Raw genomic sequence first — 144,179 nt, 5'->3', positions numbered from 1 at the left:
GCTGGCGGTTGCGGGTTCGATCCCCGTACATGACATGCATTTGTATTGGCCATACAGGTGTTTGCCATGGTCTGGGTGTTTGTACAGTCCTTGTGGGTCGCCCCACCGTGCCTCGGAGAGCACTTTAACCCGTCGGTCCCGGTTGTTATCATGTACACCTGATAGCGATCGTTACTCATAGTAGGGAATATATCCGCCAACCCGCATTGGAGCAGCGTGGTGGATTAAGTTCTGATCATTCTTCTGCATGGGGAAAGAGGCCTATGCCCAACAGTGGGATATTACAGGCTGAAGCGATGAAGCGACACAAAAAAAATCACAAAACTCAAATTAAAATGAGTCCTCCTTCATCTGAACTAGCAAATGAAGTTTTTTTTTTTTGGTTTGTTTGCCTGGTGTTTGTATACATTTTGACTAACATATCCTTTCCAAATGTTCCGCTTCTCATTTTTAATGAAAAATACAAAATTTGAACTGTGACAGTTTTTTATCTATTATTTGTATATATGTACTTTTAAGTACAATAAAGTATGTAATAATAATGAGAATAATTTATAACTTGATATTTTACAGTCCATAATCTTCCATAGAAATATATCATTATCAATAGAAAAAAATTTTCATATCAGAAGTCTCTCAGGTTTGTAATAAACCTTAAAGTTACATGAATCTATTCATTACAACTTGCTTAATAAAATCGTAACCCAACTAAATATTGAAGGCTTGCAAATGTGGTTGATTAGAATGTGTGACACCTCACACACACACCTTGGTATTAAGCTGGTGTCCTGCCATTTAACTGCGATAGCAGAATCGATTTTATATACAACCTAATAAACTAACTTACCCTAATGCTTTAATAAAAATTAAAAAATTAATTATTAAATAATTAATTATTAAATAATTATTATTTACAAAATTACCATCGTGTGTCCATTAGTGTTGTGTCAATAACCAAGTCACCGGAGTTTTAAAGTTAAGTCGGTTATTTATAGCCAATTTTTCCATGTCTTTTAAACGTTTTATATTTACGTCACATAGCAATGAGCTTAATTTTTGTACTTACAGCTTAATTTTTTTTCACGTTTAATTTCGGCTGTAGTATGCCTCCATGTATATCTATATGTCCCTAAACAAAAGGACGCCATTTTAATAACTCATTGTATATCATTTGAATACTGCTTGAGTAAGAGATGACTCGTCAACAGTGTTAAAAATATTTAATAGATTTTTTTTATATAAATAGGTCGACAAACAAGCGTACGGCTCACATGATGGTAAGAGATTATCGTAGCTTATAGACGTCTGCAACATCAGAAACATCGCAAGCGCGCTGCCTATGCCATCCCCAATTCCCCCCAGGAGCTCTGGTTACCTTACTCACCAACAGGAGCACAATACTGCTTGGAAACAGTGTTATTTGGCAGTGATCTTTTGTAAGGTCGAGGGACAATCCCAGTCGGGCTTCTCCATATTTCGGAAAACAAAACAAGAAAAGAAAATTCAAATTAGTAGCAGAAAAATTCCGTCAACGTGGGAACACGACCTAACTTCACTAGGTAGTCACCGAACTGTCTGTGACTGTCGAACTGTAGTCTTAAGGGATAAATCGCCTGAAGGATAAGAAAAATTATAATCCATGATGTTTTACGTTAAAAGGCGGTTTTAAATTCGGATCAATCAATTTCAAAACTTATAAATGCAATCAATCATCGTATTTGAGAACCATAATACTCACAAATTAAAGTTTTTATAGATTTACAGCAGGTTGACGAGTAAGATAATATGCTAATACTATCAACTATCTGACTTATTACAATTAAAAAATGTAATCCATTTCAAATAGTTTACATAATTCACTTTTGTATCCATACAATCAATTTTATTCAATTTTTTACTCAACGTTTTAGTTTTTTATTCTTTGTAAAATCGATATTTCTGTGTGATTTTACGCGCAGTCAACTTATATAAATTTTACGCGTCAGACGTTGTCTTGTTTTGCCAGCTGTCAAACGCTTCAAGTTAAAATAATTGTTGAATTTTCTGAAATGCTCACAATTTTTTACAAATTACTATTAGGAAAATTAAAAAAAAACGGTTGAATTGGTAGTAATATATTATTAATTACAAAATTAAATAAATTTACATGAATATATATTTAGATGGCAATACGAGTATAAGTACACAAAGAAACGCAATAAACTTAACGACCCCAAGACGATAGACTCCTTTCAAAAGAAACAATAAACACACGACACAAACACAAACGCCCAGATCACGATAGGCATAAAGGTCTAAAATACAGGATTTGTTTTTATTTCTATATTAAAAAATGTTTCTACTCTAAATATTTATCAAGTGCAGGTATAGTGTCTAATTACATTGAAAGGCTAATACGGAGAACTCGGCCAATATGGGAATTCGTGGGGTGATCGCCTGGGAACATTCCATCTGTTTGGTACGTCAGCATATTCGTGGGATCGTGGTTCCGTAACTGTCTGCAGTTGTGCTCAGAATGCCAATCAATTTATTTATTTATTTATTTATTTACACTTTTTGCACACCAACACAAAAGTAATATAAGTTTAATTAAGTAAAAAAATTTTTTTTGACTAGCCCGTTGGCGCAGTTCGTAGTGACCCTGCTTTCTGCTCCGAGGGTTGTGGGTTCGATTCCCACCCCGAGTCTGGGTGTAATATAAATATTTATTTATATATTTATATATGTATTATTTATAAGTATGTTTATCAAAAAAAAATGTAGCTGTATACCAGTCAGCTGTTACCTATAACACAAGCATTAAGTTGCTTACTTTAGGAACAGACGACCGCGTGTGTATTGTGTAAATATTTATTTATTTATTATTTGTTTATTTATTTATAATTTATTTAAAATAATAATAATAAATTTTCATTAGTTGCAACTATCGCTAAAGCAGCGATTTCTTCCAGGCAACATTTGGGCAGAGGACTAGACTTGATTGTTAGTGGGGATAGGAGCGCAAAATAAGTGCTATCAGTCATAAATATAAGTATATATTATATATATTCATAAATACACATATACATACAAATACACCTACACAAATACCTACATAAACACATAATAATTTAATAACAAAAGAAAAATACATCAACTCAAAACGTTTAATCGTTAAAGAATTATTTGTTCATTTGTTTGCAAACCGGAAGGATCGAATCGCGCGGCCGACCCTCCTTAGGAGCTTTGGCCACATTACTCACCGCGGGAACACAACAGTCCTCGAGAGAAAGACATAATATGTTAGGTTTTATGCGATCACGATCACAATTGAGGCTTTAACATCTCGCTATTTAGGATAGGACTCTTTGTCCATGTAGGTAGGCATGTTTCTCATGAAGGATCGGAGCTTAATGCTCAGCTGTGGGTTTTTTTTTATGTCACTAGGTCGGCAAACAAGCGTACGGCTCACCTGATGGTAAGCGATTACCGTAGCTTATAGACACCTGCAACACCAGAAGCATCGCAAGCGCGTTGCCGACCCAATCCCCAATCCCCCCAGGAGCTCTGGTCACCTTACTCACCAACAGGAACACAATACTGCTTGAAAACAGTATTATTTAGTTGTGATCTTCTGTAAGGTCGAGGTACTACCCCAGTCGGGTTGCTCCATATTTTGAGCAGGAAATTCCTGCTGTGCCCTACCTCAGTTAAAAGGTAGGTAGGTTAGGTTGCCAGCAATTATCCATGAAATGATGATGATTGCTCTAAATCAAAACAAGTTTAAACCAGTTCAACGTCGCATTAACTTTCAAAGCACAAACAAATTATCAAAGATTTGTTACTCAGTGAAATATATCAAAAGCGTTAAAATCCGATGCGCTGGCTCCGCGCCAGCTATCTTCGCTCGTTTGATGCGTTTTCATACAAACGGTACCTGATTCAGATTCTAAATTGAAGTCAGGATTTTCTGTATATCCATAGCCGATAGTTTGGTTGCCTATTACATTATTTTAAACCTAAATAATGTCTAATGTATAAAACCTAACAAGCGCTCTGGTGGTCTGGGTGTTAGTGCAGTCTTATCAGCAGTTATGATAAGTACCTGATAGCAATTGTTACTCATAGTAGGGAATATATACAACCCACATTGGAGAGGCGTAGTGGATTAAGCTCCAATCCTTCTCGTACATGGGGAAGAGGTCTATGACCGACATTGTGACATTACATACTGAAGCGGATATTATCACATACAAACTTTGACCAATTAACACAATAAAACGATTCTTTATCGCGACGCGACAAACGCGAACAACTGTCCGGCGCCGACATATTTCGCGAGCTGTCAACGTTTCCCGTTTTAATAGAAACTGTTGTATATCAATCTAATTTAACAACCGAGCGATAAATTACCGCGTCACATCAAAACGGTGACAAACCGGTCATATATTTTCAACTCAACTGTTAACAGTACATATTACATACCAGCTAATCCTGCAGACGTCCTGTCTTACGAGGACGTCAAGCGCCTAAAGTTGAAATAATCGTTGTTTTCGGTTTTTTTTTTTTTTGAAGTGAAACTTCTTTAGTCGCTAAATATAAACGAGACTTAAAAATTAGTTTACCAAAGAAGTTTCACTTCTGACACGTGTACTTTGTACGCATGCACTTTTTTTTATTTTCTTCGCGTTTTTTTTTTAAGTTTTATTCCCTAATAATCTTGTAGAAAGTATTAAAAAACTTATAACGCTAAAAAATTGCCATACTTCTTTTTACGTGGGGAAATCCTTCATGGATACCCTATGTCACGGGGGCGCGAGAGGGTTATGTCAGATTCCTCCTGACTATAAAACCACCACGTGTGAGCAGTCATCCGTCTGGGTGGGGCTAGATGGGGTCGCGCTAGTATTCGCCACCTCGCCCCGGCGGTAGGCCCAGACAAAGCCTCTGGGCCCCGGCACAATGGTGGAGCGGCCTCGCTCACAACAAGGCCACCCCTCAGATGTGTGGGGTCGTGTCGTCCGGCCGGCCGAAGTCCCCCGACTATCGGCCGGCGACCTCAATGCCGTACTGGTCCAGCCGCTTTCTAGTTTTAAAATTTTTCTTTTTTTTTGTTTTATTTTTATTTATATTGTTTATTGTATAAATAAATAGAAATATAAATAAATAAACGTATCACACTCATTGACCTTCAGTAGGATTTTCTCCTGTTTCGGGAATATACTTTTTTAATTATTAAAGTTTTTTAGAACCCTTCAAATGGGATTTACGTTCTACGATCGTAATACTATCAGAAGATGAAATAAATACTTTCGCTAATCTCTTTATTCATTCCGGCTAGTACTAAAATGAGTTCAAAATCATTCCATCAATCATCAGTTATTTAAAAGTGCACTTTTATTAACAAAAATATCTTTTTTTTTCAGGTACGTTCCCGACCTTTAATAAAAGAAAATTCACCTTAACCCGAGGTAAGAGGATAAAATTTAAAAGGCTGCGTCAATATCGCCTCTACGCAAATATGGAGACTTAAAAAAATGTTTATTTATTACATTTTCCGCCGGATCGGCCGCTATTATATCACTGTTACCATAAATCCGCAATTCAGCCGCTGCGGCGTTTATTAAACAGTTGGCTGATAAACGCGAAATATTATTTTCTTTTGCTTTTATTCCTTGCATAAATCATTTCCAATATTTACCGTTCTCTGCTGGAAAAATGTCTAATTAGTAAGTCCGCCCATTGTGTTTCATAATGTGCACAACTATCTTTAAGCCTTGTTTGTAATGTCAGAATAAAACAATCAACTTTATCAGATGCTAGAACTCGTAACTTCAATTGCAAGTTCTAGCATCTTATATTTTTTCTTTTAACTACATAAGTTAAATATAAATAAAAAATATTGTAAGATAATTGCGGCAACTCGATCGTTACTCATAGTAGGGAATAAATCCGCCAACCCGCATTGGAGCAGCGTGGTGGATTAAGCTCTGATCCTTCTCCTACATGGGGAAAGAGGCCTATGCCCAGTAGTGGGATATTACAGGCTGAAGCGTAGAATTGCGGCAACTCCCGTTTAAAAACTATCCGCGGACCGTGAAAGTTAAGAACGTATAATTTTTTACTTCAGTATAATTACAATTAGCAACGATTGTTTTTCATAAAACTGTGTGGTTGCGGTAGTAAAGAATAGCCACCTTCTCTCTTACCGTGGGTATCGTAAGAGACGATTAAGGGACAACACAGTACTACTACCACCTTGGAACTTAAAAAGCCGACCGAGTGCGGGATAGCCATCCAATTACTGGCTTTGAAATACACAGGCCGAAGACGGGCAGCAGCGTCATCGATACGATAAAGCCAGCCCTGCGGTCACCAACCCGTCTGCCCAGCGTGGTGACTATGGGCAAAATACATGAGTTCGCGCCATTTTTGACGCGAACTTGCGGAGGTCATGTCCAGCAGTGTACTGCGATAGGCTGAAGTGTGTGTGTGTGTAATAAATATTCAACGTTCGAAATCAACTTTGCTACGGTTTTATTAATATCAATAGAAACGTATCTCTTTAGTGAGATCCGAAAGAAATTTATATCTTCGTCAGCCGTAAATTTTATATGAACTTTGTTTCATCAGACTGCGTCTATCAGCGCGCAGCTCGAACCATTGCGTCTGGAATCCTTAAATTTGCGCCGGTTTATCCGGGCGAGTAGCTCGAAAGGGATTTTTCGCAATTTTATATTTATATAAAATTTGAATAAAGGGAAATATTTTTATAAGACCTCGAATATATATGCGCAACAATATTATTATATTATTTTATACGAAACGAGATATTCGACCCATATTGAATAGGAATGTTTTAAAAACTCGAGTTAATAAAATAAAACCCAAAAGTAAAATCGTTCTAAAACTTTTGTTACAGGATTTTTTGTGTATATTAAATTATATATTTAAATTGCACCCAGACTCGGGGTGGGAATCGAACCCACAACCCTCGGAGCAGAAAGCAGGGTCACTACAAACTGCGCCAACGGGCTAGTCGTATCAAACCATTGCAGATATATTTCAAATATGAATGGTAAAATTATGATTTTTATGAAACCTGCCATAACGTCACCTATTTTTAACCCTATTTATTCTACGAGTCTGGGTGTAATATAAATATTTATTTATATATTTATATATTTATATATGTATTATTTATAAGTATGTTTATCGAAAAAAAACACAAGCATTAAGTTGCTTACTTTAGGAACAGACGAACGTGTGTGTATTGTGTAGATATTTATTTATTCAAAAAAAAAAAAAAAAAAAAAAATCTCAGCAAATATTAATTGTTGATCAGTACACTTGTATTAATAACGTTAAAAAAGCGTGTCCAAAACTAACCTATATATAGTATTTGTGGTAAAACAAATGCACAGGGCCCGATACATATGTGGACCAAGTATTTCTCTTTAGCGATAAATAATCAAACGACAATTACTGACTACAACAGTCCTAAGAACCGCATTATCTTAAACTCGATACAACTATTATTCTTAGCTGCCCAGAGGTAGTTACAGCCCTTAAACAAATCTATTTAGAACAAAAAATATATATCCCCACATAAATGAGTATATAATTATATACAAAATGTTCTTTCACGCTTTCGCTGTGGGCGTCCACGTCACAATCCGCTGATATCCAACAAGGCAGGCCTTCATTACTCTCGGCCATGCCGCCTTAATTACCGGTCTTTGTTTACTTCGTCCGCCTTTTTTGAGCACACAACTTGTTAAATGTTAATATAACGAAGTTACTTTGAAGAACCAGGTCCCGTTCATTCGTTTCAACGTTGCATGGCTTTGGGTTTGATGAGTTTTTTTTTGTGTGTGTTTGTTTTTCGAGCTCTGAAATAAAGGAAATTAATCGGGACTATAAGCTTTGAACGTCAGTCTGACCTTTTTAAAATGTAAAATTCTGTATTATTTTTGGAACATTATTATTTTGTAATGCTATTTTTATGTGTTTTTGGTCACCCAAACCATGTCAGACATCTCGCCTCTACAAATATTTGTCATGTGCTGGACCAAACTCGTGACCGCTAATTTGACAACCAGCTGTTATTACTCCGACAATCCAGCGTCAACTTTTTGCTATATATCTACATCTTACCTATATATTATACATTCTTCGCAGTAAATTTCGCAGTAAAGTTCGTTGCCGACCCTACCCCCAATTTTCACCAGCAGTTCTGGTCACCTTACTCCCAACAGAAACACAAAATTGCTTGAAAGCAGTATTATTTAGCTGTGATCTTCTGTAAGATCGAGGTACTACCCCAGTCGGGCTGCTCCATATTTTGAGCAAAAAATTTCCTGCTGTTCCATACCTCAGTTAAAACTATATAATGGCTTTTAGTGAGTTATAGCGAAAGATATATTTATTAAAAGACTGAAACTTTTCATCTCCACATTATTCTTTATTCTAATTTCGAAAACTCGTTTGTCATCTTGAGATAAGTAAACCGCATGCACTTTTGAAAAGTTGGACAACTTACCTGACATTCACACTTACCTGGAATATATTTAAAGTTTCGTCATTTTTTAAACATTACTCATGATTTCATACTTCTGGTACAAGAGTATTTTTGTCTCTATATACATTGATTTGCGAGCGGAACCAAATAATTATACTGCGCATATATTTTCTTTTCATATTAAAAACGTGGCTAACAAGGGTACGGTCCAAAGTAAGCTGACACCATAGCCTATGGACGCCTGAAACACTATGAACATAGCAACCACGTTGTCGACCCCACCCTCTTACCCTCCCCAGGAGCTCTGACCACCTTACTTACCACAGAAACATAACATTACTTGAGATCAGTGCTTTTTAGCTGTGATCTTCTGTGAGGTAGGCTGTATGGTTATGGCAGTAAAGAATATAGCCACCCCCTCTCTTCCCGTGGGTGTCATAAAAGGCGAATAAGGGACAACACAGTTCCACTACCACCATGGAACTTAAAAAGCCGACCGATGGCGGGATAAACATCCAACTGCTGGCTTTGAAATACACAGGCCGAAGGCGGGCAGCAGCGTCTTCGGTGCGACAAAGCCAGCCCTGCGGTCACCAACCCGCCTGCCCAGCGTGGTGACTATGGGCAAAACACATGAGTTCACGCCATTTTTGGCGCGAACTTGTGGATGCCTATGTCCAGTGGACTGCAATAGGCTGATGTGTGTCTCCTTTAAGGTTGAGAGATACTTCCCCAGTCGGGCTGCTCCAAATATCGATCAAGATCTCTGCCCTACCTCAGTGAAATGTATGAATATTTTTGCTTAACTTAACACACAATAATAGTTGAGAATTAACCAATTCAACAATCAACTCGTCCGACTCAACTTTCATCCTTTATACCAATATATTCGCCTCGACTCCGCTCTAGGCGCTAGCTGCTTCGATTTAATTGTTTTTTTACCAAAGTCTGTTATATTAACATAGAATTTGAAATTAAATCTAAATAGTTAACAAATTATTCGTAAAATTCAATATTTAATTTAATTAGTGTTTTATTGTAAGACTATATTACAACTTTTCAAATGAATCTCTTTAATACGTGGATAAAATGTAGCAAATATTTTAACTTTATTCTCGGCACACTTTAACTTTATTAATATTTAATTGAGAGTAAATTCCAGTTGAAGTTTTGAGCTAACCCCAGATTTTTATCAGAATTATCATCTCAAAATTACTATCAAGAACTAACAATAAAACCAAAAAAAACCTCGGGCTAAGTCTGGGTATTTTTTGAGCATTTCGATGTGCTGAATCTGCATCTCAAGTTCCCATCCAATCCCTCCAAATTCAGAGTAAATTGTGAAAGGCCGCTTTAAATAGCTGAAAATCGGCCACACGACTGAAGTAAAACTTTTTTAGCAGTAGGCCTGCACAATAGATCTGCAGTGTGTTAGATCTATGAAACATAACTGACTATGAGGGAAAGAAAGAAAATGCGTGCTCGCGCCTCTCTCTCTTGCTCTGTTCGCCTCGCTCGATCACACTTTTCGTAACACTCTCGTCACGCATTCACTAGCATACTCCCCAAGTCGTGACGTGTCGTGACTCCCTTCTCAAACGTGAGTTAAAAAGCTTTACTTCAAAACTCTCTTGCTTACGAGTCAGCGAAATTTATTCACAAAGCTTTAAGAGATTACACTTACCAATGTATGTATATATATATATATATATATATATATATATATATATATATATATTTATAATTTAGTACATAGTTGCTACTTTAATGTTATCAACTAGTGCCAGCGACTTTGTGCGCGTAGAATTAAAAAATATATATTATTCAATTCGCAGTTACAAAGAGAATAAATTTCTATAAAAGAAGCCTAAGTAACTCCTTATTACATCAGCTATCTGATAGTAAAATTCCTATCAAAATCTGTCAAACTGTTTCAGAGATTAACTGGAATAAACAGATAGACAGACAAAAATTGTAAAAAATGTTATTTTGGTATATGTATTATGTATATAATTATACATCCATATGCATTGAGTAAAAAGCGGTTATTTTAATATTACAAACAGACACTTCAATTTTATTTATTTGTATAGATTGAACACATTAGAACTACTTAGCATAATAACTAAATAGTTATAATTCACAATGAGAAGAATCTTCTGAAACCAATAACAATAAAATAATGGATGTGGCATTACGTTTTTGTATATTTATAAATGATGGATATGGCATTACTTTTTTGTATATTTATAAAACGCTTTGTTTCACTAGTCTATGTATATTTACTGAACTGAACTGTGAAACACGAAAGTATCATAAAAAAACTTCGTGACTATGTTTTCGTATTTTCGTTCGTATCCCCTTTTATTAATATCGTGTACCCAAATAATGTTTTAGCGTTCTGTAGTAAGCGAAATAAAGACAATGTGAAAAAAAATGTATGTAATTATTCCTGAATTATGTCTGAATAACATTTGAAATTAATTTTTCACAAACAAATTAAAGAAAATTTTGTAAAACTTTTTCTTTTTGATAATTAAAAACTAATCTCGTGGAGGAAGTCGGTCAAATCGCTGGCCCCGGGCAATAAAGCGGTATACGCCGGTTACACCCTTTTTAATGTTATTTAATTTTTGGCTTCTCTGAGTATCAATCTATCACTCTTATTTTTTTCAGTTTTTTTTATTAATATTTCGTTAGAATAAATGACAATAACCGTTTTATTGCATGGATAATTCTCTTACGACTAAGCTATGTATTATTGCATTACTCTAAGAAAAATAACACAAAAAACCGGTGAACATCTTTACAGTAATTGTTAATGATCTTGCAATTAAAATAGTATCATCTATGAATTGTATTATACATTTTTTTAATTATTTCATTAAAAAATTATACGATTTGTTTTTAAAAAATTATTTTTAAAAACTTAAATTGGTAAAAAAAATAGCTTTCATTTGACATATTGAACGTCTGTTTTGGATCACTGTACACTGCACTATAAACAAATTAGCTTCTTTTATTTCTCCTGTAAAATTTGATTTTTGATATTACCGCTTTATTGCCCGGGGACAGCGAAATATAAAATGTTAATTATTTTGGCAACTCGTTGCTATGAGAAATGTCTTTGTACATATTTAACTTTTTTTTTGACTTTTCTAACTTTGTTCAATATCCTTATCTAAACGGTTGCACTATTAATTTATTTTGTATTAGTTAATTTATACAAATACAAATAAACATTGCCACATTATTCATCCACAGATCTTTTCATCTACATTGAAATATTACTCGTGTATATATTTGAAATAATCCCTTAAATTCTCAATTCACGTACTGTTGAACATAATGTTCTTTATTTGAATTTCGCGCCTATTTGTGCAGTCTGTGCGCTTTAATAAATACTTGTCTCTCTCTTATAATCTGTTACATCTAGCGACCGGCGTATTACAATTATTTTTCTATTTTTAAATATATAGTGATTAAAACCTGAGCTACGTCTTTTAATCCAACACGTACTCTACAGACTTAAAAAATATTTCAATTATTCTGACAGCACGACTTCTACAAGTCTGTTACGTACGAGTAATAATAACACGCACACATAAACACATGTAGATCACAAAGTTACCTTTATAAGTCTCTGGATCCGCCGCAGTCGGGTAAAAACTATTCAGCGAGTTAATCAAATGAGGAAATTCGTCACAGCGACGTATCAGCAGCAGCGGTGATGGAACACTCCATTTCTCATTTCGTTCCTGACAGCCTCCGTTTTTTCATTTCAGCAGGATTAAATACTTTGTGCGGAGGCCATTATAACGTGCACCGCCTTTGTTCCTAAATCAGAGTCAGGCGTCGCTACATGTATCTATAGCTTAGCCTTGTTAAAACACATCGCGCCCTCTCAGGATTTGATTGTACTTTTCTGGTATTTATTGTGAGTCTTTTTATTATATTGAGGATTTTTTTTTTGTTTTGTCACATAACAACTTTTGCAAAAGATTAAGTATTGCAATGACGTTTGTTTAGGGGAATTTTGATTTCATTAACATCATTTTGGTCACGATATTGCAATGTATTTGAGTCAAGGCGCCTCTTGATATTCTTGAGCCCCAAAGTCAGGACCGCGGTCTTAACAATCGAAGGGTACTGACAATAGAGATATTAAAAAAAACGTAAACTTTGACAGATCAACAATTTTTCGCTCGTATATTTTAAGTCATCTTTCAAATTTTTACCTTTTTTTCTATATATCACTAGGTCGGCAAACAAGCGTTCGGCTCACCTGATGGTAAGCGATTACCGTAGTTTATAGACGCCTGCAATACCAGGAGCATCGCAAGCGCGTTGCCGACCCAATCCCAAATCCCTCGCCCCCCACCCAGGAGCTCTGCTCACCAACAGGAACACAATACAGCTTGAAAACAGTATTATTTAGTTAGCTATGATCTGTAAGATCGAAGTACTACCCCAGTCGGGCTGCTCCATAGTTTGCGCAGAAAATTCCTGCTGTGCCCTACCTCAGTTAAACTTTAATACTCGTACTTCTACAAATAATGTTTGTATTTTCTTTCTTTTTAATAAAGTTTTGAAACACTTGAGGGAAATGTCGTTTTTTTTTTTTATTAAAATAATTAGGGGCCTCTGCTTTTGGGCTGTCCCACTAGCCCTTAAATCCGACTCTCCCTTACGATAATAATTTTTTAACTAGCTTAAACATGATGACGTGCCAAGTTATATCAACGCCGTTTCATCTACATCTAAATTTTCATTTCCATTACCTACTGAGTAATCTAGAGCTTTCTCATACGGCTGATTGTTTCGGGAACACAACCCTCACCCGTTTCTAAAGCGTTTTCCCCAAGTCACCCAACCTCACACATCGAAAAAAAACGAGCGTAAAGCACTTTAAAAAGCTTTAAGCGATAGACACTCAAAGCCTCATCGCTACATCCTATAAAAATGTAATGAACATTTCAATTTGCGCGTTAGAATTAGAGATATGATTTGAACCGCGGCTTTACTGCTGAGCGTGATGAAAAGACGTAATTTTCGGGACGATGCCGAGATAGCCTATCTCTTTGTGCGAGTGGGGGTGGGGGCGAGGGGGGAGCGGTAGAGGGTGTGGGAAGGGGATTAGGTCGGACGCACGTGAAACTTTACATACTCGCGACGTTTTATCGGCGTAACTGAAAATTCGCTTTATTCAGAGATTTTTAGAAAGTAAAAGTTTGACGCGTGTCGCAACTCGTGTTCACGGAGCTGATAATTCCGTCGCAAAGTTTCGGGAAATGTTTAATATTATTGTGTAAGTGAGCCTCGCTTCGTAATTGAGATTTGTTTGTTTTGTCACTAACGCACATGCGGGCCACGTTTAGATGTCATTCGACTGGAATGTTGACTGTATTGTTTACGTTCTAAAATTAGTACTTGACTAGTTTTTAAATGTAGAACAATACGTGCGCTTACTGATCATAATAATTTTCACTCGTAAGTTTTTGTTCTCAGACAAGAAAAGTCTAGTAAATTAAGTCATTGACCTTCATGATACTCTATGGACTTGAAGTAAACGTTCTTTACACACGCTCGTTTTGGGAGGTAAGCTGGTGAATGCGGGACGAGAACGAAAAAGTGTGATCGGGTTAGGCGAAGGGAAGTTGAGAAGGAGGTTTAATTTGAATCAAACTAAAAAGTTTTACTTCAGTCGTGTGGTCTAAAGCACACTCGTTTTTTTGTAACTAAAGCTTTCAATTGTCCATATCAGAACAATTTCTCTTGATATTTAATTCCATATATTTCACTTAAGCCAGAGTATCCATCGCTAATCCGTCAAGCCGTTCCCAGAAATAACCACTCGTGGTGTCTTTATAAAAAGCCGTAGCTCGTAGCCTGGTTTTAGGGCAAGGATACTTTTAATCCCGGGATGTATGTGCTGAGAGTATCTTTATACCGAGAACACGGAAACATAATCCATTTACTCTTAGTTTAAAACAACAAACCGCTGCTACGTGTGATGAAAGGCAACACAAATATATTGACCTTGAAACGTTTGTCTGTTTGTTGTTGTGGAATATTTATATATTAAAAAGTTCATATAATTCAAGTATAATTCTCATGCTTACTGTAAGAGAAACTTTTTGGAATTTACTCCTTCAATCGATTTTCATATAAAGCCCCCGGTATGAAAAAAACATGAGAAGTAAAATCTACTGAACAAATGACTTCGCTACGTATCTCGTAGCGCCATCTATCGGAACTCAATAGGGTTCCGGTAGACGACATCTATCATCGATAGATGGCGTTATTTGATTCTTTTTTTTTACCATTTGGTATGGTATTAATCTTTTTCTTAGACTATTCAGCCTTTTTTGTGCCTATTTAAACGGTCGATCTGAAAGAGTAAACTCCAATATTATTTATTAACTTAATATTGTTTACTATAATTGTGTTTGCTCGCAAACGAAAAAAACCGACTTCAATTACATCGACGAGTAATCGAAATCGGTCTACCCGGTGAAAAGTTCAGATGTAACATACATTTTAAAAAAATACAGTCGAATTGAGAACCTCCTCCTTTTTTGGAAGTCGGTTAATTAAAGAAATCAGACTAACATTGGAATTCCCTAAGACGCATTACTCAACAAATAAATGTAAATGTATATTAAAATATTCAAATAACACGATATCCCAAAAAAAAATTAGTCTAAAAGTAGTAGTAGTATTAGTATTAAAATAAAAACTCATTTTGCATTAATATTGTACAAAGTTTTTCATAACTCACTACTAACGCTCTAGTTCACAAAACAACACTGCTAATAAACGCACATATTTGAAATAAACGTTAAATCCGGGCGGCAACATGTTGCAACAGTCAATACGATTTCATTAAGCTGCCGACGGTGAATGTAATACATGAAATTGAATCAGAGTGGATCAGTGCGCTGCAACATATAATGATGTTGTGTTGCAGTACGTTGCGTTGCGTCTCGGAGCGTTACGCTACGCTGCGTAGCGCTGCGTCGAGCAATTTATTTTATTTATTTAAGATATAACAATCACATATCACTTTTATGTTTAATGCCATTATACCTTATTGGGTTTGACTTTTCAGAGGTGAGCCGGACAGTCCCCATGGCGGAGAAGTCTGGTCTTTTCGCCGAGGCCAGCCTGTCGCTGGAGGGATCTTGTTGCCTACAGATCCGGGACCCTCCAATTAAAGCGGCTGAAGGCTCCCGCAGGGGTTTTGATCGGTATTGCAACCCCAAGTGCTGAAGCCGACATACGGTCTAGGAATGCCTACCCAGGCATCCTGAATATCACCCGTAAATGGGTTGCCCTGCGATAACAAAAAAAAAAATGGGTTGGATTTGGCGTCTTTTATTAGTGATTTATTCAAAAACATACAATAAAAGATATTACAGAATTTGTGTTTCATTCAAAGTATAAGACACAATTATTCACAATAGTTACAATCAAACACGTAGAATTTATTAAAGGAATACAAATTAAAATAAACACAAATAACAACAAATTCGATGGAAAACAACATTACCATAGTCACCGTTCAATTAGATCTATACTTGTAAACAGCTTTTGTTAGTTGATTTTGACTTAAGCATTTCAAGTTATAACTGAGTGACTTTGAAATAATTTTCTGTAATATAATGCTAGATAGGTGTATGGTTGAGTCAATGATAAACAAAGTTATGCTTTGTTGATATACATGTATTTTATGAAATATTGATTTCAAGTTTTAGTTTCACTAATAATATATTCATAATTAAAAATTCTACCAATAGACCAATAGGTATATCACGTTTATTCGAATCCTTCAGCTTCGATTCAGCCTGTAACGTCCCTGCTGGGCACTGCTGGGCATAAGCCTCTTTCTCCATATAGAAGAATTATCGGAACCTAATCCACCATACTGCTCCACTGCGTGGTGAGAGATATAAGGTAATAGGAAGCTTGCCAAGTAAAAATATTACGATATCACTACATAGTATAAAACAAAGTCGCTTTCTCTGTCCCTGCACATGTATGTACGCTTAGATCTTTAAAACTACGCAACGGATTTTGATGCGGTTTTTTTTAATAGATAGATTGATTCAAGAGGAAGGTTTATATGTATAATAACATCCATTAAATAGTGGAGAAATACTGTTATTTTTAACCGACTTCAAAAAAAGAAGGAGGTTACTCAATTCGACCGTATATATATATATATTTTTTTTTTTATGTATGTTCGGAGATAACTTCTTCGTTTATGAACCGATTTTGATAATTCTTTTTTTGTTGGAAAGGAGATATTCATAGTTTGGTACCATGATAAGGAAACCAGGATCTGATGATGGGATCCCAGAGAAATCGAGGGAAACTTTCAAAAATCGTAAGGATGACTAGTAAATTTAATCATGTTTTCATTAGGTACTATAAAGCACTACTATTTAATAAAGGTCTGGAGTCGATCTGATGATGGAGAAGAGAGATAGTCGAGGGAACTCTTCAACAATTTATAGCAATTACCTGCTTTTTGAACTTAATTCGTTTCTATTGATGAGAACTTTGCACCTGTATGAGTTATAAGTGCCATTACAGTCTGATGATGGAGACAAAAGTTAGTCGAGGGAACTCTTTAACGATTTATAGCAATTACCTGCTGTTTGAACTTAATTCGTTTCTATTGATGTGAACTTTGCATGTGTATGAGTTATAAGTGCCATTTCAGTCTGATGATGGAGACGAAAAATAGTCGAGGGTACTCTTCAACGACTTATAGCAATTACCTGCTGTTTGAACTTAATTCGTTTCTATTGATGAGAACTTTGCATATATATATGAGTTATAAGTGCCATTTCAGTCTGATGATGGAGACGAAAGATAGTCAAGGGTACTCTTCAACGACTTATAGCAATTACCTGCTTTTTGAACTTAATTCGTTTCTATTGATGAGAACTTTGCATATATATGAGTTATAAGTGCCATTTCAGTCTAATGATGGAGACGAAAGATATTCGGGGGTACTCTTCAACGACTTATAGCAATTACCTGCTGTTTGAACTTAATTCGTTTCTATTGATGAGAATTTTGCACCTATATGAGTTACAAGTGCCATTAAAGTCTGATGATGGAGACGAAAGATAGTCGAGGGAACTCTTTAAGAATTTATAGCAATTACCTGCTTTTTGAACTTAATTCGTTTCTATAGATGAGAACTTTGCACCTGTATGAGTTATAAGTGCCATTACAGTCTGATGATGGAGACAAAAGTTAGTCGAGGGAACTCTTTAACGATTTATAGCAATTACCTGCTGTTTGAACTTAATCCGTTTCTATTGATGAGAACTTTGCATATATATGTGTTATAAGTGCCATTTCAGTCTGATGAGGGTTACGAAAGATAGTCGAGGGAACTTTTCAACGATTTATAGCAATTACCTGCTGTGTGATCATCTGTGTCGCAGGACCAGGTTTGATGATGGAGCCCATAAACACTCGAGGGAATTTCTCAACAATTTACAGCAGTTACCTTTTGCTGTTTGACGACCGCTTTGGTATAATGGTGCATGTGCCGTGTCGGCGGCGCCTAAACACCGACGGTCGCGGGTTCTATTCTAGCTCGGATTGGATATTTATGTTTATATAAATATTTATTTTTGGTCTAGTTGTTAATCCTTGTGGTTCTACCAACCTAGCCTCGGAGAACACGCTAGGCTGTCAGTCCCGGTTGTTATTACGTACACCTGATAGCGAACTTTACTCATAGTATGTCAACGCATTAGCGCAGCGGTCACAGCACCGGCTGTTGCGCTGGCGTTAGTGGGTTCAATCCTCGCGCACGACAGACATTTGTATTGGTCATATAGATGTTTGTCATGATCTGGGTGTTTGTGCTTGTGTATCGTGTATGTTTCCGAACCCCCGACATAAGAAAAAAAGCATCCTTGTTAGGTCTACCCAACACTAAAAATTGTAAAATAAAATAATTTTTAACAAAAAAAAAACCGACTTCAAAAAGGAAACTAAAAAGTGAAAAATAAATTTACTTAGTACAAAGTAATTCGTATTTTGATTTAGTTAATCAGAAATGATTAAATAAATATTTTATAATTTTGAAGTTGGTGCCAAGTAAATACTACAACAACCTGGCTACAATAACAAATACAAACAACACACACACACACAACAAACAAGTACAAAAAATATTATTAGATATGTCAAAACAATAACAGAATAATAACAGTATTCAACCTAATAGTCAATGAAACAAATTATGAAAGAAAACTGAATACAACTTATGAGTAGATACTAGAGTAGTTAGGGTTTTACTTGGCACCGACTTCAAAATTATAAAATATTTATTTAATCATTTCTGATTAACTAAATCAAAATACGAATTACTTTGTACTAAGTAAATTTATTTTTCACTTTTTAGTTTCCTTTTTGAAGTCGGTTTTTTTTTTGTTAAAAATTATTTTTGAGTTTTCTAATGTTATGTCGTAAATAATTATTTTTTTTTCGCTTAAATTGCAAACGCAGGCTGAACCCTACGAGATTTATCAAAATAATGTACTAAGTATTGTTCACATTGAAAAGGTCTACAGAAAACTCCGCGATGGTATATACCTATCTCTTATGGATATTCCACAATAACATTTTTTTATCATTTACTTTTTACGAAAAATAATGGCTAATTTTCGAAGCGATTTTAACCAATACAGCATTAATCCTTATCCAATTGAATACCTTAAATATGTTTTTTATTTAATATAGATCTATATGGCCCTTTACAGCATATGATTTAAATTAATATTTTCGAAGATATTACAGATTTAAAAATCGCGGTACGTAGCGTTTGCGGCGGTTCCGGCTTTTACTCTAAGTTAACGCGTGCGGGCCACGGGCAGTAATGTATAAATCAAAACTACTGGATCGATTTTAATCATTTTTTCAGTGAATGACATAGGCTATAATTATATTTTATACCCGTGCGAAGCCGGAGCGGGTCGCTAGTAATATAATATTTCTAATTAAATATTCATCAATGACCTACATACGATAGCTTGTTACTACAAAAAATTGAAATATATGCGTACTATGGAGATGAACTCCAAAACAATTCCATTACAAGAAAGTACTTAGTCTTTTACATGGCTTCTTGACTTTAAAATAAAAGAAATAAAAAGGGCAATAAGCGGTACGACGTTTTCTGCAACAAAAAAGTCAAAAAGCAAAGACGATGTACAAATAAGAATTAACATAAACAGCCTTAAACAAAATCTTTTAAAATTAAACACGGCAAGTCTTCGGGGCAGAAATAAAGAAGTGGGTTGTTATTAACATGCGACTTTAGAACGTGCCGATGCGTCGATCTAACCGGCGATAACCGGATGAACCGGATAAGTCACGGTCGTATGCCGTGCCGGTAGGACGCGGGACATGTTGATAAACTTTACGACACGCTCTAAAATTATACCATTTTAATGCGGGACATCAAAAAAAATTAAAAAGATTATTCTCTGCGTTTCTTATATTAATCTTCTAATATATTAAATTCTCTTGTCGCGGTGTTTGTAGTTAAACTCCTCGGAAACGGCTTGACCGATTCTCATGTAATTTTGTGTGCATATTGGGTAGGTCTCTCGAACAACATCTATTTTTCATCCCCCTAAATGTTAAGAGTAGTCCACCCCAATTTTTTTTTTAATTTTTAGATAAGTTTTTAATTTTTTATTTTATTATGATATGGCGTTGAAAAATACGTACAACCCTAAATTTTCACCCTTCTACCACCAACCCATATTTTTAAATAGTGTTTAGCGGCAAGACAACGTTTGCCGAGTTAGCTAGTTTTCTTATAGTAAATCAAAGATCGCACTTGCCCTGCGAAGCGAAAGCGAATACGTCACGAAGTTATATTTAATGCTACGGTCACAACTACTCATACTCAAGTCAAATAAAAAATAGTCGCAATACGAATTTAGGTAAGAGAAATAGATATGAAACTCAATAGTTACTGTTTTAATAATCTATACAAATAAATAAAATTGGAGTGTCTGTTTGTAATATTAAAATCACCGCTTTTTACTAAATGTATATGAATGTATACACGGTACCTATACCAAAATAACATTTTTTACAATTTTTGTCTATCTGTCTGTTTGTTCCGGCTAATCTCTGAAACGGCTCTATCGATTTTAATGGGACTTTCACTAGCATATAGCTGATGTAATAAAGAGTAACATAGACTACTTTTATTTTAGAAATTTATTTATTTTATAACTCTGCGAACTGAACAATAACTTTTTGTTAAATTCCACGCGGACGAAGTCGCGAGCACAGCTAGTTAATAATAAATGTTTAAACGTTTCTAATTATTTTCATAGTAATTATTGAAGTTATACTTCTTTTGACGCGCTAAAAATGATGAGAGTAACTTTTTACGATACGCGCGCATTCCGTTACAAAAAACCGACACCTGTAGTTAGCTAGTCAACGAAGAAGAAGTTAGCACCGTGAAGTTAGATAGCCAATGAAGTATAATTTCTTAGGTACATAAGTACACACACACTTTTTTCCAAATGACAATACTATCTAAAAACTCATAAATATGCAACCTCTATAGTTCTGAATAATTTTGAAAATAATACCATATTAAAACAAACGCAATAATGTAACTCGTAAACTCAGTCTCTTTTCCCCCAGACATCCTTCCCATTCGAACTTCCGGTCGATTTACAATTAAAGTATACCCTAATAGTCTTGATACTGGTAAAATAATGATAGAAAATTGTATGAAGATGAACGAGCTCTGCAAGAGCTCTCGACGGCGAAGTATGGACCGTCTTTAATTTGTTCCATCCGAAGAGTTTCGTAACTAGGCTCCACTACGAGATGTTTGAGGGGCTCGGTATTGAATTAGAAAAATATTGTCGTATCTCAAACTAATCTAGCGATCGGGAGACTGAATTTCATAGATCGTCTGCTATGAGAGACTGCTCGAACTCTCGTTGACTTTTATGAGCTGTCGAATATTTCAATGAGCTGCGTTAGAAAAAAAATTAGTAGAAAATGTTTCACAGTTTGAAACATTTTAAGGTGAATTCGTATCTACATGTTTATTTAGATCATAATTTACTTTTTATTAAAGACTAATTAGGGTCAAGTGAACAACAAAGTAATTTACTCTGACTCAGATTGGACTTAAATACCACAAACTCACATAAAACACCACACACGCATTAATTACAAGCCACAATCGCAACACTAGGCCTGTGACATCATAATTTCACTTTTTGCGCTGACAAATGACGCGGGCGCGGGTAAATAATTACAATGTTAATCGCCCCCCGCGTGCCGCCGGTCCCGCCGTCCCGCGCCCACCCGTCCCGCTATACTCTATGACGCCAGTTGTTTTTGTCCCGACATAATGAGGTGGAGACAGAGAGTTATTAGCCGGAAGCGGTGCTCCTGTCTGATAAATAGTGCTCGGCGAACTTGTTTACCTCTCAAATAGCAAAAATACAACTAAACGCTGCGGGTTGCGACTGTTCGTGCGGACGAGCGATGTTCGCCGCCACGTTCGAATTATTCACAGGTAACTTTTGTATAGAGGGTGAGAAATTATCTTGCATTCGCATTTAGCCTGTAACATTCTACTGTTGAGCATCTCTTTCTCCATTTAGGGGAAGTATTGGAGCTTAACCCATCACGCTATTCCGCTGCGGGTTGACGGATATGTTCCCTTCTCTCAGTAATGATCGCTATCAGTATTTATGATAACAACTGGAACTGACGGTTGAACGTACTCTCCGAGGCACGGTGGGGAGACCCACAAGGTCATCCAAACTGGAAATAAATATTTGTACAAGTACAAATATCCATTCCGAGCGGAAATCAAACCCGCAAACTGTCCGTGCTTTAGGCGACTACCCGCTACACCAGAGCGGTTGTTATTTGTTTGTGGTAATTATGTTGAAATAGAGAAAAGTTTGTTTGTGGTTGAATGAAAACTGCTGGTTTTTTTTTTTTGAAACATCAGAGAATATAAAGGCATAAAGACTTTGAACAATACATATTAATTGGAAGGATTACTAAATTGAAACAATCCTAGTTATCTTTTAAATATTGAAAAGTGACAAATGCCGATTATTAAAGAGCAAGCCGCATGCCAAACTCTTTTGTAAAACGAATAAAAATAAATTTCAAAAATGGAACACAGATACAAAATCATTCAAAGTCCATAGGGAAAACGTCACCACTGAACTGATTTCTTCCTCATTCTAACGACGCTGCGTTTTGTGGGGGTCATTAATCCCGGCCGTTATTCTGATTTCGATCTTGGCAGTTTTTGCGACAGAGCAATTACAGGTGCGACCCAGTTGAGAGAGACCTTGGCTTACATGCGTGAATTTTTTATGTAGTCATGATGCGTGGCATTGACTATCGATATTGATGATAAAGTATCGATAATATCGAAAGATTTTGAAGAACTGTCAAATTGTAAATACCTTTTACAACATAAGATATAACCTTAAAATAAATTTTCCCCGATGTCTAAAAGGTTTTCTCAAGTAAAATTTCTTCACGCACGCTCGACTTTGTGAGTAAGCTGGTGAATGTATGACGAGAGCGTTAAGAAAAGTGTAATCGGACAAAGCGAACGGAAGTTTAGGGAAATATAAGTTAGATGGAGCTAAGGAAGCTTTACGTCAGTTGTGTGGTCTTAAGCAGACTAGTTTTTTTAGTTGTTCGAGATTTGTATATACACGTAAGCTTATTTATTTAACAATTTATTACACGTACAGAATTTTCTAAGCATTTGTCATTGAGACACACGTTTAATGGGTATGCTCATCGCAAGAAGAGATTTCTACCAGCACACTTGAAAAGGAACGGTTACAGACAGAAGTTGAAGGAGGTAGACGATCAGGAAACGTTAAACCATTGAAATGTATATTAAAAAATCCTGCTTACATCCAAATAGTAATGAATATATATATATATATATATATATATATATATATATATATATATATATAATGATGATAAGGAACGACAAAGCTCTTTTAATTTTTTTTTTCTTTTTTTTTAATATACGTATTTGTACAAGTGCGAATGGATGACAGCATAAATTCCACAGCCAAACTGCGTGGATGGTATATTATCTGTAGGTAATATATTCATGTCCATTTTAATTTTGAAGTAACATTTAAGGTTTCAATTTAAATAAATAGGAAACCCATGGTAGTAGTATTTGACTTCATAATCCATAGTTTTTTACCAATACTTCATATTTATATAAACACAATATGTACCATAAAGTACAAATTATTAAAAAGTACTAAACCTAAAAACACGAACGTTAGAGAAACTTCGAGAAAATATATAATAAATATTACGTATATTAATGTCGTCTACCGTAAATTAAAGCACGTTAAAGTACTTAAAAACACGTAAAGAGAGCAAAAACAAGATGGACCCCATTAGTGCGAAGACTGCGGTAAAAAATTTTTTTTTAATTATAATTTAAAATTCCGGCGCGTATCGCATTTGTCCGTCAGACGTGTGGTAACCTTTTTTTTCTAACTCACAAAACCGCCCTCGGGATGAAATTTCTCTTTCGACCCATTCTTCCCTTATTGTAATTGCAATTTTTCGGCTTGTGCGTTTTTGTGGCTAAAAGATGGCTTCATCACCTCTGCGAAATGAGTTTAGCGTTATATTCAAAAACATGTTTTAATACTTCTACAATAAAGCTAAAGGTTTTTTTCGCGCTCGCTTATTCCACAGAGAATACTTCTGAAAAATCCCTTTAAATATAGTAGTAAAACTTATTTGATTGGTGTAACCTATTTAAAATCATAGCCCATTTATGTATATTTGTTTTTCATTAAAAAGTAATGTCATATAATACTTGAGTATAATTTGATCATAACGTAGCCCAAAATTACACAAAACTGTTAACACAATAATAACTTCTATAATTACTTTATTTTTAAATCCTGTGGCGTTACATTTATTACAAAATATTATATATAGGTCTTATCGACAAACACCTTTTACCTCGTGACAATATAACAATCAAAATTGGTTCACAATTGACAACGATATTACGTATTTGTGTTTCTGTGAAGTCGGTTGACTTTTTGACAATTAAAAACATAACTATAGAAACGTAGAAGGCGCTTGTCAAATACAACAATAGATACACAAACTTTTTTCAAATCTGTACCTCTATTTTTTTTAAAACGATGATTTCCCAAATAATTTATTCGTTCAGACCAATGCATAAAAACAATAAAACCAAGAATAATAAATACATATTTAATTATTTGTGCTACTCCGAAAATTAATAAGTGGTACAATTTATACAAATAAATAAAATTGGAGTCTCTGTTTGTAATATTGAAATAGCAGCTTTTTACTAAATGCATATGAATGTATACACATTACATATACCAAAATAACATTTTTTACAATTTTTGTCTGTCTGTCTGTTTGTTCCGGCTAATCTCTGAAACGGCGGGACCGATTTAAACGGGTTTTGGTAGGCAATGTAATAAGGAGTAACTTAGGCTACTTTTATTTTAGAAATTTATTTATTTTATAACTCTGTGAACTGAACAATAGCTTTTTTGTTAAATTGAACGCGGACGAAGCCGCGGGCACAGCTAGTGTTTTTTAATAACAAAAAGTATTTATTAACACGTAATAAAATTACAGTTAATAATAAAAGCACGATAAATCAAAAATTCACCAATGAAAGTACATTAAAAAAAAAGACGTAAAAAGAAATATAAACTTAAGCTATTCCACATCATTACAGCCTAAACAGTCCACTGCTGGACATAGGCCTCCACAAGTTTACGCCCAAAATAACGTGAACTCATGTGTTTTGCCCATAGTCACCACGCTGGGCAGGCGGGTTGGTGACCGCAGTACTGGCTTTGTCGCACCGAAGACGCTGCTGCCCGTCTTCGGCCTGTGTATTTCAAAGCCAGCAGTTGGATGGTTATCCCGCCACCGGTCGGCTTCTTAAGTTCCAAGGTGGTTGTGGAACCTTGTTATCCCTTAGTCGCCTCTTACGACACCCACGGGAAGAGAGGGGGTGGCTAAATTCTTTAGTGCCGTAGCCACACAGCACATTCACAGCTATTCCACAAGGAGCTCATAAAAGCGGAGTTCATTTGAAGCTAGATCCCAACATTCCCTCTATGCACGATTTAGCTTGTAAATGGAATATTCCAGATAAGGCTTTATTACTGTCCGGACCGTAACGTCGGCGCACGGGACGAATTACTGATTTCATATTTATACGCCAGCTCAATAACCAGCGCTCACAGAAAAATTCTACACACCTCCGCTCGTTAATGCGTAGCTATTAATATTTTGCCGTACAAATTGTCTGTCGCGCAATGGAAATAAAATAATTGCGTTTGCTCGCTTCAGCCTGTAATATCCCACTGCTGGGCATGTCCCCATGTTGGCGAAGGAGCTCGCTCGAAGCATGCTCGCAAACGAGAAAACCGCTTCGATTCACATCGAAAAGTAATACAACGTGGGTCGTCAAGTAAATAATCAAATATTAGGGATGACTCAAAAAGTTACATCTCAATCCAACTTCAATGGGATGGCATAACAAGTACCATTTTTTGAAATGAAACAATTTTTATGGATTTCTTTGCGGTTTATTAGATTTTTTAGATTCCCGACGTTTAGGATACATTACAGCAACCATGGTTACGGGAGGACTGAGGTTACAAAGTCATTCGAAACTACCCAACATACATCAATATTTTATTTAGATCTATCTACGCAGAACGTGTTAAGTGAGTCTTTAATCTGTGGTATATTATGTTTGGCTTTTGATTTAATTATATTAATAATGGGATTCCAAGCAGGTGGTAATAGCCAACCATCTTCTCTATTGAGAGAGAGTAAAAAATTGTTTCATTTCAATGAGTGAAAATCGCGTAAACATTAAAAAACAATAAGCACCAGTCTTCTGATAAAGAAAAGAATCAGCAAAGTCGGTCTACCCATTAAAAAGCTATTTTTATGTGTATTATTACACACATATAAAATACAACCTAATTGATATCTTCCTCCTTTTTTTAAAGTCAGTCATCAAAGCATTAACTTATTTTATGACGAAACATGCCAATGTATTTATTAGAGGTTGTTAATTAATTTCACGTAAATTGTTCTGAAGTAATGAATGAAAATTTGAATGAGTAACTGTACTCTCTGTCACAATTTCTTTTTATGTTGGGTTGCGTAGTATACATTGGTTGTGCTTCATAAAAACCGCAAACTAATAATGTCTCTGTTAAAGGAAGCGAAGCGTGTTCCGCGTCAGGCGACTGGATCATTATTGTGATCGTCTAAAAACAAACAAAATTCTTACTTTTTTTTTGTTATGAAATTTTAAATATAATATCTAACATGGTCTTTTACGAATGTTAACTAAGTTAAAAAAAGTTAAGTAATTATGAAAGAAAAAAATTTATATTTTTAAAATAATGATGATATTCCATCGTGTCCAAACATAGTAATTAAGCGATTGTAAGAGAACACTGTCCTTTCATAAGCCCGCGTTCATATTAAGCACATAATTTAGTAATAAGCGGGAATTGACTGACGTGGACTGGCCAGGGTTGGTATGATGCTCTGTAGAGGTTTACGTTCAGCTGTAGACATGAGCGTGCAACATTAAACACAAACCAAGATGAGACTAGCCTTTACACTGTAGTTGTAAAAATAATCCTAACATTTTTCATTCTTACGATTTATTTTTGTGTTACCTACACATTAGGAAATTCTAAACATTTTTTAATATCATATCAAAAATCGACCGTTCCAGCGGGTATCGAACCTACTCGTATATCTCCGACTGACCGTGTCGGTGCTCTAGCCAATTAAGCTATGGAACGATGTACTCGCTAGATCAAATTTTTGATATGATGATTTTATATTCAGTCTAAGCGACCGTGGCGCCGTCTAGAGTGAACGGTCGATTTTTGATATGATATTTAAAAAAATTGTTTAGAATTTCCTAACATTTTCAAGTCACTCATGCTTTGTAAACGGATATAATATTAAATACTAAATACACTTTATGTTCGTTATGACCTGAACAGTACCACGAGTTGAAAAAAAAAATATTTAAGGCTTTCTACAGACTGCGCGTTACAATACGCACTATGTCCAAAGGCACGCATATGCATATTTCCTTACAATTTTAACTGCAAGAGTATGCATATGCATAATCAAATGCATTGCTACCGAACGGTTCAAGTTCCGCTTATGACACGTGTTTGAATAGACCATACAAAAAGTTTGTCGATCTCAGGAATTTGATGTTTATATTCTAAATTTCTGGATTATTAAAACGAGATTCTCATTATTTTTATTGTAGCGACGCTGGAAACGCTCAGGTAGTAGAAGTATTAAGATTTAATTAAAGATGTTGTTTGGTTTTAATCTCCGCTGCAAACAATTAAAACGACACTAATGACAAAAAGACGACAATATAATTTTTAACTAACGATTTGAGATACTGGATGGACCCGTAGTCGATAGCATACGTGAATGGATTCCCCTCATCGTGAATTTAAATCAAGTTTGACGTCACTTAGTTTTTATTTAATCTAAGTTACTCTTTGATATCAATTGTTTGACAGAATTATGACTAAACTTACATGTTTTAAAAGAAATTACAAGAAGTTACAGAACGGCCAGCTGGATATTCTTAACAGAGTAATCTATACTAATATTATAAAGAGGTAAAGTTTCTAACTTTGTTTGTATGTAGGGGGTAATCTTCGCAAATACTGATCCGATCACGAAAATTATTTCACTAACAGAAAGCTACAGTATTCAGGAGTGATATAGGCTATATTTTATTGTCATTGAACAAAAATTCAGTGAAAAATCGTATATATAAAATTCTCGCTTCGCAGTGTTAATTACAATACTCCTCCAAAACGGTTGGACTGATTTTTATTACATTTTGTGTGCGTAGGTCTGAGAATCAGCCAACAACTATTTTTAATACAGCAAAACTATTACGGGGGGGGGGGGTTATGGGGAGTTAATAACATATATGGCAAAACAACATTTGCGGGGTCAGCTAGTGAAGTATAAAATTGTCCACAGATAAACGACTAATTGTAAGCCTTCATTCAATAATGTGTCAATTCACATATACATGCGCTACAAGTAACAACAAACAGACAAAGTCAAGACAAGTAGTAAAATCTTTACGCTTTCCATTCTATTGTACGAAACCTCATGAATAACGCAGAACCTTTACAAAATTTTCAGTGTCATAACTCGCTCTCAGATAAGCCGAATCACAATAAACCGGTAAACATCCACATTCGACGCGGCCTCATAAACCGCTTAGATTTAGCGACAACCACGGGAAACGTACAGTCAGACGCGGGATACACGACCTCACAGCTTTCATCTTTACAGCAAAAGAGTATCTACGACTAAAGTTATAAAACATTAAATCCCGTGCTGCAATTGAATCAGTTTTACGGTGTACATGTCCACGCGTCAAGGGCTGAGATATATCAAGGTGAGAACCGCACATAAAGACGTAAGTCATCTCAGCGGTCACCGACCCCGCTCGTTGCCGTAAAAATACACGTAACGCCTTAGTTTCCTTAATCTTATGATATTTTTTTTCCTTTCCCGCGTCGTCTTGTTATCACAAATATTGCTTAGGAAATTGCTCAAGGCATTCCTTGGCGACGGGGAATGGGAAGGGTGTTTACTTTAATCAGCCGTTTCTTACTTGACGTTAAATAACTACATGCTATAAACACTTGTACATTATAATTTAAAATAAAAATATTATGACAGTGTGTTATTTTATATAAATAATAATAATATTTCATAACGCTTCAGCCTGTAATATTCTACTGCTGGACTGGCTTGCTTTCCCCATGGAGGAGAAGGAATATAAATAAAAATGAATAAATAAAGATTACGATAAAATTAAGGCCGGGAATGTTGGATTATGTTAGTCTGACTTACCAATACGTAACTTGCTACCATACCTAATTTACGTTAAGTTTAAGAATGTGGTCCGTCGTTGTCACCTGTAGCTCGTGCTGATTAATTACTCACATCGAAATTATCGTAATATTTTTATTTTCCTGTTTACATATCATTTCAGCCTATTGCAGTCCACTGCTGGACACAGGCCTGCACAAGCTCGCGCCAAAAATGGCGTGAAGTCATGTGTGTTTCCCATAGTCACCACGCTGACCGCAGGGCTGGCTTTGTCGCAGCAGCTGGATGGTTATCCCGCCACCGATCGGCTTTATTAGTTCCAAGGTGGTAGTGGAACTGTGTTATCCCTTAGTTGCCTTTTATGACAACCACGGGAAGAGAGGGGGTGGCTATATTCTTTAATGCCGTAGCCACACAGCATGTTGCACTGTTTACATATAGCTATAATATATAAGCCTAGATTTTAAGCTATTGGGGCCAGGTTGACGATACTAGCGGCCGGCTTTGGCCTCAGGCCGTAGTTTGGAGACCACTGCTCTAACACTATAAAGACCTATCTAGGCTCTAAGAGTGAGAAAATAGATTGTCCAACTATTGGAAGCAATTGTTTTTTTATAATCTATATAAATAAAAATGATTCGATAAATGTGTTACAAAGCGTAAAACTCGAGAACGGCTGAATAGATTCTACACTACTTTTTATGATTTTCTAAAAAAATTAGGAGGTTCTTATTAAATTTCAATTAAATGAAAAACTGTTATAACATTTCCCTGTTAATACTTGCTTAGTATCCAATTTTTTTTATTTAATTTGAGCCATTTGACAGTTTGCGAGGCATAACAAAGTTAAAAACCCGTCTTACGTACAGTCTCCTGGTTCTGAACACACATGTTCTATGTGAGGTGATGTCACGGAATATCCCGCTTCGGTTAAAAATGTAACAGCATAATTTATTGCTTTTTAAATCATTTCGCCCGATATGTATCGAAAATTAATCTGTGTTTCTGTTTCAAGGTCTTATTTCTTTACACATTTTTATTTTTAAAATGTAACAGATGTTTTCTGTACAGTAACAGTCGGTACAGTCCATTCTAGTTTTAATATGTGGCTTCACAAACTGAGCGAACAACTTGTATTTCAGATTTTAAGTCGCTTTTTGTATTGTTATGTTCTTATTTAATTTCTCAATATATTTGCACTTAATTAAGGATTTTTCTTTGTTTCTTGATAATTTTTAGTAATCATATTTATTGATTTTAAGACTCAACCCTAAATATGTAACAAGACTATAATAAATTAGTAAAAAAACTCGCCTTTAATTGAAGAACAGCACCCAGCATTCGGAGTTATTAAATACATAACATTAATAAAACATTAGTTAAATTAGCGTAAATTAAGTATGATTCAGAATTTTTATTGTATTCGCCCAATTTGTGTACAAAGTTGAAAGCGTTCACTTGTACATATTTCCCTCTTCAGAGTAATAAAACAGCGATGTAACGACGTGTTCGGAAGAGCGTTTCACTAATTAAATTCTTCCGATGTTCGGCGCGATGTTATTTTTAACCGACTTTCAAAAAAGGAGGAGGTTCTCAATTCGGCTGTACTTTTTTTGGAGCAATATCGATGATTCTTTTTTAACCGACTTCCAAAAAAGGAGGAGGTTCTCAATTCTACTGTATTTTTTTTTTTTTTTTTTTATGTATGTTACATCAGAACTTTTGACCGGGTAGACTGATTTCGACAAATTTTGTTTTAATCGAAAGGTGGTGTGTGCCAATTGGTCCCATTTAAATTTATTTGAGATCTAACAACTACTTTTCGAGTTATATCTAATAATGCGTTTTTACTTGACGCTTTTTTCGTCGACCTACGTTGTATTATACTGCATAACTTTCTACTGAATGTACCGATTTTGATAATTCTTTTTTTGTTGGAAAGGAGATATCCCTTGTTTAGTACCATGATAAGGAAACCAGGATCTGATGATGGGATCCCAGAGGAATCGAGGGAAACTCTTGAAAATCCACAATAACTTTTTACTGGGTGTACCGATTTTGATAAATTCTTTTTTTGTTGGAAAGAAGATATCCCTAGTTTAGTACCATGATAAGAAAACCAGGATCTGATGATGGGATCCCAAAGAAATCGAGGGAATCTCTCGAAAATCCGTAATAACTTTTTACTGGGTGTACCGATTTTGATCATTTTTAATTTAATCGAAAGATGATGTTTATCATGTGGTCACATATAAATTTTGTCGAGATCTGATAACTACTTTTTGAGTAATCTTTGATAACGCGTAGTTGCTTGACTATTTTTTCGTCGATCTACGTTGTATTACTTGTCGATGTAATTGAAGTCGGTTTTTTTTTCGTTTGCAAGCAAACACAATTATTTATCGAAAGGTTTTGCTTCTCACGTGTCCCTAACTTTAATCGAGATCTGACAAGTACTTTCAATGCTATGTCTAATAATGCGTATTTAATTTAGTATTTTTTCGTCTGCCTTCATTGTATTAAATACCTCGTAACCTCGTACCTCGTTTTCACTGGGTGTACCTATTTTGATGATTCTTGTTTTAATCGAAAGCTAATGCGTTATGTCTTGTGATCTTATTTAAATATATAATTTCTTATTTCACTGAGATCTGATTACTGTTTTTTGAGTATTATTTGATAACGCGTATTCACTTTATACTTTATGCGCGTATTTTAGTATATTTATGGCAATAAATAAATGATTTGTATGTATTTTTTTCTTTTGCGAGCAAACACAAATATTTAATTAATTAATGCGTTTTGATTTATTTTATTTGAAACGTCACGATGTTTATTGGTTAAACTTTTCATTAGCTGTATTGGAGTGAATAAATTTACGTAAATATTCAAATAATAATGTCATATATCTTAAAAACATCGTGTAACTCTTATATTACACGTGTGCGTACTAAAAGGTTATGCCTATAATGTAGTAAACATTTAACCGTTCAAGCCTATATCAATATATATTTTTTTAAGCTCATGGCAATGGATATTAGATTATACACCATTAGCCTTTTCTATAGGCTCAAGATCGCTCAACGAGCGATGGAAAGAAACGACAGAATCCTTAATGATCAAATCCATAGACGAATATCACCGACATAGCTCTCAAAATGTGCAAGTTAAAGTGGCAATGAGCAAGCCATATTGCAAAAAAGCCATATTGCAAGAAAAACCGATAACCGATGTGGATGAAAGGTCTCGAGCCAGTACTCCTTTTGGCCACTGGCTGACCTCCAACCAAGTGGACAGACGACCTGACGACCAGAGGGGACAAAGTGACAGACATTTGGGAGGACCTATGCCTAGCAATGAACTGTTCGTGTGGTGGACACTTTATAACTAAACAATAACAATATTTTAAATTTGAAAGTAAAACGCAAACCCTTTACTGCTACTATAAATTTAAAATATATATAAATAACAGCATCAAAAGTGATATACAACGTAGATATTTTGAAGAGAGCATTACACAGCAAACCTAACCGAGTCTTACCGAGTACCTCAATTACATTAACACGACAGCAATATATGATATAACAATCACATATAAATTATTGTCAGTCTCAAACCTCCAGAGAGGATTGAATCCGACTCCGTATTTTTATACCTCGTCCCAGATAAAACCTAAAGAACACTTTTTACCTGAAAAACTGTTCTAGAATATATTCTATAGACAAAAGGCTGTTTCTCCGTGTTCAAGGCGTGTATATTGTGTTTATTGTTCCGGACGCAGTTCTCTATATAATGTAAGACCCAACCTTTTGCTACACTACAGAAAAATAATATTATTAGTACGATGTAATACAAAATAATGTAGTCCGCTTAGCCGACAAAAACTGAGGTATTATGATCACTCGCTGTTGTTACTTTTTCTTTATATTCTTTTTATATTATTTACACTCCTTTCTGATTACTATAAAACATTAACACATTTTGTAAAAAAAAAACTATTGTGATATATGTTATTTCAAAGGAACAAAATTAATAAAGACATTCTTTGTGTTCATATACTTACAATTATAATAAGTACAGTAATCAAATTGAAAAATGTACCTCTTAACCGACTTTTTACAAAAGACGATTAATGCTTTTTGTATGCCTGTCTACTATATCTTTGTATAAAATGTAGAGTGAGATATTGCTTTTATAGCAACAATAAATTTTCATATATTTTTTTACTGCTTTGCTTTTCTGTCTAATTTGTTTTTGCCGTGCAATAACGCATTCTTGTATAATTAGTATATTATTCTAATATATTATAAGAAAAATATAAACTTTAGTAATATCATTATAATATAACAACTTTTTCGGATTTTATCGCGGTTTATTAAGTTTTTTTAGATGCCCGACGTTTCGGATACTAGCAACCAAGGTCACGGGTTAGTAATACCAATTTAGTATTGACATATAATTATAAGATATTAAACATCATCTTAGATATTACAATATTTAACACAATATCCTAATCCATAATCATCATTCACGTATCTGCAACCTACTTAAGATCCTTTACATAAGGAATGACACCATAAATTAACCAGTTAATATATCGAACAGGTAAACAACAATGTATTTTGAATCACACCTGTGACATCTGAAGATATGTAATTAAACTGTTGCTAAACTGACTCAACTCAAACTGTGTTATTCTATTGAGTTATCTAATAAACAATACAGTTCAACATAACGTTATGAATGTAGTTTCGATTCACTCACGTTTCACAAGACCGTGTAAGACGCGTTTCCACAGACGTAAATTCGAACGCTTCTGCATTGTAAATGCATGTCTCTACTGTAAATTAAATCTCTACTTTGCCGTTGAATAATTTAAACTAATCACCGTCGAAGCTAGAATTTGATATATTCAATCTATTATTTTATTTATTTATGGACATTTAATATCACTGGCACATGAGAAACATTTTTATTGGCCATACAGGTGTTTGCCGTGGTCTGGGTGTTTGTGTATTCCTTGTGGGACTCCCCACCGTGCCTCGGACAGCACGTTAAGCCGTCGGTCCCGGTTGTTATCATGTACACCTGATAGCGATCGCTACTCATAGTAGGGAATATATCCGCCAACCCGCATTGGAGCAGCGTGGTGGATTAAGCTCTGGTCCTTCTCCTACATGGGGAACCAGGATGTCTTGCATGAACTTGGGGAGGTCTATGTCCCTCGGTGGACTGCGATAACCAATATTATAGGCATTTGCAATAAAAACAATTTATTTGATTTTTCTGAATTATATTTATATTATATGAATATATGTTATATGTTGTTATGTCGAGACTTTTACCTTTTTATATCATAAATATAAAAATTATAAAATATAAATACCATTTCACATAATGCAAATTACGTATGTATTACTGAATATATTATAATTAAGCTCAACTTCAACTAATAAAACAATAAAGTTCGTTGACCCTCTATTGTGGTTAACCGAATCCTCTCTATAAACATAACCGTCGCCCCGTAGCAACCGCTACGACTCGTAGAACTCGCGTAGCAATAGCTTACAATGACCTAGTAAAGCTCAGCTTTTGCAATTGTCGAAACGGCTTGTTAACCATGAATTAATTTTAACGGTAAAATTATATCTTTATGGTGATTAAAGTCTTTCTGAGCCCAGAAACTATAAGTAATGTTTAGAATAAATAAATTGTGGTGTACTCGTACCTTATCGTACCGTGTTCCACGGCTGGGTAATGACCTTTTCTTCTACAAATTTGGATTGCTAATTATCTAATGCCTACTATATAGCCACCCCCTCTCTTTCTATGGGTGTCGTAAGAGGCGACTAAGGACTAACTACCACACAGTTTAACTACCACCTTGGAACTTAAAAAGCCGACCGATGACCATCCAACTGCTGGCTTTGAAATATACGGGCCGAAGACGGGCAGCAGCGTGTGGCAACACACATGAGTTCACACCATTTTTGGCGCAAACTTGTGGAGGGCTATGTCCAGCAGTGGTCTGCGATAAGCTGAACTGAACCAATGCCCATAAAAAATTTGTAATAAAATTTACAGGTAATTCAACATTTGTGTCTTTCTAGACTTAACACAATATTAAATGTTTTTATTTCGTCTTTTAAATCGCCCCGATTGTTATCGGTTTACATCATTTACAAGTTGGAATTCGCTTACGCTACGGATCTGTTACGGTTTCGATATCATGAAATTAAATTCTGAATCCCTACTAATATTATAAATGTGAATGTAAGTTTGTTTGTTACGCTTTCACACGACAACTACTTAACCGATCATCGTGAAACTTTGTACACATATTCTTGGAAGTATTAGAAGTAACAAAGGATAATTTTATGAAAAAAAAATATTTATTTTTTACGAAATATAAAAAAAATGTTTCTCAAAAAATCTCAAAATCTAGCTTCTTTAACGCCATCTAGCAGTCCAGTAATGAAGTTCCAACCCTGAGTACTGTAATACCGTTGCACTCTATTATCGACGGTCACGTCAACATCCAACCTAATTGACTATAGTTTCAGCTGTTTACTGTAATGTCAATATAAGTTTGTTTGCTACGCTTTCACGCGAAAACTACTTAACCGATCATCATGAAACTTTGTACACATATTCTTGGAGGTATTACAAGTAACATAGGATACTTTTTAGTAAAAAAAATTCAATGCGAGCGAAGCCGCGGGTAAAAGCTAGTGTTATATATTTTTAATGTTAAGTGAAATATTTGCGCTCTACTTCAACAACACAACTACTAAACGTAGACCATTATTTAAATATATCGAGTCAAACAAAGTAAACATGAAAACGAAACATTAAACATTTCAACCTTTTAACAGTATCGAGTTAAACAGTTCCTTTGAAAGAATAATCGAGTTTTTCCCCGTGAAGTAACAAACGAGCAAGTTGGTAATGCAAGACAAATGTCCGCTGACCGCGAGTGCTTTGTCGCGGCGCCGTTTAACTAACGATAGGAACAGAGTTTAATAAACTGTACGGTTCGCTTTGTTAAATTAACAACGATGGACTAATTGTGTACGGAAAGACCACTAAATGTTATATTGTTTTGAATTTACGTTTTATTTCATGATTGTTCGAATGTACGCTGAAACTGTCAAGTGGTGCATGCTGTTTAGTTATATTATTTTATACCCTTGCTAATTATTTTAAATAGATAGATATCGTAAAGGAATTTAATACACATAGCTCATTTTCTTCTATATAAACATGTGGGTCCCCACTATGCATCGGAGAGCACGTTAAGGTGTTTTACTCACCAACAGGAACACAATACTGCTTGAAAACAGTATTATTTAGCTGTGATCTTCTGTAAGGTCGAGGTACTACCCCAGTCGGGCTGCTCCATATTTTGAGCAGGAAATTCCTGCTGTGCCCTACCTCTGTCAAAACATATAACATATAACAGCAACAAGAGCAGTAATCACTTAACCCGCTACTAAACCGGTTATCAAATGCTACAAACCGTACTTGTACATTTGATTAAGGTTCTATAAGATCCACCCACCGATTCTACCCCTATCTACTCATCGACCTCTACCATATAAAATATTACGAATTTATATACCATTTAACCTTTCAATCGACATTTGAGATTAGAATAAAATACTGCATAATATGGATGAGGTGATACCAATTCACGGAACAGACACGGCGGGAACAATGATAATATATTCGTTATTGAGCGCCAGTTCGGTAAGAGCCGCCTCTAAGCCTCAGCCGGCGGACGTGCACGCGAATATAAATACAACGCTTACCCTCCTTTACATAACACCTTCTCCGCGATACACTGAAATAAACCATAAACATTTTTCCACTTGTTTACATTTAGACTTTGTAAAATACAAAGGAATGGAGTTTAGCGAAATACGATGATATCGCTTCGTGAGCGGCGCGAGGTGAGCGTGTTTCGCTTACGAGTTTCGGTTGTTATGTTAAAAGAGCTCGAGGTATTTGCTGGTATATCCAGGTTTCTTATTTATTAAATATTAATATTGAATATCAATGGAATTTGAACGGTATCAGCTATATTGACGATACAGGAGCCTTGAATGTTACAGACGTGTAATTGTGTAAAACTACAAATATACAATAGAAGTTCTCAGTACGTTTCTAGCTTAAACTGCAACTGAGGGAAAACAAAACATCAGGAAATTTCCTGCTTAAAATATGTAACAGCCTGACTGGTGTAGTACCTCGACCTTCAGAAGACCACAGCTAAATAGTACTGTTTCCAAGCGGTATTGTATTCCTGTTGGTGAGTAAGGTGACCAGAGCTCCTGGGGGGATTGGGCTTAGGGTCGGCAACGCGCTTGCGATGCTTCTGGTGTTGCAAGCGTCTATAAGCTAAAGTAATCGCTTACCATCAGGTGAGCCGTACGCTTGTTTGCCGACCTAGTTGTATAAACAAACACGGCTTTTCTAACAAAGCGTTTATAGCAAGGGTCAACGACTTTATGAGTGGGGATCTACACATGACCAGATCAGAAAAAAGTTCGAGACAAATCTCCAATTAAATAAATTGATAATAGACCTTACGTCACAACTACACTAGAACGAGAAACAGAAACTACGGGAATAGGATTATGACGTGACTGCATTTCGTACTGATAACAACTATTTATATTGGAAATCATGTTGTCCGCATAAGTTATTGTATATCTACTTATATGTTTTGTATTCAAATGTTTTGCCGCAATATAAAGTCAAGTAAAGAATATAAGCCAACCCCTCTCTTCCTGGAGGTGTCGTAAGAGGCGAGTAAGGACTAACTACTACACAGTTCCACTATAACCTTGGAACTTAAAAAGCCGATCGATGGCGGGATAACCATCCAACTGCTGATTTTGAAATACACAGGCTGAAGACGGGCAGCAGCGTCTTCGGTGCAACAAAGCCAGCCCTGCGGTCACCGACCCGCCCTAGCGTGGTGACTATGGGCAAAAACGAGTTCACGCCATTTTTGGCGTGAACTTGTGGAGGCCTATGTCCAGCAGTGGATTGTGATAGGCTGAAATGATGATGATGATGATGATGATGATGAAAGTCAACGATTCCAAAGAAAATTTCTTAACGCCCCTTGTGTACTACGCTAATGAATCTGAAGTAATAAAAAACTGTGTGCGTATTTATGTACGCACGTAAGAAGTTATACTTCATTGACTGGCTAACTTCACGTTGCTGACTTCTTCTTCGTTAACTAACTAACTACAGGTGTCGGTTTTTTGTAACGGTGTGCACGCGTATCGCAAAATTTTAAACTCATCATTTTTTCCTTATGCGCCAAAAGAGGTATAACTTCAAAAAGTATTATATAATTCATACCAATAACGCTCTCTGTCAACTCTTTGCATCTTTACACGCCTTTACCTTTGCAACTACTCGTAAGGTAGACATTTTAGTAATTTTCTTATCTTACTTTCAAGACGTCAAGTGAGCATAACACGAGCGCCCTCATAACGTTAGCGTACCTCTAGTCACTGACGCAGGCGTGCGCAAGCATAAGAAGACGTTTACTAGAAACTCCTTAACGACAGAAGTGTCTGTTCCAGACGTATATATTTTATCGACGTAGAGCACAACTGGGAATATCTTCCTCGAAATTTGGAGCCCAATTACGAAATGAACTCGACCTTATAGGAGATAAAAGTAAATAAAACTGCTTTCTAGCAGTGATTTGTTCATATGGTCAGTAAGGTACCCAGAGCTCCTGAGGCTGAGCTCCTCGCTGATTGGGGGGTAGGGTCACAACGCGCTTGCGATGCTTCTAATATAGCAGGCGTTTATAGACTATGGTAATCGCTTACCATCTTGTAAGCCATACGCTTATTTGCTGATATATTTGTAAAGTAAATGCTGCGTGTACTCACATTTACATAGGTCATCAACAGATACTATAGAAGATAGAACACGACACAGAACACCTTACATACTGCGTTGACGCGCAGACGTTCGTTAAACGAAATACGCTCACGCTATACAAACGCTAATGTAATACCGGCCAGATATTATTAAAAAAGTGTATTTTATGATTGTTAAAATCACAGACATTTTAAATGTTTTATTATAACTGAATTCATTAAATACACCAAGCAAATTAAAATTAATAACGAAAGCCCTCTATTCTATTATATATTAATGAATAATTTTGCATCATTCGAGGGATTTTAATTAATATTTTATTATTTTAGCAAACTTTACCCTTCAATTGGATATTCACAACTAAATTATTATTAATCGACAACACGTTTAAACTTTGTTGTTTATATATTACTAGCTGACCCCGCAAACTTTGTATGGCCATATATGTTATTAACCCCCTTAATCCCCTCTTCCCTTATATCTTAGAGGTATGAAAAAATAATTTTGACTGATTATCAAACTTAACCGATGTGTACACAAAATTTCATAAAAATCGATGCAGCGGTTTCGGAGGAGTAAGGTAACTAAATGTAGTGATACAAGAATTTTATATATAAGATTTTTGGTTTTGTTACGTCGGTAATGCTTCTAAACATAGTATACAAATAAAAATTATTCTTTAAATTTTGCCAGGTATATTTTATGGCAGCCTCTCGTACCCCGGTGATTTTTAGCACCCTCTACCCCACCGTTACCTCGGCCGCTGCCATAGCCGGGAATAGTGGGGCTGCCGGGAACTAAGGGCCTAAGCTTTTGGTGCGAACTCATGGGTTTTTTGCCCGTAGTCACCACGCTGGGCAGGCGGGTTGGTGACCGCAGGGCTGACTTTATCGCACCGAAGACGCTGCTGCCCGTCCTCGGTCTGTGCATTTAAAAAGCCAGCAGCTGGATGGCTATCCCGCCATCGGTCGGCCTTTTAAGTTCCAAGGTGGTAGTGGAACTGTGTTATCCCTTAGTCGCCTCTTACGACACCCACGGGAAGAGATGGGGTGGCTAAATTCTTTAGTGCCGTAACCACACAGCACCCGTAGCCACACAGCACAATACGTCCACAATGCGTCCTGCCTGTGTTAACATACGGAGCCGAAACGTGGACACTGACGAAGGGACTGGTCCACAAGTTTAAAGTCGCTCAACGTGCAATGGAACGGGCTATGCTTGGGGTCTCTCTCAAAGACAGGATTAGAAATGAGACTATCCGCGAGAGAACGAAAGTAACCGACATAGCCCACAGAATTAGCAAGTTGAAGTGGCAGTGGGCTAGTCATCTGTGTCGCAGGACCGATGGCCGTTGGAGTAGACGGGTCCTAGAGTGGAGACCGCGTCTTGGCAAACGCAGTGTGGGACGTCCTCCGGCCCGTTGGACCGACGATCTACGTAAGATTGCCGGTGTAGGCTGGATGAGGATTGCGGAAGACCGGGATGTGTGGCGCGAACTTGGGGAGGCCTATGTCCAGCAGTGGACTGCAATAGGCTGAAGTGATGATGATGATGAAATTTTGCCAAGCGAAAAACACGAGAATGGAAAGAAAAAAAGAAAACAAACACGTTTATTAGTTACATCACAAAAATCACAGATACTTTTTACACAAAAAGATAAATAAAATTAAATATAAATAATAATAAATAATAAATATATACAAATAATCAGACAAAAAAAAATGTAATGTCATCAAAAACACACCGTTAATGGCTGTAAATCAGTTTATAATATCATTTTTTTAGTATTAAAAAAATTGAAGTTTCCTACGGAATGAATAGTTAAAGAAACTGGGCAGAAAATCGCAAACTTTAAAAAACACGAATGTTAAAAGTTTCACGTCATTGACAGTTTACACATAAATGCAACGTCTGTCGAGACAGTTACTATAAATAAAGTTTTTGTATTATTTTCTAAAACAAAAACTATTCTGTAATGTCGTGGTCGATGACTCCTGTGAATTCAATTAAAAACTCAATTAGCATTTGAAGCTGGTCGCAGTCGGTCCGCTGCATCGCTTGTCTGTGATCGCGACGCGATCGATTCCGAATCGACACTTTCTTGAATCAATTGTTTAACTTTTGATTAGATTACATTCAGTTTCAACTTTAATATTTAATGAAAAAGGTTTTTTTTTAAATATGAAGTTAATTAAAACTCATTTCAAGCAATGAAGTAGCAATATAAACTGCTATAATAAATAAAGTTACATTTAATAATATACCATATGAACATAAAAATGGTGTTAAACATTTGAAGTTGTATAGGTTCAGTTCATTTTTATTTATATAGATTGACAACTTATCATCAATTCAATAGAATAATATTTGGACATTTGTATCAAAGTAAAAGACTGAATCCCCTAAAAATCACTGACTCTATTTTGAGTTTCGAAATGTATATTAGCGCATTTAAACAAAAGTTTCACCTCTTCTATTTCTAACCACAATGTTGTAGAGAAAAGCCATAGTTAAAAGAAGTACGCTGTTTCGACTTTAAATTTTAAGTTATTCTTGCTGTGCATTAACGAAATTCCATTTCGTTCCTATTTTAGAAAGTAGCTCAGTTTTAATATTTTTATAGCGACCACTTTACCTAAATACCATGTTACGGAGCGAACTATGAATTTTAAACAAACTCGCATAGTTTTCGTTAAATTGATGTCACTTTACGGCGTGCAAGTGGGTGAGGGAGGCGCCGAGGGGGTAGTGGGCAAGGGCGAAAGAGGGGATGTAATCACTGGCAGAGAATGTCAAGTAAATAGTTCGGAAGGGCGTCGGTTATGAAGGCAGGAATTAGAGGCATGTAAATCTAATGAAAATTTACTACACCGGAATAGTTGAGGCGTCGCTTGTTCGTAGTTTCGATTGTTACAACCTGTTCTGGTTCACAAATATTCTTAGAAATATTGGCGTGTTATCATGTGTAAGGTTATGTCATCGGATATATGAAACGACTGGATCTATTCTAATCTGATTTATTACTGATCTCAATCTCAAAATTTACACATTTACGCTACTACTACATATAACATCTATATAACATCTACTTACACACTACACATGTGTATTTATCGATTTCATGTTTTTATTACTATTCATTTGGTTTTTAACCGACTTCAAAAAGCAGGAGGTTACTCAATTCGACCGTACCGTATATATATATATATATGTATGTTCGGGGATAATTTCGTCGTTTAAGAACCGATTTTGATAATTCTTTTTTTGTTAGAAAGAAAAATATCCTAAGTGTGGTACCATGATAAGGAAACCAGGATCTGATGATGGAATCCTAAAGAAATCGAGGGAAACCCTCCAAAATCAACATAAATTTTTACTGGGTTTACCGATTTTGATGATTTTTAATTTAATCGAAAGCCGATGTTTATCATGTGGTCACATATAAATTTCATCGAGATCTAACTACAACTTTTCGAGTAATCTTTGATAATGCGTATTTACTTGACTATTTTTCGTCGACCTACGTTGTATTACTTGTCGATGTAATTAAATTCGGTTTTTTTTTCGTTTGCCAGCAAACACAATTATTGTTTTGTTATATGAATTTAACCATAATAATAATTTGAAAAGAGCTTAAATACTGAATCAAATGCTAGTAAAAAAAAACAAAAAATATATACCCCTTTTTTCTACTATGTAAACGATGTGATCATCTAAATATGTATATGTTAGTCGTATACCCAACAAACAATACTTTAAACAAAAAAAAACGAGTGTGCCCCTACTGTAATATACGAAACGTATATCCCTCTCTTTCTATCTTCACTAACTTATATCTCCCTCTTAACTTCTGTTTGCCTCGCCTAATCACACTTTTCGTACGCGCTCGTCACGCATTTACCAGCTTTCTTTCCAAGTCAAGCATGCGTAAAAAAGCTTAACTTCAAAAAAATTCTAACATAACAAACCCTATGTAAAAAGATGCTATATAAAAGTATCAATGCTTGTCAGCACAGCAGTTAAACGACGTGTCAAAAGGTCATCAACTAAGAAACGTAGCCGTAGTCTCGTAGCAACGCGCTCGTAGCACCGTAGCAAGCGGAACGTGCTACGCCGATAGCTATTTACTCCTGTCTCGCTTTACATATAAAGTGATTTCAAAGTGTTTACGTTTCTTCGACGTTCAATTCCACCGATACTTATTTTATGTGACATCTATACTTATTGAACAAAACTCTTTGTCTGTCTGTCTGATTCATCGTTACTGAATATGCCTTGAGTAGTCGTAGCAATTTCAGTAAATAGATTTCTTTTACAATTTATATACCCATCAAAGAAGAAATATTGGAAATTGTGTCCCTAAATGAATAAACTCACAGATAAAAAATAGTACCTATTAGTAGTAGTTCTTTGTTTGCTGAGCTAGCTTCAGCCTGTAATATCCCACTGCTGGGCACAAGCCTCTTTCCCCGTGTAAGAGAAGGATTAGAGCTTAATCCAATGCAGGTTGGCGTACATATTCCCTACTGGAATTTTGTATTGACATTGTGTGAGTCTGGCGTCATTTTTAAAAATTGTACAAATAAATAATACCAGGAAAACGTTCTATTAACTCTTAACCTTGTCGAAAAAATCTCAATTTTATCAATAAAGCAAATCAAAACCTATTATTCAATTATGAGTATATAAAACAACAGACTGATTGAGTGGGATTTACATTTCAGATGAGTATTTAATTTAATGTTGTATACTTTACTAACCTTTATCTGCTCGAGACTTCATAGACTTAAGATTTACATTATTTTATAACAAAATGCGTAAAATGACAAAAATCTTGAGGGTAAAACACTCCCACAGACACTGATCGTATAAACAATATCGATTGCCGCAAAGCAAGAATGCAGTCGAAAATTTTCGAAAAATTGTTGGTTCGTGCGCTCTACCTGTGCTGTTCGCGAATATTTGTCGGATATGAAGAGGTATACAAATATAAAGAGACGGTCACTCGACGCGGAGGTGCTCTGCAAATACCACCGCCCGGTATAAAGGATATTTTACTCATTTATTTATTTATTGTCAAGTAAAAAAGGACTCATTTTCGTTAGTGACAATTTAACTTCTTAACTGTTTTCAAATTTAAGAAATTTGACTTGAATCATGACTTCTCCATTTCATTCAAAATGGCGCAACAATGACTGACATAACCACATTTAAAAAGTTGATTTAAATATATAAAATCGAAAGGCAAGTAAAGAACTGTAGTCTGCAATAAAGTTCCTTGGAAATTTGAATGAATAGAAAGTTTAAATTAATTCAGTCAGTTCAAATGTAGTGTGAAGAACTATCTGAGATTCTAATTGAGATCAAGCTCTATAAGAATATTACGATGATGTGTAGATTTGAGGATCCAAAAGAATATTGTATTACTCTTTGACGGTTAGCAGGAAAGTGGACATAAGGTGCCAATCAAACCACTAATTGCAAATTAAACAAACCAACGAGAACCAAACCATCACTGATGGTTTGGTTCTCTTTGGTTTGTTGTTGTATGGATTAATTCGTTGTTCAACTTTCTTCAATGTTTGTATTTTGTAGATGCCTGATGATGGTCCAATAAAGGATCGAAACGTCGCATTAATTTGCAAGAATACTTATAACAAATGGACACAACGATAAATAATAATATTGCATTACTTTTATGAAACTTAACATTGTTATAAACCTGGTCATATCTTAGGCTTAAAACGTTAAAAACGTAGAACAGTAACAGTTAAAACGTAAAATAGTTGTAGTCAATAGACTTCATTCATAATATAAACAAACAGTTCCCAACGCGAAAAAATAGGTTTTCTTTTTGTAAAAAATCTAGTAATGTTTTGAGATAAACGCCCGCAACTCATAGACTATTTGACTAGGTTATATGAAATAGTAAAATATTACTAAATGTAACTCAATATTGAACCATAACTATATCCATAATCGAATTTAAGAGATTGCGTCATAGGAACGGTCACGCAGCGGCGCGTACCAACGAGTGGGTTTCGAAATATATCAAGATTTATAAGCCATTTACCCCGTTATTTCGATTCGATAGTTGAGACGTGATCCTGGCCCCCTCCGACCCTCTCTGACGTCCTCGACGTTTGTCACTTACGCCGTATTACCGTCCCACATATCGAAGAGACCCTCCGACTGGACGCATAAAACTGCCACCTACAGGCAATTGATTGCTTTCATTAATAAATCTGGCATCTCGATGCGTAATGGAAGTTGTTCTTAAATGTATACTGTTACAAATCGGTACTCAGCTGAATATAATACATATTCTTGGAACATGTATTATATTCAGTTGTATGTATTATGTTCAGTGGCGACCTAGTTATATATATATATATATATAACTAGGTCGCCAACAAGCGTACGTTTACCTGATGGTAAGCAGAAAGTACAAGTAATAAGAAGGTACTGTACCCTCTAGACGCCTTCAACATCAGAAGCATCGCAACCATGTTACCGACCTAATACACGCAATACCTCCCCCCCTCCCGCCAGGACAGTATATGTTATATGTATATTATATGTTATATATAAATATTAAAATTTATTTTGTAAAGTTGCGGAAATTAATCGGTTCTCTATTTAAAGATCTATCCATTTTAGTTAATTAATTAAAGTAAAACAGTTGCCAGTGGCCTATTCTACTTCCTGCTTTTAAAGTGTAATCGTAACTTATCAGGATAAATTTTACCTGCAGCTACACAAACAAGCCATAAGTCATTTGAGATTTAAAAAAATTATCAACTTATAGTATTCTGAGTAGGTTAAACAAATTGTTAATTTATAATCAGCGTCGAAAAATGTTTATAAGCCTCTACTTTTCTACCAATGGTTTGATTATTTGATCTAATTATAAGTCCATTTATTCAATAAGATCAGAGCACTCGTTAGGTTGACAGGCGGAAAATGTGTCCAGTTGATATAATATAAATATATAATGTTTTTGGAATGCCTTAAGGAAGCGACCGCCAGTCGCGAACAGAACTACAATAAATAAAAAAATTCCATCCTGCCCCTTATTTGGCAAGTTCTACACATTCAGTAGCTATTAACCAGATTATGGTTATAAAATGTGTTCTGCCAAATTTAAATTAAGTATGCGTAGAGCAAGTTTTATATTGTTTGAATATTTTGCAAGGAGTTCGCTTGGTTTTTTTAACGTAATTGTTTTTCGGATTTTCACTTCTGACGCAGATTGAATGGTTCGCGAGTGTGCAAGCTTTTTTAACCGACTTCCAAAAAAGGAGGAGGTTCTCAATTCGACTGTATTTTTTTTTTTTTTTTTTTATGTATGTTACATCAGAACTTTTGACCGGGTTGACCGATTTCAACAAATTTTGTTTTAATCGAAAGGTGGTGTGTGCCAATTGGTCCCATTTAAATTTATTTGAGATCTAACAACTACTTTTCGAGTTATATCTAATAATGCGTTTTTACTTGACGCTTTTTTCGTCGACCTACGTTGTATTATACCGCATAACTTTCTACTGGATGTACCGATTTTGATAATTCTTTTTTTTATTGGAAAGGGGATATCCCTAGTTTGGTACCGTGATAAGGAAACCAGGATCTGATGATGGGATCCCAGAGAAATCGAGGGAAACTCTCAAAAATCCGTAATAACTTTTTACTGGGTGTACCGATTATAATGATTTTTAATTTAATCGAAAGCTGATGTTTATCATATGGTCACATATAAATTTTATCGAGATCTGATAACTACTTTTTGAGTAATCTTTGATAACGCGTAGTTGCTTGACTATTTTTTCGTCGATCTACGTTGTATTACTTGTCGATGTAATTGAAGTCGGTTTTTTTTCGTTTGCGAGCAAACACAATTATTCTATTCAATTTGGCTTTACAAGCACTTTCGAATCGTATATCTACGAATTTCGTGTTTTTTTTACACAAAAATTTAACTTAGCATTCGAAAACAAGAAGCCTAGTTGTTTATATTTTTAATGAAAATGAGATTCGGGTCGAACGAATCGTGTCCCGAGATCCCGATATTTTTTGTGAACACAACTGTCTCGAGATCGAGCCTTTCGGGTCAAGTCGTTATTAATGCACGTATTCAATTTATATTCTGTTTCATAATAAGAAGGTGTTATGAAACAAATGTTTGTAAGAAACATTAGATATTGAAACATTAATGAATGTTGTTATTCGATTTAATTTCCGATAATTGCTTTTATTGACACATCTCGTCAGAAATGATTCCGTTACTAATTTTGCTTTACGAAGCCTCGAAGGCTTTGATCGTGGGTCGTTTACCCGAAACTCCGACTGCCGGCTCTTTTCAAACCCTTATTAAACAATTCATTTGTGTAAAAATATCAAAGGAAATTAATACTTTAAATCGTTTTAGTATTTTTGATAGGATCAAATCTAATTGTTGTGATTCGTTTGAACGTATTTGTAGAAATTTTGTTTTTACGTTATTTTATGCGTTTATCATTAGACATATAACAGAATTGTATTCAAATTAAATCAAACAATGAACAATTGTGTGTCATATTTTATCGGATTATGAATAAATAATGGAACAAATATTTTATAATGAGTGGTTTTGAAGTCGTGTGTGCGCTAGCTGCGGGACACTGACAAATGTAGATTGTGAAATGTGGTACGAAAAAACATACAAAGCGCGTTCGTCCTTACACGTTTGTTCTTTCACTCTCACTTACGTAATTCTCTCAAAAACTCTAAAAAGTTCTCTATGCATATCAGAACATTTTGCGCTACAGGTTTTGCAAACAAGGGTACGGTTTGCCCGAGCAAGCCGCTACCGTCGTCTATGAATGTCTGCAACTCCACGCGCTGTCAAATTTACTTTCGCTGCCCAAATACACAGCGCTTGACACACTTTTAAACAAAATCTTTCATCAATGCATCTTGTTTTATCGAAAACAGCAGGTTATGTCTGTGAGTTAAATATATTTATTTATTTACTATCAACATCACACTATAAACTAAAACTGCGCAAGAATAATTAATTAAAATGAATAACCTTTCGATCAAACTCTTCGAATGAAATCAAATCGTTTATTTTTCCTCTCGCACTTACAAATGAAGCGTTGCGATCTTCATACACGTTCTTCTTATTATCAAATTTGTTAGCAAAATTAACCGCATTTCTCGTCGTGACGGCTACTTATTTTTCATTTGTACGAGTTCTTTTCGCGGGAGAGGCAGCCCACATAATTTACTGCGGAATGAACTTATCTCATATATTTTAAAGGATGCGCTCCCACGTGCCAACTCCTAACTTATTTCATTTTTGTACCCCATAAGATCGTACCATCATTAAGTATAAGGAATCAAAGATAAATTTAAAGTAAATAACAATTTCGTAACAGCTGTAAGTCAAAGCAGTTTAGGCTTACTGATTTGTAAATAAAAAGCCTTTTAACTTTTTTGTGTGTGCGTTTAAAATTTTAATTTTATGTAATAACTCTTTTTAATTGTTTTCATTTTTAGTTATCCTTACGTGTTATAGATTAGGTTCTAGAAGACTATTAATACTGGAACATCTGGGCTCGTAACATGTTGTAAAATAAATTATTAATATTGGCAAATCAAATAAAAATACAAAAAAAAACGTACAATTTGGTCGCATATTCTATATTTGAATGTTTGATATCCTGTTACTAAGCAAAGTGTACGTTAAAAACTCATTTCAACTAGTTTTATCAATTAAAACACTTAACAAGTGTGTTAGCTCCAAGCCTATATAAAGTCCCGTCAGGTACGCGACTGAAGAGAAACGAGAAAAAAAAACTAGGATTCCTAGAGACGACGTACTCATCTAATTGAAACTTAACGTGTAAGACATAAAATAATTCAATTTATTTTTAATTTCACCGTTTCCCGCGTTCTTTTTGAATTACGTGCACACTTGAAGATCTGAGCGGTACTAAAGTCAGACGAAGTATTTATTAGCGGCGCTCGCCGCTCGCCGCTCGCCCGCAGCCCTGTTCGGAATTTGTTCCGAGACTAAATAATGCCAGCAATAACTTTCAACTTACTTCATTACATTTTTGCTATTTCCGCGCTCACTGTTTTGATAGTCTATTCAATTTCAACGTAACGTAACAGCCAATGCTTACGATTGGCGTCCTCTATCTAATAACCCGTTTAAGCTTTAGTTTGAATGTATTAAAAAGCTTTCGACGGCACCCAGTAGGAGTGCGAGTGACTGTTGGAGGTATGGAAGCATTAAACACAAATGCCAAGACTACCAAATACATTTACATGTCTCACACGCGCCACTTTACTGAATGTGTGTCCTACACAATAGTTTACTTAATGAAATAGATATGTTTTCGTGCTCCCGGAATCTTTTTAAAACTAAAGTTAGGAAGTTATTTACTTAGATCGATTAGTTACCTTGGTGTTTTCATTGGCTCTAGACTATTAATAGTAATAACTAATCATCATTACTGTCCTTGCTGTAAATCTTATCCCTATGTTCTTAGTGAGACATAAAGGGAACAATTTGTATCTATTTTTTCTGTTTTATTCTACGCTGTTATTCTTGTAATTGTTTCTGTACCATTCTCCAAATAAATAAATAAATAATTAATAAATAAATAGACCCTTAGTTACGAGTAGGAATTTAAATTCCTCCAAATTCAAAATTTTCCACATCTGACTGCGTTGTTACTTCTACGCTAAATAACTGACTGACCAAGTGACCAAATTGGAAAATTATTATTTTTTAAACTAGAAGCAAAATTTGTTTTGTTGATTCTGCGAAAGAGGATCGCATGATATTATTGATATGTATGACAGGCAATATATAAGAGGTCATAGTAAGAGGTCAAATATATAAAAGGTCATAGTTTTATTTTCTCTCCGGGATTCAGCAAATGTTTGATGGATGAGTCCACTGAGAGAGGGCTATTCTTATTTCTCTACTTATTTTATTCATTCTTTTGTTTGCCATTTAATATTTATAAATGAGTACAAAGAGACAGCGCCCTTTTAAATAAACATAAAGGTATGACCGTTGTCTCAGTGACGCGTGTTGGGGTTGGTGCACATTGGAGGATTGGATTTCAAAATTGTCGGATGTAAACACTAAGCAGTTTTTTCCTAACTAAATCTTATTAATAAAATGGCATAATATTTAGAATTGTGAATGTGAAATTATACAATAGGATATTTATATTGGTATCGGATTTTTTTTCACTATTTTTCACTTTATGTAACTATTTGAAGGGGCTTGGATTGGTCGCTCGGGGCAACAGGACACTGTTAGCGCAATTTAACAGTTTCTGAGCTACTTTTACACGATACACGTGAGGACTTGATACACGTATCATAGATCATTTTAAATTATAGTTGTATTTGTATATCAAGCTTGTATAAATAGATGTGTGCTTTTTTTTAACAACTACTGCGCCAAACAAGTGTACAGCTCACCTGATACTTGATAGTAAGCGATTGTCGCCTGCGACACCAGAAGCATCGCAAATGCATTGCTGACCCTACAACCCATACTCACACAACACTGCTTGAAAGCATTATTTTTGAGCTGTGATCTTCTGTAAGATCGAGGTATTCCCCAGTTGAGCTGCCCCAGATTTTGAGGAGAATATTTCCTACTGTGTCTCACCTCAGTTACGCAAATTAACGCTTGGCGACAACCATAAAACGTGAAAGTAAAGTTGAAGGTCAGTACTCAATATCCGTGCCGATACATTAGACATACAGAAACGCGTAGTGTGACCGTGACTTTACAATCCATGTAAAGTTTTTGAGAGGCAGTTGAATTTGTTAGCGCCGGACCGACATCCCGTACCTCCGAGCTGCGGGGTAACAATGAGCGCTTTGTGGATGTTTGTCATTTAAATACATATTAATATTCCCGTTTCGTTTCAGTAACATTTGTATTGAGGTAATGTTAACTTTGTCTTATGGATGTACAATTATGTATTATAAATTGTACATTTCTACAGTTTTGTGAAGGGTGATTTCGTTTAACCGGTTGTATAAATAAAAGTATTTGGTTACTCAGTCAGAGAGTTTTAATTTGTTTGCCAATAATATCCACAAAGTTACACCTATTTTGCAGTGATAAGTACCGCTCGATAGTTGAGTAATAAACATAAAATAAAATATAAATAGCGTTCTCCTAAAACAAAAAGATGATTCAATGCAGGATCAGGAAAGACTCTGAAATGCATACAGTTAGATGTTTTTAACATCCGCTGTAGAGTTACGTAACTTATGACGCCGCGTTGACGCAGCGGTCACAGCACAGGCGGTCTCGATCCCCGCTCACGGCAAATATTTGTATCGGCCATATAGATGTTTGCCGTGATCTGGGCGTTTGTGCTTGTGCATTGTGTGTTTTCGTACCTCGTCGTTTATATATTATTTCTTGTAAATTGTTACAGTACCGATGGATGGACGTGTTTACGATATTTAGTTTGAATCAAGATAAATCATCACTTTTTCTGCGCAATTGTCAACGTTTAGTTCTAGCAGTTGCAGTAGCGCTTTACGCTGTAAAATCTGTAGTTTCATTTTAAAGAACCTTGTTCAAAACGATTGAATTCCAACGATTACTCCGAGTCGACGTGTTTACGATTTACGTCCAGAGTTATTGTTTTATTATTTAACGAGAAATTCCGAGAAGTCGATAAATAACTCGAATCCTGTGAGAGCTAGGAAAATAAAATAATTCGGATTCATAAAATTTCTTAAATCTTTGATCATAAATACCTACTGAAATTTTTAAATAAATCCAATAATTTTGTGTCGTTTTCTCGATAAAACAATTTTTCGGCAACAATTCAGAGCATCTTCTGAATAAATATTATTGAAACGAAGTTCCTTGTGGGGCGTTGCTTTATTTTTAAAGCGTTGTTTTTAAAAAATAAGCCTAAGATATTTATGTCTATGAATGATGGCTATAAAGTGTCTAATGTATAGTCTACATGATGACTGTTATTATTATTATTATTATTATATCATTCGATAATTATTATAGATTTTTATAAATTATTTTAAACAAAATAAAGATCTAAAGATAATTTTGTAAAGTAGTTTTTTTGTTTTTCATCGATAAAAAAATCATATTAAAAAATGTATACCCGAATTATTATTTTATTTATACCTCGAATAGAACTTGAATTTAATATTTTGTAATAAGGAACTTCTTTCCTATCTGGTTTCCCACGACACCGCGTGGTTTTTTTTTCATTTTTTATGCACGTGCCTGTGCATTTGACACACTAGAACTATCACGTGGTTTTACTCACTATAAATTATGACATCTTTGTTAACATTATTTTGGTTTTGTAAAGTCCTTATAAAACTTGCCTACGACTAATTAAAAAAACACTTCGTTTTTCGGTAATTTAAGTCAAATAAATAAAATTCTATGTTATAATATTACTAGCTCGTTGGCGCAGTTTGTAGGCCCTGCTTTCTGCTCCACGAGTTGCGGGTTCGATTCCCGCCTGAGTCTGGGTGTAATATTTGTATTCATATATTTATATATGTAATATTTCTATGCATATTTATCAAAAAACAAGTATTTGGCTATATCAGCCGGCTGTTACCTATAACACAAGCATTAAGTTGCTTACCATAGGAACAAACGACCGTGTGTGTATGTTATATTTATTATTATTATAGTGTGTAGTGGCTGCAGTATATGAACCCTCTGAGACTCTGGAGTTGGAAAGTTGTCTCCGAGACTCGGTCACGCGCTGTTTACTAACATTTTACACTTATTCAATATTGTAGGAAACTTAACGTAGGTAAGGCACAGCAGGAATTTCCTGCTCAAAATATGGAGCAGCCCGACTGGGGTAGTACCTCGACCTTACAGAAGATCACAGCTAAATAATACTGTTTTCAAGCAGTATTGTGTTCCTGTTGGTGAGTAAGGTGACCAGAGCTCCTGGGGGGATTGGGGATTGGGTCGGCAACGCGCTTGCGACGCTTCTGGTGTTGCAGGCGTCTAAAAGCTACGGTAATCGCTTACCATCAGGTGAGTCGTATGCTTGTTTGCCAACCTAGTGACATAAAAAAAAAATTGTAACTGAGATTATTTTGCATTCGTGGCTAAAACTTTGAAACTCTTGAAAACTTCAAAATTATTTTTTGTAAACTTTTTTCAGTCTCTTGAATATTTATTATAAGTTTTCTTCTGTATATATAATACTAAAAGTCGTTTGCGGTTTGCTATAACATCACAAAAATTATTAAGACTTTTCTTTTTTAAGCCACTTCAAAAAAGGAAGAGGTTACTGAATTCGACCGTATATATATACTAGTATATAGACCGTATACCGTATGTTCGGGGATAACTCCGTCGTTTATGAACCAATTTTGATAATTCTTTTTTTTTTTTTTTGTTGGAAAGAAGATATCCCTAGTTTGGTACCATGATAAGGAAACCAGGATCTGATGATGGGATCCCAAAGGAGTCGAGGGAAATTCTCGAAAATCCGCATAACTTTTTACTAGGTGTACCGATTTTAATGATTTTTAATTTAATCGAAAGCCGATGTTTATCATGTGGTCACATTTAAATTTCATCAAGATCTGATTACAAACTTTTGGAGTAATCTTTGATAATGCGTATTTACTTGACTATTTTTTCGTCTACCTACGTTGTATTACTTGTCGATATAATTGAAGTCGGTTTTTCTTCGTTTGCCTGCAAAACAATTATACAAAAGGTTGTAATGTGGCAATCAATATTACATCATTAGAATAGTGTCAGATTTAATGAATCGAACCATCCCTGTCTTCGTTGCGTGTGAAAACATTTTTTTACAAAAATAAGTTAGTTCAATTCTTATCTAACAGCTGCATTATTCCACTATGTATGATTGATCGAATTAGCGAAATATTTCTTTGAAATGGTAAAGTCTAAAGGGTTACACCTCATCAACAACTTTTACGATACTTATTAAGCTTATGCAACACGTAACAGCGATTAGATAATCAATAAATAAGAAGATGTGCTTCGTGTCCGGGGTCGATTTGTATTCGCGTTCGCTTGATTGAAATCGAGGCGAGCAAGTTTTAATGGTGTTTCGTCCAGAGCGGGCAGATTTTCGCTATCAGCAGCCCGCATCTAGCGCCGCGCGCCGGCCGGTATCTGTCTGTGTTCAGATTTCAATCAGCTCGTTACAATTATTGTGAAGATCGTTGGTTGTAAATGTTATGAATATAGTCTCAATTTTACCAATTTCGATTATTATTGTCACCAATAACACTAAGGTGTTGCCTGTTGTTTGTTACATAACTTATACGTATTGTAAATGTCAAGCTGGCTATTGAAGCCAAATGTAATATAAAACTAAATAAATTCAGGCGTTTGGTAAAAACCAAAGAAATGTGTGTTGGCTCTGAGATTTGTTAGATAATTAATTAAATACTGAAACGTCTTTCATTATGTCGCTTCGATTGATTTTTAACCGACTTCAAAAAAGGAGGAGATTACTCAATTCGACCGTATTATTTATTTATGTATGTTCGGGGATAACTTCGTCGTTTATGAACTGATTTTGATAATTCTTTTTTGTTGACGAAAAATCCTAAATGTGGTACCATGATAAGGAAACCAGGATCTGATGATGGAATCCCAGAGAAATCGAAGGGAACCCTCAAAAATCGTAGTGACGACTAGTGCGTTTGTTCATTTTTTTCGTCTACTTACGTTGTATTACTTGTCGGTGTAATTGAAGTCAGTTTTTTTTTTCGTTTGCGAGCAAACACAATTATAAAACCATCAACTTACAAGTTTACAAACGAGATGAGATAAGAAACACCTTAAAAACCTAGCAAACAAATCAAACATGGATAATAATTTAACAAAAAGTATTTGATTTTTAAAATAAATATAAATATTTGCATAGTACAATTCAGTCTCTAAGTCTCGGTTAGCGAACACGCTCCGAGCTCGGTGACCAAAGCCCTTAAATACATTCTAAGCGTTTACGAATATTCATCGTTAGATTGAACCTTTGTAACTTTGGACCGCAAATTGCTATACGATCGCTTCTTTAACAGAAGAGATATGATGATATTTGCAAATTGCGAGACGTAAAAATTGGACATAAGGTTTTGCTCACATATTTGGGAGTATATTCATGCTCTCAATAGTTTCTAAAAAGGTTTTATATTAACTAAATTGTACTCAAAACACAAAACATTCATTTGAAATGTGATTAGCATGTTCTAATATGTTTCAACATACCTCTGGAGAACCGTATTGGTATCATTAATATAAAAGTATGATATATAGATTGTCAGATAGATACTTATCAGGAGATTCAGGGCAAAGCTGGTGAACTTCACATGGAGAGTAATAAAATCTTAATTAATACATAGTTTATACTTTTCATTTCAAAAGTTCGGTCTTTAATTATCTATGTAAAGCCGCAGAGCTGTGAACTGTATCAAAACATGTTTTAACAGGTATTTGAGTTATATAGTTACACTGAATCGTTTGGTATTCTTCCCAGGTATCATGGATCCGTCACCGCGACCTGCACATCCTGACGGTGGGCGGTTACACGTACACGTCGGACCAGCGCTTCCAGGCGACGCACTCGCCGCAGACCGACGACTGGACGCTGCAGATCAAGTGGGCGCAGCAGCGCGACGCTGGCGTCTACGAGTGCCAGGTCTCCACGCAGCCCGTGCGCTCCTTCTTCGTGACGCTCCACGTCGTCGGTGAGTCCTGTTCCATACTCACCAGCAACCTCAACAGTTATACGTGCCCCAGTATCTACATGAGCCCCGCTAAGCTGAGCAGGAACCTCCTTAGATCGTTTATTTAAGACGAGATTCTCCCGCTGTGTTAACGCAGAGACTTTATATTATCCTGTACGAGTAACAATAGTTTGTAAATAATTATAACTTCATTAATCCTAAAGTTACAAAGAGACGCGCTTTCAGACGAGTAACGTTTTATTTTTATTTGTATAAGAATACTCCTATTGATGTATCTCAAACGATACATTCATCTTTTCATTCCTCTGCTGCGCGAACAGTATAGAGCTGTCGGAATGATGAATGAGAATGTTCGATGAAAGCTAATTTTCTATTAGAAGCCATTCGATTATTTCTATCGGAGAAATGTTTTCATTACGTTTAGGAATAGAAAAACAATTTCGACCAGAATGTATCGTAACACTCCTAATACAAGTTTTTCTAACAATAAACGGATAGATATAAGTCTTACAAGAATATTCGGGAACGAACGACATTCGAATGGCAACTGTTCAGTACAGAAATTGTCGGGAGCCGTATTGGTGAGAGCGAGGCACGTAGACTATTGGGTCAGCGCGGCGGCGGCGATGAGACGCGTGACTTGGCCCTCCCTCCTTCCGCACCCCCCTCACGCCTGGGACCTTCGCCTTTCAACATATCGCTTCAAATACACTGATGGAGACATAAAAATAATATTGAGTACAAGCACCAACGTGATAAGTCTAAAATACTTTAAGACGTAAAAGATAATTTGAACACACGCGTATAGCTGCCGGTGGCCGTGACTGCCGCGCCATCTATTTCATTTGAGTAATTCCATTCATTTGGGGAGCGAGGCAAGCCCGCGCCGCGAATTCGGCAGCCATTGTCACAAAACATTTTAACATATTTATTGAAGCGAATGGGCGTGCTTTGAATTAATCGGGTGGATCGCGCGCCCAAACAGCAATTTGTTGCAAATCCCCCGATAAAAGCGGCGGCATCACGACAACTATCGAATTCATCATTGTGTACGTCTAAATAAACGGATATATACGAGCGCAGCGGCGAGAGGCGCCCGCCTTTATTGTTACTCGATATCGAAATATCCGGGCGGAAATACATTTTGAAACAAAAGTTATTTTCCCCTCGCTCGGTGATTGCGAGCTCTCGTCGCGTTCGCTCGAGGAAAGCGATTTTTCATAGATTCTGCGTAGCGCCCACCGCCCTCCGCGCCACCGGGCCCCGTGCCAAGGACTCCTGCCCGCGACCGGTCGATGCATTTTTATTACTAATCGCTTTTGTAGCGCTAAACTTGTTAGACCATATCAACGCTATCTTCACTCGTAAATCCAAACATTGAAGTCGCGGCTCCACGACGAATCCCTTTAAATCCTCTTCGAAGGGCAAACGCGTCGAAGCAAATGTTTTATTTTACATTCCGATTCGTTACTTTCTAAGCGGATGTTCTGTTCCCACAGATTGCGACGAGATCTACCAGCGGATGTTTTCTGACGGAGGTCTGTGCGTGTGTGCGTGTGTGAGCGTTGCGTGCTATTCATTTCTTTGTTTCCCTGTGTGCAGCTAACAGAGTTGACTATACGTTGAAATAACAAAAATTTAATTTTCTTTGGTACTAAAATCTAACATCAATCAGTTTGTTGAGGAAGGATTATGTTAAAGTCCTTCGGCAAACACGATTACGAGGTAAGTAAGTCTAACAGCGCGGCACTCGGGGTGGTGATTCGCTCTGATAACAGTTTTGTGTGTAACAAATACTAAATCAAACTTCCGTAAACTTGTAATTACTTCCTAACGAGTTTTCAGCTCTATTTGTTTTACTTAACAAAATACGATTTAAACTAATAACATGGAACTTATAATTTTAATTAATTGACAGTATGAAATGAGGCTAAAATTTATTGATAATAATAATAATAATAATAATCATTGATTTCAGAAATAAATCCATATTCAAAATTAAATCAAATTATGTGTTAGTAACAAATACACTTAAAATAAATAAAACAAAAAGAGGGTTAATTTTATTTATACGGCAACTTGAGGCTCTACGCTTAAATCGTAACAAATCCAACGATGTGGCGCCATATGTTAAGTATTAAAATTATTACAACGTTACTCATAAGCTACAGTTTAAATTTACCTATATTATTATTTCAAAACTAGCTTTGCCGCGACTTCGTCCGCGTGGAATTTAACGAAAAAGTTGTTTTTCAGTTCGCAGAATTGTAAAATAAATAAATGTATAAAATAAAAGTAGAATAAGTTACTCTTTATTACATCAGCTATCTGCCAATGAAAGTCCCGTCAAAATCGGTCCAGTCGTTTCAGAGATTATTCGGAACAAACAGACAGAAAGACAAACAAAAATTGTTTTTTGATATATGTACTGTGTATACATCCATGTGAATTTAGTAAATAGCGGTTATTCTAATGTTACAAACAGACACTCCGATTTTATTTATTTGTACAGATAGGTAATTAGCTAGCTCATCAACTTCGAAATACAAATATCCTATGACTTTAGACTTGTCAAAATTGTTAAAACCGTTTACATCATCGTCATGAAACTGACAATTAAACACAAAATATTGAAAAAATATGGAATTTAATCACATTTTTAACGATTTAAATCCGCTTAAAATATTTTCAATGGAGTAAACCGTTTATATTTAGTCGAACACTTTTAATTGGTCGCTACCGGGACACGGAGGCGTTCCCGGGAATAATCCCTTAATTCTCTTCCAATTAAGACCTTCAGCATGAGTCGTCACAAATAACCAATTAATCCTTGTCCAATAGAGATAAATTCTGTACCTTCCAGAACTATTGAAGCCACATTAATGAAGTACTTAAGGCTTCTTTACATAACACTCACGAATGAAAGAGAATCTTTTATTTCAGTTTGATTCTTGTAAACATTTCGTGATAGATAACAGAGCTTATGATTGAACTGAGGATAAAGTGTTGTATTTGGATTGATAGAATTTGATACGAAGTTTTAAAGTATCTTGTATATTTGCGTGGCGTTTTTATAAATTCATTACAATCTTAATCAATCATGACGATAAGAATACAATTCACTTACATGAAAAAAAAACTATAATTAAACAAAAATATGTATCCGCTTATAGAGGTTCGCTTAAACCGAATATAAAATCATCATATCAAAAATTTCGATCTAGCGAGTACATCGTTCCTTAGCTTAATTGGCTAGAGCACCGACAGGGTCAGTCGGAGATGCAGGTTCGATCCCCGCTGGAACGGTCGATTTTTGATATGATATTCAAAAATGTTTAAAAATATATATGTTGGGTACATCGCAATACAATATAACAATTTATAGTCAAGGCTAGAAATTAACAATATGTAGGGTAGTATTAAAATATATATAGGTACACAAGTTAACAGAAATATGCGCAACTGGAAGTGTCATTGTTAATGAGTTATTTTATGTTACTTTATTAAACTTTATTTTTACTGTATTTGATCAACAGAATCACCATCTACAGACAATTTCTGAGATTATACAAGACAATTAGTTAAAATAAATGAAAATATAATTAATTTCTTTATATGATTAACTATCTCGAGATCAAACTTGGTACCGCCATTTTTGTAATCGATATATTTTTTTTTTTTTTTTTTTTTTGTTTTACGTGACAGTGATGAACACAGAAAAGTCCAAATATTATCAGATTTGATGCGGTCGTTCGAAAGTTGAGCGCACACTTTCGGTGATTTATTATTACTTATACAGTTTGTTAATTCTTAAAATACACAACAATATTATTTGCATTTGTCACAAATAATATTAAACGCCAGTAATTAATATCATAAAAGTTCCGCAGATAAGTTAAAGAAAGGCCGGCAAGGATGAATCTCTCGCCGCTTGATTACTCCGGGGGATTCTGGTGAATATTTTTATTTTCCCAATTAGCTAATGTGGATGAATGAGTGGAATGTATTGAGGATCGAGAAGATTAATTTATTATTATATTATTGTATTTGTGCGGGTGTGCTCAGTAATTTTTTTTATACAACTAGCTCAGCAAACAGGCGTACGGCTCACCTGATGGTAAGCAATACGTAGCTTATAGACGTCTGCAACACCAGAATACAATCGAATTTTAAGCTTTTTCTTTTTCCAAAGTCAAAACAAACGAATCTCTTCTAATTCTCTTCTTCTGATAATAGATTTAGTAACGGTCTGCGGTTTCGCTTGCAATATGTTATATACGGATTTATAATTTAAAACTTATCCGTTTTGAATAAAATACATTTTGACGACCGCTCTGGTTTAATTGTACGTTTGCCGTGTCGGCGGCGTGACCACGCAACGGTCGCGGGTTTGGTTCCCGCTCAGAGCGTATATTTGTGTTTACACAAATATTTATTTCCGGTCTGGCTGTTAGTCCTTATGGGTCTCCCTGCCTCCGAGAGCACGTAAAGCTGTCGGTCCCGGTTGTTATCATGTACACCTGATATGCGATCGTTACTCATAGTAGGGAATATATCCGAAAACCCCGCATTGGAGCAGCGTTGTAGATTAAGCTCTGATCCTTCTCCTACATGGCGAAAGAGGCCTATGCTTAGCAGTGGGATATTGCAGGCTGAAACGTAACATTTGAACTATTAAAAGAACCTTTTTAGTAGGTAGTTCCCAAGATTACTATATACGATTAAAGCTAGTATTAAATGATGAAAAATCAATATGAACACACGTTTAAGTCTGGTGATGAATGATGAATTTTACTATCATTGAGAATATGGAGAAATACCGTGCATACAGAAAATATTCACTTTTCACACCGAAATCAAATCTTATTACGATTGTAATAAAGCTGAAATTTAAAATAAATTTACTTCATTTTAAATTCTTAAATTATATTTAAAGTGGATAATTGCATCATCGCCGATGTAATGTAAACGATTTTGAGAAACACTTGCGGAAAACTCTGATACCTTGTATTTGTCTTCGAGGATCAGATGAACTGTCGGCTCTGAGTTTCTTCCTCGATGATTTGTTGAATTACATTTCGCTTCCGTTGCCCGAATGTAGTTATTAACTGTCATTTAAGTATATATGCGTCTACTTTAATTAGAAAACTAGCTATGCCCTATGACTTCGTTCGCGTGGAATTTAACAAAAAAGTAGTAAAGTATTGTTCAGTTCGCTGAATTATAAAATAAATAAATTTCTAAAATAAAAGTAGCCTAAGTTACTCTTTACTCTACCACCTATCTGCCAGTGAAAGTCCCGTCAAAATCAGTCCAGCCGCTTCAGAGATTAGCCGGAACAAACAGGCAGATAGACAGACAAAAATTGTAAAAAAAATTATTATATTATTTTTGTATATGTACCGAGTATACATCTATATGCATTTATTAAAAAGCGGTTATTTTAATATTACAAACAGACACTCCAATTTTATTTATTTGTATAGATTACTTTGTAACTAGAGATCAACTTGGTATTCATGTAGTAAAAGAATGAAAGCGAGTTCTATAGTTTCACTAAAAAATTACATAAAACTGGTTCCTGAGATAACAGAAATAAAAATAAATATCTAGCTCGTGGAGGAACATTTAATTTATAATTACAACGGACCGAATGCAGAACATTAAAAGCATTTAAATCACGAAAGCAGAGCGCTGTCGAACGTTAATCAAATAAACAATGGAAGGAGATCGGCGATTTATCCGCGAGTATTGTTATTGTTGACATAATTCACTCGCGCGGATGTCGCTACGAGGCGCGGTGCGGCTTGATGCGCCCTAACGCTGGCCCAGAGTAGCCCAACGCGACGTGACGCGGCCCGACGCGAGTTGAAACGGCCCGATGTAATCCGAGCCCGACGTGACCTGACACGGTCTGACGCGATGTGACGCGGTCTGACACGATTCCTTGTGTACCAACTAGTAAAGTTCATCTCAAAGCGATTTACCGTTCTCATTGCATGTAACAATAAGCCGTTACCGAAAATATAACTGCATGTATTATGCTTCTGGATTATTAAAATCCGTCAGTTACGATACGAAGCGCTCGATCGATCGATGATTCGTTTATACAAGCAGAGTTAAATAAAAAAACTACGATAATAATACGACACTTTATCGAATTGTTTTAGTAAGTCTCTTTTGTTAGGCACACACAGCAGTGGCGTAGCGAGGGTGGGCAAGGGCTTCATACTCCGGGCGTTACTCACAAAGAGGCGCCAAATGGCAAAAAATAAATTTTTCGAATGGGGGGGGGCTAAAAAGGCTTTGTACCCCGGGCGCGATTTAAGCTCCCTAATCATTGATGCACAGTGTTAGACACAATCTCTTAAGAGTTAAAGAGAAAACAGATTGTGGAAGTTTACGTAGCAGGTCTTATTCAAAACAAACATACAATTTAAAGGAAACATCGATGATAAGATAATCATAATTCTCTAATAAATGCTTTTCCGTTTATTTTTCTCCAGCTGTCCGCAACAAATGCGGTTACAAACTGTTAATGAGTTTTAAGATGTGTGCAACGTTGAAAATTGTAACATTTTCTAAACCTTTAACGACCAAACATAAATTCTCCATTAAGTGTGTGTGTAAGGGATAGATCCCTAATAATTTCAATAAAGGAGATTGGTTTAAAGAAAATTGCTTCACAAGTAACCTAATGTTTTTATTTGAAGCTAGACATGTTATTATCTACTTTTTTTAGATCTTAAATTCTTTAGTACATTATTATCGTTAATATCTGTACTGTATCGAAAACTTTGGTTACGCGGCTTAAATGTTATTTTCTACATTAATAAGTAAATTAATACATATTGTAAGCCAAAACCTTTTTGAAACTTTTTTATAATAAATTTAATCTTCAAAGGAAATCATTATTATATTTATTAAATAGTGTTTGCTCGCAAACGAAAAAAAAACGACTTCAATTACATCGACAAGTAATACAGTAAGTAGATGAAACAAATAACAAACGTACTAGTCGTCACTACGATTTTCGAAGGTTGCCCTCGAGTTCACTGGGATTCCACCATCAGATCCTTATTTCCTTATCATGATACCGCACTTGGGATATCTTCTTTCCGACAAAAAAATAATTATCAAATTCGGTTCATATACGACCAAAATTATTCCCGAACATACATAAATAAAAAAAATATACACGGTCGAATTGCGTAACCTCTTCCTCTTTCGAAATCGGATAAAAATTCATATCACATCGCCATTTTTTAAGTTACGATCAAACTAAAAGTAATATTTATTGAATTCGTCCAATTATTACAACCCTGAACCAGCAATATGCGCAGATGAAAACACGTATTAAACGCATTCATTGAATACCATTTTATTAATAAAAACGGTTTAACACAACATAAAATATAATTTTTGTTCTTACGTCGGCTCCGATACGAGTTTTATGAATGTTCAACATTTTGCTGTTTTACAAGCAATGTTTGTTCCGCTGTAACGGAACAAAGAGTGCGTTAAAAACTCAATTAAACTGTATTATTACTTGACTACCAATAATACGCACAACTGAAAGTTGAATTGTGCTATTTCAAGTCGATAAATCACGTTGAAATTAATTGAAATGTCACTAATTTATATCCAGAATGATATAGCTATATTTTGTTAAGTTCTTTGTGAATTTCATTCTTCGCGAAAAATTTATAGATACCATAGGTCCATGTGGCATGTGGCATGGTTGCGTTCCTGTGGTGACTAAGGTGACCAAAACTTCTGGGGGAGGGGGGATCGTTGGTAGGGTCGGCAACGCGCTTGCGATGCTTCTCGTGTTGCAAGCGTTTACAGGTTACGGTAATCGCTTACCATCCGGCGAGCCATACGCTTGTTTGCCGATCTAGTTGTACAAAAAAACGCTATTTTCTCAATTTACACATTATTACCAATTACAATCGCTTTTTAATTTGTACGATTTTTTGTGTTAACCACACATTAGGAATTGTGGCACCACGGTTCGCTCAAACCGAATATAAAATCATCATATCAAAAATTTCGATCTAACGGGTACATCGTTCCATAGCTTAATTGGCTAGAGCACCGACACAGTCAGTCGGAGATGCAGGGTCGATCCCCGCTCGAACAGTCGATTTTTGATATGATAAGTATTAAAAAATGTTTACAATCACTTTTTTTATTCAACGGAATCTTATGAACTTGACAATGTTACACCGTAATTCTTTGTAATGTATTTTTAGTTGATACGTTTTCGTCGTAGACTTTTTTGCAGTTTCTAAAAAACTTCTACTGTAAGGAATCGGTCGTACGCTTTGAAAATGAGTTATAATGTTACAACAACCGTCGGCAATCGGCTTGTTTGTGTTTCCAACTCGCTGTTCGGAGGAGCGGCGATATGCTCCGTGCACTCGATACACTAATATTGACTCTCCCTGCAAGGCTTAATACTTAAACACGTATTAAATGTGACGTGAAGGTACCGAAGAACTTCGATTTAACTTCGGAGTTTTTAATAAAATGTCGTCGTGCTAGTCTTCCATGTGTATGTGCGTGTATCATTTGTTACTTTAATATTGACATGACAGCTATATATATATATATTTGTATGTGTGTGTGTGTGTGCGTGTGTGTGTGTATATGTGTGTGTGCGTGCGTGTATGTTGTTATATTTTTTCGCTCATCGTCATTTATGCGGTATAATTATTTATACGAATCAGCCTGCATCATCCCACAGCTGAGCGTAGGCCTCTTTCTTCATGTAGGAGTTGGATCGGAGCTTAATGAACCACGCTTCTCCATTGCGGGCTGGCGGATATATTCCCTACGATCTACGAGTACTACGATATACGGTAACGATCGCTGTCAGATACTTGTCATAACAACCGGAACCGATGACTTAAAGTACTCTCCGAGGCACGGTGGGGAGACACACAAGGATAAAAACAAATATCCATTCCGTATTGATTACAAAACTACACAGATTAAAAGATACAAAACTAGTCAAAAATATTTTTCAAACCTATTTACTAAAGTGTACTAACAAAGGTGAGACAACGAAATTCCATTTTCCAAAGTTATCAAAGTTCATCACATATATTTTAGGTACCCAAGAATCTATTCTAAAACAGAACCAACGGTTCCGTTGTCCTCTATCAATAACAATAAAACCTGCCAGAACTTTCCTCCGCAAATGTCATCTCAATGTCATCTCAATGTCATCAAATGACTTCCAAGAATATAAGTCAAAATGTGCATCATTTATTTATGAGCGGCTTTTATAGTTCACAATATTCCCGGAATATGAATTATATTCTATAGAATATAATCTCAAGTTTTCATTTTAATAATAAAACATCATACAGCGAACGGATATGACAAATAGTTTGACACAGCTTTGCTGTTCCATCCGAGCTGTGATTCTAGCCAAACTGGCGGAGGTTTACAGTTGCTCCCTTTCAATGAGTCACGCTATGATGTTTTTCGGCCTATAACCTTATTGAATATACAGGCTGTACAGGCTGTAATATACAGGCTGTCAAAGTGTTTTATGACATAAAAAAATAATACTATTACGTCTAAAGTTTCCATTACATCTTAATTTGTTCACTCAATATATTGTAATTACGTGAGATGAAAGTTTATGTACGAAATCTGAACGTCGTTGTGATTGATCTTTATTTTTCTTCTTCTTAAAATAATATAATTTAAAAACATTTAAAGAACAAGTATTCACTTTGATTTTATTTGACAGCATATTTATAGGTATATACCTAATGTTATGAAATTATATTATTGGATACAACGCAGAATAATTTAAGCTTATACTCGCTTCAGCCTGTAATATCCCACTGTTGGGCATAGGCCTCTTTCCCCATGTAGGAGAAGGATCAGAGCTTAATCCACCACGCTGCTCCAATGCGGGTTGGCGGATATATTTCCTACTATGAGTAACAATCGCTATCAGGTGTATATGATAACAACCGGGACCGACGGCTTAACGTGCTCTCCGAGGCACGGTGGGGAGACCCACAAGGACTGCACAAACACCCAGACCACGGCAAACACCTGTATGGCCAATACAAATGTTTGTCATGTGCGGGGATCGAACCCGCAACCGCCAGCACAATGGGTACAATCCAGGGCTGTGACCGCTGCGCCAACGCGGCGTCTTAAGCTTATACTCATACTATACTATATAATTATATACTACATACATACACTATACATTTATTTATTATATTATTTATTTATATTACATATACTATATAATTATATACTACTAATATTTTCAACGAAGTATAAAACAAAGTCGCTTCCCGCTGTCTGAATGCTTAGATCTTTAAAACTACGCAACGGATTTTGATGCGGTTTTCTTTAGTAAATAGAGTAATTTCAGAGGAAGGTTTTTATGTTTAATATAGTACAGGAACACTGATAGTTTTAGAGGTTTCTAATGTGATGTCGTAAATAAACACATTTTTTGCGCTTACATTACAAATATTTATTTTACATTTTATATTTAGTAACAGCATTGTACCCCTGCGAAAACGGGGCGGATCGCTAGTGTTAAATAAAACGCTTTAAATTTTGAGAAGCCTAACTAATATTACACTATCACAAAACGAAATATTACATTTACTGTTCAGATAATATATAAATTAAAAAAAAAATTGTAATTACAACAACACATAGCTCGTCAATCTTGGAAAACATCACTAACTCGAATCTCACCCAGTGACGTGGCTCGTTACGCCGCGACCGACTCCGTCCGCCCGCAAAATTTCAACAATTTAGTTTCCTAGAATCGAAGTTAGACGACAATTAATGTCGGAATTTTAATATTTTTAATATTTTTTAAATTTTAATTTTAAAATGTAACGCCTCAGCCTGTAATATCCCACTACTGGCCATAGGCCTCTTTCCCCACGTAGGAGAAGGATCAAAGCTTAATCCACCACGCTGCTCCAATGCGGGTTGGCGGATATATTCCCTACTATGAGTAACGATCGCTATCCGGTGTACATGGTAACAACCGGGACCGACGGCTTAACGTGCTCTCCGAGGCACGGTGGGGAGACCCACTAGGACTGCACACTTTTAAAATGTAAATATATACATATCACATTCCTATATATGTATTCATATATGTATGTGACGTGCAGGAATATTATATTAATACATTTTTCATTTTGTAGAAGTTCAGAACAAAATCAAAATCTCACGCCACCGCCGCGAGCCACGCTCGGGCGCACGCTTTTTACTTATTATTTCATGCAGAACTATTCAACTTGTATCGTATACGCTTAATACGCAGCTATTGTTTATCGAAATGAATGTTTCGCTCGTTTTCATATTGTTAGTCACTAAATAGAGTCTCAGACGTAACGCGTCGCACCGCATCGCCGTCGATTTAAATTTCACAAATTTAAACAATAAACTGAGAACAATACACACGTTTACGAAATGTTGAATTAGAAGCCTTATATTTAAAGGTCACATAACTTTCGTTATAATATACTTCAATTCTCAAATACAGATTTCGCTCTTGAGCGAGTACTAGCTTAAACATGTGACTCATAATTGAAGGCTTTCGAATACACTTTCACATAAATTTCATTTTAAATAAACAAATTTAAATTTAAGAGCCTTGAGAATATATAAATGTAACTATATAAAATACTTACACACACGGTCGGCTGTTTCAATAGGCGACTTATTGCGTGTGTTATATGTAAAGCCTACTGATATAACTACATATTATAAGGAAAGGCCAGATGTAATCTGTTTCCAGCTCAGTCACTCACGTAGATATTGGTTATCTATTGATAGCAAAATTTGTCGTGTTAATACGAATCAATTATGAGTCAATCCGGCCAGCGGTCCGACCTCGTAGCGAGTGCTCTAATCCCGGCAAACAGTACATCAGTCGCTGATGGAGTGGTTTCGGTAAATAATAATCATTTACTGACTACTATTAGCCGAGTGCGATGGGTTTCATCATAATACCGAATCGACAAAATTAAAGATGGAGGCTTTCATCACTTAATCAACCGGTTGATTAGAAGGTGTGTGATAACGGACACTAATGGATTGGATACAATTGTAACAAATTATTGTGCTTGTCGTATAAATTATATTTGTGTTCGACTAGTGTTTATCTCCGTTCATTCTTCTCAAAAGTTTACAACATAACTTTCTTAAAACATTGAAACATCTTTTATTTTTTAAAAGTCCTCTTTAAATTTCACATACAATGATGTCCTTAATACACAGATGACTTAAGATTATCCGTATGTTGTGTTAGATACGAACGAAAACAACATAGTCAAAATACATCCATATATTGTAGTTCGTAACACTAAATGATCATCAGTCACATTCACTTGAACAACACAAAACACAACTTGATATCAGTGTTGTACGTCAAACAAATACTATCGATAAACACAATCGGAATATCGATAGAACGTCGGTTCTATCGGCAATAATAATTTATTTTATCGACAACACCGTTGAACTATCGACGTTCGACGATTACGCGCATAAATATCTCCGTTCGTGCCGTCGATTCTATCTGATTCAAATTTGAAATATACTTTATTCAAATTGGCTTTCACGTGCAATTTCAATTCATGGATTTACTGAAACAGCGCGATTGTGACACGTTCTCAGAATCAAATGCAACGAAACTAGCGGCTGTCAGTATTACAATAACATCGTTTGAATATCATACTCAAACAGATGAAAACATTATTGCACCTAAAAAATCGTATTAAAAATATATTATGTAACGGTAATGTTAATTGAAATTAAAAAATAATCATCATTACTATCATTTTATAATAATTTTAATTTAAATTTTAGTTAATAATCTAAAGTAGTTATTAATTGATACAGTTATTAGTTATTATTATTATTATTATCGGTAAATTGGACGATTTTCACACTCTCTGTAATCTCACTAATTCATTTAAGTTTGCTTGGTTTCGTAAGACGAATCCACGCCATGTACTTGTTACGTATTAACAATCTTTGGAAACTGTTTTGGTGAAGATTATTTAAATTTGTGCTATTTATAAAGAAATATTATATTATGTTTGTTTCCATGAAAATAAATAAATAAAACAAAAGCTGTCGCTAGCAACACTTCAAGTTTTTTAACCGACTTCCAAAAAAGGAGGAGGTTCTCAATTCGACTGTATTTTTTTTTTTATGTATGTTACATCAGAACTTTTGACCGTGTGGACCGATTTTGACAAAAAATTTTTAATCGAAAGGTGGTGTGTGCCAATTGGTCCCATTTAAATTTATTTGAGATCTAACATCTACTTTTCGAGTTATATCTAATAATGCGTTTTTACTTGACGCTCTTTTCGTCGACCTACGTTGTATTATACCGCATAACTTTCTACTGGATGTATCGATTTTGATAATTCTTTTTTTGGTGGAAAGGAGATATCCCTAGCTTAGTACCATGAGAAGGAAACCAGGATCTGATGATGGGATCCTAGAGAAATCGAGGGAAACTCTTGAAAATCCGCAATAACTTTTTACTGGGTGTACCGATTTTAATAATTTTTAATTTAATCGAAAGGCTGATGTTTGTCATGTGGTCACATAAAAATTTTATTGAGATCTGATAACTACTTTTTGAGTAATCTTTGATAACGCGTAGTTACTTGACTATTTTTTCGTCGATCTACGTTGTATTACTCGTCGATGTAATTGAAGTCGGTTTTTTTTTTCGTTTGCGAGCAAACACAATTATTCTTATGTCAGATAATTGACGTTAATTTTTTTATCTGCATATTGTAAACACTTTTTATTCTAAGAACTTCGAACACAACTGGAAATGATAGAAAGATATACTTACATGGTTAAAGTTACCCCAAAAAAACCTGATTTGTTTCAAAAACCCTTGCTTCACATTAAATACGGAAAGAAATAACCGACTCGAAATTCAAATCTAATGATATTCCAACTTTCGTTTCGCCTTGCATTTATATTCTTTGGCTTACCCAAAAAGCTTTAGACTAAGAACCGTCGAATTATCGAAGCTCAAAGTTTTACCATTTATTGACATACTTTCGTTACAAAAAAAAAATCCTAACTTATCTAACTTCAAAATGACGGTTCTTAATCTAAAACCTAGCCTATTTTTTGTCACATATCAATTCATACTAACTTATATCCTACCATTGGGATTTAGTTAACCAATTTTTACTGCCAGTCCGTCACATCTCAGTGGATATCTTATGACAGGTGACGTTTTGTCGACATAGCGGCCATCACTCAACGGCCATCGATTACAGGGGTGATATCGGTTGTCACGGGTAACTGTCTCACCAGCGCAGCGGACAGTCGATACGGTCTAAACTAAATCTGTAAATGAAACTCGTCTTAAGATAAATGATATAATTTTTATGACGTTGTCTTAACTATGAATATTGAATTCAAATTGGTTTAATCAATAAAAAAAATATTTTAAAAAAAGTTCAATCAATCATCTGTCAATTTTATGTCAAACATCATAAGGTTACATTAAAAAAGTTTACATTGTCCAAAGCGCTAATAGATTAGAAATAATTTTATATGGTGGTTAAGTTTTCTTAAATTTTATAATTTTCCGCGCAGTTTTACTTTTTTTTTTTTTCTTTTATAAGAATTTTCTCCTGACAATAACAAACCCAATAAAAAAAGAAATAGTGAAATCAGTCCAGCCGTTCACGCGTGATGGCGCGACCAAGGAAATAGGATTAATCTCATATATAAAATTCTCGTGCCACAATGTTAGTTAAAATATTCCTCCTAAACGGGTGGAGAGATGTTTATGAAATTTTGTTTTCATTTAGTTCTGAGAATCGACCAACATTTATTTTTCATACTCCTAATTTATAAAGGGGGGGGGAGATTAAGTGGATTAATAACATATATGGTAAAAAAAACGTTTGCGAGGTCAGCTCTGCAGTCTGCAGTTTTTATACATATGGATTGTAAACTTTGCTGATCATTTTTGAGGTAAAACAGTGTTTAAATTTTAAACAATACACAAAATCATCAATTATAAGTGTTCAAATTTCTGTGTATAGAACTATTAGGTCAATATTAGATAGACTTCAAAGCGATTTGAAATCGTCATTTTACTTTAAAACTATATCAAATGCATACAAGATAACAGGCAGACTGAAACTTGGTGTCTGCCTGAAATTTATGATTCAGAACTTTTAACATTTGTTACTCTGCCCGTGACCGCAGTTACGATTCTACAGTTACGAACTAAATGATGGCGTTCTGTTCGCTATTCGAAAGAGGACTTTGCTCTACCGGTCTATATTAAGCTATATTACGCAATTATTTTGCTGTACTCTCTGCGTTTGATTTTTGAAGTGAAACTTCAAAGTACCGTAATGATTGTAACTTAATAAAACTAATTTTTTTTTCTTCATTTCGTATCAAAATCTATTTTACTCCCAGATTTAAGGTTTACTTATGTCCTTTTAAATACTGAAACAATAATTTTAATACTCTGGCAGTAATTAATCTCAAAGTGACAATTATGTTCGTAAGACTGTGAAAGCAGTTGGAAATACATTACTCAGTAGGCTTTTAAAGATCAATACCCATCATATCTAACACTCGATAAGATTTGAATGTTTGATACTAGCGGTTACCTCCCTCAGTTCACGATTAGTAACTTAACACGCTCCAAACAATTGTACTTAATAAGTAACAAACTACTTGTCTAATAGTAATAGACAGTGAAAGTATTTCAAAGCGGTCTTTGATATCAAAAAAGTGAACGACATTTAATTCCTTCTACTGTTCCAAATTAGTGAACACAGTACACTTACAGTTGAAGCATTTAAAGTAATAATCATGAAACAGTGCATGTGTGTGTGACAGCTTTTGAAGTTTTCTCTTTAAGAGTCGATTATCAAATAAGGTCCCGTTATTAAAAAAATATGGGGAGTCAAATCTACTGAACGACTACGTTTCTTGTAACGCCATCTATCGGAACCCAACAGAGTGCCGATAGATGACGACGTTTTCTAATAACACCATCTAGGGTTCCGACAGATGGCGTTATTTGATTCGTTTATTAACCATTTGATATAATAGGTATTAATCTTTTTTTAGACTAGTAAACCTTTTTTGTGCCTAATAGGCCGCTAAACAGTCTATCTGAAGGAATAGCCCCCAGTCCTGCGTCGGAGCTGACACACACACTTTTTTAAACAACAACAACAACAAAACAAAATTGAAAACGAGCGGTGTCCATCGGTTTCACTCGCGTTAAGATTTTATATAGCCTATTTATATAGTTTTCCTCGGCAAATGGCCATCCAGCCAATCCAACACAAAAAGAATTTTTCAATTCGATCGAGTAGTTCCTGAAATTAGCGCGTTTGAATAAACAAAAACTCTTCAGCTTTTCAATATTACTTTATTGAAAATAAAATTATGTTCAGTATGTAGTTATTGTGCTGAGCAAACCATTTGTGTGGTTGATTATAAAAATACTTTAAATAATTATGTTTGATCAACTACTCGTTCATTAGATTTTTGTTTTATTGTTTCGAATTAATTATGCAATATTTAATTCTCTATCTTTCTACTTAACATACTTTCTACTTAATTATGTATCTCACACATTGATACATTGAATCTACGGTTCGCACTTCGTCACATATTCTATAATTAGAAAACTTTGTTTAAAATTACTAGATTTATTAAATGCCTCGGAGAGCACGTTAAGGCGTTGGTCCCGGTTGTTATCATCTACACCTGATAGCGATCGTTACTTCTAGTAGGTAATATATCCGACAAACCGCATTGGACCAGCGTGGTGGTAAGCTCTAACCATTCTCCATAGGGTAAGAGGCCTATAGAGGGTAGCAGTGGCATATTACTGGCTGAAAAGAGATTTATCAAATATTGGTTCCTGTGTTTATAATTCTTAAAAAAATATACAAACAGCTCCTGATTTTCAAGTTTTCAAGAAGTTTAACACTTATCTTTTCCTCTAATGTACACACGTGTAATGTGAATTGATAGAAAAAAAAATATTTCGCTATAACTTCCCGTTTCCTTGTTCATATAACAAACATGCAAAAGCCAAACAAAAACAAAATGTTACTTATGTCAAAACTGTTGTCTTCACCTTGTGCGTACACGAGTGACGGGTGAGTGACGTCTGCCTGACGCACCCGGAACTCACGTGTGACGGATGCCTGACGGGTGCGTGTCGTAGTCTGTTGGCTGACGCGCTCTAGCGCCATTGAACGCAAATGCGTAAAAGGACCTGACTCAGTCTGTTTGTAGGGCGCAAGTGAGCAAAGAAGATTCTCTCGCCCTACGGTTGAGAGATCTTAAATAAATATCACTTAAAATATCACTTCAGCCTAATACAGTCCACTGCTGGATATAGGCCTCCACAAGTTGGCGCCAAAAATGGCGTGAACTCATGTGTTTTGCCCATAGTCACCACGCTGGGTAAGCGCGTTGATAACCGCTTTGGCGCACCGAAGACGCTTCTGCCCGTCTTCGGCTTGTGTATTTCAACGCCAGCAGTTGGATGGTTATCCCGCCATCGATCGGCTTTTTAAGTTCCAAGGTGTTAGTGGAAATGTGTTATCCCTTAGTCGCCTCTTACGACACCCACGAAGAGAAGGGGTGGCTATATTCTTACTGCCGTAACCACACAAAACTTAAAATATATAATATAAAATATTCTATATAAATGCTGTAATGTATGTGTGCTACGTCCATCGCTGTATCTAGGTAAAAAAAAACTCTTTTTTTCTTGGTTTCAGACTATATTTTCACTTAAAACTACGTACAATGTAATTACATATTATTTTTTTTTTTTTTTTTTTTTTAGTTATGTGATATATCCACAGGCTTATTATGCCCGTGCTTTTGTTATTCCATAAATTGTTATTATTATTTTTTTTTTTTTTTAACATGCATCGGTACTTCACCGCAACTTAGAATCTAGAAGCCTTAATAACTAGTCTTAAAATTTCAAATTTCTAAAAGTCGACGCGAGTCCACTGACCAAGACTATTCTACATATTGCTTATTTTATATTCTTATATACTAATTATTTTTATTATATTTACACTTATTTGGTAACTACAATATATGTACACTTATTTTCTAACTACAATATATGTACACTTATTTGCTACTTACAATGTACACTTAACCTATGTTATTGTTAGTAGTTAGGTACTTTTTTTTTTTTTTTTTTTTTTTTTTTGGTTAGGAATCGTTTTGTCCATTTAAATTTAATTTTTTTTTTTTTTTTTTTTTTTAATTTTTATTAATATATTATATGACTAATCCTATCTTATTAAGTAAATATATAAAGCCTTATCATTACAATTACATTATCCTATTCCTATACTATTACATTCAATTTTATTATTTATATTACTTACTTTACACTTTTATCTACGCATAATTTATACTTACAATACAATAATGTCTTCACACCTCTACATTTTTCAACATTTTGAGCACATTCTCAATGACGGCAGCATCTCTATGGTGAATGGCCATCTTGAGACTATGCTCAAGGATTTTCTTGTCCGTCATCTCCGCTGCCCTCGCCACAAAGCGACCAATTGCGTCGTCACGGTCGTCGGTGTAATAGACACAGGTGTTGGTGTGTCTAGTCACCGCGACTACAGCGTGCGAAACGCTGTCGTGGATCTTGAGCCTCCTTGTATTTGTCTGGAGGACGATGACGTCCTCATAGGTCTGGCCCTGCGCCTCATGAATGGTTAAGACGCGCGATCCCTCACCGGACTCGTATCCCTGGTCAGTCAGCAATCTCTTCTCCTCTTGCGTAAATACCAGGTACAGGGTTCGGTCCCTTCCTACAGGAATGCGCGTGCCTGTGAGACTCTCCACTCGCAAAGATCGGATCTTTGTGCTTGAGCTGTACACGGACTTGTAAACCTCACTGATGGCAAAGGCGACATCTTTGGGGTTACGATGCGTGCACGACAACTCGCACGAAATAGTCGTTATAAGGGTTGGTCTACAATACCGCATTTCGAACAGGTTATCCCTGTCGATGTACGGCAGTTGGTTTATGTCTCCGATGAGGACTACCTTCTCAGCTCCCGATAGTCGGGCGGCCATTACTATGGCTCCGAAATGGTTCATGAGGGCTTCGTCCACCGTTAGGCGGTTGATTTTTAAACCCTCACGGAAGCCATTTACCAGAACGGAGGCCATAGTACGTACCCTTTGCTTGACCTTGTTGCCATAGCGGTGCACCAGTTTTTCTTTTAGATCTTTAGCCGCCTCGACTGTGGTCGTAATCACGACTTCCGTGTCCCCATCGAAGTCCCTGACTATTCGGGTTGTCTTGCCGCATCCTGGTACCCCGTTTATCCACTCCAGTGATGGTAGTTCCCAGGTCACGTACGGTAAGCCGGCTTCGGCCCGGTCGCCCGTGATGGTTTTTGCCATCCGTAGCATCCGGTCGCCCAGCATTACTTTCGTGCATCTCGCCACTACCACCACCGGGTCCCCTTCGGGTGTTTCAAAGGTTTGTGACTCCTCGTCATTACCCTCAGACTCGACCGCGCTCACGAAGCCTGCTGTGATGTTATATGCGGCCATATACCTACCCGACATCTTGCCCTTCAGTATTTGTCGGGTATCACTGTTGTATATGGCTGCTTCGGCTTCTTCGAGTTCCACCTCCAGTAATCTTTGGTGATCGTACTGGTAGGCCTGCATGATCTTTTTGCAGGTGGCCAAGCATACCTCGCGGTTTGCCTTAATAATGGCCAGGAACTCGATTAGGGCGTTTTCCGCGTGTTGAAGCGGTGTGGACGCCGGTCGAAGTCTCGGTGGTGATACTTGTCCCATATCGGCCCTAGTTCGAGCGGCCGGTGACGCCGCTGGTTGCCTCGGACTATTGTCTTTGGTGAACCTGCTCAGCGCCTCCGATAGTCGCTCTCCCTGTCCAGCCTTTTTGGGAGAGGGGTGATGGGGAAGCTTACTTTGCTTCGGGGAGATGGTTGCCTGGATAAATGTCGCCAATGACATCGAGCTCGGCTTAGATTTGGGTGCGGCCGTTGCCCTACGTTGTTCTACCTTCTGGGCCTCGACCTTTAGTTGTAGGCGCTCCGAGTCGCTTGGTGCGGCTTCCCCGAGAGCCGGCGATGCAGAGGGTGAAGGTGATTTTGATTTTGGTCTTAAGTAACCAAGGTCCTCCCCCCTGTCTTCGTAGACAATGACCTCGCTGTTCTTGGAGGCCATTAGGCAACCGTACCTATCTGATACGTCGCCTCTATCATAGCCGACTCTCATCGAATCAACACTGATTCTTCCGGGGATTCCCCCGGGGATCTCGCTCATCCGCTGTAGCCACAAGCTGGACTGCGCGAAGGCGGACGTCTCTCCCCATTCGAAGAGTGCGATCTCTTTGTTTTTTAACCGCAACAAACGATAGGTCGAGTCGCCCTCCTGCTCTTGCGCTAGCGCTGTGATTTTTGTGCGCCTTATGCTTGTCTTTTGAGTGCTACCGTTTATCAATAAGGCGAGTCCCGGTGAAATCGTCAGCCGATTGAGTTCTTCGGAGTGACAGAAGCTTATCCCCATCCTCTCCACTTCGCTGTCCATGAATAGAGCCACGCATCTGGTCCTAATACCAACTTCTCCACTTCCATTCACTTCACTGGGAGAGGATTGTGTCATCCTGCTCTGAGTCGGCTGCGGAGGTGCGTTTTGGTTGGCTCTATTCCTGAACAGGTCCTGGAGTGAGGAAGACATGGTCCTAGTTATTTGGCCCAGAAGGGTGCGGCCAGGAGACATCCGCGGAGCTGTTGTGTTATCTCGCTGAGCGGCTTGTTGGACACGGTTTTGCTCTATTTGTGCTTGTGTGTAGTGTATCTGAGTGTGTGTTATATGAACGACGGTGTTGGCACTCTGCGCAGGTGTTAAAGCCGGTGATGGAGAAAGCGTGCTGTTCCTCTTTGCGGCTGTATTGACGGCCTTTCTCGCGAATGTGAGGAAGGACGTTCTGCTGGCCTCGCTCTCCAGGATGGTATGGAGCGATGGCTGGTCCAGTTTAATCTGGAGTTTGAGTTCCAGATCCAGCCTTTCCTTACTGAACCTCGGGCAATTCAGTATAATATGCAGAACTGTCTCCTCACAATTCGGGTCGCAGATACACGAGGGACTGTCAGTGAGGTGGAATCTGTGAAGATACGCCGCAAATCCTCCGTGGCCGGTCAGAATTTGCGTGTCGACAGATGTTGGTGCCGATTTCCTTACCAGTCTGTAAGCGGGCTTTACATCCGGTAGGAATATTTTCGTGACCGAGCCAGTCTTCGAAGAATTGTATCTATCCTGCCAGACCCTGACAGTCGCTTCCCGGATCTGCCTTCTGACATACGAGATTGGTACTCTGTCGTAGTCAGGTGCCGTATTTTTTGTTAAAGCCGCCCTTTTGGCCAGCTCGTCCGCTCTCTCATTGCCCGGTGTTCCAACATGGGCCCTCAACCAAAAGAACCGCACTGTCTTATTTTCCTCCCGGAGCTGTCTGATTCGACTCTTCATTACCACGGCCAGAGGGTGAGTCACTGAGGGGCTCCTCAGCAGATCCAAAGATGACCTCGAGTCGCTCAAGATGTTGATGGAGCGTGACTTTGAGGTTTTTGCTATTTCCACTGCTCTGAAGAGTGCGTACATCTCGGATTGAAAGACAGTGTTGTGCGGCTCTAACCGGAAAGTGGAGTATCTTACTTCCCTGTCTTGGTCCCAACATGTGAGGGCGGCTCCAACTTTACCCTCTATTTTGCTTCCGTCGGTAAAGATAAGAGGCCCGACGATGCTGTGTTCCTCAAGGACTTCGGGGTTCAGACTCTCTAAGCGCTCGTACTCCGTTGTCATGAGTAGAGAAGGGTGGGGGTTTTGCATTGGTCCCACCTTGCGCTCCAGCTCTCTTATGGCCGCCTCTCGAACACGAAGGTCTAACGGGAGCAAACCTGAGAGGACTAGTGCCGATGTAAGCGACACCGTTCTGTACGCCCTGCACATTTTCAGAGCAAATCCTCTCTGCAGTGAGTTTAGTTGCTTTCGTACCGTCAACTTCTCTGCTGCAGAGGACCATACGCTCGCTGCGTACAGAACAATGGGCTCTATCACCGCCAGATAAACGGTCCGTACAATCTCTCCGTTCAGACCCCAAGTCACTCTCGCCGCGCGCGCAAGCTGTTTATAAATGTCCGCAGCTTTTTTGCATACTGCGGATACGTGCGCGTTGAAAGTGAGCTTCGAGTCCAAAATGAGCCCCAGCAGTTTTATTTGACCTACAAGCCTCAGTCGAGTGCCGGACATATGGATTATGGGGGTATCGTATTTCAGCTTTTTAGTGAGCACCATCGCGTTGGTCTTATGCGCGGCGAAGCTCAGTTTGTTATGTATACCCCACTCTTGTACGGCAGCTAAGGTGGTTTCGGCTGAGGCCTGTAGGTTGCCGGATTTTTGGCTGGAGAAGACGAGGACCACATCGTCCGCAAAGGCCTGGCAATACACTCCCATATCGCTGATCTTTCTCAGCAGCGAATCCAGTATGAGGTTCCAGAAGGTTGGCCCGCCAATGGATCCTTGGACGCAACCCTTCGTGGTCTCCTTCTCACTGGTCGCTCTGGCGTAATTAACAATGACCTTTCGATCCTGGAGGTATGATTACATATTATTTACATGAATATAATTATGTTGATACAACGCTTCTACCCTAATACACTAGCCGCGTAACTGGCTGAATACTATTCAGGTACTTTTAAATATAAAATAGAAGTTGATAAAATAACGCATTGAGATGAAAATAAAGGATTTCACGCTATTTTAATTCCAGTATGGTCGCATTTTTCCCGTATGATTTGCAAATATCAGTGTCATTACAGTAATAAGTTATTCCGAACTCATAAATACATTGAGATATAACTCCTCTGCTGCGGTTTTTCGTAAAGTTTCGCAATTAATACGCAGACGCTAACGTGCGGAAGTTCACAAACGTTCACAAATCTCTGCGTAATCTACGGAATAAAATTATTTCGTAACTCATTAGCATACATTACACTTTAATGTATACGACTCGCTTATTTTAATTTAAACAAATATCATCTTTACATTTATATATTTATATATGTATTATTTATAAGTATGTTTATCGAAAAAAAAATGTAGCTATACCAGTCGGCTGTTACCTATAACATAAACATTAAGTTGCTTACTTTAGGAACAGACGACCGTGTGTGTATTGTGTAGATATTTATTTATTTATTTATACATATAGATACGTAATATTTCAAGCGCAAAATCAAAGAAATAAATGAAAAAGCCGTGTGGTGTCGCGAGACACCAGGTAGGAAGAAGTTCCTTATTATAAAATATTTATTTCAAGTTCTATTCGAGGTATAAAGAAAATAATTATTCGGGTATACATTTTTCATTATGATTTTTTTATCGATAAAAATTAAAAAAATACCCCTCTGCAAAGCCCCATAAGGAACTTTGTACCAAAACAAAAACTAAATGTTTCAATTAAAGTAAAGATATAAAATATTTTTGTATTTTCCATAAATTTTAATGCCCACAAAGGCAATTTTAAATTCTCTTTCTAGTATAACTTTAAAATCTAAAAACACAAATATAGCTAGCCCCGTCTTAACTAGTTGTTTAATAATTGAAAGTGTGTCCATAAGCCGTCCTCTGTAAACATTATATTTTAAAGGATGAAAAGACTTAAAAGGCTCCCAGCGGTTCACCTCACATGCTGGTAAGTCTTAGTGGAATAATTTAGTGCGTAAACAGAGCGTACAAGGTTGCGTTACCTTTAACTTAACTCATCTCCGTTCCTTGAGCTGTAGGTACTTACGATAGTACCGGAACAATTATCTAGAGCATAGTCATACCCACCTTGGGACAAGGGCAGTCGTTTGCCCCACCCTGACTCGAAAGTAATAATTTATATCTTAGATTTCAATAAGGAAATTTTAAGCTATTATTACAGTAGTGTAGATAGTGAAAGTAAATTATAAATTGCAGCACATAAAAATAATTAAATTTTCTACTAATTATCGAGTTTTAACATTTATTTGTATTGCCCCACCTTTACAAAATTCTGGGAACGCCCATGATCTAGAGTCTTGATTTAACAGTGATAGGACATCGACGTTTAAGAGTATGATCAAGTGGATACTACATACGCTCAAAGTCAATTAACATTTTAATGCTAATTCACTTTCTAATTTTACAAAGTAAGTTCAAGTTTTTACTTAGAAATAGTTCCGTCAGAAACTTCACTTCAAACTACCTTCATTTAAGTCATCGTTAACACGATGCCAGCGAACCTTAATACCGAGACAGCAGCGTCCGAGTGGGGGGAGATAATAAGCCACCGTGCAGCATATCTTTCTTTCTTTTTATCAGAGTAAAATATAAAAGTTAAATTTTTATTGAATAAGATAAAAAATAAAAAATATAGTTGAAGTTTAAAATAGGTCAGCGTACGAAAATGTGTAATTTAAAAGATTCAGTTCTATTATAACAAATGTTCATTGTTAAACGTTCCAGTGATACCAACATTACAATACCGAACCATTTTATTAAATACATTTATCTATATATTATAAAGCTGAGAGAAACTATAATTTCAATTCAAAATTTTAAAAGTTCAAATTGAAAAATTGTTTTAATAATAATAATAATAATAATCTTTATTTCGGGACTAGCCCATATAGTGTTAGTAACAATGATGCTTATAGTCTAATGTTAGTACAATTACATTTAAATAATTAAATAATTACATTTTAATAAATTTTGAATTAACAATAACTATAATAATATTTCTTAATAATAACAACAATTTTAAAACAACTAAAATGTGCATTCCCTTTTTTAAATATTATATTAATGTGAATTATAATTTAATTATTAATTTATTTACCATTTCATTATCATTATTAACAATTTATAATTAAGGAGTTAAATACAATGAATTAAAAACACACAAAACACAAAATAGACATGAAAAAATATATATATCAAGTTAATCAGTATCATTCAATCCTCCTTTCACTCTTCGTGGCTTTCATCCATATCGTATGTACCTATCATGCTAATGTTATTAATTTATTTAGCGGCTCGGTCCGACGGCATAACATGCATGGTGATCCAATGTTTTATTATGGATCCGTCAAACCGGTCCGCAACTGTACGCAGGATGCTGTTTGTGCTCACGCGTATCCGCCTCCACAGAGATGCCACACGCTTACGCATAATTGCATAAAAGCCATCTGTATGCTCCTCTGCGAACATCCCCGAGGCACTGCAGTGTCGCGGGAGCCCCAACAGCGCCCTAAACGCATTATTATACTGGACACGCAGGACGCTGTAGGCCTTCTTAGTATATTTAATCCACAGGCTGCAAGTGTAAAAAGATTGACAGTATGCTCTGAATAGAGTTATTTTAACTTCATTTGTGCACTTTGCAAACCTGCGGATAAGCATGTTACTTCTGACCGCCAGCGCCCTACGTTCCCGTTCCATGTCCATATCATCGCTCTGGTCAGCATTTACCCAATGCCCCAAGTACTTGAACTTTGTTACTATTTTAAGCGAAGTGCCACTTATTGTTACCGACGGTACTGTGGGATAACATTTATTACCTGCTTTAAATATAAGCATTTCACTCTTTTCGGGATTATACCTAAGGCCATGAGCCACTGCATACCTCTCACAGATCCCTAATAATTTTCTAAGGGCTTTGATTGAAGGGCTCAGCAGCACCATGTCGTCAGCGTAACTTATATTGTTAACAAATGTACCATCAATAGAGCATCCGACTTTGGTGCTGCTCAGCTCCTCAATCAGACGGTTCACATACAAGCTAAAAAGCTTCGGCGAGGTCACTCCTCCCTGCCTCACCCCACATTCCAGCCTGTATGGCTCCGACAGCGAGCCCGCCCAACTAATAATGTTATTCTGGTTACCGTACCAGTACTTCAATAGACGTATAAGGCCTTCAGGTAGTGTGGTCTCTGTCTTTAACTTATGCCACAGCTTATTGTAAGACACCAAATCAAAGGCCTTTGAAAGGTCCAGGAAACACGCATAAACTGGTGTGTTCCTGTTCGTATAGTATTGGACAGTATGCTTAAGACACAGCACTGCACTTTCAGTGGACAGTCCGGGTCTAAATCCGAACTGTGCGTCATGCAGATTTAGATGCGTATCCAATCGGCTACTGAGCATACTGTCCAGTATCTTTGCAATGATGGTGGCCAATGATATGGGTCTATAGTTTTGTATAGGATAGTCCATTTACCGAGGCTAAGGATATACATGTTTTTAACGCAGCTGATATATATACATAGAGTAAAATAGAATGCAGCTTCATCCCCGTTTTGATTAAGATGTCCTCATTTGAAATAATACCAACATGATATCAGCACTCCCCATACTTCCCTTAAATCTATAACATTGCATTACTGTAAATATTGAAAAATGTTAACTTGACGACTGTTACGACTTGAAAAAATCACCTTTGCTATCATACATAATTATATAATGACATCAAAAGACCTTAGACGAACGTCGCTACAGGCGACCTTTTGTACCCGGTAACACGGGTTAACAACAAGTACACGGGTTCTTGCGACTTGTTTGTTAAAACTTATTATTATCGATAAACTATTTTGTATTTTGTATTAGAGCGAAGCCCTATCAATATTAATATAAATACAATAATTACTGAATTGTAAACTGAGGTAGGGCACAGCAGGAATTTCCTGCTTAAAATATTGAGCAGCCCGACTGGGGTGGTACCTCGACCTTACAGAAGATCACAGCTAAATAATACGGTTTTCAACCAGTATTGTGTTCCTGTTGGTGAGTAAGGCGACCAGAGCTCCTGGGGGGGATTGGGGATTGGGTCGCAACGCGCTTGCGATGCTTCTGGTGTTGCAGGCGTCTATTAGCTACGGTAACCTCTTACCATCAGGTGAGCCGTACGCTTGTTTGCCGAACTAGTGATATTAAAAAAAAATTGTGCGAGCACAAAGGCGACCTTATCACTGAAAGAACGATTACTTTCAGACAACGTTTTGGCGTTTGCCATGATAATTATAGTAGTAAAATGGAAGTTCCTTAATGATTACATTGTTTGCGTTGTTCTTGTTTTCGAAATACTTAAAGCAATAATTATTCTCGTAAGACTAGTATTGAACTAAAAACCTGATAAACAAAATTAATTTCTCGAACGTTTATCGCACAAGAGCCGCGTACATCGAGATATAATTAAGGGCCTACAATGAGGGTAATTGGATCAAGACGTGCTACAAATTCCGCCATCCCATTAAATGTAAACACAGCGTTGTTATGAAACAAACTAATTTCAGTTCGCATCGACGAGATGAGAATATCTATTTAATTTCAGATGCTTTCTATATTATCTAAAATATTATTTTCTATTATCAAGTACCATCTTTTAATAATTATGAAAATATGTCTTCAATCGCTATTTTTATTGTTGTGGTGAAGTACCAATATTGTGTTTGGTTTGATTGTGGTCTGATTCTGGTTACTGCCTCGACACAGAACGGCTATGTTAACGTTTTCACCAAATTAAAATATCTGTCACAAAATAACCAAAACCAAAATAACCCTCGAAAGACGTCAAAACGCAAAAAGCCGTCAAAATTACAAAAAAAAAAACCGTCAAAATATAATTTTAATAAATAACAATCGCATGTTGGATCAATATGGTTACATTATGGGTAATTTAACACGACTATTTGATATGACTTGAGTAGGATTATTTTACTCGATTAAATCGACTGGGTCTAGAGTTCTAGTCGTCACTTCAAGTAACGCCAAACATAATATTGAAGATGTACGTTAAAACGAAAATGTTATTAAAATTACAACGCTATAATTTAAGACATAAAGTCTTAGAATTACTTAAAATATTATTATATCAAACCTATTGAAGTCAAAACTGTTTATTTCTCTTAAAATATTAAACTTAAAATATTTGAGTAATAATTTATTCATTTCAAAATGTTGTTGATGATAATATCCCAAACAACAAAACATTTACAGTCGTAGGATAAGCTTTATTATTAAATTACCGCGGTTGTAACGTTTTCGAAGCGTTGCGAGAATTTTACTCGCACCGCTGAAATTTTTGTCATAAGCTGTTCTTTTAATCGTATTTCAATGGTTAGTCAGAGGCATTTACTGTGTAGGCTTAGTCATGAATATTAATTTAGTAATACAGATGGGAAAATCATTATAGAGTAACCGTTATACTAGAATTGTGACACAACTGAAATTGTACTGCATCAGACCTGTCGGTAAGAACCGTTGTGAAGGCATTATTCGGGCACTGACTAGCCCGTTGGCGCAGTTTGTAGTGACCCTGCTTTCTGCTCCGAGGGCTGCTGCTGCTGTAATATGTATATTTATTTATATATTTATATATGTATTATTTATAAGTATTTTTATCGAAAAAAATATATGTAGCTATACCAGTCGGCTGTTACGTATAACACAAGCATTAAGTTGCTTACTTTAGGAACAGACCAACGTGTGTGTATTGTGTAGATATTTTTTGTTATTATTATTATGACTGTTAAACGATTATAATAGCTAAAGCCGGGTTTGCATTAGAAGAAATAATAGTACGCGTTATCACTCTTCATTTAGATATAGTTATTTTAATTATATTATGTTGTCATTGGATGGGGCTCACTGCGAGTGGTTTTGATCATTAATTGGTACGAAAGAATTGTTTAGTGAATTTTGTTATTTTCTAAAGTCTCCACCTACTCGTAGGTCGCTATTTTTTGGCAAACTTTTGTGTAAATGATATAAATAAAAAATCAAAGTAATTATTCCATACAAGTATTAAATATACGCTTGAAATTATTTATACGAAATTATATTAATAAAATGGATGTTTCAAAACGCGGCTACGCCAGTACAGCGAGCATTTATCACAATTCGCGCCAACCTCATCGCGCTGCTAATGGCGGCGGCAAGTGGCTTCGTAACATTATTATAATAATATCATTGTGAACATTTAAACCGCGCGCTCGTATTGTATTAGCCTAATTAAACGACAAAATGTTACTAAAGCTTCCAACCAACTTAGCTCCTGGTCGGTTGGTTGGCCGCGCGGCGGTTGAATTCCGTACAGACTTTTGTCCGTAAAAGTGCCGCGCCATAAACAATAGCGCAACGCTGCCAATTCTTGCGAAAATAACATCATTAAGCACGTACTAACAACTCTATGCGATATTTTTCTTTACGATTCACAAACCATGCACACTAGCCACATCGCAGCGCTTAAGCTCTTAAGTAGAACGTTTAATTGTGGCGCTTTCGTTATGTTCAAAAGCGCTGTAATGGCGCTGCTCCGGTGAATTACGCCGGCGCGAGCGGCCGCAGTCGGTCTGCGCAAATGAGATTTACTCTGCTTTATTGTAGGTCATAATTTAGCTTTGCTTACACGGCGCCATTCATCCCGCACGCCGTCGCGCTGTGCTTTACGTTTTAACGAACAAGCGCTCTGCGCCGACTGCGAACTAAACTTGCCGTTCTCTATAACACTGACAGTGTTTTAATGTACAAAATGATTCAACCAAACACTTCGAGAGTGGTCTGATTGCTTGAGTTACATAAGGTTCATAAACAAGTAATAGTGGACGTTAGGATCGCTCCGCTGTTGTTGGATATCAAAGCACAATTAAGAGCCTATTTTTGTGTTGTCAGTTATCTTCGGAGAGCGAAGTTTTTATCAACATCCCCATAAAAACATCAAACTGCGATCTCATCTGTTGACCTGTTGACATTACACGAGCATCGTCTTGATGTTATCTTTATTTATTTATTTATTTATTTATTTATTTAATAAAAAGGTTTACCAACAGTGTTTGTACTAATACATTCATAAAAATTAAAAAAAAAGTCTAAAAACTAACACTAAATACAAAAACCAATTAAAGGTAAACACAGCATGCAAATATACAAAAAAAATTAAACAATTTTCCGAATATCAGTCAGTACCTAACTGTCACTGTATGTTTTCACTACAATCTAATAGTTACTATTGGTGAAACTTGGTCAAATAAAATAAGCTCTTCACATGACCAAAATTCGCGCTGAATATGTCAATACTGGTGCTATATTGGTTGACTATTCTACAGAGTCTAGGGATAGCGGAGTTGGCTCCCAGGACTGTACGCCGAAGTGGAGGGCAAAGGGGTGTTATAGGTTTTCGTGGGCAATCTTTAATTAATTAGTTGAAAAATTCTATGTTAAGTCGGAAACAAATTTTTGTAAATAATATATATTACTCCGACCTGCCATCAAAATACGATACTATCAGTGAATTATACATATTCGTTTAATTTTGAACGCGACCCTAACAGCTCGCTTAAACTGAGTAGTTATTACATCAAGGAAACAACAGCGGAAGGCGAAATCGTATTACCCGCTGAGTGTAAACACCCGTCTCCCCCTCCACGGCCGCCCTCGACCTCCCCACTCCGACGACAGGCTCCTCGAGAGCCATAGAGTGTTATCACTTAATTCGCTTTAAATAATTCCCAAGTTATTGTAAAACTCACTCAGGTATGACTCCGGGGTGCGAGTTTATGGAACAGGATTTTTATTAGAATTTTCGATTTTCATCATTTACTTTTGACGCCCCGTTGGCGCAACGGTCACACACTGGTTTGTTGCGCTGACGGTTGCAAGTTCGATCCCCGCATATGACAAACATTTGTATTGGCCATACAGATGTTTGCCGTGGTCTGGGTGTTGGTGCGGTCCTTATGAGTCTCCCCACCGTGCCTCGGAGAGAACGTTAAGCCGTCGATCCTGATTGTTATCATGTCCACCTGATAGCGATTGTTACTCATAGTAGAAAATCGCTCCAACGAAAATCGCCGCCAACTCGCATTGGAGCAGCGTGGTGGATTAAGCTCTGATCCTTCAAAAAGGCTTATGCCCTGCAGTGGGATATTGCAGGCTGAAGCAATCATTTACTTTAAATATTGAAATACCGTTGAATGGAGTTACGAAGTTGAGAGTAATCTACAGATAATATTTAATATTTTCTTCTTTTCAAAGTTTGTATACTTATAGTTATATATATCCAGTTTATTTATTATACACTTATAGTTTATTTTATACTAATTATACTTTATTATATACTTATAGTTATATATATCCAGTTTATTTATTTATTTGAACGCGTTAATATCAAAGTAAAAGGTCTGGTGTATAAACTCTTATGTGTTAAAATTCCTGCGCATTGAGAAAAGATGAAATATACGATTAAGTCGATTTTTTTTTTATTCCAAGCTGACTTCAAATGCCATTTCCGTTTCCAAAAAAAAATTCATTTCATTAAACTTATTGTAGTTAAAGTAAGGACACCGCCTGCTACAAAACATAGTTATTCCTGAGAATAATCGATGTGAAACCCAACAATAACTCTTGTAAAGTTTGTCCATTCATCATCATTGATAACTCATATATATATATATAATAAATAATGCATAGAAACGATCAACAATATGCGACAACTTACATTACAACAATTTACAATCATAAACAAAGTAGATGCATATAAAGGCACAGAAACAATATTGTCATCTCCGTAGTACATTTCAATATCTCATGCAAGACAAAGACGAATGCGACCCAATCACTTACCAGCCACAACAAAAGTGTAAGCAATACACTTCGTAAACAAAACCGATAACCCTTTTAAAGTTTACGTACTCCATAAACATGCATTTTAAACCGACGTTTACCAATAAAACTATTCCACATTTAATCCATTAAGGTTATCCAATTTAGTTCGACTCAAGAGTTACCTAGGAGCCTAGTTCATCTAAATCTTTAATTCAAAAGCGAATAAGTAGATCTGCGGAAACCGGCAACTGCTACATGCTGATAAATCCGCTGTTGCAGTTCATTGGTAACTTCGCTCTCATTTCTTTAATGGAGGAAGGATTAATCTCTCGGAAGATCTCCAGAAGGAAGTCTTATCTGTTGTCAGTGACGCTGAGTCGATCATTGAAATTATAATTAGGTTTCATTTCTTACTAGCTGATGCCTGACTTTGTAAGCGTTGCTTATTAGGTATATACCTGTATTATAAACAACTACAACCTAACATACAGCTAATTAACAGTGATATCGGTTATTACTTAGCACACCGCAAGATGGCACTTCTATACTTTCTGAACGCCCAATGTTTAAAAAAATGGTCCCAATAGTGAATTACGCTTAAAAACTTCCTTGTGACCAATGTTATGTTTTAACACATATCAGTGAACTAGTATTGTTTATAAAATTCGTCGTTTCTTAAGTTTTATACTTAATTACTTGAGAATTACGCAATATTCTTTAGAGAAGGAAAAAATTTCTTATTAGTCTAAGATCCGAACTAGAGCCACATATGATATCACCATATCACCCATGGATAAAAATATTTTTTATCAACTTTAGTAAGATAAATCGCGAAAGGGCTGGTTGGAAAATTCCTGGCCAGGCTATATTATATTCGACAACTGTCATTCAAACCAGACTTTTAGCAGGCAACCCTATGTCATCGTATTCGCAATGAAACAGTGCACATTTTGATGTAAGATTTATTTATTAAACACGTGGGTGAAAGTATCAAGAACAATATATATATATTAATATATCTGTTTATACCTGTCAACTCAGAAGTTATGCCAGGAAAAATAATATACAACCTAACGTTTGCATTTTCTACAGGCTTCATACTGTCGATAGGTAATTAATTTACACTTTAAGCTCTTAATTTAAAATAAGAATGAATTTTTTAAATTTAGAATTCAATATAAACTAACACTGCTATTTTTTTTATAAAAAAAAATGCAGCCATTAAGCAAATAGGTAAAGTTCGTCTCTAGTTGGAATCTCCTAATATAGACTTAGTTCGACGACCCGTTGGCTCAACGGTTAACGCGCTGGCTGTTGCGCCAGCGGTCGCAGATTCGATTCCTGCTCACGACAGACATTTGTATCGAGCATATAGATGTTAGTCGTGGTCTGGGCGTTGTGTTTGTGTATTGTATGTGTTTCTGGACCCCCAGCACAGGAGAAAATCCTACTGGGGGATCCGTTGAGTGTGAAGCGTTTATTAATTATTATTATTAATATTATAGTACTTAATTGAAATTGATTCAGTAGTATTTCTGTTACTTGACCGCAATGAACATCTATTCTTTTTTACAGATTTTCATTTAAAGCAAAGGAAATTCATCTCGATGGTTATTTATAGATTTTATGTAAAACAACAACAGTTTCAAATAATTACAATTGTTATTCATCGAACCCAATAAATAGTTTTAGCTTTTTAATTTGTATTTGTTTGTGTAGAAATGTTTCACGCACTCCGCGCTCTGTTAGCGCCACCGAGAGCCATCAAATCAATTAACCAATCAACAACGTTGATACCAATTTCAGAAACGATTTACTAAACCAATTTTAAAGTTGTTTTTCGCGTTATATTTTAAAAATTAAACTGTATTAAAAAGTGATAAAATAATTACAGATTTTTTCCTGGACGGTCATGTTCGGCTACAGTATAGCATGACAATACAAACGAATAAAACAAAAGAACACGTCGAGGATATAAGTCGGGATTTATGAAAATTGATTCGATCAACGCGTCGACTGGTCCACGTGACCGCGGGACACGGCCCAAGTAATGTACTGGGATTTAGGGCTACCCGCGCGATCCTTACATTCGTCACGTCGACAGGTTAATACCCGCGTGATGTACTACAAAGGGACGGCCCTGCCCGTCGAAATAATCTGTTACTAAGCACTCTACGAGACGGTATTGATTTTTAGTGCCTACAATTAATCGGGAACAGTCTTAGAGCAAGATATATGTGTTCCTTTTGGTACAAAGTAAAAGGACCAGTCTAGCTAATCCAGTCTTTTATTGAATCATCTTACATTTATACCTAGTTTGTTTAGCACAAAACACGTTATATATTTAATACAAGTATTAATTCTCAGCCCTGCGGTCACCAACCTGTCTGCCCAGCCTGGTGACTATGGGCAAAATACATGAGTTCACGTTATTTTTGGCGTAAACTTGTGGAGGCCTATGTCCAGCAGTGGACTGTATAGGCTGTAATGAGAATGAGATTCTTAGAAACGTTCCCACGAATTCTAAGACAAACAGAATTTCCTACAAAAATAGTCAAAAGAGAAAATTCTCAATCTTCATTGTATGAGTACGTTTAAGACACGGTATTAGAGAGGATATTACTCTTACAAGACCGTCCCGGCGCTCTACGTAATCATATTAAAACTTTTAAAGATAATTTATCCGTCAGACTCAGACGGCAAGGACGCTAAATGATACTTAAGTCCTCATAAACCTTACTAATTTATACCGAGCGCACCTTCGGCTCGTGATTTCGTCTTCATTAAATTTCGGTTAACCAGATAGAGGCTCGTGGCTATCGCCTGGCTCGTAACTCTTGCCGCGGTGCTCTTGTGACCTTCTTGAATAAAACTATCTGAGTTGACGTTGTAGACTCTTTTGATTTAATTAAAGATTTGTTTCCGTAAGTCATGTATTAGTTTCTTTATGTAACAATTTTTTAACACATAATTAGATTAGTTGTAAAATAAGGCTATTAAGAATATTTTCCAGCCTGATAGACATAAAATATCTTTAAGATGTTGTGCATACCACAAGAACAAATCTTTACGCTTCAGCCTGTAATATCCCACTACTGGGCATAGGCCTCTTTCCCTATGTAGGAGAGGGATCAGAGCTTAATCCACCACGCTGCTCCAATACGGGTTGGCGGGTATATTCCCTACTATGAGTAACGATCGCTATCAGGTGTATATGATAACAACCGGAACCGACGGCTTAACGTGCTTTCCGTGGCACGATGGGGAGACCCACAAGGACTGCACAAACACCCAGACCACGGCAAACACCTATATGGCCAAAACAAATGTTTGTCATGTGCGAACAAATCTTTATCTCCGATAATTTAAAATTGTTAATTATTTTCGTATATTTAATATATATAATTAATGGTACTCATTAGTACACAACTCAAAGCATATACAATATAAAACCTAAACTAACCTTTTAGATGCTTAATATAAAAAGTTTTACAAAAATCTTAATCAGTTTTCTTTAATTCGCCATAATGTGCACGAAACTTAGAACGAAGTATTAGCTGCGAGGCGGACGAAGTTCCGCTTCCTTAAGCGAACGAGTTTCCTTTTTTCTTAAATGAAAATAAGTTAATTTGTATTCGCAGCAAAATGTTGCTTTATCTTCGTCAAACTTACTAAATATTCTTTAATTTGTTTTCTCGGCTCTCGTTGAGGAGAGCGAGTTAGCGCCATCGCGCTTTGTTCCCTTAAATCGTTTTAGCGCTAATTCCGCGCGAAACGGGAGAATAATTTAGAATAACAAAAACTCCACTTTCCTCATTAACACTACGTATTAAAATCTTAAAGTTGTAACGTAACGACGTTACACGTTGTTGTAATCACCTCCACTGTTTCTGTTCCTGTGACGAGCGCAGCGTGGAATAATGTTTTTAAACGACGTCCTGTAAGTATTTAAGTCAAACTAGAGTTCAATGCTGTTCTTAAAACGATTCTTTATCGAATTACCGTTATTTAACTTTTTTGTTTTTGTAAATATTTTACAGCTTTTACTCCCAACCTCTACTGATATCTGTTGCCATTTTTTAGTTTAGCCAGTAAACAGTTTGCTCATATCGTGCACGAACGGCTTATTTCTTAAATTTGGTCAACACAGGGCTCACGTGACACAAATCTCGTGTATTAAAAGTGTAAGTATGTGTAAAATGACATCGGTTACGTCGCTGGATGTCACGCGGGGGTCACGTCACACGGCTCGTCCCTCGTCAATCGCGTGTCAGTTTATTTCACACGTTGACGCGTCGGTGACGCTCGACCGAATATCGTTGATCTTTTAATGTCACGCTCTATATAATACACCTTCTGGACAATCTTTTGAGGCAGGTTTGAAATTCTGAACGTGATTTGAAAGCGTCTGCTGCTAATGGAAGCTTTTTAGAAATTCAGATTTTCAAGATTCTTTTTTCTGTGACTAAAACTAAACTAAAAATTTATACAAGTAGCAGAGATGATTGTAATGACCTTAAAAAATATAATACCTTGCAGATATTTATTGAAAAAAAAAACTAACCAGGATTTTACTTTTATATATAAAAAAAAGATCAAGATTTACTTCCCACAAGCGTGCTGTCAAAGACGAAAAAGTTTCTTCGAATAGTTCTTATATTAATTAATTCCAATTAATCTCTGATAATGAATATTTGTCACAATTACTTTGTAAACCACAGACAATTAATCAAAAACGTGGCACTAGCGCCATCCTGTTCTTATTCAGCATGCAGTAGCTAACATACTGATCGCTATCACAATGTAACGGTCGCGGCGCCGTGTCCGCGGTCGGACGGTCCAGCCGGATTGCGGACCATATTAAATCCGCACTCGGCGCGATCGGCACGTACTAATAGGATTATTTGGGCGCATTATCAATTAACATATTCGCTGGAATTAGGCCCGCTATGTACGCGGTCGCCACAGCTGCGTGCTGTAGCCTCTGCGGCGCCTGCGTGGTGAGGTGTATAACGGACAACTTATCGTACTCTATTATGAAATGGCAAGTATTTGCTAATTATTCTATATTAATAAATAAAATTGGAGTGTCTGTTACATATTAATATTAAAATAACCACTTTTACTAGTTGCATATGAATGTATACACGGTACATTACGTACATTTTTATATAATTTTTGTATGACTGTCTGTTTGTTCCGGCTAATCTCTAAAACGGCTGGACCGATTTGGACGGGACAGTGACAGATAGCTGTAGATGTAATAAGGAGTAACTTAGGCTACTTTTTTTCATTTCTTTTTTCTTCGCTTCGACATTTTGTTTTTAAAAAAAATTCGACGTATTGTTTATGACTAGCTGATTTTGATACCATGAAAAGGTGACATTAAAATGTCAATGTCATATTTTAAAGTTTCACTTTAAAGAAAGGAAAAATACGGCTCAAGCCGCGAAAAACAATTGTGACGTTTATGTCTCTAATGCAGTGCAAGTAAGAGTAGCAGAAAATTGGTTTAAGCATTTTCTTCAGTCAGGAAATTTTGATCTCAACGATACATTTCGCTTATTATAGTTATAGATAAACCTGATGTCAACTTAAAGAGAGGACTGTCAAAAACTACTTGTCGGTTCTTTAATTAGAAGTCCCAAAATTTCTACAGCAACGGAATCCTTTCCCTACCTACGAGATGGCCGCAAATTATCGAGCAAAATGGTACATATATATTATAATTAATGTAAAATCTTACCTTCGATTTCTACAGGTATATTATACGGAAACTTTTTCCCTGACCTAATATTTACCATTTTCAAACATAAACTGCCAAGTCTCAAAGCTAAATACACAGACAATATGAATTGAAATAACATTTGCTGACAAATACAATATATTGACAAAAATGTGTTTATTCTCAGGTATATTCGATAAGATGATTTATATTACATATGTATTAAATAGACTGGTTCTTGATGGAGTTTCTTTAAAATCTGCATGATGTGTAATTTATTATTAATGACACTACTTCATCTTGAACATCAAGAGAACGTCCTGGCTTAACTTTCGTAGCTAAGTAAAATCTCCATAGAGTGTGAGATTGAACGTGCACAAACAACCTAACAAGATTAATAATTTAAAGATCGACCTTCGCCGACAGTAAGCCTTCCAGCGCCATTCTTCTAAACAATGGCGCTCGTATCGTTCGTCCGTTAACAAAAACTTCGGCGCGGAATGAGAAATATGTAAATGTAATCTTTTAAAAGATCACGCGCCGGACCCGTTCTCATTATGTAGGTATATCTCTCGTCCGCGCCTTTGTTCCCGAGACACTTTTAATTTATCTGTGATTGCTATTACAGGATACACTTTATGTTGTTTTATATTTGCATTTCTGTTTGCGTTACAAATCTTGCTTATTGAGGAAGTTCACGGTCATAATACAACACGCCATGTTCTATCATCATCATCATCGTCGTCATCATTTCAGCCTATTGCAGTTCACACCTGGACATTGGCCTCAACAAGTTCACGCCAAAAATGGCGTGAATGTGTGTTGCCCATAGTCACCACGCTGGGCAGGCGGGTTGGTGACTCCTTAGCTCGAATATGACATCCGATAGATAAAATATATTCAAGAACGCGTTATACCTTTTTATCTGTCGCTCTACTTTGCAAATACAGTTAATTAAAAGAATACTATCTCAAATTTACAAAAACAAGAAGTTGACTCTTATATACATCGTATGCTTTTGATTATGCGTAGGTTGTACATGCACAAATAAGTACCATCTCTTCGACTAATTTATACGAGTATATGTACGTCCTCTATTTTGGTATGAAATACCTCGTGAGTTTTTTAAAGTATTTTTGACCTATTTTTTCTTAAAAATATAATGATACAAGCGACTGCTTACTCGACGCCAGACAAGAGCGTTCCTCTATCTTTCCTAGATTCATTAATTCCAGTGAATTACTTACGAAAACATTGCTTTTTTTAGTATTTGTATTTTAAAAAAAAATGTATGAAAAATACCATAAATTAATTTTATTATTCGTAAGAATGACTGACAATGCTGTAAAATAAACAAATGACGACGACGCATTGGCGCAACAGTCACAGCACCGGTTTCCTATCTGCAAAATCTACGTTCTGAATCGGTGGTAGTTTCAATTTTAACAAAAATTAATAAATAAATCTAATATATAAAATTCTCGAAACGGCTTGACCGATTCTCATGAAATTTTGTGTGCATATTGGGTAGGTCTGAGAATCGAACAACATCTATTTTTCATCCCCCTAAATGTTAAGGGTAGTCCACCCCTAATTTTTTAGATAAATTATTAATTTTTTATTTTATTATGATTTGGCGTTAAAAAATACATACAATCCTAAATTTTCACCCTTCTACCACCAACCCCTATTTTTAAATAGCGTTTAGCGGCAAGATAACGTTTGCCGAGTCAGCTAGTAAATAATAAATAAAGGATTCACACTCAACCTCCGCCACTAGGATTTGCTCCTGTGTCATTAACAATACCCAAGCACAAACGCCCAGACCACGACAAGCATCTGTATGGCCAATGCAAATGTATACCATCTGCAAAGATCGAACCCGAAACCGCCAGCGCAACGGCGCTAAAATAAAATGTAGTCTGTCAAATGACGATTCGAAGTTGCTTTTAAAACCTATTTGAATAAATCTATTTTGATTTTATTTTGATTTTTCTCTCTTGACACCATTGAAAGCCTACAAGCCAAAACAAAAATTGTAACACGAAAAATATAACACGGTTCAATCGAAGTTCATATTCCGCATAGTTCTGTTTATAACACGTTCAAAATAATAAGCAAACAATTACAAAAACTCGACCGCGATGATGCGCTCTCCGCTGACCCTCCACCGTACACGCGGATCATGGATAATCGCGCTACGCTCTTTAACAACTCCAAATATTTGTTATGACATTACCAAAATACCAAGTAGTAAAATTCAAGTATAATATTTGTTTAAGTAAGTACTTAGTATTCATTAAGTAATCCAGAGAATAAATTGTCATAAGGTGGGGTATATATTTGAATAATAGAGTCGTCGATTCTTTCTTAAGCAAAATTGATAGTGCAGATATAAGATTACCTTAACAACAATTACGCACGACACTCTTCGCTTTCTTCTTATTAAGCAGCGAAGTATTTCATCACGTACAACACGCACGTGGCTACGTTTACTTTACGTGCTTTTTTCTGAATCCTCCTAATGCCGACTATCTTTTCCTTTACTTCTACGGCAAAGTTAATCTGAATTGACTTCTGCACTGTACGGAACAGGTATCGTATTAACGCCGCGCGTTCCTCTTCCCCCCCCCTCACATTGACTTGAATTCCTCGTAAATTGCATCCATTTTCCTTCCCCTTTGTGCGTTGCACTTTCACGCGAGAAGCGTATAGAACGCGGCAGCTCTTTATTAGACTCTCGTATCGTCGATCAGTTTCAACGTGTTTAAAATCTTTTTCGAATCTTCTTCGGTATTGGCGCATGCGCATTACATCCTCAGATGAGGCTGGCGAGGCGCCGAGTAATCACTCGGGAACTAACAAGTATTGCGAAAGCAAATGACTCGACCAATTTTACCAGCACAAAAGGAACGCGCTAGTTTCTTTACCTTTAAAAGCTTCGCTCGGACCGAAGACAAAAGATCCGTCGATCCTTTTAAAGGGTAATGTTTTTAATCCTTTGTGAAATACTCCCAGCACCTTCATCGTTATCAATGTGAACTAGACTACAACCTCGCGCCGGTAACTAATTGAATCATTTAAAACTCAACGGTTTGGTATCACACCAATCCTTTTTACTGAAAAGTACACTGTTTTATTGTTATAGCTCACAGCTTATAAAAACAATATCGTATACAGAATAAAAAATTAAAAAGCTAATAACACATAAGCTACGACGTATCGACAGATTGATAACGAAACAGTAGTTTAATCTATTTTGGAAATCGAAGAGGAAATTACATTGAATAGATTTTTTCGCTTCGGATTTTTATTTAGCTAACGATAATCGGACAGCGAGCTAATCTCGACGTCAGCACGGTTTGTGTTTCCAATTCGTTCGGTAGCGTGTCAACGCGACACAAATTGAATCTGTTTTGTGACAGCGAGTCAGCGCCGCGCCGCGTGACGCCGTGACACCGTGACGAAGCACTCATTTACTTCGCGTATTAATTAAGCGACCGAGGCTCGCAACTGAGAATCCATTTATAGTAGAGACGTGATATAAAGGGCGGAAACGATAATAATTACTCGCAACAACCAATACTTCTTTGTCTAAGTTAATGCCACTATTTAATTTAATATTAATTTTCTCTTGTTACAATTAATATCAAATTATTCCCGTTTAATGTTGCAGTTAAAGGGGAGGCATTAGAAGTAATGAGGGTGGAATTAGTAGCAACGTAGCAGCGTACCGGAAGAGCCGTCTCAGGTTCCCCTGCAATCAATATCGTACAAGCGTATAGATTGCAATCATTTGAATTTGTTGCTATTTGTTTCAATCTTCTAAATATGACGATTTAATATTATAAATGTTTATTGCCACGAGCAATGCTACTGTGAAGTTACAATTAAGTAACACGGACGTCGGGTAACTAATACTAAAGGAAGTAAATATTTCTTATAAACTGTAACTGCATTCTTGTATCGTTTCCGCCTCACTTTAAACAACGCTTAAAGTGTACTGCTGTCAGTGCCTCGTTATGTAAGGTCTGAGGCGCCGTTTGTCGCGACCTCACCTGGCGAGCTTCCAACTCGCTGAAGACGCCTCGGAGTCAATAACGGCCTCTTCACCTTCTGCTCGGGAGCCATTTTGAAACTCAATGTTTAGTTTGGCAAAAGAATAATAAAAATCCTCCTGCGTTTGACTTTACCGATAAAATATTTTTCAGACACGGAAAGGATAATACTTGATAATACCGACTAATCCTCTCTGGTTTATTTTTCATTTATTGTTTAATAATTTATAAAGCGAAAACCAATGCAAACTCTACTCTGTGTGAATTATATTAATATTTTAATTCTAAGAAATAGCTTTCTTTCTCTCGACATCAAAAGAATGCAATAACGTACCTTAACATCAGAACAGAACGGTGAATAAAATGTTCTCCATTTCTATTGTATATGTGAGAGCCACTTACAATGATGCGTTTCACTTGACGTAGAGTAACGCTTATTTATATGTTTGTTGATTTATAATAAGGACAACGAATGATATTTAAAAAGTATAAGTCGATAGCTTAGAACAATAAATCCAATTATAGGTCATCACGGTTTGTTATTAGTTTAAGAGCTAATGTATTGGTAACACAAAAATAAAAAATCGTACATATTAAAAATAGCATGGTGTCGTCTCCTGTCAAAGATTTTCATTGTAATATGAAACTTTGAATAGTTACGGGTCTCTGTAAAGAACTCATTATAGACGGCGCCACGGTCGCTTAGACCGAATATAAAAATCATCATATCAAAAAATTCGATCTAGCGAGTACATTGTTCCATAGCTTAATTGGCTAGAGCGTTGACACGGTCAGTCAAGACGCGGGTTCGATCCCCGCTGAAGCGGTCATAGTTTTGATATGATATTCAAAAATGTTAAGAGCTCTTTCCAGTAACTCAAATTCATAAAGGTGAAGTAACTATACATTTCAGGGAACGTCGTTCACGCCATAAGTGAAACGCTATGCATGTTTAAGACAGCGGCATGCAGGCGCGGTGCCGGTGACACAAATCTAATAAACCCGCGCCTCGTCGCTGCTGCTCTTGTTTCGCTTTTAACAGCAACTCACACGTGTTACCTCCATTTAAAATAGCGGAAGTTTTTACCCCCACGACGTGTCTACTTATCGCTCTCCCGGGATTTTTAATACGCTTTCCGCTAAATGTTAACATGGTCGGTTTTAAACAATTAAATATGCATGATGTACTTGATACAATAGTATGAAAATGTGATTAAAAACTTCAATAATTGAACAAAGAACGTTACGTCCACTCTAAACATTTCGTCTATTAAACTGTACTAAAACTAAATCATCTAAATTAGTCGTCGTTAGTTCGAAATATCTCGTTTTGTTATTTTGTGCGAGGGAAATAATATAACATTATTAGTGAGGCTATTTCACGGGTCGGTTGTCAAAGGTTCGGTACAGCGGGAGAGCGACCGGCGCCCTAATAGACACTGTAGCTCTCAATTCAACGAGGGTAGAGCTTAGTGAGGGAACCGTGGCGCCCAAACTGGGACCCGCCGTTCAACTGCACGAACTTCGACCAGAACCGAAGTCTAAAATTATCTTTCAAAGTTAATTTTATAAGCGTTTGACGCTTCGCAAACATCTCATTTTCCAATTAAATACTTCGTCTTTATTACAGCTTTGATGCGAGAGACTTCGCTTCCCGTATTGTTCTAATAAATCTAACAGCGATTACGTTAGCTAATATTGGACATGATTTAATTTCCAACTTTTAACTGAGGTAGGGCACAGCAGAAATTTCCTGCTCAAAATATGGAGCACCCCGACTGGGGTAGTACCTCGACCTTACAGATGATCACAGCTAAATAATACTGGTTTCAAGCAGTATTGTGTTCCTGTTGGTGAGTAAGGTAACCAGAGCTCCTAGGGGGAATTAGGGATGGGATAGGCAGCGCGCTTGCGATGCTTCTGGTGTTACAGGCGTCTATAAGCTACGGTAATCTCTTACCATCAGGTGAGCCGTACACTTGCTTGCCGAACTAGTGATAAGAAAAATTAAAAAAACGCTCATCCAATCGAGTTAATATTATCATATTGGTATATGCAAAGAGTTTTTAATTTAAAATCTATTTGTCATCTTCTTAAACGTTCGCTTCGACGTTGCTTGCTTTGAACACATATCAAATAGGCCACTGTCACATGCGTAACTTAAACCTGGTATAAAGGTGGATAATCAATCCTAGTTTTGACATCCTATTGGAAGTTAGGATGCACGCTTTGAATGTAAGACAAGCACGCGCAAGTGCGCTAAAAAAGCACAAATCACATGAGTCAGTGAGGGCATCTTAACACATCTCACTCTGTACTTCGTCCCTCTGGCTCGGATATATTAATATCCGAGCCAGAGGGACGAAGTACAAAAATAGTGTATTAGTTTAATCCTCACTCATAATTTAGTCTTATCTCGAACATATCTGGTGGAGTCAGTCTCAGCACATAAAAAAATTTAGAGTCAATATACAGACTCATTGTAACTGGTCAAAATACGTGTATATTTCGGGATACAACCTATGAACCATCTATTTTTCAATATCCAGTGTCTACCTCCCATCTTCGCTGAATTACAATCAACTAATAGCCATCCAATTACATACCACCCAGCATCCAATCCTCCGATACAACACGCAGGGTGAAATTGCTTATTTATAGCGACCCTCGATTATACCATTCTTTCCTCTTCGCGTCCTGAATATTGTAACACTTCAACAATTGACCCGCGATTTTAGATCTAACGGCCTGATGACACGGCACAAAATGCTATAACGACATTTATGAGGACTTAGTTTTAATACCTCTCGTCGGGCATAGTTTTAAAACTTCTTTTATCGTATAAACACAGCCTTGTTTTAACGGACTTATGAAAGAGGTTGTTTTGTATATATTTGTATTATTGGGGAGAATGTTTTCGTGTCTATTAATTATTATTGCTACGTTTTTATCTAATAGATCTATCATAACAGAGTAATTAAAATACATATATTAGGAAGAGAAAACCAAACCACTAAATGGATGATAACTAAACGTTTGCTGCAGAAGCAGTATTGCTTATTGTATTATCAGTACTACAAAAAACGTATTAATTGTCTTGATGTTATCAGCGAACACTTATACAAAGCGACGTGACATTGTACTGTAACACAACTATCGGTCCACGAGACATTAACCATTTAAACAACGTGAACGTATTAACAGGTAAAATAAAGACTTATTGTAAGTTAAGTAACTGTAATTAATTATTTATTTTCAGAATCTGCAGAGAATAATCGGCAAAAAATTCCGCAGTTAGGTAAATTGGTAATATTTTGCATGAAATAGGGCTCACTAAATCCACACATCTTTATAATAATTATAATTATATTAATCTATACATCTATACAAATAAATAAAATTGGAGTGTCTGTTTGTAATATTAAAATAACCGCTTTTTAGTAAATTACATACCTATATTACATACATCATATGCACATATACTAAAAAGATTTTATACAATTTTGGCTAATTTTTGAAACGGCGGGACCTTTTTGACCGGATTTTCACTGGCAGATATCTGATTTAATAAGGCGTAACTTAGGCTACTTTTATTACAAAAATGTATTTTACAGCTCTGCGATCTGAACAAAAATTGTTTTGTTAAATTCCACGCTTACGAAGTCACAGATATAGCTAGGTACTAATATAATCTTACATCGAATAAAAAGCTTTATGTATTCATTTCTTTTCAATACAAATCTCTTAATTTCAATTTTTTAATAAATAAATGATTTATTTCTTAACTTTGCAAACACCGTCGTCTAGAGTCGTATATCTCGACACAGTCGAAAAAGTTAAGGATATTGATGTTATTAAAATATAAACAGATATTTTTTTAATAAAAAAATCTAATTTAGCATTTAATCTCGATTCCAAATTTCCTCTTAAATGTTGTAAAACAAAACGTCGTATTGTCTCAGAAAATGTTATTTATTGGTAAAAAGCTATATTTTATTTATACATTTTTATAATGAAGCGCTATTTGTAGAGGCTGTTGTTAGAGCGATGATAATTCACAATAGATAGAGCCCGGAATTTGATCGGAATTTTGGTATTCCACTTCATTCGCGAGCGAGAACTCTCTTGAATAGAATACGTTCTCAAAGCTTTCGACCAATTCGCAGAATTGTTCCATAAACCAATAGAGGTTACCCCGAGGGCATTGTCGTCAGCGCGGAATATAATAACTGGTCTATATTATAATCAGCTTATTTATTTATTGGAAATAAAGATTGTGATGGAGCCGCCGTCAGTGGTATTGTACGACTGAAGGAAAGTTTGCACTGCACGAGTTACTTGAACAATTTTTTTAAATAAAATTTATTTATATTGTAGATTGTTTTCTTGCGTGAAACGTGATACTTGTTACGTTGTTATAGTTCAGAATCTGGAACACAACATTAATGTTAGGGATCAAGTGTGATTTAGTCTCAAACTTTCCGAAGACAACATATTTTATCACTTATAAAGCTTTTCACGGAGCGAAGAAACACACACGGCACAAATACAGGGTAATTCCATCGTGTACAAATTATGTAGATCCAAGAAAGCGCATGAAAGTTAAATATGCTCCGAATTTGGTGCGACTAAGCCTGAGTAATGTTCGCCATTCGTCTGGTCCGCGAGCCGAGCTCTTACATCGACTTCCAAAGAATATCGCGCTATTATTCACCTAAATACTTTTATATATTAGCAATGTTAAAGTGGAACGATTTGTTTGTTTGTATGACTTATCTATAGGATTACCGGTTTAAATATTTCTTTGGCGTAAGATATTCTAATTATTGCTGTAGTCAGATGCATGATTGAGCTCATTGTCGAAACGGTGCACGTATTTGGAAAGAAATTCCCTAGGACATTGTAATTAGTATCTGCAGAAATATCTACCCCATAAAGGGTTGAAGATCAACCATCATATTTCGTGCTGTTGTAAGCGTCTTGAAATTTCTTCTAAAACATCCCAAGTCCCAATTTATTTCATGACAATAAGTTTCAAACTCAACTTTATTTCTATACGACGCCGACTAGTAATCAAAGCATTAAAACTGGTTTAGTAGTTTCAGGATCTGTCAATTACAAACAAAAAGGTAAAGAAATCTTATCTAACATACGTAAAGACGAACAAATATAATATTTTGCACAATGAAACTCAAACTGCAGGTTCAGCGCGAGGTGTTCTATCACTTACTAGTCTGATTTCCATACGTCGGGCTACCTCGAGGCGCGCTGCGACGCCCACAATTCACGTTTATTAAAGCGGAAATCCCAGTAACGAATCCGACCACTCCGGCAGAAGTGGGTTAAGATGTACTCGTATAATGTAAAAAGGCAGCTTCATCGCTTGCGCGCCGTTTCTCGTCCTCACATGCATGCATTATTTATCTGCAGCGAGCGAGCTGCCGGCGAGCTCTCATTGAATCATGACTACTGTTACAATTTATTACACGCCGCTGAGTTTCATGTTGAAAACTAGAATAGTTAGTGTTGAATTCGAGATGATTTTTTGGTTATGAATAAATTACACGCATAATTCTCTATCTTTCAGTCCATGTCTCTCTTACCCACACACATTCACGGATATAAATAATCAAAAATCAAACAAGAACACCCTATGACTGAGGTAGGACACTGTAGAAATTTCCTGCCTAAAATATGGAGCAGCCCGACTGGGGAAGTACCTCGACCTTACAGAAGATCACAGCTAAATAATACTGCTTTCAAGCAGTATTGTGTTCCTGAGAAACTTACGTCACAACATATGTCTGACTTTTTATGACTTTACTCGAGACATCTGATGTGTATCGGTATGGATAACTGACCGCCTCGCTAGCTGCATAGTGCTATGATGAATCGTCACAGAATACACTCAATTAATTCATGTAAATTTAAAAAAAATATTTCAAAGGCCGACAGTGACAAGTTGACAGTGATCTAAAATATTAATACATCCATGCTACATCCACTCGACAATAATTCCGTAAACAAAAATATTATTCGGTAGTCAGCCTATACGTTGGCTGCGTTATAGCTCGGACAGCGCCGTAAAGAATGACTCCTCTTACAAGTAACTGTAGTTTTACCTCTAGGAACGAATTGCGTCGCCTCCTCATTCCGCTGCGGGATAGGATCAAAGTTTCAGAGTGAAGAGTCGCGGGAGGAAGGTGTCGCGGCCGCGCGGCGCCGGCCTCGCCCGAACTCTAAATAAAATAAAACGCTAGGAATATTGAAAATTCAATAACTCTCGCTGAGATACGATTTCCTCCACGGGCAACTTTAAATTTTGATACGTTTTCCGAAACGGTTTTTGCTCTAAATTTCTATTTGAACTGCAAAATGTTTACCAACATCTTCTGCATATCGAATGATTTATACTCTACCATTTATGTCTCTTCAGGCAATTCTCTATTTTAATTAGTCTATTAATTATTTTCCCGCTCAAAGCAAATATTTGTTATTTTAAAATATTTATTTGTTTTTGTTCAATATACATGCATACATCGTCGAAAGCACGTAAATCTGACAGTTCCGTTGATATCTCAAACATCTGCTAGTGACTGTTACTCTTGGTAGGCAAATTACACGCCAACCCTCAGTAAAGAAGCGTTGTCGACGAAGCTCAAACCATCAAAGCTCAGCAGAGAACGCTTAAAGGATAATTTAGTTTGCAGGTCATCTGTTTCGTCTTCAAGTTTGATTGTGTTAGCAGATTTTAGTCACAGTTACTCGGGTGATGTGGCTGTTTACATTTAGATTGATCTGTTTTCATACCAGTCACACAAACTGACCACTGCGCCAACTTGCTTGTTCGTTGTGTTCCGCAGAATGTTTGTATAACCCATATAGACATTTATAAAGCTACCGATTTTTGCGTTCGGGTATTTGCATTATATGGTTCCACACAGGATTTAATTATTCTAGAAGCCGTTGAAACACCTTTATTTCTTTTATTTTTATTTTTTACTTAAACCATAAACATAATATAATGTTCTGAGTCGCCGGCTATTCACCGGGTGGCGGAGGTAGCGGCGATAGCGGGCGGTAATGAGCAAAGTTGCAGTGCGTTTACTTAGCTGCCTCGCACGGAAATAATAAGCGCAATTAACGCGGTGGCGACCCGCTTCACTACTTTTGACCCGCCGTTCCTGAGAAAATCTAAGTATTACAACTTGTACTTGTGAATGTATTGCGTAATATATTGCTTGAGCTAAGTTGTTCCTTTTCATTCAGTTTTAGTAATTCCTTAATCACCATTTAGCTGTCTACCTAATGTTCTATTCAGCTGCATTCCGTACAGTTTATAAATGTGATGTCCGTTCCTACTATTACGATTTGAGTTTTGTCACTTCCTCACGCTGCTACATTGTGATGAGGAAAGTAAACACGTCTCAGAATTTCCCCCATTAGAGGTTTACATTTCTTTTTAACTTTTCCTTCAAATCCTAGCACAAGATTATCTTTATACATAAATAATTATAATATATTAGTTTTCATTGCTTTTACTCGTCGTACTTCATCACTTTTTCTATCCAGTCAGCTTATCATTAAAACGCAGCATACACACTTATTTTTACTAATGATGTAGTTGATCCTTTAACACTAATATTCGTTGGTTACTTTGAAAATACGAGTAAAAGAATATTTCTTTATTCTGTATGCTTAATGGAATAGTTACCTACATAAGGTCGACAGTCGACAAGGGTCGTAAAGCGACGCACGGGCGCTCCACGGGCGCGGGCGCGCTGCCAGCCGCTTGCATCCGTCAGCGGCCGTGACCATGTTCTACACTGAAATCTAAGAAGCCGCCGCTTTCTGCAACCTCGTTAAATTGTTGCTTTTCTTTAAAAAATATTCCAGAAACAGAGTCAAAAAATATAAGACCAGGGTTCTTGGCACCATTCAACGCGGACATGCTTTGTCTCGTAACTATCTGTAAAGACTTCGTTCTTATGTTGTGAATTGTAAATATGTACAATATTGTTAAATTTCGATGCATATTTTGTCTCGTCCTCGTAACTAGTAACGATTACGTATGAGACAATTTCGTTCACACGACTTCTAGAACTACTCCTGGAACAACAATTCGTTTTTACATACAATTTGGCGCCCGCTTTGTGCCGCTTCGAAGTTCACAACTCGCAAGAAAGCGAGCGCTTAATGTAACAAAGAGGCAAGCGATTAAACCAATTTGTCGAGGCTAAGTATGCCACTAACTCCCGCATTCTCCTCCCCGCTCCCCGCTCCTCACTCCTCTCTCGTCTCTTCTAGCTCCTCTGTCCTAACAAAACCTCGCCAGCCGTGAAGTGCGCCCAATGAGCTCAATTATTCCTCGGCGCCGTGTCTCCAACTGGGCTATTGTTTGCGCGTCGCTAATTTGTATCAGCGATTGTGACCATTAGAATGAGCCAGCTCGCGTCCGCCCGAGAGGTTACATTATTCAAATTAAGTAAGCTCTTTCATAGGTTCAAAAAATGCACTTACTTTTTAACATATATGGCTGGAATAAATACCAATTATAATCGCTAATGTGGGCAGAAGTATTCTTTATCAAACTGACTTGAAGGTTGAAGCGAAATATTGAAATTAGTTTTCTTTGTTAACTTGGCTATTCTATTACATACGCGTGGAACTAAAATTATTTAAAAAAGTCTTAAATATAAAAACAAACTAGCCCCGCACATGAACAATTTTCACAATATTGAAAACTTCACATTCAATGTATTAATAAAATTTTAAAAATATTCCGTTTGGTCGTCTGAGCCTCTCCAAATTTTACTTTTTTTTTTCATTTTTTTATACAACTAAGTCGACAAACACGCGTACGGCTCACCTGGTAGTAAGCGATTACCGTAGCCTATAGACGCCTGCACCCCCCCAGAAAGTTCTAATCACCGTACTCACCACTGGAACACAACACTGCTTAAAAGCAGTATTATTGAATTACTAGCTGACCCGGCGAACATCGTATCGCCTAACACAAACTTTATCGTATGGTATTAAAGTTCAAATTGACTTTTAAGTATTATCACAAATCTTTTGTATGGGAGTATAGAAAAGTGTTGTTTTTAGACTTTTTCAGGAAATTAAAAATTTTTATTTTTAGAATTTTTCTCTCCGTAAGAACCATCCTCGTACTTCAAGGAATATTTAAAAAAAAAGAATTAGCGAAATCGGTCCAACCGTTCTCGAGTTTTGCGCTTAGCAACACATTCAGCGACTCATTTTTATATTATAGATAACTAGAATTATAAACTAGAATTTATTTTTATAATTTTCGCGTAAATTTCCTCAAAAGAGCAAGACAATAATCATTATTACAGTACAGCTCGTGCGCTGAGACAGGAGCACAAAGGCCGCGGAGTTATGACGTCATAAAACATTGAATTAACCGAAACGCTCGCGCCGCAACGTTGCACTCCGTACAATTAAGATCTTAAATGACGTGTTTTAGGAGTTTGCTACATAATCTCGAGTTTTCATTCATTACATTTAGTCATATCTCATATAATATTCTATAATTAGTTAGGTATAGATAATGTACTGTGTGGCTACGGTACTAAAGAATATAGCCACCCCCTCTCTTCCCGTGGGTGTCGTAAGAGGCGACTAAGGGATAACATAGTTCCGCTACCACCTTGCAACTTGAAAAGCCGACCGATGGCGGGATAACCATCCAACTGCTGGCTTTGAAATATACCGGCCGAAGACGGGCAGCAGCGTCTTCGGTGCGACAAAGCCAGCCCTGCGGTCACCAACCCGCCTGCCCAGCGTGGTGACTATGGGCAAAACACATGAGTTCACGCTATTTTTGGCGTAAACTTGTGGAGGCCTATGTCCAGTAGTGGACTGTAAAGGCTGTAATGATGAGATAATGTAAAGCTCTACATAAAAAGATTTACATTTATTGTACTTAAATGTAGTTAGTTACAACAACATGAACACAAGGCGTAGATTAAATTGAGTAAAATGAGCAAGTAACTCTACAGGTACGTTGGAAAAAGCTGTTAGTATCATATTCAACAAATAAAAATTCCCTTTATAAATCCCGTGTGAAAGATAATGGCACCAAGCCCATACTTCCACTATCTATCATTAAAATAATCTAGTTCAGAGTAATGAACACATGCTACAGAACTAAATTATAAACTTTAAATTCATTTATCAACAATAGTAAAAAAGATTTACCATTATTTTTAAATCCCCGTCACCACGAAACTATCAAAGTAATTGAAAAAGAAACACGAGCCAACGCAAGACAATAGACTTGACACACGACAGTCGATATCACGAATCTTTCGTTCGAACAACTGTATTACTCTAAATATTACAAAACTATTAAATATTATTCGGCAGCTTCGAAATATCCGGAACTTAGAAAGTTATTCGATGACCCAGTCTGTACTGACTACTCATACGATCAAGCTACTCTGTGGCAAAACTGGTCGAAATGCAACGTAAACAAAAAATAGACTGCAGTGGTTCGAACAATGTAGCGATGACGGCGACTGGACAAAGAGAAACGTTGTTCGACTTCTGCTTGAAAGAACCGACGAGACTCGCTCCGTCTTGTTTCCTGTATCGATACTGATAGCTTATATAATATTGTAGCTTGCTCTTATTTCGTAAGTGAAAAAGTGGTGTGACTGAAATTCTTTTTTTTTTGTAAGTTATACTCCTTATGGCGCGTTAGGGAAAAATGATGAGAGTAACTTTTTACGATGCGCGCGCACACCGTCACAAAAAAACCGACACCCTGAAGTTGGCTAGTCAACGAAGAAGTTAGTAACGTGAAGTTAGCTAGCCAGTGAGGTATAGCTTCTTACGTAGGTACGTGAGTTCACACACACTTTTTTTAAGAGTTCTGTGACCACTTTCGGTTTCGTGTTAATTTATTCGAAAAGCTTTCACTAGCGTCAGGATATCACGGATATGTTCCTCAATGTCACGTAGAATGGAGACGACATGAAGACCAAGACAAGAAGAAGCTTCAGTCCCAGAACAAGGAGTTGTAGAACATTTTATCATAATATCAAAACAAAGAGAACAGATTCGGGGTAGTCATTAAATTTTGAATACATCATCCCAATTTAATTAAATAATTCTACAGAACCAATAATGGTAATGAAAGTGAAATAAAAAGCGATGAACATCGTAACATCGGCCTCTTGTCTTTAATTGGTATTTAATGTGCGCGCGTAAATCACCGCAGCGGACGAAGAGGGCGAACGAGGCGAGGCGAGGCGAGGTGAGGCGGGCTGAGAAAACTCCCGTTTGCTCAAAGCGAGCAAAACAACAATTAACGCGCATCCTTACGCATATTTAACACAAGCCATTAGTGGAGCTGTTCTCTCGCAAGATCCTTGTCTTTTTAAATTCCTTTCTTTAATAAAAATGCTGCATAATATTTTTAAACCCGGATTTTTAAAGCTATTCGCTAAACAATATTCTTTGTTCGAGTTCATGCAAAGTGTTAATTAATAACACCACAACTTCACGTTTCGTACATTAGGGTGGGTTTATACTGTTTATAGTGTCAGACTACATTTACAAATTTAGATAGATTTTACACCTTTGTTAATTTTAACATATCATATATATTTATCAAGTGATTTTTGACGCTTGCAACACTAGAAACATCTCAAGCCTGTAACCAAAAAGAGAAGAACTAATAGAACTATCCACGTTTAGCGCAGTAATTAATGTTACTTACATCCGTGGATCGCACAAGCTCATGCTGTACGACCAGACCTATTACATTAAATATAATTTCATGTTAATATTTAAATATAAAACGTGCATTATTTGTTTTGAGGTGATCCATTTAGTTACTTTGGTCATTGTAAATTTTGAGTAAAATATTTATTGCTCGTGCCCTACCTAAAAAAATATACATAACTTAGAAAAAAAAATACATCTGGAGCGTGTCAAGACAAGATCAAAATCCTGTGTCGTGTCATCGTGTGTCGAAAACACACGCCACAAACACAGGCACTCTGATTCGTATGATTTATTTTTGTGTTACCCACACACGAGGAAATTCTAAACAATTTTTAATATATATCAAAAACCCACCGCGCCACGCCACGGTCGCTTAGGCCGAATATAAAATCATCATATCGAAAATTTCGATCTAGAGGTTACATCGTTCCATAGCTAATTGGCTAAAGCACCGACACGGTAAGTCGGAGATGCAGGTTCGATCCTTGCTGAAACAGACAATCTGATTAAGGCATAAACAAAAAAATAACATAAATAACATCTGCATGTTCTACGCCAACTTGCTGTGCCGTCGTTAATCTGAACTGCGCCAATACAGTAACACAATTAACATTAAATCATATATATTAAATACGCTAAGGTAAAGATGTTTGCCTCCCTTTTTAGAAAAAATCTAACAATTACTCCACTTGAATTATACATAATTTTATAGATAATTGCTTGCTCTACCGGCGAAAACAACAAAAAAATTTATTATTGCTTTTGTATTTGTAAATTAATTAATAATTAAAATTGTATATACGCGTATGATGGCTTATTTTTGAAATAACGTCAACATGATTGACGGTCGGTAAATTACTTATTATAATTTACTAATTTAGTGCGAATTATTCGCACGGGTATTGCTAGTATTATATAATATTTTAAGACGTCTTTTTTTTTCGAAGCGGTTCTCCACCATCAACAAAATTTATATAATAGATTTCTTCCATTCCTCTATAATTAAGTTTAAAGTAAGTCACATTACCTCGAGAGCTATCTATTTCACTATCTCACAGATTTCACTTCGTTTTTACTGCCTAACTTTTTCCTTATCGCGCCTTCGCATTTCGTAAATCCCTTTACACTAATTCAGACAATCGTTCATTGGCCTATGAATCTATAATTGAGGTATGAGTTACACGTAATTTTTATATGGTTTGATTTTGCAGGTAATTATTTTAAAAGCTCTTAACATTTGATAGTTACTTGAGTAGCTACTAAGAAACATTGAAACTTAGTTTATCAAATCAAATACCGACATCGTTTTATCGTCTGCATCTATACGACAAATCGTATATCGTAATTTACCTTAATGAAAACAGATTAAGTCTAAGAACTTGATGTTCGAGAAATTCTGAAGAAAATTCGAATGATCCCTGAGTTATAACATGTCAATGTACAATAAATCTTTCGTTGTTATGGTAATGAAGAAATTTTAAAAAGTTGTAAGAGTTAAATTTTAACAAATATGTGTTATTGTAAAAACAAATTATGAAAAAATGAAGTTTATAGAACTTAATGCTTTAAGCAAAATAAAAACTTGGAACAAATATCAAAGAAATGACTGAACATTTTACTGACATTCGATCTCATCAATTCTCAAAATCCACAAATTTTGCCATAATATCAGAAGCAAAAATTTACGATGCCTCTTGTACCTAAAATTTTATGACAAATTTATCAACTTGTCCATCAGGATTTTACGCCGTGTCAAAGGAATCAACCCACTAGCACAATTTATTACACTACGGTATAAGTCTGCTAAAAGTTTTATAAATATGATATGAGTCTGAAAGCAACTTTAAATCTGCTTTCCAAATACGGTTCAAGACAATAACAAGTTGAACTACAATGAATAAGTTTAGCGGCCGTTTGTTACGAAATACAGCTACTTTACTGGGCCTAGCGAAATAATTAGCTGCGGTCCGCAGCGATGTACGCTATTACCTGCTCAATAACGGTGTAAAATTGAATTTGTTACCTGAAATTAGGAAGCGCGTTAATAGGTTCATAATTTAAATAGCCTAATAGCTTAATTATGTTATTTTTAACCGACTTCAAAAAAGGAGGTTGCTCAATTCGACTGTATATATATATATATTTTTTAATATATGTTCGGGGATAACTACGTCGTTTATGAACTGATTTTGATAATTCTTTTTTTGTTGAAAAGGAGATCCCTGGTGTGGTACCATGAGAAGGAAACCAGGATCTGGTGATGGGATCCCAGAGAAATCGAGGAAAACTCGAAAATCCGCATAACTTTTTACTGGGTGTACCGATTTTGATGATTTTCAATTTAATCGAAAGCCGGTGTCTATCATGTAGTCACATTTAAATTCTATCGAGATCTGATTACAAATTTTGGAGTAATCTTTGATAATGCGTATTTACTTGACTATTTTTTCGTCTACCTACGTTGTATTACTTGTCGATATAATTGAAGTCGGTTTTTTTCGTTTTCCTGCAAACACAATTATTGATAATTAACATCTTCTTAAGTAATGAAGATCTTACAATTTCGAAGAAGTCTTACAATTTCCACTCAAATGAAACAACTGAAGGCAATTCTCCGATGGATAACGTAAGAGTATCACTACTAATATTATAAAGCTAAAGAGTTTGTTTGTTTGTTATTTGCTTGTCTTTCAGCGTTAGATCGCCCATTTATCGAGAAAGGCTATATGCTATATATCATCACGCTAAAATCAATAGGAGCGGAGCACAAATGAAGAATATTTCAAAATCGGGTTTATTTTTTTATTTTTGAGAGCTTCCCCGGTTAGCTCAAAGTAACTATTCCACGCGGACGAAGTCGCGGGCAGAAGCTAGTTTAAAATATTGTTAGGAAGAGCGCCGTGAGTGATTGTGATGTAGCGGCCTCCGGAGACCGGCGCCGAAGCGCATTCTCATCGCCCGCACACTCGCACGGCTAATTGGATTATTAATGTAAAACAATGTTAGACCTGTATCTGTAGAAGTGACTGCTTTAGCAACACTTTTTATATCTTTAATCCCAATGCAGAAGTAACAATGAGACGAAGAAATATAAAATTATTTTCTTTTAGTATTCCCAAGACTACATACGAGTGTGTAAATATTTCAGAATTGCATTGATTAACACAGAACGTTTTCGTAAAGGTTTCTCTGAAATGTAAATCTGGTATTATATGTGTTTAGTAATATCTGTTGGTTGAGAACGACTTAACTGATTCCCTTCATCTTAATTCAAAAGTTTTCTAATACTTTGTAGAAGGATGAAATGAAAATGAGTTTGAATGAAAATGAAGGAAATTACGCATAAAATTGGAAAATTACAAGAAAAAAATTTCACGACTATTAAAACTTCGCACTTATGATGACAATTCTTGCGTTTGACAATTAAGACAGGATAATTAAGGAATTTTAAAGCTAGACTCAGATAACTTTACCTATCAAATAATAATACTCAAACGTGTTTTCAATTCTGTCGCAGTGCCGTCAGCGCGGATCCTGGGTGGGCCCGACCTGCACGTGGACATCGGCTCCACCATCAACCTGACCTGCCTCATCCAGTTCAGCCCCGAGCCGCCCGCCTACATCTTCTGGTACCATGAGGAAGAGGTGAGAGGACGCAAAGTAATTATTCACGCCACTTTACTTACTTTACTAGCTCATAACCTGGCAGAAGAACGTCCAGAAAGATCTACGATATATTCATATCGAATCTTTAGCTATCAAAATATCTGCTAAGCTGTCGAAATATCGCTGAATTATGACCTAAGCACTAAATATAACCTGTAATCATTTTACTGTGTATCTCAAGATGTACTCCTTCGACCCCAAAAATTATTACGTGAGGATGGTATTTTCATACACGTCTGCACTTTAAAACGAATATCTTCTATACAAAACACTTTCTGGATGTTCTTCTAAATCAAAACATATTAGTCAGAATAGTTGTAGCTACAGATATATGATTATATAAAAAAATAACATATATTGGTTTATTTATTATCAAACAATAAATGCAACAAAGTATACAATTATAAGAAGTATACAAAACAGTTTTAAATCTACCGGACACACCGCGATTATTACTTTAAAATCATTATTATTTCAAAATCATAATCAAGGCCAGTTCCGTAGAATCAAAAGCGCACTATGAATAGTGTGCATGGGAGTTTAAAACTTAAACAGTATAATACGATTTTTTAAAGTAAAATATATATTTAATAAAATGAGTGATCAGTTCACGAGATTACGTAAAAGTAAGAAGTTGGCTCGTAATCTAATGTGCTAATATACCGTACGAGAACCATTACGTACGTATATTTAAGGAAGGTATTATGTGGTCCAGGTTACATCTTCGTGTATTGTCTAAAAGTTCAGTTATTACTCACTAAACAATCGTAGTTAAATCGATAAATAGTTAAAAGTTAAATCGTAATCGAATCGAAGTGAAATTTCTTTAGAATCGTTGCAATCTGAAACTCGAGGAAACGAAAATCCGTCACGATAATTAGAAAAACACATAAATGTATGGGAGATAATGAGATAGAATATATCACAGAATATTTTATAGTCTCGGTGCAAAAAAATCTCTCCCGGTCTCAGAAGTTTCACTTCTACCGTGTGTGAATTGCACACATACACACACACACACACATGCACACACACACACACACACACACACTTTTTTCTTTTTATATTCACTGCCGTTATCTGTTCTATGAAGATAAAGACCAAATCCTCAATAAAATAAATCGTCATATGTCTTACATTTTACAAGCGACGTCGGAACCGATACACACTTTTACAACGGTACAAATTGTTTTAAAAATATTTACATGGCATAATACTGTGTGAGAAAAATCATAACTCCTGTTCTTTTAAGGCTATTCTGACTAATATGGATATGACTATTTTATGTATTTTAGATTAATTTTATTAACCTCTAAGCTAACCTGTCATTTTTGAATCGTTTTTGTTTCCTAGTATTGGACGAATGTTCAATTTGTTTCCAAAACTCTACACTTAAACGGACGGTTGGAAAACACTCAAACTTCAATTGAGAATACTTCGCTGCTATCAAATAACATCTATACAATGTGGTGGCATTAATAATGAAAGTTAAAATTTTCAGAACAATTCGAAGCTTGATTTTAACTTCGGATTTGTGCAAGTCTCACATGCGGTTCGTCCGGTTCTGCGTTCGATATTTAGCCATCATTATTTATTGTTTTTATGATATTAATTTGTTGGCATACATTTTTGGAAAGGATATTGTTGTAGTAAATTAAGAATAGAATTACGATTAAGTATTATTTTGAAATTAGGCAGATTAATTTATGAGTTACTTGTCAATAAGGAATATTATCATCAATCAATTATGTAATGGCTTATTATCAATACATGTCCACTCCTGTCACCGCAATTAAAAAAATTAATTGAAATTGTATTCTTGTCTAATTTCAGTCGTAATGAAGATCACAGCTAAGTAAAACTGCTTTTAAGTATTGTTGTGTTCTTGTACTGAGAAAGGTAGCCAGAGTTCCGAGAGAGGTTAGGCGGTTAGGTCGGCAACGCGCTTGCTCCTTTAGGCTACAGTAATTTACCAACAGGCGAACTGCACGCTCGTTTGCGACCTTTATATTTGTTGAACATAATGTTCTTTATTTGAATTTCGCGCCTATTTGTGCAGTCTGTGCGCTTTAATAAATACTCGTCTCTCTCTATAATCTGTTACATCAAGCGACCGGCGTATTACTGTTAATTTTTCTATTATTTAAATATATAGTGATTAAAACCTGAGCTACGTCTTTTAATCCAACAATATTATTAAAAAAAAATCTCCTTTAGACCACACGACTGAAGTAAAACTCCTTTAGCTCATACAGTAATATACGAAATGTAACTCCCTATCTTCCTATCTTCACTAACTTATGTCTCCCTCTCGACTTTCCATCGCCTCACCCGATTAAACTTTTCGTAACGCTGTCGTCGCGCATTCACCAGCTTACTCCTCAAGTCAAGCGTGCGTAAAGAGGTTTTACTTAAAAATGTAATATTATCTTTATTGTTTGATATTTTCCATTAAAATCAGATCTTTAGTCTCATCGTACTACGATTCCCGTCTCGTGTGCAGTACGTGCTGTAACAGCATATTCGTCGTTTCATATTCGTCAGCCCCCGACCGCGACCGCTCTAGCAACCAATGACCAAGCGACGACCTCTTATTAAACGCTACCGAAAGACACCTTCTCAAAATTATTCCGTGTCTAGAATATTTTACAAAATAATAAACAAAGTTAAGTGACAATGAGATTTCTTTTATAATTTTCTTTTTGTTGAATAATTTTGCTAGACATTTGTTTCCCAAGGAGTAACAATAAGTACGTTATTGAATGTATGTGTATATTATAAGTCTGTCTATTTATGTCAGAATTGTACCTTTTTAAGCAACGGCTATGAAAAGTCTACGTAATGAAATTGTTACAAAATATGTTATACTTCGGCGGGAATAGTTGCCGCTATATTGATGGGTCTCTCCGTACACAAACGTGCTTTTTACGTGTTTCTCGACCTCAAAATATGCAATGTTAAAAACAACTGTGCAAAACCTTCCTTTAGCAATACTGACTGGTATTTCACATGTCCATTAAATTTTTATGGAAAATTTTATATCCGTTTACGACAATGACACAGTTCCACTACCACCTTGGAACTTAAAAAGCCAACCGATGGTGGGATAACCATCCAACTGCTGGCTTTGAAATACACAGGCCGAAGACGGGCAGCAGCGCCTTCGGTGCGACAAAGCCAGCTCTGCGGTCACCAACCCGCCTGCCCAGCGTGGTGACTATAGGCAAAACACATGAGTTCGCACCATTTTTGGCGCAGTGGACTGCGATAGACTGGAGTGTATGTGTGTGTGTGTTTTGACAATGGTTATGTTTTGTCTTGAAATCTTTTATATGATTTCAACAATTTTTTTTTAATCGAACTTACTTGACCGATAAGATCACATTATCATTCTAATAATATAAAAATAAAAATTATAATAAAAACGCTGAAGCTGGTAGAACTGAGTGTGGTAGTTGGTTGTGTTTTGAAATTTTTTATTACTAATCTTTCTTTTCTTAGTATACAAACATGAAAAAACAGAAAATTTTTCCTTACTGTCGACGTAATTTCAAAGAACCGCTCCTCTACTAGAAATAAACATTTACCTAGATAAAATTGTTAGCTGTATGAAACAGGTTCCATTCAGGGCTGCGACGTGGATCGCGGCCATAGAAATAAGTCATTTTCGCGTAAACAGCGCACTTCATTAGTATAATACGAACTGAAATGGCAACGGATAAACAACTCCGGCCCGACCTCTCTGTCGTTCATTACATGATAGAGAGGGACGGGTGGTATGTTCGAGTCTAAGCGGGACAAAGTCGCGGTTGCGAGGGCACACTCAATAGGTAATCAAAGCTGAGGATCAATTAGTGTCACTCGCGGAGCATCGAAGCTGATAGAAGTTGAGCCGCGGTGCGTTTTATGTTCGACGCGCGACGTCGGAGCACGATCGAACGAGATGAGAAATAAAGTTTTTTTGACGGAAAAATGTATCATGAGTAATTACGTTACGCATTTATTTTCTTCAATAAGTCAATGCTTTAAAAACATTTCTCGTTGTCATTAAATTTTACTCTCTAGGAATTAATTGTTTTTGATGTCTTAAAAAAAAGCAAAAACTTGGAAAAACTTGTAATTCATAACATCTCTGATTTGGGTATTTTCCATTCATCAATGGTATACCATTGGTGCTTTTTTTTTTAATTACATCGGATTTTACAAACTGTATATTTATAAAACCCGATGTATATTTTAATATTAAAACGAATGTATACTATCCACGACCAAATGCCAAATGCTATGTAATAAAACTACGCAGCTAATACTGGTTATGCTGATTATTCGCAAATTTACGCGAAAATAGATCCTACGCAGATGCCTGGCATGCGTAGCACCGCGTAGTAGCTGCTACGAGATGTGATCTCTCTCTTGGTCTCTTTTACACAGTAGAGTAGTAATCGGTCAAATTTGATACATAACATCATACTTCTGAAGTTACTCGGTTAATTCTATCATAGATATGTTGCCAGAGGTGAATTATTTTTAAAAATTAAACGATTTGCAACAATTCATTTTAAATTCTAAAGTTTTCTTTCAACCACTGATGTTAATTTCAAGCACGTCCTGGTTTGCATACTGTTACATATGAGCGCAATTATGGACATTACAAGTTCTCCGCGAGAAGCCATTACCTAGTACCTTTTGGTGGTCCGCGACGCGTGGCAGACATGCAAACGCTCTGTTTGAGGCTTATTACATTTAATTATTTAGAAACTTAGCCTCGCGGCGGATGCTTATGACTGTCATTAAAATTTATACGATTTCGCTGAATTCGGAAAGTTTACAATTTTATACGTCCCCGAAACTAGCCGGAGGATTTCATTACGGCGACGCATGACCGGCAACACGATTCCCGTTATAAATTGAAGTTTTAGTTTCATAATATTACACAGATTGCGTTTAACGTGGAATGGAACCCAACCGTCTAGTTGACGCATTAGCGATTATGTTAGGGGTTGTCCATTACTCACTCGAGCCTTAAAGTGAAATGGGACATGCTCAATTTTTCAAAAATTTAATCAGATTATACGAGTACATGTTCTGAAAATAATAAATAATAGGTTTAAAGCTTCACCGCATATACCAAGGGCGGTAGGAGGTTAAAAAGTTGCTACAAAACACCACGTGATTTGTGGACGACCCCTTAGTAGTGAGAGTAGTAATGGTGTGAGAGAAGGCCCGTGTGACCGTGTGGTGGGGATGAAGCAGGTGATATCGTACGACTCGTCGCGCGGCGGTGTGTCGGTGGTGACGGAGAAGGGCGCGGCCACCACGTCCTACCTGCTGGTGCAGGACGCTACGCCCGCCGACTCCGGCCGCTACTCTTGCGCGCCCTCCAACGCAGAGCTCGCCTCCGTGCGCGTACACGTGCTCAACGGTAACTACACGCACATTTCATTACAACTCATCTAAACTGGATACTCGATGGTCTAACACAAGAACATGACTGAGGTAGGTCATAACAGGCAACATCATGCTTAAAATCTAAGGCAACAAGACTAGGGAATATCACGACCTTACAGAACATCACAAATAAATAACAATGCTTTGAAAAGTGCTGTATTTCTGTGGTGAGTGAGGTGACCAGGACTTTTGTAGGGAATCGGGGATAGAGTCGGCAAAGCGCTTGCGATACTTCTGGTGTTGCAGGCGCCTATAAGCTACGGTAATCGCTTACCATCAATGAGTCGTAGGTCAGATAAGACGTACGCTTGTTTGCCGCTCTTGTTGAGTTGTGAAAAAGAAAAATAATTCCAATTTTTTCTATTGTATAACGTGTACTTATGGTCCCCAATGTTCTTTTGAATTTGATAAGAATAGTTTCTGACAACAGAAATAATTAAACCGAGTATTTGGAACGTGAAGAACTAACAGCTTATGCTCGCAGGCGAGCGGCCGGCGGCCATGCAGACGGGCTCGGCGGGGCTGTCCGACAGCTGGCGCTGCGTGGTGGCGCTGCTGGCGGCGTGCGCGCTGCACGGGCGGCTGCTGCGCGCGCAGCTCGCCAGCTGATGCCGGCCCGCCGTGCGCAGCGCCGCCTAGGAAACACACGCGCTACTCCATCGCGTGCAGCGTTCTATCCGGAAACTTAGTTTTCGATCACTTAAGAAATAAATATAATTATTTAAAACGTTAGAGATTTTACAATTAATGTAAGATTTTTATGAGCGAGTTTCGTCTTTCGACGGACGGTCACGTCGCTGTGATTGCACGCGAGTCGCTCTCCGCCGGCCGATTATTCGAGTAATTACGTGGATTGGATGAGTTAGACAACAACTAGCAGTCACAGCTGCAGCGCGGCGCGGCCGGCGGAGAGCTCGCTCGCACCATACTATTTGTAAATGGCATTCAGCCGTCGCTCCTCCTCACTGTAAATACACTCATACTATAAGGCAAGTTGTATTCGTATCTGCTAAGTGTAAATGTGACGAGAGTAGCCTAGTGTTCGAGCGTTTTGTATAGAAATGTCCGAAGTGCGAGTAGAGGCAGCAGTCAAACTACAGATTTTTATTTGCAGTGCAAGTTTTTTTCATTACGTTGTCCTTTTTTACTTTTAGAGGTAATAATAGAATAACATGCTGTCCACAATAAACATAACGGTCACTCATGGAATAAGATTTTTTTTAGAAAATGTAATACTTAAGTTAGTTTGTCAAAAGTCCTAAAGGCTATTATGGATAAGTTCATGCTATCTAGATGTAGCTTAATAGCGTGTATATTCTTACTTAGGACTTTTTAACAGGCCAACTTATTGGTTTTGATCAAAACTAAATGCAAAACTGTGTTTATATAGCTTGTACTTCGACGGTAACTTCCACGACTGCTCCTTTGCATTCACGACAATTTTACAGATTGTAAAAACGCCTGTTCAATGTCAGCGTTGTTATCTTTTAAAATTGAATTATTTACACAACATGATGATATGAATGTTCGCTTAAACCGAAAATAAAAATCATCATATCAAAAATTTCGCTCTAGCGGGTACATCGTTCCATAGCTTAATTGGCTAGAGCGCCGACACGGCCAGTCGGAGACGCGGGTTCGAATCCCGCTGGAGCGGTCAATTTTTGATATGATGTTCAAAAATATTTATGAATGTATATGTTCGTAGTTCGAGCGTATGCTGAAATGTCACGTAATAAAAAATCGCTAGTACATAACTGTCACACTTATTGTAAGACCCACGAGACCGCTGCGTAGCTTTCACACATTTTTATAAAAATGTAAAAGTTAAAGTCTCCGTTCTGCGGTACGAAACTCAGTGCTGCAGTAACTGTGCCGCTTGCATCACAGCATACGCTCAAAATTAATACTAATACCAGTAGAGTTGCGGACCTCTCGGGCAAACGGTTTTCGGCTGGCTGTTATCTTCCGATAGATTATTATGTCAGTCGGAGCTATGAGAGCATCTTTGGTGACTCAGTGGATAAAATGCATTAATCGACAAGTGTCCATCAAAGGATCGAAGCTGAGGTCGAACCGCTCAAGTTTTAAATGTTATCTTTATTATATTAATTTATCTCATGATCGGCGATAAAGAAAACAAAGTAAGAAAACCCGACTGAACACATTTGTAAACACGTACAAGTGCAGTGTATTAATCTTTTACACTACAGCGCATTACGACAGAACACAGCATGTTGACAGCAGACACATCTTGAGCTTGTAACGCGGTTTGCAACACAGAGTCTGTCAGCCAGCCACAGACAGTTTGCCCGACGGGTCCTTCGCGTTGACTGCGGGAACAGGACATGACGTATTGGTCAAATAACTCTTTTGTATATTGTAGCCGTAACTGGATACTGATACGGAATTTAAGACTTGTGGAATAAATGATTTGCCATTGAAACTTTAGTTAGACTAGATGAATATATGTATTCTTATATATAGTATATATCTGTTCTTATTCATATGAATATTTTAATTGAGTCCAAGTCACTTGCTAATTTGAGAAACTGTGTTCACAAATTTCATAACGTTATTAGAATGATGTTATATTTACTGATATGTGTTTTAAAACTGAATGTCTTAATATGTGGTCTTAATTTTGGTCTCACAATTTAAAGCAAAGTTCGAAGGGTAACATATTTAGAGGTAAAAAACGTACATTCATATAAAAGCTATCTTCATCAGCCGCCTGTAACAGACGATATCGGTCGTCGAGATCGGTCGACGTACACCCACACACGCATACTGTCATGGCTCCACATATTCCTTATCGCTCAGCAGGTGATTAGCGACACCTTCATAGAGGTCGCAAAACTCACAATGCCTAACCTCGGATGTCATTCAGATGTTGATGAACTGAATCTTAATAGTATTCATTTGTTCTTTATTACATACACCTACTGCTAAATATTTATATGAAATGTAAACGTTTATAGTATCACAAAACATCAGAAACAAACACGATATTATAAGTTTTAGAACGATAAATTAGTTTACTCCCACCAATAAAATTTCACAGAGGTTACAAGAGGATAGTAAAGTGTTTGCAATAGCTTCATTCACTTGCTAGAGGTAATTTGACTACGTACGCAATTTGACTTAGCGAGTGGATTAAATACTTTTTGTTCAATGAAACTTGTGTGTATGTATATGTGTGTGTATGTGTGTGCTTGTGTGATTATGCTTATAATATAGCAGTCGTGACTGTTAACAATCGAATGGCTATCAGCACCTATTGACACTATATAAGACGAAACTTTTAATAGTGCTTAGCTTACTAAGTTCAGCCAATATCGGGTCTATTCGGAAAATCTCGAATCTGGCTGAAGTAATATTTATTTATTCCATACTTTATATATGTTACTGAACCCTAGAAATATTAGAAGAATTCCGAAATATAATCCAGGCTAGTGGTCGGGGTAGATAACAACTGGAATTGATGTCGCCTGTCGACCTGCCAGTACAGCGTCCATTGTAGGTAACATTAGATACGAACTCAGTGCTGGCTGTACTTTGGGGTCACGCGTATTATAACTAACGACTTACCCTACTTTCATTTTTTATTTTTTATTCGTTAACGTGTTATGTGAATGCAGTTTTTTTAATTACTAGGCGATGAAATGTATTCTAACGTAAAAGTTATTCATTCAACATTGACTACTCCTACTCTACCTACTCTCCTCTGGCTCAGGGACCCGTAGTGGATCTTGCCCTCCGACACCACAAGTCGCCAGAGATCCCGGTCCAGAGATTTTTCGCGCCAGTCAGCTGTCACCAGCTCGCGCAGGTTTCTCTGCACCTCGTCTTCCCAGCAGTACTTTTTGCACCCCATGGGCCTACGGCTGTCAGGTTTACCCAAGTACGCTCTCTTCGCTGCGAGATCGTCTCCCATCCTTGCTACGTGGCCGAGCCAGCGGAGTCTCGCTGCATTGGTTTCTGCGACATTTTGGGTTCAGCCACTAGGTCTTCAATCACTTGGTTCTTCATTTGGTTCAATTTTTAATTTCGTTTAAACGCATTTTATTGCATTTCTGATAAGTATATGTAATTATAGTTTAATTTTAATTAATATATTATTAGCGAATTCATCCATTGTTTAGGTTTGATAAGATTTTAGTTATTTATTTCGTATTAGCCATTTGTATCGCCATACTATAAATAACTATATAAATAAATATAAATAATAATTAATAAATTAGAAAACGTTTCGCGATAAATAACTGTAAGTCGAATATTAAATATAAAGTAACTCTGTAAAGAACCACCGAGGCGGAATGTTAGCGTTCTTAATATAAAATTTTGTAAATGAATCTCTCGGACTCCTTCGAGGACGTCTGTTGTATTTACTTTAAGAGAATTACTAGCGAGGGAGCTACGTGGATTCGATCGAGCGTACTCACTGTTCTGTAGTTGAAAAATTTTAATATTTAAAAGGTAATAAGTGGAAACGTTTGTTACGGACGCGGCGAGGCTGCGGGAGATGTGCGAAACGAATTTTTACGTTGTTGATAACCTTTAAAGTATATAGATTAACTTTAAAATGATTCGATCACTGTTATTCGGTAAGATTTTATAAATCCATTTCGAGCGGTAGGTCTTTAGAATATCGAATAAGTGCGACTAAACGCTACGTACGTGTGATACAACTGCGTATAATAAGAACACGTGTAAATCTGTTAGTAATCATACATTTTTTATTTGCGTAATTTATTTACGATTTCACGAAATTTATTTCTTAAATGTCTTAAAGACATATTTTTGAGCATTATGAACCACTGGAATAACTGTTACTAAATAGCTTGCGCTTAGTTAAGTCACGATCTCACGTTTCGTTTACCATTCGAGTCTACTTCATACAAACTCGACAGAAACTGAATTGTATTCTTATTTTCCTTATTTTTAGCATCTTGTTCGATGCACCGACCTTCGCGTGCTGTTTCATTCAACAATAAATTAAGAACAAACGAACAGTTCGTGTAACAATAAAATATAAGTTAATTTGTATAGAATAATAATGTAAATATAACGGTAAATATAGTACGGTTTTACAATAAATTGATCAGAGTAGAGATCACTTGAGATTGTACGATACGGAGACTATGTATGTAAGACATAAAACTTTATGTATACATGAATCGAATAAGTTTGTTTTCAAATAAAATATTTAATATTTGAACGTCGTTTTATTTGTCCCCATTCGACAACTTCGTGAACTGGTAAAATACTGAAGAGTCTAGAATCAGACCATTCGTACGATTTGTTTATACCATTTTTATTACACAACAACTCTGCAAACAGCGCTCATCTGATATTTAGTGATCACACTCGCACCAGAGACAATAAATATGATAAATGGAATGGAAAGAAGGTCAAGCATGTTCCAGACAGGACATTGATATCAGCCTGCGTTTGCAACAGACGGAACGTATTCTAACAGCTACTCCAAGCAGACATTTTCTGCGAAAGTATTCAGCGGGTAGGTAGAGGTCGAGTGCGGGTCGCACGCGGACCGTAGTTAACGAGATATATCAAGTATCTGTGACAATATTATGTTTATCATATTTATTTAATATAGATTCCTATTGCTGGCTGTTGCGCTGGCGGTCGCGGGTTCGATTCCCGCTCACAACAGATTGTATTGGCCATATAAATATTTGTCGTTGTCTAAGCGTAAAACTTTTCAACTGTAAAATTTTGTGGATAGTTATTCTAGTAGACTTTATTTTTTATTTTATTTTTTTATTTACAAACCGGCCACCTTCACGCGAAACAACCACTGGCTCGGAATGCATATTCTACCGTGCACATCCAGCTAGAAACTCGATCATTTTTAAATCGGTACGATGTTGTTTCATTATAGTTCATTCACTAAGTATAAATAATTATCAAAAAAATTTTATTTGAACACAAGTAAGAACCAACTTCTCTACGACAAACTCAATAACTTCTATTAGGTACTAAAAAAAAAACTTTTTTATTTAAGACTTTTGCTTTGATCATCATTACATCATTATTACAGCCTATACAGTCCACTGCTGGACATAGGCCTCCACAAGTTTACGTCAAAAATAACGTGAACTCATGTGTTTTGCCCATAGTCACCACGCTGGGCAGGCGGGTTGGTGACCGCAGGGCTGGCTTTGTCGCACCAAAGACGCTGCTGCCCGTCTTCGGCCTGTGTATTTCAAAGCCAGCATTTGGATGATTATCCCGCCATCGGTCGGCTTCTTAAGTTCCAAGGTGGTTGTGGAACCTTGTTATCCCTTAGTCGCCTCTTACGACACCCACGGGAAGAGAGGGCTTGCGTTTTGCTTTGATATTTCGTCTGAATATGAACGCATATAAAAATATAAATTCAAAAAATATAAAATTTCTTATAATACCAATAGACATCAAGTTATGACATGTAATAAGTACATACCAATGTGAAATAAAACCACAATGTAGCATAAGTAAAGCGCTGAGCATCAGCGCACGTTATTAGACGCCATCTATCGAGCGGCGCTATAAATCACGAACCGACGGCCGGGTTCGTGACTGGACTAGCCCGGCCAGCGCACTAAGTGCCTTTTCTGTTTCGTAAAAAATACAGCATAAATTGCGAACTGTAAAACCAAAATATACTGCTCTTATTACTTACAAGACTCGTGTGGTCGTGTGTCGATTGCTTACTTATCTAATTTACATGCAAATAGCTGTCGATTTTTATACAATATATTTTGACATTATCGCTGACAAACTTCTGCAAGGCTACACTAAACCAAGATCTTGTCACTCTCATACTCAGGAATGCAAGAGATGGTTTAAGAGTTACCTTTTCAAATAGGGGTCCAACTTAATAGTGTGGAAATGGTATACGCGTATATAAATACTGTGTCTAAGTGTGTGTGTCTATGTGTGCGATATGGGTGTCTGTACTGTCTGTGTATCAACTATATATAGCAGTTTAACTGCTCTCTCAGCTAATATGAAATATCGATGTTAAACTAAAAGAATAAACGGCAACTGATTGTAAGATCTGGCGCCGGTGGTCACACAGACTATAGCAACAATAGCCGCTTTAGCCTTTTGTCACTTATTAGGGGTCATCCATAAATTACGTCACACGTTAAGGAGGGGTCCACAAAGTGTGACATTACTTGTCTAACTATTGTTAATTTTATTAGTAAATAATTTTAATAGAAAAAGGTAATGTCACAAATAATAATATCCAAAATAATAATTTAAAGGTGTAAAATGGGAAAATATGTGAAGTCACACTAGGTAGAGAAAGGTCTCATAAATGTGACCATCCGTGACAAGGACGGGGGAGGGTCCTATAAATCGTGATATTTGTGCGACGTAATTGACGGATGGCTCTTTATGTCGACCTTCTGTACTTATTTTGGAGTTTGTCAATGTTAATACCAGTTTAAATATTTGAATAGTTGTCATTTTTCCCGGCGACAAGTCGGGACATGTGATAATGAAGTGGGAAGGATGCGCGGTCGATCTCTTTAACTCTTCGAACAAAGATCGTGATCGGAGTCCGTAATTAATATTAACTTCTAACGATACTGACTCGCTCCTAATATGAATGTTCTCGAAATGTAGACAATGTTAAGAAGTGCTGCTCTACATTTATATATATATAATGCATATTTAATAACTTAAGAGTGTTAATTCGAGTTAATATTTAGATACTAAAAACTCTCTTTAATAGACCCCCACTGGGATTAACTCCTGTTTCGGAGGTCTGGAAACAAACAATATAGAAGCACAAATGCAAATACTTGTGTTCTCACAAAAAATGTTTCGCCATGTACGGGGATCGGACTACAGCCACAAACCAGTGCAGTGACCTTTGAGCCAAAAGAATCGCGTAACGATGCGATGCATTTAGCTGAAATGTCGGAAAAGAATCAAAAATAAAATAAACAGTTACAAAGTTGTCAACACATCATTAATTATTTGAAAATTATAAATCTAACCAGTATTACTAAGTTCACACATCTTTTCATTTATATTTTTTTATGCCTAAAAATATTATCCTTTTCTGGTTTGTAGGAAAATTTATTTAATATAAAACAAGTCTATAAACAATCGCTCTGGTGTAGTGGTGCAAGCATTCGCCTAAAACACCGGCGGCTTGCGGGTCCGATCCCCGCTAGGGATGGAGGATTGTATTTGTACAAATAGTCCTTTCCGCTTTAGTGTCTGTCCTTGTGGGTCCATCGTGCCTCGGAGACTACGTTAAGCCGTCGTTCCCGGGTGTTATCATAAATACCTGACAGCGATCGTTACTCATTGTAGGGAACATAGTCGTCCACTCGCAGTGGAGCAGCGTATTAGATTATTCTCCAATCATTCTCCTATGTGGAGAAAGAGGTTTATACCCAGCAGTGAGATTATTACAGAGTGAATGCGAAGTCTGTAAATATAAATTAGTAATAATGATTATTTTACATACATTAATTATACAGACATATGCGTAGATAGTCTGCTGCGCAAATTATTTTCCTGTAAATTTTAACGTTCTAATCTACAGCGCTTTCCTTATCTTTCCTTATGTCATTACAACATAATAAGGCACTGATTCGCTCATAATATATAAATAGGTCTGAAAAACGTGTTTATTAAAAAATGACACGTGTACGCTAACACGAGATCCTCTATACTAAATATCAACTAAGTTTGATACTTGAAAAGTAATTATTTCATACTATTGTTGATTAAAAAAACCGTTGTAACTATTAAATATACATAAAACTGGATATTTTGTATAATAAAAAGTACGATTAGAAGCACTTTTATAAAATGTTTTTATAATATAATTATGTACTTCGTTGTATTTGAATTTTGAAACTTTTTTATTAAGTATCAAGTCTCAATGAGCGCCCTAACTTGGACTTGGAGATATAAAATGTCTCAACCGCGCAACTGTGAGTGTGGGTGTTTGTGTGTAGGCGTTTACTGATTTCATACAAATATAACGGCATCTTTTAAAACCCGGCAATAAATAGAACTAATTCAAAATCAATTTAATTAATGTATTCATTACAACCACACAAAAGGGCGTAAAGGGGCCTAAAAGCAGAGCCGGTTATGAACTAAGCCCTCTAATTATACCCTACAAGACGATTCCATACGAAGGTTACGTATTTGTCATACGTATTTTACCGATATACGAAATCAAATACAGATTTCTGTTTACTATCTCACAAACACTGTTCAAAGATCTTAAGACTCTTGTGTTTCAAATAAAATATGGAGTATTTCCCCGAAAGTCCAATAATCGTGTCTTCCTAGAATGGTTCCCCCAAACAAGTGTCTATGACACTCACTGAAAATACTCAACTAAAACGCATTGTACAAGATTTAGAAATATTTTTTTTTCGTTTTTTTTTTTTATGGTGGCATTACTGCTGCCAACATTCCGTCAATCAATTTCGATTGCTGTCCTCGGAACAAAAACATGAACAAAATCACCTGTCACCAGTGGAAGATGATGCGTGGCGTTACATCTCTTAATTTTGTAGCGCTTTACTCAACAGAGGGCAGTTTAGTCGAAGCATTTTCTCGGGTGCAAGAGTTTCAATTGAACTCGGCAGAGAGATATAATAGAGTATAAATAATGAGTCATTTAGCCGTTGAAGCAACGCGGTTTCATCTGTGGCGCCTTCATCCTGACAACGATGTCTAGTCTAATAACATAAAGTTGAAGATTTCGTTTGTCTGAATAAAATGATCGGAAAAATAACAACATATAGTATCTAATTGAGGAAGGTTGTAAGTTCTCAAACGTGACGCTACCGTTACAGGAACAGAGTATAAATGTTCGAAATCAATTTATCTATCTGTTCCATGGAGCGTCGGGGCGTGTACTGACACTGTAACCACATACAATTAGGTACACGACAAGAGGTACTTGATATCTGTAAACGACCCTGCCGTACACGTAGACATTTACGTCAAATGAGTATATTTCTCGTCTTCTCAATTTAAAATTATATTTAATCTGTTAAAACAAAACTTTACATTGATTTTACCTGACTTTCGGGTTACTCTTACGAATAGGCACACCTATGATTTTTATATCATCTTGGGCTAAACAAGCGAACAGCCCTTGAAGACTTTTAAGAGCAATATTATTAGGCAGCAACCATTTGATTACGATACCAATTACAATCGTCTAGGTTTTTATTACAAGCGTTTACGGTTTACAATCCAGAGCGGGCACGAGATACACCTGCATTTACAGTTAACCAGATTTATTTCAATGAAAAATATGTTAATGATCGCAGCAAACAGCTGCGCCCGCTCGCAACCTATCCGAACAATAGGCGAGCAATATGCGAGCGATATACGAGCGCGAGGCACAACTTCAGTTCAGCGCAGTGAGCGACAGCTGCCCGCGTCGAGAGCTCCAACTACTTTTATTTACTGAGGCTTTAAAACACACATTGGTACGATTAAACCTAGTTGTACTGACGGTTAGATAAAGTAATTCAGTAATACATCTATTTTCAGGCCAGCACGCATTAGAAAGTTATTATATTTACAACTTTCTATTATTTAATTATTTAATCATAATATAATATTCCTTAAAAATACTTTACATTTCTGAATCAACAAACGAAATAGATTCTTTAAATATATTACTAAATTCTTATTTTTTACTTTCCATCCAAAGGTCTGGGAGAAATAGCTTTATGCGATGAGGCCGCCTTTTGGACTTTTTCTCGTTTGGTAATTTATTTTAATATTTTTTTCCTGATGGACAATAAAGAGTACATTAATATTATTAAAATATTTTTTTTTATTTGAGTTGACTAAAAGTACTTTGAAGTATAACAATCCTTAACGAATGAATTAATTATAGTTAAATCGTATCTACCACCGGTATCAAATGTAAGTTCTGGGTATTCTGGCCTTTGGCATTAATAGGTATAATCTACGTACTTGTACTAAATAATATGCTATGACTGCTAAAAACGTTTTGCTTAAACTTTGTATTTAATTATTAATTACACTTGGGTACAATTTTCTTTTACATTACTAAAAGTAAACTACTGAAAAATGAACTAAATAATTTTATCAAAGAAATTTTCGAAGTGTATGCCAGGAATTTTTAATGTTTTAAACGCTTGTAATAATACAAACAATATTTATAATAAGATCATTTAGAGGCTTTGTAACAAATAATTATCTTTCACACTTGCAAGAACAGGATGCGTACTCGGAGATGTGTACGATTGTGTTACAGCGTTATAACACAAGCAAAGAACAAGTAATAATGTAAATTAATCATTTTAATGATATTGGATTTCTCAAGCAATATATGATTATTGCTTAGCGATACATGAGGCGCTCTGTTACGATACTTTTAATGTACGTTACAGTAATAATATTCCTACGTATGATGAAGCAATTAAACATGTACGCGAATATTAGCTCGCAAACAGCGTCGCACGTCGTCGAGGGAAATTAGCACGACATATCACATGTAATCATTAGTACTTCATTATAATGATATGTTTAATTTAGAGGCACTGATTCGATATATCGGCACCGACGGGATCGGTTTCAATTCAAAGCAACGAGATTCGAGGTAACGCTGGTGCTCGTATTAACTGCGTTAGTGTTACGGGAGATTATTGCGGGATATTACAGTTTAGTAATATTCAAGAGGCTCTTGATAAATGTATTATACTATACGTATGATTTTAGTAATGAGTGTTTTATTTGTTTAAGTTATTAGAATAAAGTCCTCAATCAATCAATTCGAATAACTCTCTTCCCGTGGGTGTCGTAAGAGGCGACTAAGGGATGACACAGTTCCACTACCACCTTATTACTAAAAAGCCGACCGATGGCGGGATAACCATCTAACTGCTGGCTTTGAAATACACAGGCCGAAGACGGGCAGCAGCGTCTTCGGTGCAACAAAGTCAGCCCTGCGGTCACCAACCCACCTGCCCAGCGTGGTGACTATGAGCAAAACACATGAGTTCACGCCATTTTTGGCTCGAACTTGTGGAGGCCTATGTCCAGTTGTGGACTGCGTTAGGCTGATGCGATGCGATGCGATGCGATGCGATGCGATACGATTAGAATAAAAAAATGTGGTATATTTTTTTAGGAGAGTTGTACAGCTAGGTCGGTAAAAGAGCGTACGGCTCACCTGTGGTAAGCGATTATCGTAGACTATAGACACCCGCAACACCAGAAGCGTTGTAAGCGCGTTGCCGACCCCAAGGAGCTCTGGTCACCTTACTCATCCCAGGACCACAACTCTGCTTGAAATCAGCGCTATGTTTAACTCTGATTTTCTGTAAGGTCGAGGTCCTCAGTCGACCTGCTCCAAATTTTGAGCCGGATATTTCCTGCTGTCCCCTACCTCATTAGTTATGTTTAATTAGAATTTCAAGTTATATTTCGTACAAAATCCAACTTCTAATACTTCCGTCCGCGTGACAAACGCTCGTAACGTTTGAAAACTTGCAAAATATTTCGCTAGAACACACAAATGTATAAAAAACCCCACCTCAAATTCTTTTTTTTTTTCTATTTAACTGGGGCACACAGTAAAGGAATCTGGAACGCGGGGGGAATAGGAAAAGAAAAATCGCGCATGAGTGAAACGTACCCGCACGAGGCAGGTTCAAACAGACCACGCGCCCGCCGAGATTGTTTCAAGTAGTTTCTACTGCGACTACCCGCGGGTAGCAGAAGTACCGCAAAGTACGCGACTTCACTATTCATTGTTACTGAATTATTTTGCTATTCGAAGTACTTCGTTTACGATTCACTTTTACGCCCCTTTAAACATTTTGAATGTCAATTTAATATTTTAGGTACACTTACATTTCTGTAATTGACTGCTTGTGTTAAATTGGTTAAACTTCACTAAGTTTGATGTTAAAAATCTTGTTGTTTTTATAATTGGGTACAATATTACAATTTATGTTTATATGTGTATAAGATGACTGAGCCTATTGTATAACTTTTTAATCGTGGGGAAACACTTTCAGAAACCTTACAAGGTCTCCGAATGCTGAAAAACAATGGATGGATGGATGGATTTGGGATGAGGAAGCTGATAAGACATCCCCATTTTTGTAATTCACATACAATGAGCAAACGATAAGGATAGACATGGTGCTGGCTGTGGGACAGTTCCAACAGTAGCTTCGAAATTATTGCTATTCGATTGGACGGCACTTACTGTAATTTTACTGTGGAAGCTTCAAACATGGTGTTATGAACCAAATGTAGCAACACTAAACTATTATATTATCTATGACAGTTAGTATAGTTTACGAAATGGTTTTTATCTATGAGCTGTCATTCGTCACCTTTTGAATTTAAAGTTTGCATCGTTTTCCGGTCTCCGTTTAAAAGTTACGCTTTTGTTTGTACTTGTTCGTTCTCGCGAAAAATTATCGCCTTTTGTTGATCGAACCATCCTTTGTTGTTTGAAGTAATTTAATTGTTAATAGCAAATTGTATTCCTTGTATTCCTTGTTGAATTATTGTGAAAAACGTGAGGGAACTACGCCGAACAACGGCCATTTTGATTGCTGGTTCCTGCTTCAGCCCGCCACTTCAGTTAAGTATAATTGATTAGCATTAGACGTAATGATTGGCCAATTATAGTTTGATGTTAATTAAGTTATACCTGGCGAGGCTTCACCGAACAGTATTCAGTGAAACTAAGGTAGGATTTTTATTTAAGACATTGAGTGTTAGCTCTGCGTACTGCAGACAATTGTTCGTCCCGTTCGTACCTGAGATCACGCTTCCACTCGTTTCAATATACTCCAGGTCGGACGTAACAGGTTTTGGTAGCAGAGCGTGGTTAACTTATTGTTGCTCAGTTTATTATATTGTATGAATAAGTTAGGTCACAATTTGTTTAATTCTTTCTTTATTAAAATATTATATTTAGATACTTAAGGTCTAATATTTGGATTTGAGTTAATAACAGCTGTTATCTTATGCTTTATTGAAGGTTAATTTCTTATAAATACTCTTGTTTGTTAGTATAAGATTAGAAATAGCTGTTTAAATGGGTATTTATCAGTAAATTCATTAATTTGTTGAGTAAATTATGTTATTGCTTTGAATCTAGTTTGTTGAAATATTAGATTAAAAAACTTAGTTTTAATTTTTTCTTGTATTATTACTGAAGTTATTTAAGATTTGATACTTGATTTCAATTCAGTGATAGCAGTTGTTTCATTGGAATTAATTTGATTATTGTTTGTTGTTACTGTTGTTATATCTGTGCCTTTGAAGATGACTTCGACCGCGGTCACCATGGTCCGTGAATCTTGTTCAGGAATCACAGCTCAACTGAGATGGTTCAGTTCAGCGGTCGCCTTGGTGAATAGGGAAGACCGCACGGAGGCCTTAATAGACAGGTACGAGAAATGCCCGGCTCGACTTGAACAGGTCGAGACTCTGTACCAGCGCCTCCTTCTGCACCTTGACGATGTGCCAATGGAGTCGCTTCCGAAGGAGCGACGGGAGCAAGTCCACGAGGACTACGTCCAAATTTTGGGCCTCGCCGATGAAATCTCCCAACGCGCCCGGGAGATCTTAGCCTCGCGCGCCGGAGTACCGCCTACAAGGGCCTCTTTGAAGACTCCCGTGGGCCTTTTGACCCGACTGCCTAACCTGGATCTCCCCCATTTCGATGGTCGACTCGACGCGTGGATGGGTTTCATCGGCCTGTTCGAAAGCCTTGTGGACTCTAGGGAGGATTTGAGCCTGTCCCAAAAGCTGGCCTACCTGCTCTCAGTGCTGGATGGAGAGGCAAGAGAATTGGTGCAGCACCTCCCGATTTGTGAAGGGAGCTATGCGGTCGCGCGGTCATTACTCACCAAGCGCTACCAAAACCAGCGCTGTCTGGCCGATGCTCATATCGACCAGATAATGGACATTCCTGTCGTGAGTAATACCGCCCAGTTGAGGACCAAGATGCTTAACCCCCTCGTTGCAGCTACCAATGCTCTTAGCCGCTTGGGCCTGCCGGTTGACCAGTCGTCATACTGGTTGGTGCGTATTATGCTCAAGCGGTTGCCGGTGTCCCTGAGAGCACGTTTTGAACAGGCGCACACTAGGGATGAGGCATCTCCTCTCCCTAGTTATGAGCAATTGTTGGCGTTCCTGGAGAATGAGTGTCGCATGGGCGACGTTATGGATGCGCCGGTGGGACTATCAAGCTCCGGACCCACCAACAAACGGCGCACTGCTCAAATGGCGCCAAAGGGAAGGGCGTCCCCCCGCTTTGCAGTCGCGCAGGCTGCGCGACCGGTCTGCCGGTTCTGTAAGTCCCGGGGGCACCGAACGATGCAGTGCCCGGACTTTGTAGCGTTGCATGTGGCCTCTCGTAGGCGGATTGCTAAGGCCCGAGGCTGGTGTTTCTCCTGCCTGGGGGACCACTTTCAGCGCGCTTGCCCCGACATGCACCCGTGTCCTGTTTGTGGAGGGCAACATTTAAAGGTGCTGTGCGCCAACGCAAATGGCCGCCGCGACCACCCGGGGTCGCCTTCGGGCGGGTATGAGAGCGGACACCGGGCTCAGTCCCGCAATTTGGAGTCCGGCTCACCTCCCCCCCGCCACGCAGATTGTGCTGCTGTGGATCGCCGACATGATTCGGCGCGCAGCCCCACGGGCGGGTATGGAAGGGGGCCTCGGGTTCAATCCCGCACCTTTGTGCCCCGTTCGCCCTCACCGCACCCTCGTGACCTATCACGGTCACCTCCAGTCATTTACCACGATTACCGTGACGCACGTCCGGTACGATTGCCGTCCCCCCCTCTGGCGGAGCGTCCCCGTTTGGAGCCGCGCAACCCTCAGTACGGACGCTCCCGGCGCTACGAACCGCCGACTATGGCTCGTGGCAGTCGCCATCGAGAGGAGGGCGAGTTTAAACCACTCCCTCGTTTTGACGTGCCGTCCCGGGACAGCGGCGATAGATCGCCGCCACGCCAACATTAGGATGTTGGCGTCTGCCCCCGCTATGCACCACCCCCTTTTGAGACCGTCCTCTTGCCCACGGCCTATGTCCGGGTCTGGGGACGGACGGGCGCCTCGGTTGTAGTCCGAGCAATATTGGACACAGGCTCACAAGGGTGCATAGCCTCGTCTTGGTTGGTGGGGCAGACTGGCCTGAATATTAAAAAGTATTCAGATGTAATAAGAGGTGTCGGGAACGCCCCTGTAACCACGGTTGAGGGCCACGTTTCGTTTGAGTTCTCGCCCTCAAATTCTCCACGCTCGACGCTGAGATCGTCGGCCATTGTGATGGAGAACATCTTGGGCAGTCACCCGCAAGTTCGGTTGTCTGCGGATGCGGTAAAATTGTCCGCCGATTTGGACTTGGCTGACCCTAAATTCGACCTACCTGGCACGGTCGATTTGTTGCTTGGCGCCGATGTACTAGGCAAAATATTACTCGGTAAGGATCGTGTTTTGCAGCCAGGTGGCTTAGTAGCCCTCCGGACCATATTTGGGTTCGCATTGATGGGGCCTGTATTGAGGGCTCCCCCTCCTGCTGAACCTGGAACGGCTTTGATGGTGGGCTCCGCCCTCTCTGACGCCGTGCAGAGATTTTGGGAAGTGGAAGAGCCACCACAAGCACCCCGCTCTGATCCGGAACACGAGGAGTGTGAACGGTTCTACAAGAGCAACACCAGTTATCTTCGTTCTGGCCGGATCATGACAAGATTGCCATTTCTTGCCGTACGACCGCCCCTTGGCGACTCGCGGCCTACTGCAGAGAAGCGTTTGTTGGCAATGGAACGCCGCATGAGCAGGGACCCGCTACTCAAAGAGAAGTATATTGACTTCATGCGGGAGTATGAAGATTTGGGACACATGTCTGTGTCAAAATTTGATTGGCGCTCGATGGAGCATTTTTTCCTCCCACATCATGCTGTGATAAAGCCGTCAAGTGGCAAGCTGCGCACAGTATTTGATGGTTCTGCGCAGACCACATCGGGAGTGTCCTTGAACCAGTGTCTTCATTCTGGTCCCAAATTGCTTAAGGACCTTTGTGACGTCATCACGCGGTTTCGGCGTCACCAATTCGTTTTCGTAGCTGACATCAAGATGATGTTCAGGCAAACGGTAATCCACCCTGATGATCGTCGATACCAGCTGATATTGTGGCGGGAAAACCCGCAAGATCCCATACTTGTCTACGAACTCAACACGAACACATACGGGCTGCGGTCTAGCCCCTTTTTGGCCATACGTTCGCTTTGGGAGCTCGCAGATCGAGAGCGTATGTCGTTTCCTCGCGCAGCCGCCATTTTGAAGGAGGACCTATATGTTGATGACATATGCACTGGTGCGTCCACGGAGAGAGAGGCTCTCCTTTTGCGTGACGAATTGATTGGCATCCTAGCCTCCGCAGGATATGAATTGCGTAAATGGATCTCCAACTTACCTGCGCTCTTGGATGGGCTACCTGATGACCACCAGCAGGATCCTCACCTATTTGAGAACCGTGACAATCCTACCATGATGACAGTCCTTGGAATACAGTACAGACCAGTCCACGACATCTTCACGTTCAACGTCGATTTGGATTCGCCTCGCACTTGGACGAAACGGCTGGTTCTGTCGACTGTCGCGAGAACGTTTGATCCCAATGGTTGGATATGCCCAGTCATATTCTGGGCCAAATGCTTCCTGCAGAGACTTTGGACTGCAGGTCTTGGATGGGACGAGCCACTCCGCGAAGCTATTTTGAAGGACTGGCTCCTGTTTGCTTCCTCATTGCCTGCTATCAATATGATATCGTTGCCCCGTGCTATGCTTCCACCAGGGAAGCATACAGCGTCCCTTCATGGGTTTTCGGACGCTTCGGAACGTGGGTACGCAGCAGCCGTATATTTGCGCACCGTGACCATGGATGGTCAAGTGAAGGTGTCATTGGTCATGGCGAAGAGCAAGGTCGCGCCTCTTCGAACTACCTTGACAATTCCCAAGCTAGAGTTGTCAGGGGCGGCCCTTCTTGCTCGCCTCTTGAATCACGTCATGTCCACCTTGTGCCCGTCAGTTAACATTGCCACGGTCTATGCATGGACTGACAGTCAAATTGTTCTGTGTTGGCTGAAGACGTCAGTCCACACCTTAGAGGTGTTTGTAGCAAATCGAGTCTCTCAGATTCAGAAATCGGAGACCCCGTTGATTTGGAGGCATGTGCCTGGCGAAGCCAACCCTGCTGATTGTGCGTCACGGGGATGTATGGCTCCCTTTTTGGTTGAGCACTCCCTGTGGTGGGGACCTGAGTGGTTGACCAGGTCAGAATCTAATTGGCCGCGAACACCGGCCTTGGATACTGTCACATTGCCTGGGTTGCGAACCCTTGCGATTGAACGGCGGGACCATCCGTTCGACCCAGATTTCCTAATGAATCGCTACAGCTCATTAGACAAATTACTGGGGGTCACCGCTTGGATCAAGCGCTTCACCAGAAATTGTAGACACCCACAGAACAAATGCTTGGAGGCGTTCTTATCGCCACAAGAGCTCCAGGATGCTCTTCTTCATTGGGTTCGTTCTGTGCAAGAAGAGAACTTTGAAAATGAGATTGATATTTTGAGAAAAGGCAAATGTAAGCTGTCTGGAGCCATTTGCAAACTGAACCCCTTTTTGGACAGTGCGGGTCTTTTGCGAGTCGGAGGGCGTCTAAGGAACGCAAACCTCCCGTATGGAGCTCGTCATCCCCTCCTGTTGCCCAAAAGTGGCCACTTAGTGAGTTTGTTGGTGACTGATCGTCACATCAAGAACTCCCACGCCGGCTGTAATGCCTTATTGGCCATTTTACAACGAGAATTTTGGATTTTATCGGCCCGAAGGACTATCCGTAGTGTGGTCTTTCGCTGCATGCCTTGCTATAGGCTCAAGGCCTCTACCATGCAGCCTATGATGGGTGACCTGCCTTCGGATCGGGTCACAGAAACAAGGCCCTATGCTGGAGTTGGTACGGACTTTGCAGGTCCCTTTTCGGTTAAGACCTCGACCCTCAGGAACAGTAAAACGGTCAAGTCCTACCTGTGCGTTTTTGTTTGCCTGTCCACCAAGGCGGTACACTTAGAACTAGTCTCAGCCCTCTCGACAGAGGCCTTTGTTGCGACGTTAGATAGATTCGTGTCACGACGAGGACTACCGTCCTTGATTCGGTCGGATTGCGGCACCAACTTCAAAGGCACAAATAACTATTTAAAAGAGATATATGAATTTTTGGCGTCTAATGAGACTGAGATTGCGTCTAGACTAGCTAGTCGCAGAATAACTTGGAAGTTCAGTCCCGCGTCATGCCCCCACTGGGGAGGAATTTTTGAAAGTGTTGTAAAGGTTGCCAAAACACATTTGCGACGAGTAATTGGCGAGTCCGTATTAACATTTGAGGAGCTCGCAACTGTGTTTTGCAAAATTGAAGCCATGTTGAATTCACGCCCGTTGTGCCCGATCTCTTCAGACCCTAACGATTTGGAAGCCCTCACACCGGGCCATTTTTTGATTGGACGGCCGCTGAACGCCCTGCCGGAATACCCCTATGTTGATGTGAAACTCAATCGTCTCTCGCGGTTTGAATTGATCCAACAACTCACTCAGAGCTTTTGGAAACGTTGGAATTTGGAATATTTGCATATTCTCCAGCAGCGCGTTAAGTGGACTGACAAGACTGATCCACCACATGTTGGTGACCTCGTTCTGGTTAAGGACGCTAACTCACCGCCACTGTGTTGGCGCAGAGGGCGCATTCTTAGCCTCGTCTTTGGAGCAGATGGAGTGCCCCGTTTTGCTGAGGTTCGGGTGGACGGTTCTGTTCTGAAGAGAGCGGTATCAACCTTGTCACGACTGCCAATTGATTAGCGGCCAGGTAGTCCTGGCCGAGGCGGGTAGATGTTATGAACCAAATGTAGCAACACTAAACTATTATATTATCTATGACAGTTAGTATAGTTTACGAAATGGTTTTTATCTATGAGCTGTCATTCGTCACCTTTTGAATTTAAAGTTTGCATCGTTTTCCGGTCTCCGTTTAAAAGTTACGCTTTTGTTTGTACTTGTTCGTTCTCGCGAAAAATTATCGCCTTTTGTTGATCGAACCATCCTTTGTTGTTTGAAGTAATTTAATTGTTAATAGCAAATTGTATTCCTTGTATTCCTTGTTGAATTATTGTGAAAAACGTGAGGGAACTACGCCGAACAACGGCCATTTTGATTGCTGGTTCCTGCTTCAGCCCGCCACTTCAGTTAAGTATAATTGATTAGCATTAGACGTAATGATTGGCCAATTATAGTTTGATGTTAATTAAGTTATACCTGGCGAGGCTTCACCGAACAGTATTCAGTGAAACTAAGGTAGGATTTTTATTTAAGACATTGAGTGTTAGCTCTGCGTACTGCAGACAATTGTTCGTCCCGTTCGTACCTGAGATCACGCTTCCACTCGTTTCAATATACTCCAGGTCGGACGTAACACATGGCTTTTTAAGAAACAATATGTAATAATCATGTGTAATTAAGTATAAATGCATGCATTTATTTCAACAATGTAACTTTTAATTTTTCGAAAATTTTTGATAAATAATAATTCATATAGCGTACTTCTCTTTTGAATAAATAATAGATAAATAAACGCCTCACACCCAACGGCGCCAGCTAGAATTTACTCGTGTGTCGCCGGATCCTCAACACAGGCAATACACAAACGTCCAAACCACGGCAAACATCTGTAGAGCTATTACAAATGTATGCTATGTGTGGGATCGAACCCGCAGCCGCCAGCGTACAGCCATTTTATGCTAGTTCTGTGACAATGTACAAATGCAACTAAAATCTAAAAATACACGTCACCTAACTTGTATCATTTCTGTATATATTTTCGACAAACAATCTCGTCGTCAAGTAACTTTCTATATTTTCAGAAACTACATTCTGTTGTATCAAGTTAACAACAGAGCGTGACGCGGGCACGCGCTGGCCGGCGGAGTGCGGCGGAGGTCAATAACAATCTGGCGTAACTTCAGCGCGTCCTAATTGTTCACTCACCTCACTATTACAATCTGTTGTAGGTTTCAACAATTACGCTCACAGTAGAACATACCACTTTTGAGGCCGGCGTACGAGAAAACACGGAACTGTATTACTGAACTCGGCTGTTTTATTGTCACAACCAATAGAAATTTTTTATCTGCTGTTTTTTGCTCATACGCATTGCCTTTTTATGAACAGTGGAGTTATTTCATAAACTGAAATCATATTTAATTGTGAATTTTTAGTTTTTTATAGTATTATCCCAAGTTTGCCAGTAAAAATAAAACATTTTAAAAAAATTGATCAATTATTATGGTAGAAATTCACTATAATAAATACTTAAAAAATATATATATATATATATATATATATATATATTTTTAGTAAAAAGACTCCGGATTTTTTCTTTCATTCTAAACTGTCACTTTGATTCAGTTAGATATAACTCACAATGTAATTCGTTTTAAAAATACAAAGAGGTGTGCATAATGGTACGTGAGAGGTCTCGGTAATTAATGAGCCGCCGGCGGCGCGCGCGGTATCAACGTCTTGCTTGAATTCATTACTGCTGATTAATTGCCCCGGCTCGACCCACCCGCCCCGGCTGCCCCGGCGCCCACCCGCGCTGGCCGCTCGCACCTTATCTCCGGCACCTTTCACCGCACTCCGAAGCAGAACAATTTTTACAAGTTACAAAAGAATTTCAAACGTAAAAGTACGATTGATTTAATTATCTCGTTTGATTCCAAAATTATCAATTTCAGTATAGAAATGGTTTTTACTTTTCTGTATTTAAATTAAGTATTTTTGTATGATATTAAGAAACTATAGATATACCTAATCGTACAAACTCCTAAGCGAGCCCGGTCAGGCGGTAGCTGCACGCTTAATAAAAGTCATTCAGTTGGCACCCTCGTTATCAAACATTTGTATTAAGTGCCCGCCCTTTATTAACCCTCCATCCTAAGATCTTCGAAGTTATTACAATTAGGTAATTAAATTCTGAAACGGCGTAGGAACAATTATTATTATAATGCCCTTCATTTAGTTTCTTGTGGCAATTTGATACCCTTGAACACAAGTTATCTTACCTTACTTTCCAGACTTTTTTATGACTAAAGTGGCACACGAACGTACGACCCACCTAATGGTAAGCGGTTATCGTAGTCTATCATCATCATCACCATCATCATTTCAGCCTATCACAGTCCACTGCTGGACACAGGCCTCCACATATTCACGCCAAAAATAGCGCGAACTCATGTGTTTTGCCCATAGTCACCACGCTAGACAGGCGGGTTTGGTGACTGTCTATAGACGTTTACAACACCAGAAGCAATTCAAGAGCGTTGCCGATCCTAAAACTTAACCTTTACCAGGAGCTTTGGCCACCTTAATAACTACAGCAACACAACAATACTTAAGATCAGGATTATTTAGCTGAGATCTTGTGCAAGTACTTCTCCAGATTTTGAGCAGGATATTTCCTGGTGTCATCATCATCATCATCATCATCATTTCAGCCTATCACAGTCCACTGCTGGACATAGGCCTCCACAAGTTCACGCCAAAAATGGTGTGAACTCGTGTGTGTTGCCCATAGTCACCACGCTGGGCTGGTTTCCTGGTGTGCCCTACCTAAATGAAAGTTGGGTATACCACCTAACCAGAGGACATCTAATACTACACTTACCAGGGCTGACCTCCGCTCCAAGCATCTACTCAGTTGTCTGTTTCGCGATATAGGTGACCTTACTTCAATCGATTAGATTCGATCTTTAATCAATAGATAAAATTTCCATTGTAAACTTTTGTAGTCAGCACTGGTGAGGACTTTGTGTTTTATTTCTAAACAAGCTGTGCCCGCGACTTTGTTCGCGTGGAATTTAACAAAAAAGTTATTGTTCAGTTCGCAGAGTTATAAAATAAATAAATTTCTAAAATAATTTTGTTTGCTGGCAAACGAAAAAAACCGACTTCAATTACATCGACAAGTATTACAAGGTAGGTAGACGAAAAAATAGTCAAGTAAATACGCATTATCAAAAATTACTCTAAAAGTTGTAATCAGATCTCGATGAAATTTAAATGTGACCACATGATAAATATCGGCTTTCGATTAAATTAAAAATCATCAAAATCGGAATACCCAGGAAAAAGTTATGCGGGTTTCGAGGGCTTCCCTCGATTTATCTGGGATCCCATCATCATATTCTGGTTTTCTTATCATGGTACCACACTTAGAATATTTTCTTTCCAACAAAAAAAGAATTATCAAAATCGGTTCATAAACGACGAAGTTATCCCCGAACATACATTAAAAAATATATACTCGTATATATGTATACGGTCGAATGGAGTAACCACCTACTTTTTTGAAGTCGGTTAAATAAAAATAGCCTAAGTTAATCCTTATGACATCAGCTATCTGCCAGTGAAAGTCCCGTCGAAATTGCTATAGCCGTTTCAGAAATCAGCTGGAACAAACAGACAGACAGACAGATAGAAATTGTAAAAAATGTTATATTGGTATGTTTACCGTATATACATCCATATGCATTTAGTAAAAAGCGGTTATTTTAATATTAAAAACGGACACTCCAATTTTATTTATTTGTATAGATATAGATTTTATCTATACTAAAAAAACATACTGAATAAAGTGCAAAGGCGGTCTTATCACTGACAGTGATTTCTTACTGACAACCCGTCTATTAAGGAAACATTTGTAACATATAACAAGCCAAAGAGTAACAAGCACACGGTGCAATTTAAAACAATATACTATGTATGATTCTCACGGTCACTCATTCTATGATTTACATGTTTGATGTATTATACATAGTAAATATTCCATTTGAAAAACAAAATATTTGTGTTACATTGCAGATGATTCTTTAGATACGACAGTGCAGCATTAGTTGAATACTTTGGCCCCGTCTACTCTCTGGGTGCTGCTCGCGCGGTTCCCGCATACTCCTCAGGGCGCGCGTGATGAATGCGCTGGTATTCGCCGCGATATTAAACTTGGCGCACTAAATTAAGCGCTCGTGTCCTATAACTTCCGGTGTCACTGCAATCTCGGCCGCTATTCCAACGATTATGGTACACTTGCAATGCGGGCTCATCTCATTTAATATTATTACGGCTCTGGTAATCGCTAACATTTTTATCAGAGAAATATGTAGTTACTTAATTTCATGAGTACAGATTTCAACTATTTTTCTCACATTATTATTAAGAAATTTGCCGGCAAAATGATGTCTTAACGTCACGTGACTTACGAACGAAAGTAAGCACGTTAAAATAAACAATTTGAGCCCAGCTCCGACGCACGACTGGAGCTTACTCCTTCAGATCGACTGTCCAAATAGCATTAAAAAGGCTTACTAGTCTAAGAAAAAGATTAACACCATATCAAATGGTAAATAAACGAATCAAATAACGCCATCTATTGGCTATAGATGGCGTTATTTGAGCCAGCGATCGTCTGCACATCACGAACATATGTATAGACTATATGCAGTTGTTAGTTGTGATATAGGCTCGTTTGTGCTTGTACTTTTGCGAACATTCGACAAAGGATTCAGATTCTATGGCGCTGAGTATTAGACGTTTATTTATTTGTTGGCTATTAAATTACAACTCTAATTATTTTTTCTGGAGAAAAATTACACCGCGTTGGCGCAACGGTCACAGCCATAGATTGTACCTGTTGCGCTGGTGGTTGGTTCGATCCCCGCACATGACAAACATTTGCATTGGCCATACAGATGTTTGCCGTGGTCTGGGTATTTGTGCAATCATTGTGGGTCTCCCCACCGTGCTTCGGAGAGCACGTCAAGCCGTCGATCCCGGTTGTTATCATGTACACCTGATAGCGGTCGTTACTCATAGTAGGGAATATATCTGCCAACTCGCATTGGAGCAGCGTGGTGGATTAGGCTCTGATCCTTCTCCTACATGGGGAAAAAGTCCTATGCCCAGTAGTGGGATATTACAGGCTGAAGCAGAGAAAAAGTGTTAGTTCACTTATTTTTAAATGGACTAAAAGAAATACAAAGCTTCAGTCACATCAACAATAGCTATCAGCGATATTAACGACGCTAATGCTTTGTTGACAGTCCAGCGTGCGCCGCGGCCGCGTCGCCTGCAGCGCGTGATACGTGATACGGCGACACAGAGCTGACGTTCGATTAATGCATTTGGCGCCGTTGCAGTGGATTACACTGCGAACGATTAATCCGTTTAGCAGGCGACGCTTGGGTAATCCGGCGCGGGCGAGCGTCGTCGCTAGCTGATCGTCTGACGCCCCACCGACATGCACCGATCACGCAACGACAACACGCTGAAAACGTGCAGAGTGCCGTCCACGCGCCACCACTTCGCGGCCGGGTGACATCCGCCGCAGCTACACCAGTCTACCATTCTAACACTTACACTTTGTACCTATATTGTCGGTAAAATAGACCCT

General features: G+C 37.2%; 2 protein-coding genes across 2 annotated transcripts; both read left to right on the top strand.

Moving 5' to 3' along the window:
• Positions 1 to 37,198: 37,198 nt before the first annotated feature.
• Positions 37,199 to 119,224, top strand: LOC123657362. Its single transcript, XM_045593186.1, has 6 exons — positions 37,199 to 37,276; positions 55,996 to 56,206; positions 57,706 to 57,744; positions 113,019 to 113,161; positions 118,418 to 118,589; positions 119,100 to 119,224. The coding sequence occupies exons 1-6, from the start codon at positions 37,199 to 37,201 to the stop codon at positions 119,222 to 119,224; spliced, it is 768 nt and encodes a 255-aa protein (XP_045449142.1).
• Positions 119,225 to 134,953: 15,729 nt separating this feature from the next.
• LOC123656317 lies at positions 134,954 to 138,538 on the top strand. Its single transcript, XM_045592319.1, has 2 exons — positions 134,954 to 137,273; positions 138,141 to 138,538. Exons 1-2 carry the CDS (start codon positions 134,954 to 134,956, stop codon positions 138,536 to 138,538), a joined length of 2,718 nt encoding a protein of 905 aa, XP_045448275.1.
• Positions 138,539 to 144,179: the final 5,641 nt, after the last annotated feature.

This window comes from Melitaea cinxia, chromosome 1, assembly GCF_905220565.1.
Source record: "Melitaea cinxia chromosome 1, ilMelCinx1.1, whole genome shotgun sequence".
Classification (NCBI taxonomy): Eukaryota; Metazoa; Arthropoda; class Insecta; order Lepidoptera; family Nymphalidae; genus Melitaea; species Melitaea cinxia.
The sequence above is the reverse complement of the archived record's forward strand: the minus strand, read 5'-3'. Positions and strand labels throughout refer to the sequence as shown.

Bases quoted from the DNA above. Each gene is read 5' to 3' on its own strand.
- LOC123657362 (XM_045593186.1), top strand. From the start codon at position 37,199: ATGGATGAGGTGATACCAATTCACGGAACAGACACGGCGGGAACAATG. The intron at 37,277-55,995 runs GTAAGAGCCGCC...TATTCTTCCCAG, and splicing joins CGTTATTGAGCGCCAGTTCG to GTATCATGGATCCGTCACCG. The intron at 118,590-119,099 runs GTAACTACACGC...TTATGCTCGCAG, and splicing joins GCGCGTACACGTGCTCAACG to GCGAGCGGCCGGCGGCCATG.
- LOC123656317 (XM_045592319.1), top strand. From the start codon at position 134,954: ATGGAGAACATCTTGGGCAGTCACCCGCAAGTTCGGTTGTCTGCGGAT. The intron at 137,274-138,140 runs GTAAGCTGTCTG...CGATCTCTTCAG, and splicing joins TATTTTGAGAAAAGGCAAAT to ACCCTAACGATTTGGAAGCC.